This window comes from Cucumis sativus, unplaced genomic scaffold, assembly GCF_000004075.3.
Source record: "Cucumis sativus cultivar 9930 unplaced genomic scaffold, Cucumber_9930_V3 scaffold47, whole genome shotgun sequence".
Taxonomy (NCBI): domain Eukaryota; kingdom Viridiplantae; phylum Streptophyta; class Magnoliopsida; order Cucurbitales; family Cucurbitaceae; genus Cucumis; species Cucumis sativus.
Window position 1 is genome coordinate 11,772 of NW_022279551.1, and position 144,179 is coordinate 155,950.

Here is a 144,179-nt window from a genome sequence, read left to right on the forward strand (position 1 = left end):
CTTTTTGGTAGGTTATGAGTGACGAACTTACAAATAAACATTCTTAGGTCGTTCTGAAAGTTCAAGTGATACTTAGACACGCCTTAACCACTTTTTAGGTTGGTTTGGAACTAAGTTTGTTGCACTTGCGCACTTGGTTGCCATTTTGGGTCCTGTAGTGTTTCCGTTTTTTCCTTACTTCTTGAACTTTTTGGTAGGTTATGAGTGACAAACTTACAGATAAACATTCTTAGGTCGTTCTGAAAGTTCAAGTGATACTTAAACACGGTTTGAAATTTTTTTAGATTTGTTTAAGACTAAGTTTGTTTCACTTGCATACTTGGTTGCCATTTTAGGTCTCAAAGTGCATTTTTCACGCATTTTGAACTTTTTGTTAGTATGTGAGTTACGAACTTACACTTAAGGATTGTTAGGTCATTTGAAACACATTTTGTGTTGGTTTGAAACTAAGTTTGTTGCACTTACACATTTGATTGAAATGTTGGGTCTTGAAGTACTTTTTTTCACACTTTTTGAAATTTTTTTAGGTTGTGAGTTACGAACTTACGCTTGAGTATTGTTTGGTCGGTTTGAAATCTTAGACACGTTTTGCACTCTTTTTAGGATGGCTTGAAACTAAGTCCGTTGCACTAACATACTTCGTTGCCGTTTTGGGTCTTGAAGTACCTTTTTCACACTTTTTGAAATTTTGGTAGGTTGTGAGTTATAAACTTACACTTAAGCATTGTTTGGCCGTTTTGAACGTTTAAGTGATACGTACGCACGTTTTGAATACATTTTAGGCTAGATTGAGTTTGTTGCACTTGGTTGTCATTTTTTGTCTTGAAATGCTTTTTTCAACCTTTTTGGTAGATTATGAGTTACGAACTTACACTTAGGATTTGCTTGGTCGTTTTGAAAACTCAAGTAATACATAGACACGTTTTGAGAACATTTTAGGTTGGTTTGGACTAAGCTTGTTGCACTTACACACTTGGTTGCCATTTTGGATTTTGGAATGCTTTTTCTACATTTTTTGAACTTTTTGGTAGGTTACGAGTTATGAAGTAACACTAAAGCATTATTAGGTCGTTTTAAAGTTCGAGTGATACTTAAACGTTTTTTGAACACCTTTTAGGTTGTTACAAACTAAGTTAGTTTTAAAGTAAGTGCCATTTTGAGTCTTGAAAGATTTTTTTTTCACACTTTGAAATTTTTGGTAAGTTATGAGTTATAAACTTACACTCAAGCGTTGTTGGGTTGTTTGAAAACTTATACGTGTTTTGAATACTTGTTAGGTTTGTATAGAACTAAGTTCGTTGCACTTACACGCTTGACATTTTGGGTTTTGGAGTGTCTTTTACAAAAAATTTTAACTTTTTGCTAGGTTATGACTTATGAACTTGTATTCAATATTTTTAGGTCGTTTTGAAAGTGCAAGTGAAACTTAGACACGTTTTGAACTCGTTTTAGGTTGGTTTGAAACTAAGTTTTACACACACATTTGATTGACATGTTGGGTCTTGAAGTACTTTTTTCATACTTTTTGAAATTTTGGTAGGTTGTGAGTTACAAACTTACACTTAAGCATTGCTTGGTCGTTTTGAAAATTCAAGTGATACTTACACACGTTTTGAATACATTTTAGGTTAGATTGAGTTTGTTGCACTTGGTTGTCATTTTTGGTCTTGAAATGCATTTTTCAAACTTTTTGGTAGATTATGAGTTACGAACTTACACTTAGGATTTGCTAGGTCGTTTTGAAAACTCAAGTAATACCTAGACACGTTTTGCGCACGTTTTAGGTTGGTTTGAACTAAGTTTGTTGCACTTACACACTTGGTTGCCATCTTGGGTCTTGTAGTGCTTTTTTCACAATATTTGAACTTTTTTCGTAGGTTATGAGTTACGAACCTACACGTAAGCTGTTTTAGGACATCTTGAAAGTGCAAGTGATACTTAGACACGTTTTAAACTCGGTTTAGGTTGGTTTGAAACTAAGTTTGTTGACCTTATCCAATTGGTTGCCATTTTCGGTCTTGAAGTGCCCTTTTCACACTTTTTGAACTTTTTGGTAGGCTATGGGTTACCAACTTACACTTAAACTTTGTTAGGTTGTTTTGAAAGTCCAAGTGATACTTGGACACGCCTTAACCACTTTTTAGGTTGGTTTGGAACTAAGTTTGTTGCACTTGCGCACTTGGTTGCCATTTTGGGTCCTGTAGTGTTTCCTTTTTTTTCCATACTTCTTGAACTTTTTGGTAGGTTATGAGTGACGAACTTACAAATAAACATTCTTAGGTCGTTCTGAAAGTTCAAGTGATACTTAGACACGCCTTAACCACTTTTTAGGTTGGTTTGGAACTAAGTTTGTTGCACTTGCGCACTTGGTTGCCATTTTGGGTCCTGTAGTGTTTCCGTTTTTTCCTTACTTCTTGAACTTTTTGGTAGGTTATGAGTGACAAACTTACAGATAAACATTCTTAGGTCGTTCTGAAAGTTCAAGTGATACTTAAACACGGTTTGAAATTTTTTTAGATTTGTTTAAGACTAAGTTTGTTTCACTTGCATACTTGGTTGCCATTTTAGGTCTCAAAGTGCATTTTTCACGCATTTTGAACTTTTTGTTAGTATGTGAGTTACGAACTTACACTTAAGGATTGTTAGGTCATTTGAAACACATTTTGTGTTGGTTTGAAACTAAGTTTGTTGCACTTACACATTTGATTGAAATGTTGGGTCTTGAAGTACTTTTTTTCACACTTTTTGAAATTTTTTTAGGTTGTGAGTTACGAACTTACGCTTGAGTATTGTTTGGTCGGTTTGAAATCTTAGACACGTTTTGCACTCTTTTAGGATGGCTTGAAACTAAGTCCGTTGCACTAACATACTTCGTTGCCGTTTTGGGTCTTGAAGTACCTTTTTCACACTTTTTGAAATTTTGGTAGGTTGTGAGTTATAAACTTACACTTAAGCATTGTTTGGCCGTTTTGAACGTTTAAGTGATACGTACGCACGTTTTGAATACATTTTAGGCTAGATTGAGTTTGTTGCACTTGGTTGTCATTTTTTGTCTTGAAATGCTTTTTTCAACCTTTTTGGTAGATTATGAGTTACGAACTTACACTTAGGATTTGCTTGGTCGTTTTGAAAAATCAAGTAATACATAGACACGTTTTGAGAACATTTTAGGTTGGTTTGGACTAAGCTTGTTGCACTTACACACTTGGTTGCCATTTTGGATTTTGGAATGCTTTTTCTACATTTTTTGAACTTTTTGGTAGGTTACGAGTTATGAAGTAACACTAAAGCATTATTAGGTCGTTTTTAAAGTTCGAGTGATACTTAAACGTTTTTTGAACACCTTTTAGGTTGTTACAAACTAAGTTAGTTTTAAAGTAAGTGCCATTTTGAGTCTTGAAAGATTTTTTTTTCACACTTTGAAATTTTTGGTAAGTTATGAGTTATAAACTTACACTCAAGCGTTGTTGGGTTGTTTGAAAACTTATACGTGTTTTGAATACTTGTTAGGTTTGTATAGAACTAAGTTCGTTGCACTTACACGCTTGACATTTTGGGTTTTGGAGTGTCTTTTACAAAAAATTTTAACTTTTTGCTAGGTTATGACTTATGAACTTGTATTCAATATTTGTTAGGTCGTTTTGAAAGTGCAAGTGAAACTTAGACACGTTTTGAACTCGTTTTAGGTTGGTTTGAAACTAAGTTTTACACACACATTTGATTGACATGTTGGGTCTTGAAGTACTTTTTTCATACTTTTTGAAATTTTGGTAGGTTTGAGTTACAAACTTACACTTAAGCATTGCTTGGTCGTTTTGAAAATTCAAGTGATACTTACACACGTTTTGAATACATTTTAGGTTAGATTGAGTTTGTTGCACTTGGTTGTCATTTTTGGTCTTGAAATGCATTTTTCAAACTTTTTGGTAGATTATGAGTTACGAACTTACACTTAGGATTTGCTAGGTCGTTTTGAAAACTCAAGTAATACCTAGACACGTTTTGCGCACGTTTTAGGTTGTTTGAACTAAGTTTGTTGCACTTACACACTTGGTTGCCATCTTGGGTCTTGTAGTGCTTTTTTCACAATATTTGAACTTTTTTCGTAGGTTATGAGTTACGAACCTACACGTAAGCTGTTTTAGGACATCTTGAAAGTGCAAGTGATACTTAGACACGTTTTAAACTCGGTTTAGGTTGGTTTGAAACTAAGTTTGTTGACCTTATCCAATTGGTTGCCATTTTCGGTCTTGAAGTGCCCTTTTCACACTTTTTGAACTTTTTGGTAGGCTATGGGTTACCAACTTACACTTAAACTTTGTTAGGTTGTTTTGAAAGTCCAAGTGATACTTGGACACGCCTTAACCACTTTTTAGGTTGGTTTGGAACTAAGTTTGTTGCACTTGCGCACTTGGTTGCCATTTTGGGTCCTGTAGTGTTTCCTTTTTTTTCCATACTTCTTGAACTTTTTGGTAGGTTATGAGTGACGAACTTACAAATAAACATTCTTAGGTCGTTCTGAAAGTTCAAGTGATACTTAGACACGCCTTAACCACTTTTTAGGTTGGTTTGGAACTAAGTTTGTTGCACTTGCGCACTTGGTTGCCATTTTGGGTCCTGTAGTGTTTCCGTTTTTTCCTTACTTCTTGAACTTTTTGGTAGGTTATGAGTGACAAACTTACAGATAAACATTCTTAGGTCGTTCTGAAAGTTCAAGTGATACTTAAACACGGTTTGAAATTTTTTTAGATTTGTTTAAGACTAAGTTTGTTTCACTTGCATACTTGGTTGCCATTTTAGGTCTCAAAGTGCATTTTTCACGCATTTTGAACTTTTTGTTAGTATGTGAGTTACGAACTTACACTTAAGGATTGTTAGGTCATTTGAAACACATTTTGTGTTGGTTTGAAACTAAGTTTGTTGCACTTACACATTTGATTGAAATGTTGGGTCTTGAAGTACTTTTTTTCACACTTTTTGAAATTTTTTTAGGTTGTGAGTTACGAACTTACGCTTGAGTATTGTTTGGTCGGTTTGAAATCTTAGACACGTTTTGCACTCTTTTTAGGATGGCTTTGAAACTAAGTCCGTTGCACTAACATACTTCGTTGCCGTTTTGGGTCTTGAAGTACCTTTTCACACTTTTTGAAATTTTGGTAGGTTGTGAGTTATAAACTTACACTTAAGCATTGTTTGGCCGTTTTGAACGTTTAAGTGATACGTACGCACGTTTTTGAATACATTTTAGGCTAGATTGAGTTTGTTGCACTTGGTTGTCATTTTTTGTCTTGAAATGCTTTTTTCAACCTTTTTGGTAGATTATGAGTTACGAACTTACACTTAGGATTTGCTTGGTCGTTTTGAAAACTCAAGTAATACATAGACACGTTTTGAGAACATTTTAGGTTGGTTTGGACTAAGCTTGTTGCACTTACACACTTGGTTGCCATTTGGATTTTGGAATGCTTTTCTACATTTTTTGAACTTTTTGGTAGGTTACGAGTTATGAAGTAACACTAAAGCATTATTAGGTCGTTTTTAAAGTTCGAGTGATACTTAAACGTTTTTTGAACACCTTTTAGGTTGTTACAAACTAAGTTAGTTTTAAAGTAAGTGCCATTTTGAGTCTTGAAAGATTTTTTTTTCACACTTTGAAATTTTTGGTAAGTTATGAGTTATAAACTTACACTCAAGCGTTGTTGGGTTGTTTGAAAACTTATACGTGTTTTGAATACTTGTTAGGTTTGTATAGAACTAAGTTCGTTGCACTTACACGCTTGACATTTTGGGTTTTGGAGTGTCTTTTACAAAAAATTTTAACTTTTTGCTAGGTTATGACTTATGAACTTGTATTCAATATTTGTTAGGTCGTTTTGAAAGTGCAAGTGAAACTTAGACACGTTTTGAACTCGTTTTAGGTTGGTTTGAAACTAAGTTTTACACACACATTTGATTGACATGTTGGGTCTTGAAGTACTTTTTTCATACTTTTTGAAATTTTGGTAGGTTGTGAGTTACAAACTTACACTTAAGCATTGCTTGGTCGTTTTGAAAATTCAAGTGATACTTACACACGTTTTGAATACATTTTAGGTTAGATTGAGTTTGTTGCACTTGGTTGTCATTTTTGGTCTTGAAATACATATTTGAACTTCTTTGATAATACCACTCTAAAAGCCCGAAATGCCCTAAAAGCCCTAAAAGCCCTAAAATCCCTAAAATCCCTTAAAGTCCTAAAAGCCCTAAGCCCTAAGCCCTAAAAGCGCTAAGCCCTAAAAGCCGTAAAAGCCCTAAGCCCTAAGCGTTAAGCCCTAAAAGCCCTAAGCCCTACAACCTAAAAGCCCTAAAAGCCCTAAAAGCCCTAAACGCCCAAAGCCCAAGCCCGAAAATCCAAAGCCCTAAGCCTTAAGCCCTATAAGCCCTTAAAGTCGTAAAAGCAATAAAAGCCCTAAGTCCTAAGCCCTAAGCCCTAAAAGCCATAAGCCCTAAAAGCCCTAAGCCCTATAACCTAAAAGCCCTAAGCGCCCTAAATGCCCTAAAAGCCCAAAGCCCAAGCCTTAAGCCCTAAGCCCTAAAACCTAAAAGCCCTCAGCGTCCTAAAACCCCTAAAAGCCCTAAAAGCCCGAAGCCCAAGCCCTAAAATCCCAAGCCCTAAGCCCTAAGCCTAAAGCCTAAGCCCTAAGCCATAAAAGCCCTAAAAGCCTTAAAAGCCCTAAGCCCTAAGCCCTAAAAACCCAAGCCCCAAGCCCCAAGCACTCAAGCCCTAAAAGCCCTTAACCCTAAACCCTAAACCCTAAACCCTAAAACCCAAGCCCCAAGCCCCAAGCCCTAAACCCTAAACTCTAAACCCTAAACCCTAAAAACCCAAGCCCCAAGCCCCAAGCACACAAGCGATAAAACCCTAAAACCCTAAACCCCAAACCCCAAACCCCTTGTAGCCTAGTTTCTTCATGGAAGATTGCTTGCAAAGATCATAAGTTTTGTTATATTTCATTTCCTTTTATACAAACTTAACAAGTAATCAAAACACGTATAAGCTTTCAAACAACCTAACAACGCTTAAGTGTAAGTTTATAACTCATAACTTACCAAAAGTTTCAAAAAGTGTGAAAAAAAAATCTTTCAAGACTCAAAATGGCAACCATGGAAGCTTGCTTAAAAAAATCCCAAGTTTGGTTATATTTCATTTCCTTTTATTCCTACAAAAAGAAAACAAAAATTCCCATCAAATTTTATTAAATAGGTTAAACTAAAAATATTAGAAAAATGATCAAAATTGTTTAAGCTCGGTTGCATTTTCTAAGTATCACTTGAATTATCAAAACGACCGAACAAATATTCAATACAAGTTCATAAGTCATAACCTAGAAAAAAGTTCACAATTTTTGAAAAAGACACTCCAAAACCCAAAATGTCAAGTGGGTAAGTGCAACGAACTTAGTTCTATACAAACCTAACAAGTATTCAAAACAGGTATAAGTTTTCAAACAATCTAACAAAGCTTAAGTGTAAGTTTATATCTCATAACTTACCAAAATTTTCAAAAAGTGTGAAAAAAAAATCTTTCAAGACTCAAAATGGCAATAGTGGCTGTATGTAAAACTAACTTAGTTTGTAACAAACTAAAAGGTGTTCAAAAAATGTTTAAGTATCACTCGAAGTTTAAAAACGACCTAATAATGCTTTAGTGTTACTTCATAACTCTAAACCTACCAAAAAGTTTAAAAAATGTAGAAAAAAGCACTCCAAAATCCAAAATGGCAACAAACTTAGTTCAAACCAACCTAAAACTTGCTCAAAAATGTGTCTAGGTATTACTTGAGTTTTCAAAACGACCTAGCAAATCCTAAGTGTAAGTTCGTAACTCATAATCTACCAAAAAGGTCGAAAAAGGCATTTCAAGACCAAAAATGACAAAACCAAGTGCAACAAACTCAATCTAACCTAAAATGTATTCAAAACGTGTGTAAGTATCACTTGAATTTCAAAACGACCCAGCAATGCTTAAGTGTAAGTTTGTAACTCACAAAACCTACCAAAATTTCAAAAAGTGTGAAAAAAGTACTTCAAGACCAAACATGTCAATCAAATGTGTTTAAAACTTAGTGTCAAACAAACCTAAAACGAGTTCAAAACTTGTCTAAGTATCACTTGCACTTTATAAACGACCTAAAAAAGCTTACGTGTAGATTTGTAACTCATAACCTACGAAAAAAGGTTCAAAAAAAGCACTACAAGACCCAAAATGGCAACCAAGTGTGTAAGTGCAACAAACTTAGTTCAAACCAACCTAAAACGTGCTCAAAACGTGTCTATGTATTACTTGAGTTTTCAAAACAACCTAGCAAAGCCTAAGTGTAAGTTCGTAACTCATAATCTACCAAAAAGGTTTGAAAAAAGCATTTCAAGACCAAAAATGACAAGCAAGTGCAACAAACTCAATCTAACCTAAAATGTATTCAAAACGTGTGTAAGTATCACTTGAATTTTCAAAACGACCAAGCAATGCTTAAGTGTAAGTTTGTAACTCACAACCTACCAAAATTTCAAAAAGTATGAAAAAAGTACTTCAAGACCCAACATGTCAATCAAATGTGTGTGTAAAACTTAGTTTCAAACCAACCTAAAACGAGTTCAAAATGTGTCTAAGTTTCACTTGAACTTTCAAAATGACCTAACAAATATTGAATACAAGTTCATAAGTCATAACCTAAGCAAAAAGTTCAAAATCTTTTTGAAAAAGACACTCCAAAACCAAAAATGTCAAGTGTGTAAGTGCAACGAACTTAGTTCTACAAACCTAACAAGTATTCAAAACAAGTATAAGTTTTCAAACAACCTAACAACGCTTGAGTGTAAGTTTATAACTCATAACTTACCAAAAATTTCAAAAAGTGTGAAAAAAAAATCTTTCAAGACTCAAAATGGCACTTACTTTAAAACTAACTTAGTTTGTAACAACCTAAAAGGTGTTCAAAAATGTTTACGTATCACTCGAAGTTTAAAAACGACCTAATAATGCTTTAGTGTTACTTCATAACTCATAACCTACCAAAAAGTTTAAAAAAATGTAGAAAAAGCACTCCAAAATCCAAAATGGCAACAAACTTAGTTCAAACCAACCTAAACTTGCTCAAAATGTGTCTAGGTATTACTTGAGTTCAAAACGACCTAGCAAATCCTAAGTGTAAGTTCGTAACTCATAATCTACCAAAAGGTCGAAAAAAGCATTTCAAGACAAAAATGACAACCAAGTGCAAACCAAACACCATCTAACCTAAAATGTATTCAAAACGTGTGTAGAGTATCACTTGAATTTTCAAAACGACACCAGCAATGCTTAAGTGTAAGTTTGTAACTCACAACCTACCAAAATTTCAAAAAGTGTGAAAAAAGTACTTCAAGACCAAACATGTCAATCAAATGTGTTTAAAACTTAGTGTCAAACAAACCTAAAACGAGTTCAAAACGTCTAAGTATCACTTGCACTTTATAAACGACCTAAAAAAGCTTACGTGTAGATTTGTAACTCATAACCTACGAAAAAGTTCAAATAGTGTGAAAAAGCACTACAAGACCCAAAATGGCAACCAAGTGTGTAAGTGCAACAAACTTAGTTCAAACCAACCTAAAACGTGCGCAAAACGTGTCTAGGTATTACTTGAGTTTTCAAAACGACCTAGCAAATCCTAAGTGTAAGTTCGTAACTCATAATCTACCAAAAAGGTCGAAAAAGCATTTCAAGACCAAAAATGACAACCAAGTGCAACAAACTCAATCTAACCTAAAATGTATTCAAAACGTGTGTAAGTATCACTTGAATTTTCAAAACGACCCAGCAATGCTTAAGTGTAAGTTTGTAACTCACAACCTACCAAAATTTCAAAAAGTGTGAAAAAAGTACTTCAAGACCAAACATGTCAATCAAATGTGTTTAAAACTTAGTGTCAAACAAACCTAAAACGAGTTCAAAACTTGTCTAAGTATCACTTGCACTTTATAAACGACCTAAAAAAGCTTACGTGTAGATTTGTAACTCATAACCTACGAAAAAGTTCAAATAGTGTGAAAAAAGCACTACAAGACCCAAAATGGCAACCAAGTGTGTAAGTGCAACAAACTTAGTTCAAACCAACCTAAAACGTGCTCAAAACGTGTCTAGGTATTACTTGAGTTTTCAAAACGACCTAGCAAATCCTAAGTGTAAGTTCGTAACTCATAATCTACCAAAAAGGTCGAAAAAAGCATTTCAAGACCAAAAATGACAACCAAGTGCAACAAACTCAATCTAACCTAAAATGTATTCAAAACGTGTGTAAGTATCACTTGAATTTTCAAAACGACCCAGCAATGCTTAAGTGTAAGTTTGTAACTCACAACCTACCAAAATTTCAAAAAGTGTGAAAAAAGTACTTCAAGACCCAACATGTCAATCAAATGTGTTTAAAACTTAGTGTCAAACAACCTAAAACGAGTTCAAAACTTGTCTAAGTATCACTTGCACTTTAAACGACCTAAAAAAGCTTACGTGTAGGTTGTAACTCATAACCTACGAAAAAGTTCAAATAGTGTGAAAAAAGCACTACAAGACCCAAAATGGCAACCAAGTGTGTAAGTGCAACAAACTTAGTTCAAACCAACCTAAAACGTGCTCAAAACGTGTCTAGGTATTACTTGAGTTTTCAAAACGACCTAGCAAAGCCTAAGTGTAAGTTCGTAACTCATAATCTACCAAAAAGGTTGAAAAAAGCATTTCAAGACCAAAAATGACAACAAGTGCAACAAACTCAATCTAACCTAAAATGTATTCAAAACGTGTGTAAGTATCACTTGAATTTTCAAAACGACCAAGCAATGCTTAAGTGTAAGTTTGTAACTCACAACCTACCAAAATTTCAAAAAGTATGAAAAAAGTACTTCAAGACCCAACATGTCAATCAAATGTGTGTTAAAACTTAGTTTCAAACCAACCTAAAACGAGTTCAAAATGTGTCTAAGTTTCACTTGAACTTTCAAAATGACCTAACAAATATTGAATACAAGTTCATAAGTCATAACCTAGCAAAAAGTTCAAAATTTTGAAAAAGACACTCCAAAACCAAAATGTCAAGTGTCTAAGTGCAACGAACTTAGTTCTATACAAACCTAACAAGTATTCAAAACAAGTATAAGTTTTCAAACAACCTAACAACGCTTGAGTGTAAGTTTATAACTCATAACTTACCAAAAATTTCAAAAAGTGTGAAAAAAAAATCTTTCAAGACTCAAAATGGCACTTACTTTAAAACTAACTTAGTTTGTAACAACCTAAAAGGTGTTCAAAAAATGTTTAAGTATCACTCGAAGTTTAAAAACGACCTAATAATGCTTTAGTGTTACTTCATAACTCATAACCTACCAAAAAGTTTAAAAAATGTAGAAAAAGCACTCCAAAATCCAAAATGGCAACAAACTTAGTTCAAACCAACCTAAAACTTGCTCAAAATGTGTCTAGGTATTACTTGAGTTTTCAAAACGACCTAGCAAATCCTAAGTGTAAGTTCGTAACTCATAATCTACCAAAAAGGTCGAAAAAGCATTTCAAGACCAAAAATGACAACCAAGTGCAACAAACTCAATCTAACCTAAAATGTATTCAAAACGTGTGTAAGTATCACTTGAATTTTCAAAACGACCCAGCAATGCTTAAGTGTAAGTTTGTAACTCACAACCTACCAAAATTTCAAAAAGTGTGAAAAAAGTACTTCAAGACCAAAATGTCAATCAAATGTGTTTAAAACTTAGTGTCAAACAAACCTAAAACGAGTTCAAAACTTGTCTAAGTATCACTTGCACTTTATAAACGACCTAAAAAAGCTTACGTGTAGATTTGTAACTCATAACCTACGAAAAAAGGTTCAAATAGTGTGAAAAAAGCACTACAAGACCCAAAATGGCAACCAAGTGTGTAAGTGCAACAAACTTAGTTCAAACCAACCTAAAACGTGCTCAAAACGTGTCTATGTATTACTTGAGTTTTCAAAACAACCTAGCAAAGCCTAAGTGTAAGTTCGTAACTCATAATCTACCAAAAAGGTTGAAAAAAGCATTTCAAGACCAAAAATGACAAGCAAGTGCAACAAACTCAATCTAACCTAAAATGTATTCAAAACGTGTGTAAGTATCACTTGAATTTTCAAAACGACCAAGCAATGCTTAAGTGTAAGTTTGTAACTCACAACCTACCAAAATTTCAAAAAGTATGAAAAAAGTACTTCAAGACCCAACATGTCAATCAAATGTGTGTGTAAAACTTAGTTTCAAACCAACCTAAAACGAGTTCAAAATGTGTCTAAGTTTCACTTGAACTTTCAAAATGACCTAACAAATATTGAATACAAGTTCATAAGTCATAACCTAGCAAAAAGTTCAAAATCTTTGAAAAAGACACTCCAAAACCAAAAATGTCAAGTGTGTAAGTGCAACGAACTTAGTTCTATACAAACCTAACAAGTATTCAAAACACGTATAAGTTTTCAAACAACCTAACAACGCTTGAGTGTAAGTTTATAACTCATAACTTACCAAAAATTTCAAAAAGTGTGAAAAAAAAAATCTTTCAAGACTCAAAATGGCACTTACTTTAAAAACTAACTTAGTTTGTAACAACCTAAAAGGTGTTCAAAAAATGTTTAAGTATCACTCGAAGTTTAAAAACGACCTAATAATGCTTTAGTGTTACTTCATAACTCATAACCTACCAAAAAGTTAAAAAATGTAGAAAAAGCATTCCAAAATCCAAAATGGCAACCAAGTGTGTAAGTGCAACAAGCTTAGTCCAAACCAACCTAAAATGTGCTCAAAAACGTGTCTATGTATTACTTGAGTTTTCAAAACGACCAAGCAAATCCTAAGTGTAAGTTCGTAACTCATAATCTACCAAAAAGGTTGAAAAAAGCATTTCAAGACAAAAATGACAACCAAGTGCAACAAACTCAATCTAACCTAAAATGTATTCAAAACGTGTGTACGTATCACTTAAACGTTCAAAACGACCAAACAATGTTGAAGTGTAAGTTTATAACTCACAACCTACAAAAATTTCAAAAAGTGTGAAAAAGGTACTTCAAGACCCAAAACGGCAACGAAGTATGTAAGTGCAACGGACTTAGTTTCAAGCCATCCTAAAAAGAGTGCAAAACGTGTCTAAGATTTCAAACCGACCAAACAATACTCAAGCGTAAGTTCGTAACTCACAACCTAAAAAAATTTCAAAAAGTGTGAAAAAAAGTACTTCAAGACCCAACATTTCAATCAAATGTGTAAGTGCAACAAACTTAGTTTCAAACCAACGCAAAATGTGTTTCAAATGACCTAACAATCCTTAAGTGTAAGTTCGTAACTCACATACTAACAAAAAGTTCAAAATGCGTGAAAAATGCACTTTGAGACCTAAAATGGCAACCAAGTATGCAAGTGAAACAAACTTAGTCTTAAACAAATCTAAAAGAATTTCAAACCGTGTTTATGTATCACTTGAACTTTCAGAACGACCTAAGAATGTTTATCTGTATAAATTTGTCACTCATAACCTACAAAAAAGTTCAAGAAGTAAGGAAAAAACGGAAACACTACAGGAGGCAACCAAGTGCGCAAGTGCAACAAACTTAGTTCCAAACCAACCTAACAAGTGGTTAAGGCGTGTCTAAGATCACTTGAACTTTCAGAACGACCTAAGAATATTTATTTGTAAGGTCGTCACTCATAACCTACAAAAAGTTCAAGAAGTATGGAAAAAAAGGAAACACTACAGGACCCAAAATGGCAACCAAGTGCGCAAGTGCAACAAACTTAGTTCCAAACCAACCTAAAAAGTGATCAAGCCGTGTCTCAGTATCATTTGGACTTTCAAAACAATCTAACAAAGTTTAAGTGTAAGTTGGTAACCCATAGCCTACCAAAGAGTTCAAAAAGTGTGAAAAGGGCACTTCAAGACCGAAAATGGCAACCAATTGGATAAGGTCAACAAACTTAGTTTCAAACCAACCTAAACCGAGTTAAAAACGTGTCTAAGTATCACTTGAACTTTCAAAATGTCCTAAAACAGCTTACGTGTAGGTTCGTAACTCATAACCTACGAAAAAAGTTCAAATATTGTGAAAAAAAGCACTACAAGACCCAAAATGGAAACCAAGTGTGTAAGTGCAACAAACTTAGTTCAAACCAACCTAAAACGTGCTCAAAGCGTGTCTAGGTATTACTTGAGTTTTCAAAACGACCTAGCAAATCCTAAGTGTAAGTTCGTAACTCATAATCTACCAAAAAGTTGAAAAAAGCATTTCAAGACCAAAAATGACAACCAAGTGCAACAAACTCAATCTAACCTAAAATGTATTCAAAACGTGTGTAAGTATCACTTGAATTTTCAAAACGACCAGCAATGCTTAAGTGTAAGTTTGTAACTCACAACCTACCAAAATTTCAAAAAGTATGAAAAAAGTACTTCAAGACCCAACATGTCAATCAAATGTGTGTAAAACTAAGTTTCAAACCAAGTAAAACGAGTTCAAAACGTGTCTAAGTTTCACTTGAACTTTCAAAACAACCTAACAAATATTCAATACAAGTTCATAAGTCATAACCTAGCAAAAAGTTCAAAATTTTTTAAAAAGACACTCCAAAACCCAAAATGTCAAGTGTGTAAGTGCAACGAACTTAGTTCTATACAAACCTAACAAGTATTCAGAACACGTATAATTTTCAAACAACCTAACAACGCTTGAGTGTAAGTTTATAACTCATAACTTACCAAAAATTTCAAAAAGTGTGAAAAAAAATCTTTCAAGACTGAAAATGGAAACCATGGCTGTATGTAAAACTAACTTAGTTTGTAACAACCTAAAAGGTGTTCAAAAAATGTTTAGTATCACTCGAAGTTTAAAAACGACCTAATAATGCTTTAGTGTTACTTCATAACTCATAACTACCAAAAAGTTCAAAAAATGTAGAAAAAGCACTCCAAAATCCAAAATGGCAACCAAGTGTGTAAGTGCAACAAACTTAGTCTCAACTTTAAAATTAGTGCGAGTTGGGAAATGTATTAACTCAAGCATGATGTACAAACTTGAAACGACTTAAATATTTATTCACCATCACATAAAAACAGTAATTAAATATAGATAACATGTGTAAATAAAGGGAGAATCACCTTTCTAGCAGTAGCTTTGAGTAAGACCAAACACCATCCTCCTACTTGTAAATCTGCTCGATTGTCTACTTTGTTCTACACTCGTCATTTCACCGTCTCAGGCCATCCATTGAATTGGCCACCCAGCCTTGGCATACAAGAGTATGTCTCAGCCTGTTAACAAATACCACTAAAACTAAGCAAGACAAAGAAAAAAGTTTTCAAAAAATTACCTAACTCTTAGGTCTTCATGTGACCTTTAAGTTCTTCTGTCTTCTCCTTCAACTCTTGACAGATTGCTGAAATTATGTGTTTCTGCAATGTTTACCAGAACATGAAAGATTCATTACGAAAATAAATACCATGAAGAAATACAAAGAAGCCTCTTCATTAAGCTGAAAATGAGTAGACAAGACAAAAGATAATACAAAGAAACCGTAGGATCAGCTAGTGCAGTCGGACATCTCATCTAGGTTGACACCCACTTAGCATTCTCACCATATCGAGACTTAAACCAAAAGACTAAACCAACGACAAGGTTTAGAATAGATCATACAAACTGCCCAATAACTATACAACATAGATTTAAGACCACTAGAAATCCAAAAGAAATAAAATAAGAGTACAGTAGTGGACTAAGAATTAAAAATGAAAGTCGGCCAATTATGACTTATATCTTGTATGGAGAAATCTTTGAAGTCTTTTGAAAGAGAGCATCAAGTAGAAGCATTGATTCTAGCCATTTCGACTCGAGTTGTCCAAGAGGAAGCTTTATTTTGAAATGTTAGTTGATTATGTTCAAACCAAATTTCTGGTAAAATGGCCTTTACTGCATTTAACCAAATCAATCTTGGTTTCTTCTTGAGAATGGGACATGAAATAAGCTGGACCACGTTCTCCTAAATCTATAGTCGAAAACCCAATTCAAATGAAGATAGCCAAGTAAGCCAAACCAACACTTCTTTGCATGTAAGCAGGAGAAGAAAATATGATGTAAATCTTCTAAAGCATGCAAACACAAGGGACAAACGTGAGGAGATAAACTGAGAAAGGGAGGTTTCATTTGCAAAACTTCTGCACAGTTCATAGTCCATTTCGCATTCTCGAAAGCGTGATATTCACTCTTCTAGGGCTCTTTGTCTTCCAAATTGTCGAGTACTTTGTTTTCAAGACTGTGTTAGAACCTGTTTTCTGTAAATCTTTGGCTGATTAATAAATTAGTAGAACACACTATTTGGTGTTCTATCATTTTGGTATCGGAGAAATCGAATCTGTGAATATATCATGGCTCAAAAGCGAATTGAGGAAAAGTTGGAAATGGTAGATCAAGAAATATCCGGCATTCGAGCAGAATTACATGATCTGCCAACAATCAAGGAAAACATGTCATCTTTGGCGAAGAGTATTGAGAGGTTAGGAGTACAGGCTGAGAAGCAACAACAGCAACCAGAAACACTGTTGAAATATATTGAAGGAATGATCAAAGGAAGACAACGATGGAAGAAGTACTAGAAGGATCATCATGTAAAGTTGACAGCATGGTTGATGTCAGTGATTGGACGATGATGGGAGGAAAATCTGAGGAAAAACATACCAAGTTGGAGGTTGAAGATTCTGCGGGCGACCAAGCAAATTTTAAAAAAATTGAAATGCCAGTTTTTGTGGGAAATGATCCTGATTCTTGGTTGTTTAGGGCTGAGAGATACTTTCAGATACACAAACTGAGTGAGTCAGAGAAAGTGACTGTGTCCATTATTAGTTTTGATGGAGCAGCTTTGGATTGGTATAAATCTCATGAAGATCGTGAACCGTTTGTTAATTGGGACGATTTAAAGAAGAGACTTATTGTTTGATTTCGATCGAGTCGTGAGGGATCAATTATGGGAATATTTTTAAAGATCAAGCAAGAAATTACAGTGGAAGAATATCGTACTTTATTGATAAATCAGTAGCACCATTGCCTTTTCTACAAAAGGCTGTCTTAGAAGAAACATTTATGAATGGTTTGAAACCATGGATTAAGGCAGACATGGAATGTTGGGAACCTATGGGGCTTGCTCAAATGATTAAGTTGGCCCAAAAGATTGAGAACCGAGAAGTGATAAGGGGAGAATCAAGTTTCAAACGTGCAGCGGATGGAAAATTCCAGGTTTCTGCTTCTTTTAAACCTCAAATTCCTGTGATTTCTAATGATAATAAGTCAGGAGGGATTGTTCCAATGCGGATGATTACACTTCGAGGAGTGGCTGGTGAACCTAATCGACGATAAGGACCACTAAAACGACTTTCTGCTGCTGAATTTCAGGCTAGACGTGAGAAATGTCTCTGTTTTCGTTGTGAGGAATGATTTTTTGTGGGCCATAAGTGTAAAGTGAAAGATCATAAGGAACTTAGAGTTTTACTTGTTGGGCAAATGGGGAAGAACTAGAAGTAGTTGAAGAAGAGGATTCAAAAGTGGAAACTGAAATACAGGAGACTGAAGTTGTTAAACCAGAAGAACCCGTGATCGAATTATCAATAAATTCGGTGGTGGGATTAACAAACCCTGGAACTATGAAAATTAAAGGTATGATTAGAGAAAGGTCAGTAGTAGTATCGATAGATTGCGGCGCGACCAATAATTTTATATCTGAAAAGTTAGTAACTCAATTGTTGTTGCAGTTGCAGGAAACTTCTGATTATGGGGTTATTTTGGGGTCTGAATCTGCTGTAAAAGGGAAGGGAATTTGTAAACAAGTGGAACTGCTATTGGGTGAATGGAAGGTTGTGGATAATTTTCTGCCATTGGAATTGGGGGGGAGTGGATGTCATTCTTGGTATGCAATGGCTACATACATTAGGAGTAACCGAAGTAGATTGGTGAAAACTTACTTTGACATTCATACAAAATGGGAAGAAGGTTGTATTAAGGGGAGATCCGAGTCATACGAAGGCTAGGGTGAGTTTGAAGCACATGATGAAGACATGGACAGAACTTGATCAGGGATTTCTGATTGAGTGTAGATCTTTGGAAGGTGGAATGGCATTTGCAGCGATGTATGGGGTTGATGAAGTGCCTACCAATCATGAGTCTATTCCAGCCGTGTTAGCTAAGAATGAAGATGTTTTTGATTGGCCTGGAGAGTTGCCACCACAATGGGCGGGATCGGGTTTTGCTTAGACAAGAAAAGCGGAGAGGATCCCCACGAAAATTCTGAAACCGGGGGATCTCGGCGCGCATTTTACATGACCTAAGCGACTCGCTTGGCTTCCTCTTTTTTTTCTCTCTCCCTCTCTACCGGCTGCCATGCTAGGTGAAGAGCTCTAAGGACCTACTAGGCGGGATCGGGTTTTGCTTAGGCAAGAAAAGCGGAGAGGATCCCCACGAAAATTCTGAAACCGAGGGATCTCGGCGCGCATTTTACATGACCTAAGCGGCTGGCTTGGCTCCCTCTTTTTTTTCTCTCTCCCTCTCTACCGCCTGCCATGCTGGGTGAAGAGCTCTAAGGACCTACTAGGCGGGATCGGGTTTTGCTTAGGCAAGAAAAGAGGAGAGGATCGCCACGAAAATTCTGAAACCGGGAGATCTCGGCGCGCATTTTACTTGATCTAAGCGGCTCGCTTGACTCCCTCATTTTTTTCTCTCCCTCTCTACAGGCTGCCACGCTGGGTGAAGAACTCTAAGTACCTACTAGGCGGGGGTCGGGTTTTGCTTAGGCAAGAAAAGCGGAGAGGATCCCCACGAAAATTCTGAAACCGGGGGATCTCGGCGCGCATTTTACATGACCTAAGCGGCTGGCTTGGCTCCCTCTTTTTTTTCTCTCTCCCTCTCTACCGGCTGCCATGCTGGGTGAAGAACTCTAAGGACCTACTAGGCGGGATCGGGTTTTGCTTAGGCAAGAAAAGCGGAGAGGATCCCCACGAAAATTCTGAAACCGGGGGATCTCGGCGCGCATTTTACTTGATCTAAGCGGCTGGCTTGGCTCCCTCTTTTTTTTCTCTCTCCCTCTCTACAGGCTGCCACGCTGGGTGAAGAACTCTAAGTACCTACTAGGCGGGGGTCGGGTTTTGCTTAGGCAAGAAAAGCGGAGAGGATCCCCACGAAAATTCTGAAACCGGGGGATCTCGCGCGCATTTTACATGACCTAAGCGGCTGGCTTGGCTCCCTCTTTTTTTTCTCTCTCCCACTCTACCGGCTGCCATGCTGGGTGAAGAACTCTAAGGACCTACTAGGCGGGATCGGGTTTTGCATAGGCAAGAAAAGCGGAGAGGATCCCCACGAAAATTCTGAAACCGGGGGATCTCGGCGCGCATTTTACTTGACCTAAGCGGCTGGCTTGGCTCCCTCTTTTTTTCTCTCTCCTCTCTACGGCTGCCATGCTGGGTGAAGAACTCTAAGGACCTACTAGGCGGGATCGGGTTTTGCTTAGGCAAGAAAAGCGGAGAGGATCCCCACGAAAATTCTGAAACCGGGGGATCTCGGCGCGCATTTTACTTGATCTAAGCGGCTGGCTCGGCTCCCTCATTTTTTTCTCTCTACCTCTCTACAGGCTGCCACGCTGGGTGAAGAACTCTAAGTACCTACTAGGCGGGGGTCGAGTTTTGCTTAGGCAAGAAAAGCGGAGAGGATCCCCACGAAAATTCTGAAACCGGGGGATCTCGGCGCGCATTTTACATGACCTAAGCGGCTGGCTTGGCTCCCTCATTTTTTTCTCTCTCCCTCTCTACAGGCTGCCACGCTGGGTGAAGAACTCTAAGTACCTACTAGGCGGGGGTCGGGTTTTGCTTAGGCAAGAAAAGCGGAGAGGATCCCCACGAAAATTCTGAAACCGGGGGATCTCGGCGCGCATTTTACATGACCTAAGCGGCTGGCTTGGCTCCCTCTTTTTTTTCTCTCTCCCTCTCTACCGCTGCCATGCTGGGTGAAGAACTCTAAGGACCTACTAGGCGGGATCGAGTTTTGCTTAGGCAAGAAAAGCGGAGAGGATCCCCACGAAAATTCTGAAACCGGGGGATCTCGGCGCGCATTTTACTTGATCTAAGCGGCTGGCTTGGCTCCCTCTTTTTTTCTCTCTCCCTCTCTACAGGCTGCCATGCTGGGTGAAGAACTCTAAGGACCTACTAGGCGGGGGTCGGGTTTTGCTTAGGCAAGAAAAGCGGAGAGGATCCCCACGAAAATTCTGAAACCGGGGGATCTCGGCGCGCATTTTACATGACCTAAGCGGCTGGCTTGGCTCCCTCTTTTTTTTCTCTCTCCCACTCTACCGGCTGCCATGCTGGGTGAAGAACTCTAAGGACCTACTAGGCGGGATCGGGTTTTGCTTAGGCAAGAAAAGCGGAGAGGATCCCCACGAAAATTCTGAAACCGGGGGATCTCGGCGCGCATTTTACATGACCTAAGCGGCTGGCTTGGCTCCCTCTTTTTTTTCTCTCTCCCTCTCTACCGGCTGCCATGCTGGGTGAAGAACTCTAAGGACCTACTAGGCGGGATCGGGTTTTGCTTAGGCAAGAAAAGCGGAGAGGATCCCCACGAAAATTCTGAAACCGGGGGATCTCGGCGCGCATTTTACTTGACTAAGCGGCTGGCTTGGCTCCCTCTTTTTTTCTCTCTCCCTCTCTACCGGCTGCCATGCTGGGTGAAGAACTCTAAGGACCTACTAGGCGGGTCGGGTTTTGCTTAGGCAAGAAAAGCGGAGAGGATCCCACGAAAATTCTGAAACCGGGGGATCTCGGCGCGCATTTTACTTGATAAAGCGGCTGGCTTGGCTCCCTCTTTTTTTTCTCTCTCCTCTCTACCGGCTGCCATGCTGGGTGAAGAACTCTAAGGACCTACTAGGCGGGTCGGGTTTTGCTTAGGCAAGAAAAGCGGAGAGGATCCCCACGAAAATTCTGAAACCGGGGGATCTCGGCGCGCATTTTACATGACCTAAGCGGCTGGCTTGGCTCCCTCTTTTTTTTTCTCTCCCTCTCTACCGGCTGCCATGCTGGGTGAAGAACTCTAAGGACCTACTAGGCGGGATCGGGTTTTGCTTAGGCAAGAAAAGCGGAGAGGATCCCCACGAAAATTCTGAAACCGGGGATCTCGGCGCGCATTTTACATGACCTAAGCGGCTGGCTTGGCTCCCTCTTTTTTTTCTCTCTCCCTCTCTACCGGCTGCCACTGGGTGAAGAACTCTAAGGACCTACTAGGCGGGGTCGGGTTTTGCTTAGGCAAGAAAAGCGGAGAGGATCCCCACGAAAATTCTGAAACCGGGGGATCTCGGCGCGCATTTTACTGACCTAAGCGGCTGGCTTGGCTCCCTCTTTTTTTCTCTCTCCCTCTCTACGGCTGCCATGCTGGGTGAAAACTCTAAGGACCTACTAGGCGGGATCGGGTTTTGCTTAGGCAAGAAAAGCGGAGAGGATCCCCACGAAAATTCTGAAACCGGGGGATCTCGGCGCGCATTTTACTTGACTAAGCGGCTGGCTTGGCTCCCTCTTTTTTTCTCTCTCCCTCTCTACCGGCTGCCATGCTGGGTGAAGAACTCTAAGACCTACTAGGCGGGGTCGGGTTTTGCTTAGGCAAGAAAAGCGGAGAGGATCCCCACGAAAATTCTGAAACCGGGGGATCTCGGCGCGCATTTTACATGACCTAAGCGGCTGGCTTGGCTCCCTCTTTTTTTTCTCTCTCCCTCTCTACCGGCTGCCATGCTGGGTGAAGAACTCTAAGGACCTACTAGGCGGGATCGGGTTTTGCTTAGGCAAGAAAAGCGGAGAGGATCCCCACGAAAATTCTGAAACCGGGGATCTCGGCGCGCATTTTACTTGATCCTAAGCGGCTGGCTTGGCTCCCTCTTTTTTTTTCTCTCTCCCTCTCTACCGGCTGCCATGCTGGGAAGAACTCTAAGGACCTACTAGGCGGGGTCGGGTTTTGCTTAGGCAAGAAAAGCGGAGAGGATCCCACGAAAATTCTGAAACCGGGGGATCTCGGCGCGCATTTTACTTGATAAGCGGCTGGCTTGGCTCCCTCTTTTTTTTCTTCCCCTCTCTACCGGCTGCCATGCTGGGTGAAGAACTCTAAGGACCTACTAGGCGGGTCGGGTTTTGCTTAGGCAAGAAAAGCGGAGAGGATCCCCACGAAAATTCTGAAACCGGGGGATCTCGGCGCGCATTTTACTGACCTAAGCGGCTGGCTTGGCTCCCTCTTTTTTTTCTCTCTCTCCTCTCTACCGTGCCATGCTGGGTGAAAACTCTAAGGACCTACTAGGCGGGATCGGGTTTTGCTTAGGCAAGAAAAGCGGAGAGGATCCCCACGAAAATTCTGAAACCGGGGATCTCGGCGCGCATTTTACTTGACCTAAGCGGCTGGCTTGGCTCTCCTCTTTTTTTCTCTCTCCCTCTCTACAGGCTGCCATGCTGGGTGAAGAACTCTAAGGACCTACTAGGCGGGGTCGGGTTTTGCTTAGGCAAGAAAGCGGAGAGGATCCCACGAAAATTCTGAAACCGGGGGATCTCGGCGCGCATTTTACTGACCTAAGCGGCTGGCTTGGCTCCCTCTTTTTTTTTCTCTCCTCTCTCTACCGGCCCATGCTGGGTGAAGAACTCTAAGGACCTACTAGGCGGATCGGGTTTTGCTTAGGCAAGAAAAGCGGAGAGGATCCTTCAACGGCGCGCATTTTACTTGACCTAAGCGGCTTTGGCTCCCTCTTTTTTCTCTCTTTCTCTACCGGCTGCCATGCTGGGTGAAGAACTCTAAGGACCTACTAGGCGGGATCGGGTTTGCTTAGGCAAGAAAAGCGGAGAGGATCCCCACGAAAATTCTGAAACCGGGGGATCTCAGCGCGCATTTTACTTGATCTAAGCGGCTGGCATGGCTCCCTCTTTTTTTTCTCTCTCCCTCTCTACAGGCTGCCACGCTGGGTGAAGAACTCTAAGTACCTACTAGGCGGGGGTCGGGTTTTGCTTAGGCAAGAAAAGCGGAGAGGATCCCCACGAAAATTCTGAAACCGGGGGATCTCGCGCGCATTTTACTGAGCTAAGCGGCTGGCTTGGCTCCCTCTTTTTTCTCTCTCCCTCTCTACCGGCTGCCATGCTGGGTGAAGAACTCTAAGGACCTACTAGGCGGGATCGGGTTTTGCTTAGGCAAGAAAAGCGGAGAGGATCCCCACGAAAATTCTGAAACCGGGGGATCTCGGCGCGCATTTTACTTGATCTAAGCGGCTGGCTTGGCTCCCTCATTTTTTTCTCTCCCTCTCTACAGGCTGCCACGCTGGGTGAAGAACTCTAAGTACCTACTAGGCGGGGGTCGGGTTTTGCTTAGGCAAGAAAAGCGGAGAGGATCCCCACGAAAATTCTGAAACCGGGGGATCTCGGCGCGCATTTTACATGACCTAAGCGGCTGGCTTGGCTCCCTCTTTTTTTCTCTCTTCCTCTCTACAGGCTGCCATGCTTGGTGAAGAACTCTAAGGACCTTAGGCGGGGTCGGGTTTTGCAACCCTAAGCAGCTTGGTCGTATTGTTTTGTTTTTATCGGCTGTTATGTTGGGTGAAGAACTCTAAGAACTTGCCGACTTTGCTTTCTACTTGACCTAACAATCATATTTTGCTTTCAAAAATCTTATACAAATGTGTATGGCCAAAAGAGGGATTTAAAATTAATAGAAAAAAGGCATTAGAATATGGCAAAAAAGGGGATTAAAATTGAGATAAAAAAGACAACCGCACATATTATTATGTACATAATTCACAATATTCAGAAAATGAACCAAGTGTTCTACTCATTTCTAAGCTACCAATATATGCATTTTCAACATATGTAACATATTCAAATATCAAATACAATCACAAATCCGAGCTCCGTTCTCATGGTTAGGCATACATGCTTTTTTATGCTAAAAAGCGAAGTAGACATGGACTTATTCTAATCAGAGCATTGCAAAAGTTTCTAAATTTTGACATTTTTAGCAAAATTTGCAAAATAAAAATTTCCCAAAGGACATGGAATGTGCAAGGCTACAACCCCACCCGCCACTGAAAAATTTGCATTGTCCTCAAAGCATTTTAAGCAAGATTCTACGGATGGAAAAAAAAAATTGAGAACAGAAGACCTCCCCTTGTAACCTAGTTTCTTCATGGAAGCTTGCTTGCAAAGATCCCAAGTTTGGTTATATTTCATTTTCCTTTATTCCTACAAAAAAGAAAACAAGAATTTCCATCGAATTTTATTAAAGAGGTTAAACTAAAAATTTTAGAAAAATGTGCAGAATTGTTTAAGCTCGATTGCATTTTCTAAGCATCACTTGAATTATTAAAACGACCTAACAAATATTCAATAAAAGTTCGTAATTCATAACCTACAAAAATTTCAAAAAATTGTTGTAGGTGTTCCACCAAACCTTTTGTAAATTACATACATCAATAAACTTACTTCTTATAGGGGGAAGAAACTATGTTTTAGAGACAGAAAAGCCACACAAACACTCTCCATCTCACTCTCTATCTGCCCTGTATCCAATTTAATCCAGCATTCAATTTAGAAATAAGCTTAGCAATTAGCACTAACCTTTATATAAGAAGTTAACACCGGTTTGATTACTTCATAAACTTCAGCTACGAAATCTGGTAAAGAGAAAGACCTAATCCATAATGTTAAAGAGGAAAAAGACCAAGTCAGATTCCTTTATTCAAACAGGTTAGTATCACATCTCTAAAGGAAAAAACTTACGGACCTCTACGACGAATTTCCTTGAATGATGTAGGAGCACCTGATTCTTGAAACACAGTTTCATTTGTGCTGTGAAAAATAAGATTGATAAATAAAACTTTCGGCTACAATTAGCCACATAAACATAAAGCTGTGACAGGAAACAAAAGCTAACAGATAATTAACTATACAGTTTGTAGGCAAAATACCAAATAGCCCATAATCAAGATCACAACTGAAGCAAACAATAATGTGTAGTTTATCATTTCCAACCAAATAGTTCAATAACAAATAAGGTCAAATGGCCAAATAATATGTCCTTTCACATAAATATTTACTCCTGAATTTTTTGAAGGATAATGTTATCGCTTCTCTCCCACGTTTCACAAAAATTCTTTTACATATTATGTTCTTTTCACATATTCCTATTGAAGAATCTCAATTGAGCATTTTGTGGTCAATTTGACTTGAAAGAAACGGCAGAACTTTCAATAAGAAAGAAGCAAGATGCCCAGTTTTTTTAACTGCTGTTTTTCTCTTCTTTTTTTTCTTTAACTTGCTGTAAATTGGAGATGTTTTCCATAACTACTTTGGCTTATGCAATTTACCTTCTCCCTAAATGCAACCATAAATCAAACAAACTAGATGAATAAATTTACACCACAGAAATCCATCCTATGAAGACTACAGCGGAGAAAGATGGGATAAGGATAAAGCATAGGAAGAGCAAATACCTCATGGAAGTAAACTGATAAAAAATACTTTGTCTTGAGAGTAATATATCCCGAACCAATTTTCTGCCAGCCATTAAGATTTACCCACTGCAACTCTGCACACAAATATTTTCTTATAAACAATAATTAACACAATCTAATTGGTATCTTATGGATATAAAAGACAGCATGGATCCATATTGGAAGGATTTCAAATTAGTCTACGAACAAAGAATTTGGAAGGATTTGTGATCAACTAAGGAGCTCTCGACTTTCTCCGCTGGAATTTACCTTCCTTGGTACTTATCGACCAGAGACTGGAAGTAGTTGTGCTCTTCGTCCATAGTAGTCATCCAACCAGCAAGGGAAAGACCACGACGCGCAGTGGAATAGGAAAAAGAGCGTCGAGCACAGCTTTCGTGTCACCAGCAATCGTTTTTCCTTTATTGGTAGACCGAAAAGGCTTTGTCAAGCAGGCAGGCATGATTGTCACTCGATCGACAGTTGAGAAACCCGGCGCTGTTAGGGCTAGGAGAAGGAGATGGCCGTGAATGGGCGATTTTGAGGAAGACGAAGAAGATAAGAGAAGGGAGAGGACGAGAAAGTAGAGAGAGCCGTTAGAGAAGAAGTGGGAAGAAATTCTTTTATTTAAGATTCAACTGCATTTATTTTTTATTTATTTAATTTCTTTTTTTTTATTTAATTTAAATAATATACATAAATTTGCAAATTGGAATATATAGTTATATTACTTATTATAGAATATCAAATGAAAATAGTGATTAGTAGTGATTATAATAAACGTCTAAAATAAACAAAAGTAACAAATATTCAAAAAAATATTCTTTTTTTATTTAAATAATACGAAGGCTAGTACCCTTCGGGAAGTGATTGGTCTGCCATATGCTATAAACGGGATTAAACTCCATTTCTCATACTTTCACTCATTGATTCACTCATTGTTAAGATTAGGTTAGGTATATTTCGATCTCACACTAAGCCAAGAAATTCAAAAACGATAAATTTTAAAATATGGGGATAGGATCAACAAGTTATTGAAAAAAATTTCCTCCCCAAGTAGAATTGATTTATCAATGATTCGGTGAATGTATCTATGTTCAATTCGTGTGTGTACATGTATGAATCAAATTCATTTCGTTAGGATGGGGCTCATCAATTGAATTAGGGATCGGTCTTATGATGAAACAATTCATTGCATTGATCAAATCCAATATAAAAAAACCATTTTACCTATACTCATTAGATAAATCCAGTTCCTCAATGAGCGACTATGTGGATAAGATATATTTATGTACATATCTTATTATTTATAATTTATAATAATTATATACACTAGACTCATCGTGGCTAGTGGCTTACTCAGAAATTGAATCAAACAGGCATTTTTAACTCAGTGGTAGAGTAACGTCATGGTAAGGCGTAAGTCATCGTTCAAATCCGATAAGGGGCTTTGGCTTTTTTCATAAAACTCCAGCCGTAGTATTCATATTTGAATGAGGGAAACGTGGGTGAGAGAGAAGGGGAGATGAGGGAAAAACTATAAAGGATTTAGTGAAGAAAAACTCATTTAAAATATATTTGAATTATTTGTGATAAAGCCCATTTAAAACCCAAAACAATTTCTTTATAACTAAAACAAATATTTTGTTTTTAAAAGTTAGACTAAAAAAATCAAATTTTACTGCAAAAACTGAGATAAAATTGTCAGTAATGATAAAGCAAAAAAAAATATTTTGTTTTTCAAATAATTATAGTCCAAAATTTTCAAGAAATGTGAAATTTCATTTAATAAGATAAAAAAAAATTGTGAACATTAGTTTCCAACTTTGGCAATGGATGAAAGTATTAGAAATTGAAAATAATTGTTAGACATGCATGTTAGCCATCACCACAAACCAATCCAATTGTTCATTCAAAAATGTTGAATTTATAATTAATGGTTCTCGAAACATTCATACAATTTTTTTTAATTTAACTTACTTAATTTGAGTTTTCTTACGATGTTCATGTCGATATTATACGAAAACTTGTCTTAAATGATAAAATTGCTGAAGATATTCACAAATATAACAAAGTTTTACCGTTTGTTAGTTAGTGATAGAACATGTACTAGTGGTCTATCAATTATCCTCTATGGTTTTAGTTTAGTGGTTATTTATCAAGCTCTTAATAAATTAAATAGTGATTTAACAAATATAATGTAAAAGAATATTCCAAGAATAACCTTGGAGTATCACTTAAATTTTCAAAACGACCTAATAATGCTAAACTATAAGCTCATAACTCATAACCTATCAAAAAAGAAATGAAAGAAATTGTCAGACTTATTGACTGTTGTGAGCAACACTTCGAAGAGAAAATCTTTATTGCCAAGAATCAACTTCTTTTCTGATGTGTATTTTAAGTATATGTTGCATCTCTGTCTTGTTATCATGTTGTATTTCATTGTACTTATTGGTCTGATTTGCATTTTTTATTGGTTACATGTGTTTTACTAATAAGAATTTGTTCTCTCATTTGTTTATTTGTGTTAATAAGTGTTCGTGTAATTGCAATTTTGTTCTTGAAGATATTTTGCTTTAATAAAGTTAGTTCTTTCTATAAGGATCATTTGCTTGTAAGATTATAATTTCTTGTCCAATTTTTCCAACTCACATTTCAACTTGTAACAGGTGAATCCCTTCTAAATAAGAGCTTAAAAAGAAAAAACAATTGGAACCTTTAACCATAAAATCAAGATACTGCATCTTATTTGTAATGAATTGCTATAATTTCTTCCAACATTATGAAACATTTATGTTATAGTTTTATTATTGTAAACATCTTTGCTAAACATCATTGTAATTTCCAAACACAACTTTGCCAAAGTTCCCAAGATAGTTCTATAGCAATGTTCCACAGGCTATCTTGCAAGTGATGTGGAACTCCTTTGCTTTTTTGAATAGTAAGTTGGCCTTCCTCTTTTGTTATGCTTTGTTTTGTTCTTAATACTTGCTTTTATCTTCGCCTATTTCATTCCTAGTTGATATATTACATAGTCCTCTTAAATCTACATTTTTTTTCTGTTTTATGATTCGCTTGATTTTAATGACTAACTTTGACGAAATACTGTTGAACAATATTACATGTTTTGCATCTAAACCTCAATTGAAAAGGTTTGTTACCTGTATCATTATAAGGTTTCCATCCATCTTTCTTATGCCATAGATGAAGTTTTCGCTTAGATCTTTATCTTAGTTCGGCCTCTTTAAAATGTTACTCCATACAAGGAAGATCGAAAGTTGTGATTACCAAGTGTAGATTTGTATTGTATAGTTGCCTTAGTTATTTTTTTAATTATTCTTTTTAGACGTTATTTTCTTTTATAATTAGTTCTCTTTAGTTAGAATTTCTATTAAATTATACTTACCTATTATCAAATCCTTTTTCAGTAATAAGAGAAAATGGAGTTTTTCTCAAATAACAAAAAGTGATTATTTAAGATAGTATGCTAAAGGGAACACATCCAACTACCATGTTCAGAATATTACCTTTGCCGATTGAAAGTCTTGGATTCTTGATCAACTTTGAACGCAAATTTTTCTTATTTGATTAATAAATATCAGGGTAAAAAGATATTATATTGTAATGTTGTTTTGCTTCACTTGCATCATACACTAAAACACAAGATTAAAAAAAATATATTTAGACTTTTGTATGGTAGATTAGGTGTTCTCTTTGAATTGGTGTTGGTATTGGCTTTCTAATTATGATATGATTTTGGGAACCTTTGAATTATGTTCTTCAAACCTTCTCTCTTCGATTGAAGCTTATTATATTTTATCGTTCTTAGTATGTTTTTTTTTTCTTCATTTTTTCCCTTCTAATATTTTTATTTGATATATAATGTGCATAAAAGAGAAAGTAGTTAATGTGTTTTACATTGTTGTGTTGTGACAAGTTGGTGAAGTTGGTTCAAATATTTAAGATTTGGTGAAGCACTTGGAATAGTCTAAGTTCAAACTTTTAATCTGTAGGATAAGTATCACTTTATAAGTATCACTTGGATTTTCAAAACACCCTAACAAAGTTTAATTGTAAGTTGGTAACCCATAGCCTACCAAAAAGTTCAAAAAGTGTGAAAAGGGCACTTCAAGACCGAAAATGGCAACCAATTGGATAAGGTCAACAAACTTAGTTTCAAACCAACCTAAACCGAGTTAAAAACGTGTCTAAGTATCACTTGAACTTTCAAAATGTCCTAAAACAGCTTACGTGTAGGTTCGTAACTCATAACCTACGGAAAAAGTTCAAATATTGTGAAAAAAGCACTACAAAACCCAAAATGGCAACCAAGTGTGTAAGTGCAACAAACTTAGTTCAAACCAACCTAAAACGTGCTCAAAACGTGTCTAGGTATTACTTGAGTTTTCAAAACGACCTAGCAAATCCTAAGTGTAAGTTTGAAACTCATAATCTACCAAGAAGGTTGAAAAAAGCATTTCAAGACCAAAAATGACAACCAAGTGCAACAAACTCAATCTAACCTAAAATGTATTCAAAACGTGTGTAAGTATCACTTGAATTTTCAAAATGACCAAGCAATGCTTAAGTGTAAGTTTATAACTCACAACCTACCAAAATTTCAAAAAGTGTGAAAAAAGTACTTCAAGACCAAACATGTCAATCAAATGTGTTTAAAACTTAGTGTCAAACAAACCTAAAACGAGTTCAAAACGTGTCTAAGTATCACTTGCACTTTTCAAACGACCTAAAAAAGCTTACGTGTAGGTTTGTAACTCATAACCTACGAAAAAAGTTCAAATAGTGTGAAAAAAGCACTACAAGACCCAAAATGGCAACCAAGTGTGTAAGTGCAACAAACTTAGTTCAAACCAACCTAAAACGTGCTCAAAACGTGTCTAGGTATTACTTGAGTTTTCAAAACGACCTAGCAAATCCTAAGTCTAAGTTTGTAACTCATAATCTACCAAAAAGGTTGAAAAAATCTTAGCACTGCTGGAGCATATGAATGGAGTGTTGCAGCTGCTGAAGCTTTTGAGAATTTAAAGATGGCTACGATGACTCTCCCAATCTTAGCACTTCCAGATTTTTCCTTACCATTTGAAATAGAGACCGATGCTTCTGGATGCGGGGTAGGTGCTGTCTTAATTCAAAATCATCGGCCAATTGCTTATTTTAGCCAGACATTAGCTATGAGGGATCGTGCTAAACTAGTTTATGAACGGGAATTAATGGATTGCTAAGCTTCTTGGCTACAATTTTGATGTCGTGTATAAACCGGGACTAGAAAACAAAGCAGCAGATGCCTTGTCTCGTGTCCCTCCTACTTCCCAACTTAATCAACTTACTGTTGAGATCAGTTAAATTGGCAGTCCCCAACACTGAAGTTGACCCTAAATTAGTCCCAGAAATTAATGGGATGGATCTGAATGTCTTGTTCAATGATGAAAATATTTTCCCTATTAATATTCCCCTGGATTTGCCTAAAGATTTAGTGTCTATAGTTGGTGATTGTGGAATCATTCTGGCTTAAATTAGATGTGCAACTGCCTTTTCCTCCTCCCAGTCATTATTAAGGTTGTCTACTGGAACACTAAGGGTTTGAACGACTCCACTAAACGTGCAGCACTTAAAAAATTCATCAACAGTTGTAGTCATGATTCAAGAATCTAAGAAGGATACCTTGAACTCGGCTTTTATAAAATCATTGTGGAGTTCTAAGGATATTGGCTGGGATTATGTGGCTTCTGTTGGATCTTCTGGGGGAATTCTTACCATGTGGGACAGCAGTAAAATATCTGTAACAGAGGTCATTAAAAGACGCTTCTCTTTGTCAATCAAATGCCTCACTTTGTGCAAAAAGGTTTGTTGGATCACAAATGTCTATGGCCCTTGTGGTTGCAGAGAAAGGAAATTGGTTTGGCCCGAATTGTCTTCCTTAGCTGATTGTTCGGCCGTGGCCTGGTGCATAGGTGGGGATTTTAATATCACTCGTTGGGCCGGGAAAGATTTCCTTTTGGCAGAAGTACTAGAGGAATGTCATTATTCAATAAGTTTATTGACATGGTTTCTCTCATGGAAATTCCATTGCAAAATGGAAGGTTCACTTGGTCTAGAGACGGTAATTCTCCTTGAAGATCATTATTAGACAGATTTTTCATAAATCAGATGTGGGATGTTTGTTTTGAAAATTCTCGGGTTTCTCGAAAAGCACGCATCTTCTCGGATCACTTTCCTTTATTCTTGGAGGCTGGTTCTTTTCTTTGGGGTCCCTCTCCTTTTCGGTTTTGTAACAGCTGGTTGGTGTCCAGTGATTCTAATCAGATTATTGTTGAAACAGTGAGCAACTCTAACTTCCAAGGATGGGCTGGTTTCATTCTTCATGAGCAGTTGAGATCAGTTAAATTGGCAGTAAAAGCTTGGAATATTGCTGCGCAAGCTAAGGTAAAAAAAAACAGAGAAATCCTTGATGTCAAAATTAGTAAAATATGATTCTTTGGCTGAGTTGATTGGATTAAATCAAGAAGAGTTGAATTCTAGAGCTGCTTTGCAACCGGAATTACTTAGTATTTATCAAAATGAAGAGCGTAATTTTATTCAGAAGAGTAAACTCAATTGGCTTTCTTTGGGTGATGAGAATACGGGCTTCTTCCACCGCTTTCTAAATGCGAATAAAAGAAGGAACCTCATAACTGAATTAAAAGATGATGATGGGGTTGTCTCGACTTCATTCCGCGACATTGAAAGGCTTGTGCTGGAATTTTTTGAGTCACTTTATACCAGAATTCCGGGGGACAGATTCATCCCTATTAACAGTAATTGGTCTTGTGTTTCCTCAATTCAGAATGAGGCTCTTGTTACCCAGTTTTCAGTGGAGGAGATCTTTAAGGCATTAAAGGCACTTGGCAACAATAAAGCTCCGGGCCCGGATGGCTTCACAGTGAAGTTCCTAATCACCCAATGGTCTATTTTCAAGGATATCTTCAAATCACTAATGTCTGATTTCCACAGAAATGGAAGATTAAATGCTTGCATCCAAGAAAACTTCATTTGTTTAGTGCAGAAAAAAGAGAATGTGACTCTAGTAAAGGATTTCCGTCCAATCAGCCTTACTACGTTAGCATACAAGGTCGTTGCAAAGGTTTTATCTGAACGTCTAAAACAAGTTATGGATGCAATTATAAGCCCCACTCAAAGCGCCTTTATTGAAGGTAGGCAAATTCTTGACCCAATATTAATTGCTAACGAGGCCGTGGAAGATTATAGGGCAAAACGGAAAAAAGGATGGATTTTAAAACTTGACTTGGAAAAAGCCTTTGATAGGGTGAATTGGAACTTTTTAGAAAAAAATTTATCTTTGAAAAAGTTTAGTTCCAAATGGATATCATGGATAATGGGCTGCCTAAAAAATCCAAAGTATTCAGTCTTCATCAATGGTAAGCCTAGAGGCCGGATAACAGCATCTAGAGGTATCCGCCAAGGGGACCCCCTCTCCCCCTTTTTATTCCTCCTAGTAAGTGAGGTTTTAGGAGAAATCATAAACAAGCTTCATATTAACAGCCAGTTTGAAGGTTTCCTTGTTGGCAAAGACTTGATCCACCTCCCTTTGCTTCAATTTGTCGATGATACTCTTCTCTTTTGTAAGTATGATGTGAAGATGCTCCTTAAACTTTAAAACGTCATTAGATTATTCGAATGGTGTTCGGCGAGAAAGTAAACTGGGAAAAATCAGCCCTTAGCGGCGTTAATGTGGGAGAGGAAGATTTGTTTCAAACAGCAAATCTGATAGGGTGCAAGGTAGAAAAGCTTCCGATTATATATTTAGGTCTCCCTTTGGGAGGCTACCCTTGACAAAAGTCTTTTTGGCAACCAGTCATTGATCGAATTCACAAGAAACTTGAAAGGTGGAAAAGATATAACATCTCTAGAGGCGGAAGACAAACCTTATGCAACTCAGTTCTGGTTAGCCTTCCTACATACTACCTACTTTATTTTCTATACCTGAAAATGTGGCTGCCTCTTTGTTAAAGTGAGTTTTTGGAGTGAAGGAAAAGGTCTGCAATACTGCTTGAAAGACAGGGGAAGCAGAAGATTGGTGTTCTATATTCTGGTTTGCTTATTAGTATTTTGTTGTTCGGAATTTTGGATTAGGAGGTTTTCTTTGTTTGATGTTTGTGAATTATATGTAACGTGACTCATTTTCTGAGGTTCACGGTTTGCTTATGTTGTAAGTTGTGTTTGAATTATCAATATAATAGAAACACTACATCAGTGTTCTATCAGGATGTCATCCTTGGAATGCAATGGCTGCACACGTTGGGGCAGCTGAAGTGGATTGGCGTAAACTCACTTTAACTTTCATACAAAATGAAAAGAATGTTGTTATAAGGGGTGACCCGACTTTGACAAAGACTAGAGTGAGTCTGTAACACATGATGGAGACATGGACACCATCTGATTAAGGTTTCTTGACAAAATGTCAAGCTATGGAGGGAGGAATGACATTTACCGAACTATATGGAATTGATGATGTTCCTACATTTCAAGGGTTACTACCAGCAGACAATTTTGGCTATCCTAAAAATCCAGCAACAAAGAAGTGGGAAGTGCTTGTTAGTTGGAAAGGAATACCACCTCATGAGGCTACATGGGAGAATTGTGATGATTTTACACAAAAGCTTCCTCATTTCCCACCTTGAGAACAAGGTGTCTTTGGAGAGGGAGAGTAATGATAGACCACCAATTGCAATACAATATAGCAGAAGAAAGACAAGTGGAATTGCACGTGCACAGGTGATGGAATTGGAGGAAGTGGAAACCACCTTAGTGGGGACAACAGTTAGTTACAGGGGGGAGGTTAAAAGGGAGAGATGGAAGGAAAGATGGGGGTTGGTTAATCAGTTTCTGGAAGTGGAGGGGCTGTATTTTCTGGAGAGCAGAATTACAGAAGTTGTTCAGTTACTTTAATCCTAGAAAGTGTCTTCCATTATCGTAAACTACTTTTGATCTTTGAATGTTTTATTTTGTACTTGGTTATTGTCTGCAATAGTACTTGTTTGTTCTGTGTTTTCAAGACTGGTTTGAGTATTGTATTCGGTAATAGTTTGGTTGCTTAATGAACAAATAAGAACCATTACTTGGTGTTCTATCAGCTTCTCAATCAAGCATACACATCTCAATAAGGTATTATACATACAATCAAACAATCACAACATACATACCATTTACTCAAAACGACCTAAAACATGCTCAAAACGTGTCAAAACACTGAACTTTCCTAAAACAGCTTACGTGTAGGTTCGTAACTCATAACCTACGAAAAAAGTTCAAATATTGTGAAAAAAGCACTACAAGACCCAAAATGGCAACCAAGTGTGTAAGTGCAACAAACTTAGTTCAAACCAACCTAAAACGTGCGCAAAACGTGTCTAGGTATTACTTGAGTTTTCAAAACGACCTAGCAAATCCTAAGTGTAAGTTCGTAACTCATAATCTACCAAAAAGTTTGAAAAATGCATTTCAAGACCAAAAATGACAACCAAGTGCAACAAACTCAATCTAACCTAAAATGTATTCAAAACGTGTGTAAGTATCACTTGAATTTTCAAAACGACCAAGCAATGCTTAAGTGTAAGTTTGTAACTCACAACCTACCAAAATTTCAAAAAGTATGAAAAAAGTACTTCAAGACCCAACATGTCAATCAAATGTGTGTGTAAAACTTAGTTTCAAACCAACCTAAAACGAGTTCAAAACGTGTCTAAGTTTCACTTGAACTTTCAAAACGACCTAACAAATATTGAATACAAGTTCATAAGTCATAACCTAGCAAAAAGTTCAAAATCTTTGAAAAAGACACTCCAAAACCCAAAATGTCATGTGTGTAAGTGGAACGAACTTAGTTCTATACAAACCTAACAAGTATTCAAAACACGTATAAGTTTTCAAACAACCTAACAACGCTTGAGTGTAAGTTTATAACTCATAACTTACCAAAAATTTCAAAAAGTGTGAAAAAAAATCTTTCAAGACTCAAAGTGGCACTTACTTTAAAACTAGCTTAGTTTGTAACAACCTAAAAGGTGTTCAAAAGACATTTAAGTATCACTCGAACTTTAAAAACGACAGACGTTTTAGGTTGTAACTCGAACTTTAAGTATCTGTAAGTTATGAGTGACAAACTTACAGATAAACATTCTTAGGTCGTTCTGAAAGTTCAAGTGATACTTAAACACGGTTTGAAATTTTTTTAGATTTGTTTAAGACTAAGTTTGTTTCACTTGCATACTTGGTTGCCATTTTAGGTCTCAAAGTGCATTTTTCACGCATTTTGAACTTTTTGTTAGTATGTGAGTTACGAACTTACACTTAAGGATTGTTAGGTCATTTGAAACACATTTTGTGTTGGTTTGAAACTAAGTTTGTTGCACTTACACATTTGATTGAAATGTTGGGTCTTGAAGTACTTTTTTTCACACTTTTTGAAATTTTTTTAGGTTGTGAGTTACGAACTTACGCTTGAGTATTGTTTGGTCGGTTTGAAATCTTAGACACGTTTTGCACTCTTTTTAGGATGGCTTGAAACTAAGTCCGTTGCACTAACATACTTCGTTGCCGTTTTGGGTCTTGAAGTACCTTTTTCACACTTTTTGAAATTTTGGTAGGTTGTGAGTTATAAACTTACACTTAAGCATTGTTTGGCCGTTTTGAACGTTTAAGTGATACGTACGCACGTTTTGAATACATTTTAGGCTAGATTGAGTTTGTTGCACTTGGTTGTCATTTTTTGTCTTGAAATGCTTTTTTCAACCTTTTTGGTAGATTATGAGTTACGAACTTACACTTAGGATTTGCTTGGTCGTTTTGAAAACTCAAGTAATACATAGACACGTTTTGAGAACATTTTAGGTTGGTTTGGACTAAGCTTGTTGCACTTACACACTTGGTTGCCATTTTGGATTTTGGAATGCTTTTTCTACATTTTTTGAACTTTTTGGTAGGTTACGAGTTATGAAGTAACACTAAAGCATTATTAGGTCGTTTTTAAAGTTCGAGTGATACTTAAACGTTTTTGAACACCTTTTAGGTTGTTACAAACTAAGTTAGTTTTAAAGTAAGTGCCATTTTGAGTCTTGAAAGATTTTTTTTTCACACTTTGAAATTTTTGGTAAGTTATGAGTTATAAACTTACACTCAAGCGTTGTTGGGTTGTTTGAAAACTTATACGTGTTTTGAATACTTGTTAGGTTTGTATATAACTAAGTTCGTTGCACTTACACGCTTGACATTTTGGGTTTTGGAGTGTCTTTTACAAAAAATTTTAACTTTTTGCTAGGTTATGACTTATGAACTTGTATTCAATATTTGTTAGGTCGTTTTGAAAGTGCAAGTGAAACTTAGACACGTTTTGAACTCGTTTTAGGTTGGTTTGAAACTAAGTTTTACACACACATTTGATTGACATGTTGGGTCTTGAAGTACTTTTTTCATACTTTTTGAAATTTTGGTAGGTTGTGAGTTACAAACATACACTTAAGCATTGCTTGGTCGTTTTGAAAATTCAAGTGATACTTACACACGTTTTGAATACATTTTAGGTTAGATTGAGTTTGTTGCACTTGGTTGTCATTTTTTGTCTTGAAATGCATTTTTCAAACTTTTTGGTAGATTATGAGTTACGAACTTACACTTAGGATTTGCTAGGTCGTTTTGAAAACTCAAGTAATACCTAGACACGTTTTGCGCACGTTTTAGGTTTGTTTGAACTAAGTTTGTTGCACTTACACACTTGGTTGCCATCTTGGGTCTTGTAGTGCTTTTTTCACAATATTTGAACTTTTTTCGTAGGTTATGAGTTACGAACCTACACGTAAGCTGTTTTAGGACATCTTGAAAGTGCAAGTGATACTTAGACACGTTTTAAACTCGGTTTAGGTTGGTTTGAAACTAAGTTTGTTGACCTTATCCAATTGGTTGCCATTTTCGGTCTTGAAGTGCCCTTTTCACACTTTTTGAACTTTTTGGTAGGCTATGGGTTACCAACTTACACTTAAACTTTGTTAGGTTGTTTTGAAAGTCCAAGTGATACTTGGACACGCCTTAACCACTTTTTAGGTTGGTTTGGAACTAAGTTTGTTGCACTTGCGCACTTGGTTGCCATTTTGGGTTCTGTAGTGTTTCCTTTTTTTTCCATACTTCTTGAACTTTTTGGTAGGTTATGAGTGACGAACTTACAAATAAACATTCTTAGGTCGTTCTGAAAGTTCAAGTGATACTTAGACACGCCTTAACCACTTTTTAGGTTGGTTTGGAACTAATTTTGTTGCACTTGCGCACTTGGTTGCCATTTTGGGTCCTGTAGTGTTTCCGTTTTTTCCTTACTTCTTGAACTTTTTGGTAGGTTATGAGTGACAAACTTACAGATAAACATTCTTAGGTCGTTCTGAAAGTTCAAGTGATACTTAAACACGGTTTGAAATTTTTTTAGATTTGTTTAAGACTAAGTTTGTTTCACTTGCATACTGTGAGACCCCCAATCATACATACGTATGTTAGGAAGGGTAAGAAGGGAAACTCACCAACATGTAAGGAGAGAGAATGAGTGGGAAATAAAAGAATGTGCAGGTGGGTCCCACTGGGTAGGAATTTGAGGGTGAGTATAAATAGAATGATTGAGAAATAGGGATGGGTATCTTTTTGGTTATCTTTTAAGAAAGGGAGGCGGCAGCAGCTGATAGGAGAGGGGTATCCTTCTTGTGAAGGGTGCAGGTTTGTTCTTGTTGTTCATTGTTCTTGTTTTCATTCCTTATTGTAGCTGTAATTTTGGGCTATATATTCTGTCTCTGTTTAGCCCTAGTTGGGTATTTTATTAAAAAGGGTGTAGAATCCTAACATTTGGTATCAGAGCCCGACAAAAAGAAAAAAAAAACTGGGGGTGGTGACGCGTCGCATGGCACAAAGACAAATGGAGGAACGAATGGAAGGAACCGAGAAGGAGCTGCTGAGCATGAAAGAAATGCTACTGGAAATGAAGAAATCTATGGAAAGACTGACAGAGGAACTAAGAGAGAATCATAGCTATAAGAAAAGAGATGAATCCGGAACATCTGATGGATCCAGCATGAAGTTGAAAGGAAAAGTAGAAGAATCGGAAGTCTGTAATGAGGTAAATGGAAGCAATGTGGATCGAAGTAAGTACGCAAAGTTAGAAATGCCTATGTTTTTAGGTGAAAATCCAGAATCCTGGGTATATAGAGCAGAACATTTCTTTGAGATGAACAACCTGCCAGAAACGAGAAGATCAGAGTGGCGGTGGTCAGTTTTGGGCAAGAGGAAGTGGACTGGTACAGGTGGACGCATAATAGGAAGAAAGTAGAGTCATGGAAGATTTGAAAGGGAGGATGTTTGATTTCTTCAAGGACTCGGACAAACAAGTCTAGTGGCACGCTTGATTAGGATTCAACAAGATGGATCCTACAGTGAGTATGTGAAGAAATTTGTCACATATTCAGCTCCCCTCCCTCACATGGAGGAAAGTGTGTTACGAGATGCTTTTCTGACCGGTCTGGAACCCAATCTTCAGGCAGAAGTCGTTAGTCGTTTCCCTCGAACATTGGAAGATTGTATGAGGGAGGCTAAACTAGTCAATGATCGGAATGTAGCAATGAAATTGACTAAGACCGAGGGCAGGACAGTGGAACCAAAGAAAAAAGAAGAGTATGCAGGAAAAATCCAAGATGGAACAGACAAAGGCTACATGAGGAGGACAGATTTCCCCATAAAACAAGTAACTATACCTATTAAGGGTAGTTATCAAAAAAGTGAACCTCCTATCAAACGACTTTCAGACGCAGAATTCAGGTCCAGATTGGATAAGGGCCTATGTTTTAAATGCAATGAGAAATATACACCAGGGCACAGATGTAGAGTGAAGGAAAAAGGGAGCTGATGTTATTTATCATGAATGAAGAGGAGAGCAAGGAAGAGGAAGGCAAGATGGAAGAGGAACCAGGGGAAACAGTGGAATTAAACCATCTGGATTTTGCTGAAGGGGAGGAAATAGAATTGAAGACAATCCATGGGATGGCATCGAAGGGAACGATGAAGCTGAAGGGAAATATAAAGGGCAAAGGAGTGATAGTACTGATTGATAGTGGAGCAACCCATAATTTTTATACATAACCGGACAGTAAAGGAAAAGAACTTATATCTGGAAAAAGGTAACCCGTTTGCAGTTACAATTGGAGATGGCACCAAGTGTACAGGCAAGGTGTTTGCAAGAGAGTGGAATTGGAACTACAAGGGGTGGTGGTGGCTGATTTTTTTGCTATTGAGTTGGGAAATGTGGATGTAATATTGGGTATGCAGTGGCTGGATACAACAGGCACCATGAAGATACATTGGCCATCTCTAACAATGTCTTTCTGGTTGGCAAACAGAAAATTATCTTGAAAGGAGACCCATCCCTCATCCAAGCAGAATGTTCCCTGAAAACCATTGAGAAAACGTGGGAAAATGAAGATCAGGGTTTTCTGTTGGAATTCCAAAAGTATGAAGTAGACACGGAGGTGGAAGCGGAGCAGGAAATGAAAGGGGACGAGGAAGAGATTCCAATGATTAAAAATCTGTTACAACAGTATGCAGACATCTTTGAGGATCCAAAAAACTACCCTAAGAGAGAAATAGATCACCGTATATTGGTTTTACCGAACCAAAGGCCCATCAATGTCAGACCATATAAATATGGTTATGTACAGAAGGAGGAAATTGAGAAATTGGTGGTGGAAATGCTGCAAGCAGGTGTGATACGTCCCAGTCATAGCCCTTACTCCAGCCCTGTTTTATTGGTCAAAAAGAAAGATGGAGGGTGGCGCTTTTGTGTAGATTACCGGAAACTCAACCAAGTAACCATATCAGACAAATTTCCTATCCCAGTGATAGAAGAACTGCTGGATGAATTACATGGAGCCACGGTTTTCTCAAAACTAGATCTGAAGTCCGGTTACCATCAAATAAGGATGCAGAAGGAAGATGTTGAGAAGACCGCGTTCAGAACACATGAGGGTCACTATGAATTTCTGGTAATGCCCTTCGGTCTTACAAACGCACCAGCCACCTTCCAGTCCTTGATGAATCAGGTATTCAAACCCTTTTAAGAAGGTGTGTATTGGTATTCTTCGATGATATACTTGTATATAGCAAGGATATAGCAGAACATGAGAAACATCTAGGGATGGTATTTGCAGTGTTGAGAGATAACCATCTATTTGCAAATAAGAAGAAGTGTGTCATAGCTCACTCCAAAATCCAATATTTGGGGCATATAATTTCGAGTAAAGGAGTACAGGCTGATGAGGAGAAGATCAAAGACATGGTGAAATGGCCTCAGCCGAAAGATGTCACGGGTCTGAGAGGATTTCTGGGATTATCGGGCTATTATCGTAGGTTTGTGAAAGGATACGGAGAAAGTGCAACAAACTCAATCTAACCTAAAATGTATTCAAAACGTGTGTAAGTATCACTTGAATTTTCAAAACGACCCAGCAATGCTTAAGTGTAAGTTTGTAACTCACAACCTACCAAAATTTCAAAAAGTGTGAAAAAAGTACTTCAAGACCAAACATGTCAATCAAATGTGTTTAAAACTTAGTGTCAAACAAACCTAAAACGAGTTCAAAACTTGTCTAAGTATCACTTGCACTTTATAAACGACCTAAAAAAGCTTACGTGTAGATTTGTAACTCATAACCTACGAAAAAGGTTCAAATAGTGTGAAAAAAGCACTACAAGACCCAAAATGGCAACCAAGTGTGTAAGTGCAACAAACTTAGTTCAAACCAACCTAAAACGTGCTCAAACGTGTCTAGTATTACTTGAGTTTTCAAAACAACCTAGCAAAGCCTAAGTGTAAGTTCGTAACTCATAATCTACCAAAAGGTTGAAAAAAGCATTTCAAGACCAAAAATGACAAGCAAGTGCAACAAACTCAATCTAACCTAAAATGTATTCAAAACGTGTGTAAGTATCACTTGAATTTTCAAAACGACCAAGCAATGCTTAAGTGTAAGTTTGTAACTCAGAACCTACCAAAATTTCAAAAGGTATGAAAAAAGTACTTCAAGACCCAACATGTCAATCAAATGTGTGTGTAAAACTTAGTTTCAAACCAACCTAAAACGAGTTCAAAATGTGTCTAAGTTTCACTTGAACTTTCAAAATGACCTAACAAATATTGAATACAAGTTCATAATGTTGATTTTATGGAATAAATCTATATTTCATTTATTACTTAATAGAGATACAAGCCTATATATAACCATAGAGAAATACACTTAAGGAAATAATATCAAATAATATCTCCAGAATAATATCTCCTAAGAATAATATCTCCTAAGAATAATCTAATTATATTAATACCCTCCCTCAAACTTAAGGTTGAAATCACAAACTTGAGTTTGCTAAGAACTAAGAAAAGAAACAATATATCTAGAATAGAATAAAAAACCCGAAGAACAAACGCACAAAGAACTTCTAGGTTAAAACAAACCCACGAAGAGCGAAACGAAGAACTTCTGGGATAGAAACATAGAAGAGATAGAAGAACGAAACAAGAATCCGGGGGCAAAATGAAAGAGCAAAACTGAAGCAAAGTAGAATCAAATCAGGATGAAAACGTGGTCTGAATTGGGCAGGAGCGTTTCGTCATCAGAATGGAACTGAACGAACTAAACTAAAGCAAGTCAGAATCAAACTGAACAGGAAATCTGGGTGAACAGAACGAAAACTGAACTGAATGGAGCAGCGGATCTGAACAAAAACATAATAGAGGCGTCGTTGGATCTGGGCTTCGATCTAAACTTCAAAGGCAGACATGAAGAATGGGTCTGAACGAAATCAGACAGGTCTGGAACATATTGGGGGCGGACGCGAGGATCTGAGGACATGGGGTTTCATGGGTTTTGTCGGGACATTGTAAGGAGATGGAGCAACGGCAACGAAACGCAGCGGCGAGCGGAGCTTCTTGGACGACGGAAAAAACTGAAACTCTTCGGCTGGGCGTTCGGCTTCAACTGACAGAGGTTCAATCGGTTGCTTGGCTAACGGAAAAACAAGAGGTCAGACGAAGAACTATGAAGGAGATGGCCGCCGCAGACGCTAGTGAAAAACGAATGGGGTTTCTGGGGTTTGGATGGTGGCAGATTTGAACAGCAATGAGTGACAAAGGGAAGGTGCAACGACAACGGCAAATTTGCAGCTTCAGCTAATGGGAGATGATTCTGCCTCCGTTGATGAATGATCAACGGAGGCAGAGATCAAACGGGATGTGGAGGCTAGAATTCAATAAGGCGAAAACCCTAGAGCTCTGATACCATGTTGATTTTATGGAATAAATCTATATTTCATTTATTACTTAATAGAGATACAAGCCTATATATAACCATAGAGAAATACACTTAAGGAAATAATATCAAATAATATCTCCAGAATAATATCTCCTAAGAATAATATCTCCTAAGAATAATCTAATTATATTAATACATAAGTCATAACCTAGCAAAAAGTTCAAAATCTTTGAAAACGACACTCCAAAACCAAAAATGTCAAGTGTCTAAGTGCAACGAACTTAGTTCTATACAAACCTAACAAGTATTCAAAACAAGTATAAGTTTTCAAACAACCTAACAACGCTTGAGTGTAAGTTTATAACTCATAACTTACCAAAAATTTCAAAAAGTGTGAAAAAAAAAATCTTTCAAGACTCAAAATGGCACTTACTTTAAAACTAACTTAGTTTGTAACAACCTAAAAGGTGTTCAAAAAATGTTTAAGTATCACTCGAAGTTTAAAAACGACCTAATAATGCTTTAGTGTTACTTCATAACTCATAACCTACCAAAAAGTTTAAAAAATGTAGAAAAAGCACTCCAAAATCCAAAATGGCAACAAACTTAGTTCAAACCAACCTAAAACTTGCTCAAAATGTGTCTAGGTATTACTTGAGTTTTCAAAACGACCTAGCAAATCCTAAGTGTAAGTTCGTAACTCATAATCTACCAAAAAGGTCGAAAAAAGCATTTCAAGACCAAAAATGACAACCAAGTGCAACAAACTCAATCTAACCTAAAATGTATTCAAAACGTGTGTAAGTATCACTTGAATTTTCAAAATGACCCAGCAATGCTTAAGTGTAAGTTTGTAACTCACAACCTACCAAAATTTCAAAAAGTGTGAAAAAAGTACTTCAAGACCAAACATGTCAATCAAATGTGTTTAAAACTTAGTGTCAAACAAACCTAAAACGAGTTCAAAACTTGTCTAAGTATCACTTGCACTTTATAAACGACCTAAAAAAGCTTACGTGTAGATTTGTAACTCATAACCTACGAAAAAGGTTCAAATAGTGTGAAAAAAGCACTACAAGACCCAAAATGGCAACCAAGTGTGTAAGTGCAACAAACTTAGTTCAAACCAACCTAAAACGTGCTCAAAACGTGTCTATGTATTACTTGAGTTTTCAAAACAACCTAGCAAAGCCTAAGTGTAAGTTCGTAACTCATAATCTACCAAAAAGGTTGAAAAAAGCATTTCAAGACCAAAAATGACAAGCAAGTGCAACAAACTCAATCTAACCTAAAATGTATTCAAAACGTGTGTAAGTATCACTTGAATTTTCAAAACGACCAAGCAATGCTTAAGTGTAAGTTTGTAACTCACAACCTACCAAAATTTCAAAAAGTATTAAAAAAGTACTTCAAGACCCAACATGTCAATCAAATGTGTGTGTAAAACTTAGTTTCAAACCAACCTAAAACGAGTTCAAAATGTGTCTAAGTTTCACTTGAACTTTCAAAATGACCTAACAAATATTGAATACAAGTTCATAAGTCATAACCTAGCAAAAAGTTCAAAATCTTTGAAAAAGACACTCCAAAACCAAAAATGTCAAGTGTTAAGTGCAACGAACTTAGTTCTATACAAACCTAACAAGTATTCAAAACACGTATAAGTTTTCAAACAACCTAACAACGCTTGAGTGTAAGTTTATAACTCATAACTTACCAAAAATTTCAAAAAGTGTGAAAAAAAAATCTTTCAAGACTCAAAATGGCACTTACTTTAAAACTAACTTAGTTTGTAACAACCTAAAAGGTGTTCAAAAAATGTTTAAGTATCACTCGAAGTTTAAAAACGACCTAATAATGCTTTAGTGTTACTTCATAACTCATAACCTACCAAAAAGTTAAAAAATGTAGAAAAAGCATTCCAAAATCCAAAATGGCAACCAAGTGTGTAAGTGCAACAAGCTTAGTCCAAACCAACCTAAAATGTGCTCAAAACGTGTCTATGTATTACTTGAGTTTTCAAAACGACCAAGCAAATCCTAAGTGTAAGTTCGTAACTCATAATCTACCAAAAAGGTTGAAAAAAGCATTTCAAGACAAAAATGACAACCAAGTGCAACAAACTCAATCTAACCTAAAATGTATTCAAAACGTGTGTACGTATCACTTAAACGTTCAAAACGACCAAACAATGTTGAAGTGTAAGTTTATAACTCACAACCTACAAAAATTTCAAAAAGTGTGAAAAAGGTACTTCAAGACCCAAAACGGCAACGAAGTATGTAAGTGCAACGGACTTAGTTTCAAGCCATCCTAAAAAGAGTGCAAAACGTGTCTAAGATTTCAAACCGACCAAACAATACTCAAGCGTAAGTTCGTAACTCACAACCTAAAAAAATTTCAAAAAGTGTGAAAAAAAGTACTTCAAGACCCAACATTTCAATCAAATGTGTAAGTGCAACAAACTTAGTTTCAAACCAACGCAAAATGTGTTTCCAATGACCTAACAATCCTTAAGTGTAAGTTCGTAACTCACATACTAACAAAAAGTTCAAAATGCGTGAAAAATGCACTTTGAGACCTAAAATGGCAACCAAGTATGCAAGTGAAACAAACTTAGTCTTAAACAAATCTAAAAGAATTTCAAACCGTGTTTATGTATCACTTGAACTTTCAGAACGACCTAAGAATGTTTATCTATAAATTTGTCACTCATAACCTACAAAAAAGTTCAAGAAGTAAGGAAAAAACGGAAACACTACAGGAGGCAACCAAGTGCGCAAGTGCAACAAACTTAGTTCCAAACCAACCTAACAAGTGGTTAAGGCGTGTCTAAGAATCACTTGAACTTTCAGAACGACCTAAGAATATTTATTTGTAAGGTCGTCACTCATAACCTACCAAAAAGTTCAAGAAGTATGGAAAAAAAGGAAACACTACAGGACCCAAAATGGCAACCAAGTGCGCAAGTGCAACAAACTTAGTTCCAAACCAACCTAAAAAGTGATCAAGCCGTGTCTCAGTATCATTTGGACTTTCAAAACAATCTAACAAAGTTTAAGTGTAAGTTGGTAACCCATAGCCTACCAAAGAGTTCAAAAAGTGTGAAAAGGGCACTTCAAGACCGAAAATGGCAACCAATTGGATAAGGTCAACAAACTTAGTTTCAAACCAACCTAAACCGAGTTAAAAACGTGTCTAAGTATCACTTGAACTTTCAAAATGTCCTAAAACAGCTTATGTGTAGGTTCGTAACTCATAACCTACGAAAAAAGTTCATATATTGTGAAAAAAGCACTACAAGACCCAAAATGGCAACCAAGTGTGTAAGTGCAACAAACTTAGTTCAAACCAACCTAAAACGTGCTCAAAGCGTGTCTAGGTATTACTTGAGTTTTCAAAACGACCTAGCAAATCCTAAGTGTAAGTTCGTAACTCATAATCTACCAAAAAGTTTGAAAAATGCATTTCAAGACCAAAAATGACAACCAAGTGCAACAAACTCAATCTAACCTAAAATGTATTCAAAACGTGTGTAAGTATCACTTGAATTTTCAAAACGACCAAGCAATGCTTAACTGTAAGTTTGTAACTCACAACCTACCAAAATTTCAAAAAGTATGAAAAAAGTACTTCAAGACCCAACATGTCAATCAAATGTGTGTAAAACTAAGTTTCAAACCAAGTTAAAACGAGTTCAAAACGTGTCTAAGTTTCACTTGAACTTTCAAAACAACCTAACAAATATTCAATACAAGTTCATAAGTCATAACCTAGCAAAAAGTTCAAAATTTTTTAAAAAGACACTCCAAAACCCAAAATGTCAAGTGTGTAAGTGCAACGAACTTAGTTCTATACAAACCTAACAAGTATTCAGAACACGTATAATTGTTCAAACAACCTAACAACGCTTGAGTGTAAGTTTATAACTCATAACTTACCAGAAATTTCAAAAAGTGTGAAAAAAAATCTTTCAAGACTGAAAATGGAAACCATGGCTGTATGTAAAACTAACTTAGTTTGTAACAACCTAAAAGGTGTTCAAAAAATGTTTGAGTATCACTCGAAGTTTAAAAACGACCTAATAATGCTTTAGTGTTACTTCATAACTCATAACCTACCAAAAAGTTCAAAAAATGTAGAAAAAGCACTCCAAAATCCAAAATGGCAACCAAGTGTGTAAGTGCAACAAACTTAGTCTCAACTTTAAAATTAGTGCGAGTTGGGAAATGTATTAACTCAAGCATGATGTACAAACTTGAAACGACTTAAATATTTATTCACCATCACATAAAAACAGTAATTAAATATAGATAACATGTGTAAATAAAGGGAGAATCACCTTTCTAGCAGTAGCTTTGGAGTAAGACCAAACACCATCCTCCTACTTGTAAATCTGCTCGATTGTCTACTTTGTTCTACACTCGTCATTTCACCGTCTCAGGCCATCCATTGAATTGGCCACCCAGCCTTGGCATACAAGAGTATGTCTCAGCCTGTTAACAAATACCACTAAAACTAAGCAAGACAAAGAAAAAAGTTTTCAAAAAATTACCTAACTCTTAGGTCTTCATGTGACCTTTAAGTTCTTCTGTCTTCTCCTTCAACTCTTGGACAGATTGCTGAAATTATGTGTTTCTGCAATGTTTACCAGAACATGAAAGATTCATTACGAAAATAAATACCATGAAGAAATACAAAGAAGCCTCTTCATTAAGCTGAAAATGAGTAGACAAGACAAAAGATAATACAAAGAAACCCTAGGATCAGCTAGTGCAGTCGGACATCTCATCTAGGTTGACACCCACTTAGCATTCTCACCATATCGAGACTTAAACCAAAAGACTAAACCAACGACAAGGTTTAGAATAGATCATACAAACTGCCCAATAACTATACAACATAGATTTAAGACCACTAGAAATCCAAAAGAAATAAAATAAGAGTACAGTAGTGGACTAAGAATTAAAAATGAAAGTCGGCCAATTATGACTTATATCTTGTATGGAGAAATCTTTGAAGTCTTTTGAAAGAGAGCATCAAGTAGAAGCATTGATTCTAGCCATTTCGACTCGAGTTGTCCAAGAGGAAGCTTTATTTTGAAATGTTAGTTGATTATGTTCAAACCAAATTTCTGGTAAAATGGCCTTTACTGCATTTAACCAAATCAATCTTGGTTTCTTCTTGAGAATGGGACATGAAATAAGCTGGACCACGTTCTCCTAAATCTATAGTCGAAAACCCAATTCAAATGAAGATAGCCAAGTAAGCCAAACCAACACTTCTTTGCATGTAAGCAGGAGAAGAAAATATGATGTAAATCTTCTAAAGCATGCAAACACAAGGGACAAACGTGAGGAGATAAACTGAGAAAGGGAGGTTTCATTTGCAAAACTTCTGCACAGTTCATAGTCCATTTCGCATTCTCCAAAGCGTGATATTCACTCTTCTAGGGCTCTTTGTCTTCCAAATTGTCGAGTACTTTGTTTTCAAGACTGTGTTAGAACCTGTTTTCTGTAAATCTTTGGCTGATTAATAAATTAGTAGAACACACTATTTGGTGTTCTATCATTTTGGTATCGGAGAAATCGAATCTGTGAAGTTCTATATCATGGCTCAAAAGCGAATTGAGGAAAAGTTGGAAATGGTAGATCAAGAAATATCCGGCATTCGAGCAGAATTACATGATCTGCCAACAATCAAGGAAAACATGTCATCTTTGGCGAAGAGTATTGAGAGGTTAGGAGTACAGGCTGAGAAGCAACAACAGCAACCAGAAACACTGTTGAAATATATTGAAGGAATGATCAAAGGGAAGACAACGATGGAAGAAGTACTAGAAGGATCATCATGTAAAGTTGACAGCATGGTTGATGTCAGTGATTGGACGATGATGGGAGGAAAATCTGAGGAAAAACATACCAAGTTGGAGGTGAAGATTCTGCGGGCGACCAAGCAAATTTAAAAAAATTGAAATGCCAGTTTTTGTGGGAAATGATCCTGATTCTTGGTTGTTTAGGGCTGAGAGATACTTTCAGATACACAAACTGAGTGAGTCAGAGAAAATGACTGTGTCCATTATTAGTTTTGATGGAGCAGCTTTGATTGGTATAAATCTCATGAAGATCGTGAACCGTTTGTTAATTGGGACGATTTAAAGAAGAGACTTATTGTTTGATTTCGATCGAGTCGTGAGGGATCAATTCTGGGAAGATTTTTAAAGATCAAGCAAGAAATTACAGTGGAAGAATATTGGAATTTATTTGATAAATCAGTAGCACCATTGCCTTTTCTACAAAAGGCTGTCTTAGAAGAAAATTTATGAATGGTTTGAAACCATGGATTAAGGCAGACATGGAATGTTGGGAACCTATGGGCTTGCTCAAATGATGAAGTTGGCCCAAAAGATTGAGAACCGAGAAGTGATAAGGGAGAATCAAGTTTCAAACGTGCAGCGGATGGAAAATTCCAGGTTTCTGCTTCTTTTAAACCTCAAATTCCTGTGATTTCTAATGATAATAAGTCAGGAGGGATTGTTCGCAATGCGGATGATTACACTTCGAGGAGTGGCTGGTGAACCTAATCGACGAGAAGGACCACTAAAACGACTTTCTGATGCTGAATTTCAGGCTAGACGTGAGAAAGGTCTCTGTTTTCGTTGTGAGGAATGATTTTTTGTGGGCCATAAGTGTAAAGTGAAAGATCATAAGGAACTTAGAGTTTTAGTTGTTGGGCAAATGGGGAAGAACTAGAGTAGTTGAAGAAGAGGATTCAAAAGTGGAAACTGAAATACAGGAGACTGAAGTTGTTAAACCAGAAGAACCCGTGATCGAATTATCAATAAATTCGGTGGTGGGATTAACAAACCCTGGAACTATGAAAATTAAAGGTATGATTAGAGAAAGGTCAGTAGTAGTATCGATAGATTGCGGCGCGACCAATAATTTTATATCTGAAAAGTTAGTAACTCAATTGTTGTTGCAGTTGCAGGAAACTTCTGATTATGGGGTTATTTTGGGGTCTGAATCTGCTGTAAAAGGGAAGGGAATTTGTAAACAAGTGGAACTGCTATTGGGTGAATGGAAGGTTGTGGATAATTTTCCATTGGAATTGGGGGGGAGTGGATGTCATTCTTGGTATGCAATGGCTACATACATTAGGAGTAACCGAAGTAGATTGGTGAAAACTTACTTTGACATTCATACAAAATGGGAAGAAGGTTGTATTAGGGGAGATCCGAGTCATACGAAGGCTAGGGTGAGTTTGAAGCACATGATGAAGACATGGACAGAACTTGATCAGGGATTTCTGATTGAGTGTAGATCTTTGGAAGGTGGAATGGCATTTGCAGCGATGTATGGGGTTGATGAAGTGCCTACCATCATGAGTCTATTCCAGCCGTGTTAGCTAAGAATGAAGATGTTTTTGATTGGCCTGGAGAGTTGCCACCACAATGTACCATTGAACATCATATACATCTTAAGAAGGGGACTAATCCAGTCAATGTTCGGCCTTATAGATATGCATACCAGCAAAAGGAGGAGATGGAAAGATTGGTTGATGAAATGATGGCATTTGGCATAAAAACCTAGTACTAGTCCATATTCGAGCCCGGTCTTGTTGGTGAAAAAAAAATGGTAGTTGACGGTTTTGTGTAGATTACCGTGCGTTGAATAGTGTGACCGTTCCAGACAAGTTTCCTATTCCAGTAGTAGAGGAATTGTTTGATGAACTTAATGGGGCTAATATATTTTCGAAGATTGATCTCAAGGCGGGATATCATCAAATTAGAATGTGTAAAAAGGATGTGAAGAAAACAGCTTTTAGAACTCACGAGGGGCATTATGAGTTTCTTGTCATGCCTTTTGGGCTCACCAATGCACCATCAACGTTTCAAGCTTTGATGAATAGTATCTTTAAACCTTACCTACACAGGTTTTCTTAGTCTTTTTTGATGATATATTAATTTACAGCAGAAGTTTGGATGAAAATCTTCAACATTTAGAATGGGTGTTAGAGGTGCTGCGAGAGAATAAATTATATGCTAATATGCACAAGTGTGGGTTTGCCAAAATGAAAGTGGAGTATCTTGGCCATATAATTTCGGGCAAGGGTGTAGAGGTTGATCCCGAGAAAATTAGATCTATCAAAGAATGGCCCGTGCCCACTAATGTCCGTGAAGTTCGTGGATTTCTTGGGTTGACAGGATATTATCGAAGATTTGTAATGAATTATGGAAGTGTGGCTGCTCCTTTGACTCAATTATTGAAGAAAGGAGCATATGAATGGACTGTTGCAGCTGCTGAAGCTTTTGAGAATTTAAAGATGGCTACGATGACTCTCCCAATCTTAGCACTGCCAGATTTTTCCTTACCATTTGAAATAGAGACCGATGCTTCTGGATACGGGGTAGGTGCTGTCTTAATTCAAAATCATCGGCCAATTGCTTATTTTAGCCAGACATTAGCTATGAGGGATCGTGCTAAACCAGTTTATGAACGGGAATTAATGGCTGTAGTTTTGGCTGTGCAACGCTGTAGACCTTATCTTTTGGGCAAGAGGTTTGTAGTGAAAACTGATCAACGATCATTGAAACTTTTATTGGAACAAAGGGTTATCCAACCTCAACATCAGAGGTGGATTGCTAAGCTTCTTGGCTACAATTTTGATGTCGTGTATAAACCGGGACTAGAAAACAAAGCAGCAGATGCCTTGTCTCGTGTCCCTCCTACTGCCCAACTTAATCAACTTACTGTTGAGATCAGTTAAATTGGCAGTCCCCAACACTGAAGTTGACCCTAAATTAGTCCCAGAAATTAATGGGATGGATCTGAATGTCTTGTTCAATGATGAAGATATTCTCCCTATTAAAATTCCCCTGGATTTGCCTAAAGATTTAGTGTCTATAGTCGGTGATTGTGGAATCATTCTGGCTTAAATTAGATGTGCAACTGCCTTTTCCTCCTCCCAGTCATTATTAAGGTTGTCTCCTGGAACACTAAGGGTTTGAACGACTCCTCTAAACGTGCAGCACTTAAAAAATTCATCAACAATTGTAGTCATGATTCAAGAATCTAAGAAGGACACCTTGAACTCGGCTTTTATAAAATCATTGTGGAGTTCTAAGGATATTGGCTGGGATTATGTGGCTTCTGTTGGATCTTCTGGGGGAATTCTTACCATGTGGGACAGCAGTAAAATATCTGTAACAGAGGTCATTAAAAGACGCTTCTCTTTGTCAATCAAATGCCTCACTTTGTGCAAAAAGGTTTGTTGGATCACAAATGTCTATGGCCCTTGTGGTTGCAGAGAAAGGAAATTGGTTTGGCCCGAATTGTCTTCCTTAGCTGATTGTTCGGCCGTGGCCTGGTGCATAGGTGGGATTTTAATATCACTCGTTGGGCCCGGGAAAGATTTCCTTTTGGCAGAAGTACTAGAGGAATGTCATTATTCAATAAGTTTATTGACATGGTTTCTCTCATGGAAATTCCATTGCAAAATGGAAGGTTCACTTGGTCTAGAGACGGTAGTTCTCCTTGAAGATCATTATTAGACATTCTTCATAAATCAGATGTGGGATGTTTGTTTTGAAAATTCTCGGGTTTCTCGAAAAGCACGCATCTTCTCGGATCACTTTCCTTTATTCTTGGAGGCTGGTTCTTTTCTTTGGGGTCCCTCTCCTTTTCGGTTTTGTAACAGCTGGTTGGTGTCCAGTGATTCTAATCAGATTATTGTTGAAACAGTGAGCAACTCTAACTTCCAGGGATGGGCTGGTTTCATTCTTCATGAGCAGTTGAGATCAGTTAAATTGGCAGTAAAAGCTTGGAATATTGCTGCGCAAGCTAAGGTAAAAAAAAAACAGAGAAATCCTTGATGTCAAAATTAGAAAAATATGATTTGTGGCTGAGTTGATTGGATTAAATCAAGAAGAGTTGAATTCTAGAGCTGCATTGCAAGCGGAATTACTTAGTATTTATCAAAATGAAGAGTGTAATTTTATTCAGAAGAGTAAACTCAATTGGCTTTCTTTGGGTGATGAGAATACGGGCTTCTTCCACCGCTTTCTAAATGCGAATAAAAGAAGGAACCTCATAACTGAATTAAAAGATGATGATGGGGTTGTCTCGACTTCATTCCGCGACATTGAAAGGCTTGTGCTGGAATTTTTTGAGTCACTTTATACCAGAATTCCGGGGGACAGATTCATCCCTATTAACAGTAATTGGTCTTGTGTTTCCTCAATTCAGAATGAGGCTCTTGTTACCCAGTTTTCAGTGGAGGAGATCTTTAAGGCATTAAAGGCACTTGGCAACAATAAAGCTCCGGGCCCGGATGGCTTCACAGTGAAGTTCCTAATCACCCAATGGTCTATTTTCAAGGATATCTTCAAATCACTAATGTCTGATTTCCACAGAAATGGAAGATTAAATGCTTGCATCCAAGAAAACTTCATTTGTTTAGTGCAGAAAAAAGAGAATGTGACTCTAGTCAAGGATTTCCGTCCAATCAGCCTTACTACGTTAGCATACAAGGTCGTCGCAAAGGTTTTATCTGAACGTCTAAAACAAGTTATGGATGCAATTATAAGATCCAATATTAATTGCTAACGAGGCCGTGGAAGATTATAGGGCAAAACGGAAAAAAGGATGAATTTTAAAACTTGACTTGGAAAAAGCCTTTGATAGGGTGAATTGGAACTTTTTAGAAAAAAAATTATCTTTGAAAAAGTTTAGTTCCAAATGGATATCATGGATAATGGGCTGCCTAAAAAATCCAAAGTATTCAGTCTTCATCAATGGTAAGCCTAGAGGCCGGATAACAGCATCTAGAGGTATCCGCCAAGGGGACCCCCTCTCCCCTTTTTATTCCTCCTAGTAAGTGAGGTTTTAGGAGAAATCATAAACAAGCTTCATATTAACAGCCAGTTTGAAGGTTTCCTTGTTGGCAAAGACTTGATCCACCTCCCTTTGCTTCAATTTGTCGATGATACTCTTCTCTTTTGTAAGTATGATGTGAAGATGCTCCTTAAACTTTAAAACGTCATTAGATTATTCGAATGGTGTTCGGGGCAGAAAGTAAACTGGGAAAAATCAGCCCTTAGCGGCGTTAATGTGGGAGAGGAAGATTTGTTTCAAACAGCAAATCTGATAGGGTGCAAGGTAGAAAAGCTTCCGATTATATATTTAGGTCTCCCTTTGGGAGGCTACCCTCGACAAAAGTCTTTTTGGCAACCAGTCATTGATCGAATTCACAAGAAACTTGAAAGGTGGAAAAGATATAACATCTCTAGAGGCGGAAGACAAACCTTATGCAACTCAGTTCTGGTTAGCCTTCCTACATACTACCTACTTTATTTTCTATACCTGAAAATGTGGCTGCCTCTTTGTTAAAGTGAGTTTTTGGAGTGAAGGAAAATGTCTGCAATACTGCTTGAAAGACAGGGGAAGCAGAAGATTGGTGTTCTATATTCTGGTTTGCTTATTAGTATTTTGTTGTTCGGAATTTTGGATTAGGAGGTTTTCTTTGTTTGATGTTTGTGAATTATATGTAACGTGACTCATTTTCTGAGGTTCACGGTTTGCTTATGTTGTAAGTTGTGTTTGAATTATCAATATAATAGAAACACTACATCAGTGTTCTATCAGGATGTCATCCTTGGAATGCAATGGCTGCACACGTTGGGGTAACTGAAGTGGATTAGCGGAAACTCACTTTATCTTTCATACAAAATGAAAAGAATGTTGTTATAAGGGGTGACCCGAGTTTGACAAAGACTAGAGTGAGTCTGTAACACATGATGGAGACATGGACACCATCTGATTAAGGTTTCTTGACAAAATGTCGAGCTATGGAGGGAGGAATGACATTTACCGAACTATATGGAATTGATGATGTTCCTACATTTCAAGAGTTACTACCAGCAGACAATTTTGGCTATCCTAAAAATCCAGCAACAAAGAAGTGGGAAGTGCTTGTTAGTTGGAAAGGAATACCACCTCATGAGGCTACATGGGAGAACTGTGATGATTTTACACAAAAGCTTCCTCATTTCCCACCTTGAGAACAAGGTGTCTTTGGAGAGGGAGAGTAATGATAGACCACCAATTGCAATACAATATAGCAGAAGAAAGACAAGTGGAATTGCACGTGCACAGGTGATGGAATTGGAGGAAGTGGAAACCACCTTAGTGGGGACAACAGTTAGTTACAGGGGGAGGTTAAAAGGGAGAGATGGAAGGAAAGATGGGGGTTGGTTAATCAGTTTCTGGAAGTGGAGGGGCTGTATTTTCTGGAGAGCAGAATTACAGAAGTTGTTCAGTTACTTTAATCTTAGAAAGTGTTTTCCATTATCCTAAACTACTTTTGATGTTTGAATGTTTTATTTTATACTTGGTTATTGTCTGTAATAGTACTTGTTTGTTCGGTGTTTTCAAGACTGGTTTGAGTATTGTATTCTGTAATAGTTTGGTTGCTTAATGAACAAATAAGAACCATTACTTGGTGTTCTATCAGCTTCTCAATCAAGCATACACATCTCAATAAGGTATTATACATGCAATCAAACAATCACAACATACATACCATTTACTCAAAACGACCTAAAACATGCTCAAAACGACCTAAAACGTGCTCAAAACGTGTCTAACTTTCACTGCAACTTTCAAAACGACCTAAAACAGCTTACGTGCAGGTTCGTAACTCATAACCTACGAAAAAAGCTCAAATATTGTGAAAAAAGCACTACAAGACCCAAAATGGCAACCAAGTGTGTAAGTGCAACAAACTTAGTTCAAACCAACCTAAAACGTGCTCAAAACGTGTCTAGGTATTACTTGAGTTTTCAAAACGACCTAGCAAATCCTAAGGGTAAGTTCGTAACTCATAATCTACCGAAAAGGTTGAAAAAAGCATTTCAAGACCAAAAATGACAACCATGTGTGTAAGTGCAACAAACTCAATCTAACCTAAAATGTATTCAAAACGTGTGTAAGTATCACTTGAATTTTCAAAACGACCCAGCAATGCTTAAGTGTAAGTTTGTAACTCACAACCTACCAAAATTTCAAAAAGTGTGAAAAAAGTACTTGAAGACCCAACATGTCAATCAAATGTGTTTAAAACTTAGTGTCAAACCAACCTAAAACGAGTTCAAAACGTGTCTAAGTATCACTTGAACTTTCAAAACGACCTAAAAAAGCTTACGTGTAGGTTCGTAACTCATAACCTACGAAAAAAGTTCAAATAGAGTGAAAAAAGCACTACAAGACCCAAAATGGCAACCAAGTGTGTAAGTGCAACAAACTTAGTTCAAACCAACCTAAAACATGCTCAGAACGTGTCTAGGTATTACTTGAGTTTTCAAAACGATCTAGCAATTCCTAAGTGTAAGTTAGTAACTCATAATCTACCAAAAAGGTTGAAAAAAGCATTTCAGGAGACTTCTAAAAGTTGAAGAAATAGATGAATTTCAAGTCTCCCAAAATAAAAGAACCTAGAAATCAGAATCAAATGGGAAGTTTTTGGTTCATTCATTAGTCAACCATCTCTCCATTGCCTCCCCAATTGAAAAACATTTATACTCGACAATTTGGAAGACAAAAAGCCCTAGAAGAGTGAATATCACGCTTTGGAGAAAGCGAAATGGACTATGAACTGTGCAGAAGTTTTGCAAATGAAACCTTCCTCTCACAGTTTATCTCCTCATATTTGTCCCTTGTGTTTGCATGCTTTAGAAGATTTACATCATATTTTCTTCTCCTGCTTACATGAAAAGAAGTGTTGGTTTAACTTACTTGGCTATCTTCATTTGAATTGGGTTTTCGACTATAAATTTAGGAGAACGCGGTCCAGCTTATTTCATGTCCCATTCTCAAGAAGAAACCAAGATTGATTTGGTTAAATGCAGTAAAGGCCATTTTACCAGAAATTTGGTTTGAACATAATCAACTAACATTTCAAAATAAAGCTTCCTCTTGGACAACTTGAGTCGAAATGGCTAGAATCAATGCTTCTTGATGCTCTCTTTCAAAAGACTTCAAAGATTTCTCCATACAAGATATAAGTCATAATTGGCTGACTTTCATTTTTAATTCTTAGTCCACTATACTCTTATTTTATTTCTTTTGGATTTCTAGGGTCTTAAATCTATGTTGTATAGTTATTGGACAGTTTGTATGATCTATTCTAAACCTTGTCGTTAGTTAGTCTTTTGGTTTAAGTCTCGATATGGTGAGAATGCTAAGTAGGTGTCAACATAGATGAGATGTCCGAGTGCACTCACTGATCCTAGGGCTTCTTTGTATTACCTTTGTCTTGTCTATTCATTTTCACCTTAATGAAGAGGCTCCTTTCCTACTTCAAAAAAGAAACAAAAGGTAAATGTGTGATTCTTATAAAGTAAATTATCCTACATACTAAAAGTTTGAACTTATTCCAAGTGCTTCACCAAATCTTAAATATTTGAACCAACAGCACCAACTTTGCACAACACAACAATGTAAAACACATTAACTACTATCTCTTTTATGCACATTATATATCAAATAAAAATATTAGAAGGGAAAAATGGAAAAAAAAAACATACTAACAACGATAAAATATAATAAGCTTCAATCGAAGAGAGAAGGTTTGAAGAACATAATTCAAAGGTTCCCAAAATCATATCATAATTAGAAAGCCAATACCAACACCAATTCAAGAGAACGCCTAATCTACCATACAAAAGTCTAAATATAACTTTTTTTTTAATCTTTTGTTTTAGTGTATGATGCAAGTGAAGCAAAACAACATTACAATATAAGATCTTTTTACCCTGATATTTAATAATCAACTAAGAAAAATCCGCATTCAAGTTGACCAAGAATCCAAGACCTTCAATAGGCAAAGATAATATTCTCAACATGGTAATTGGATGTGTTCCCTTTAGCATAGTATCTTAAATAATCACTTTTTGTTATTGGAGAAAAACTCTATTTTCTCTTATTAATGAAATTATACTTGATAATAGGTAAGTATAATTTAATAGAAATTCTAACTAAAGAGAACTAATTATAAAAGGAAATAACGTCTAAAAAGAATAATTAAAAAAATAACTAAGGCAACTATACAATACAAATTCTACACTTTGTAATCACAACTTTCGATCTTCCTTGTATGGAGTAACATTTTAAAGAGGCCGAACTAAGATAGATCTAAGCAAAAATTTCATTGATGGCCTAAGAAAGATGGATGGAAACCTTATAATGATACAGGTAACAAACCTTTTCAATTGAGGTTTAGATGCAAAACATGTAATATAGTTCAACATTATTTCGCCAAAGTTAGTCATTAAAATCAAGTGAATCATAAAACAGAAAAAAGAATGTAGATTTAACAGGACTATGTAATATATCAACTAGGAATGAAATAGGCGAAGATAAAAGCAAGTATTAAGAACAAAACAAAGCATAACAAAAGAGGAAGGCCAGCTTACTATTCAAAAAAGCAAAGGAGTTCCACATCACTTGCAAGATAGCCTGTGGAACATTGCTATAGAACTATCTTGGGAACTTTGGCAGAGTTGTGTTTGGAAATTACAATGATATTTAGCAAAGATGTTTACAATAATAAAACTGTAACATAAATGTTTCATAGTGTTGGAAGAAATTATAGCAATTCATTGCAAATAAGATGCAGTCCTTGCTTTTATGGTTAAAGTTCCAATTGTTTTTTCTTTTTAAGCTCTTATTTAGAAGAGATTCACCTGTTACAAGTTGAAATGTGAGTTGGAAAAATTGGACAAGAAGTTATAACCTTACAAGAAAATGATCCTTATAGAAAGAACTAACTTGATTCAAGCAAAATATCTTCAAGAACAAAATTGCAATTACACGAACACTTGTTAACACAAATAAACAAATGAGAAAACAAATTCTTATTAGTAAAACACATGTAACTAATAAAAAATGCAAATCAGACTATTGAGTACAATGAAATACAACATGATAACAAGACAGAGATGCAACATATACATAAACATACAAATCAGAAAAGAAGTTGATTCTTGACAACAAAGTAAAATAAATACAAAGCATAATAAATTTCTATGACCATTAGGACTCTGTAGAGAAATGCCTACTTTCGACATAAGCATTTCATCAAATTCCATCTAAAGCGGAGAGGTTGCCCATGCAAGCTCTGATACCAAGCAATCTCGACGCGCATTTTACTTGACCTAAGCGCTGGCTTGACTCCCTCTTTTTTTCTCCCTCCCTTCTACCGGCTGTCGTGCTAGGTGAAGAACTATAAGGACCTACTAGGCGGGGTCGGGTTTTGCTTGGGCAAGAAAAGCAGAGAGGATCCCAACGAAAACTCTGAAACCGGGGGATCTCGGCGCGCATTTTACATGACCTAAGCGGCTGGCTTGGCTCCCTCTTTTTTTTCTCTTTCCTTCTCTACCGGCTGCCATGCTGGGTGAAGAACTCTAAGGACCTACTAGGCGAGGGTCGAATTTTGCTTAGGCAAGAAAAGCGGAGAGGATCCCCACGAAAACTCTGAAACCGGGGGATCTCGGCGCGCATTTTACTTGACCTAAGCGGCCGGCTTGTCTCCCTCTTTTTTTTCTCTCTCCCTCTCTACAGATTACCATGCTGGGTGAAGAACTCTAAGCACCTACTAGGCGGGATCGGGATTTGCTTAGGCAAGAAAAGCGGAGAGGATCCCCACGAAAACTCTGAAACCGGGGGATCTCAGCGCGCATTTTACTTGACCTAAGCGGTTGGCTTGGCTCCCTCTTTTTTTTTCTCTCTCCCTCTCTACAGGCTGCCATGCTGGGTGAAGAACTCTAAGTACCTACTAGGCGAGGGTCGGGTTTTGCTTAGGCAAGAAAAGCGGAGAGGATCCCCACGAAAACTCTGAAACCGGGGGATCTTGGCGCGCATTTTACTTGACCTAAGCGGCTGGCTTGGCTCCCTCTTTTTTTTCTCTCTCCCTCTCTACCGGCTGCCATGCTGGGTGAAGAACTCTAAGCACCTACTAGGCGGGATCGGGTTTTGCTTAGGCAAGAAAAGGCAGAGAAAAGCGGAGAGATCACACGAAAACTCTGAAACCGGAGGATCTCGGCGTGCATTTTACTTGGCCTAAGTGGCTGGCTTGGCTCCCTCTTTTTTTCTCGCTCCCTCTGTACAGGCTGCCTGGGCACACGCTGGGTGAAGAACTCTAAGCACCTACTAGGCGAGATCGGGTTTTGCTTAGGCAAGAAAAGCGGAGAGGATCCCCACGAAAACTCTGAAACCGGGGGATCTCGGCGCGCATTTTACTTGACCTAAGCGGCTGGCTTGGCTCCCTCTTTTTTTCTCACTCCCTTTCTACAGGCTGCCACGCTGGGTGAAGAACTCTAAGTACCTACTAGGCGGGGGTCGGGTTTTGCTTAGGCAAGAAAAGCGGAGAGGATCCCCACGAAAGCTCTGAAACCGGGGGATCTCGGCACGCATTTTACTTGACCTAAGCGGCTGGCTTGGCTCCCTCTTTTTTTCTCTCTCCCTCTCTACCGGCTGTCATGCCCTGGGTGAAGAACTCTAAGCATCTACTCGGCGGGATCGGGTTTTGCTTAGGCAAGAAAAGCGGAGAGGATCCCCACGAAAACTCTAAAACCGGGGGATCTCGACGCGCATTTTACTTGACCTAAGCGGCCGGCTTGGCTCCCTCTTTTTTTTCTCTCTCCCTCTCTAAAGACTACCATGCTGTGTGAAGAACTTTAAGCACCTACTAGGCGGTATCGGGATTTGCTTAGGCAAGAAAAGTGGAGAGGATCCCCACGAAAACTCTGAAACTGGGGGATCTCGACGCGCATTTTACTTGACCTAAGCGGCTGGCTTGGCTCCCTCTTTTTTTTCTCTCTCCCTCTCTACCGGCTGCCATGTTGGGTGAAGAACTCTAGTGACCCACTAGGTGGGGGTCGGGTTTTGCAACCCTAAGCAGCTTGGTCGTATTGTTTTGTTTTTATCAACTGTTATGTTGGGTGAAGAACTCTAAGAACTTGCGACTACCTTAACAATCATATTTTGCTTTCAAACAATCTTATACAAATGTGTATGGCCAAAAGAGGGATTTAAAATTAATATAAAAAACGCATTAGAATATGGCAAAAAAGGGGATTAAAATTGAGATAAAAAAGACAACCGCACATATTATTATGTACATAATTCACAATATTCAGAAAATGAACCAAGTGTTCTACTCATTTCTAAGCTATCAATATATGCATTTTCAGCATATGTAACATATTCAAATAACAAATACAATCACAAATCCGAGCTCCGTTCTCATGGGTTAGGCATACATGCTTTTTTATGCTAAAGCGAAGAAGTAGACATGGTACTTATTCTAAGCATAGAGCATTGCAAAAGTTTCTAAATTTTGACATTTTTAGCAAAATTTGCAAAATGAAAATTTCCCAAAGGACATGGAATGTGCAAGGCTACAACCCCACCCCCCACTTAAAAATTTGAATTGTCCTCAAAGCATTTTAAGCAAGATTCTACGGATGGAAAAAAAAAATGGAGAACAGAAGACCTCCCTTGTAACCTAGTTTCTTCATGGAAGCTTGCTTGCAAAGATCCCAAGTTTGGTTATATTTCATTTTCCTTTATTCCTACAAAAAGAAAACAAGAATTTCCATCGAATTTTATTAAAGAGGTTAAACTAAAAATTTTAGAAAAATGTACAAAATTGTTTAAGCTCGGTTGCATTTTCTAAGCATCACTTGAATTATTAAAACGACCTAACAAATATTCAATACAAGTTCGTAATTCATAACCTACCAAAAAGTTCAAAAAGATTGTTGTAGGTGTTCCACCAAACCTTTTGTAAATTACATACATCAATACACTTACTTCTTATGGGGGGGAAGAAACTATGTTTTAGAGACAGATGGCTCTAAAGCACACAAACACTCTCCATCTCACTCTCTATCTGCCCTGTATCCAATTTAATCCAGCATTCATTTGGGGTATTTGTAGGTTCATATTAAAAAATAGTCATTCATGCCGTGATGCAAAGGCCCTTTTTATGTATCTAAAACTAAAATCACGAAAATCATCGTGGACATGCAGCACAACAAACTGAATTTCCATGGGAAGCCTTTGCTAACAAAATGGTTGACAATAATTACTCAAGACAAGAGAGAATGACTATAATTAATTAACAGAAGTACAAATCAATATAGGTGCACAACCACCAAGCCCCCAACAAAAGGAACAATAAACTTCAATAACAAAGAAAGGTATTATTAGGACTATCCTTACCTTGTTATCGAAGAAGATACATTGGCTCTGGTAAGCCCGATGCTCTGCCTTACAACGTTCAATTACCTCAGTACTGTAGTGTTTTCTTCAAAGTTTGGGAATCTACCTAAAACATAAAAATATATATTACAACTTGAAAACCTCCATGTCAAAAACTTTACTTTAATTATCAAACAAGATGCTATGCAAGAATTAGTTAGCTGAAACACAACATAAATAGTAATGATATTCTTTGGGGAGGGGATAAAAGCATCTTTCATCTTAGAAATAAGCTTAGCAGTTAGCACTAACCTTTATATAAGAAGTTAACACCGGTTTGATTACTTCATAAACTTCAGCTACGAAATCTGGTAAAGAGAAAGACCTAATCCATAATGTTAAAGAGGAAAAGACCAAGTCAGATTCCTTTATTCAAACAGGTTAGTATCACATCTCCAAAGGAAAAAACTTACGGACCTCTACGACAAATTTCCTTGAATGATGTAGCAGCACCTGATTCTTGAAACACAGTTTCATTTATGCTGTGAAAAATAAGATTGATAAATAAAACTTTCGGCTGCAATGAGCCACATAAACATACAGCTGTGATAGGAAAACAAAAGCTAACAGATAATTAACTATACAGTTTGTAGGCAAAATACCAAATAGCCCATAATCAAGATCACAACTGAAGCAAACAATAATGTGTAGTTTATCATTTTCAACCAAATAATTCAATAACAAATAAGGTCAAATGGCCAAATAATATGTCCTTTCACATAAATATTTACTCCTGAATTTTTTGAAGGATAATGTTATCGCTTCTCTCCCACGTTTCACAAAAATTCTTTTACATATTATATTTTTTTTTACATATTCCTATTGAAGAATCTCATTTGAGCATTTTGTGTGGTCAATTTGACCTGAAAGAAACGATCGAACTTTCAATAAGAAAGAAGCAAGATGCCCAGTTTTTTTTAACTGCTGTTTTTCTCTTCTTCTTTTTTTCTTTAACTTACTGTAAATTGGAGATGTTTTCCATAACTACTTTGGCTTATGTAATTTACCTTCTCCTTAAATGCAACCATAAATCAAACAAAGTAGATGAATAAATTTACACCACAGAAATCCATCCTATGAAGACTAGAGCGGAGAAAGATGGGATAAGGATAAAGCATAGGAAGAGCAAATACCCGATGAGAAGTAAACTGATAAAAAATACTTTGTGTTGAGAGTAATATATCCCGAACCAATTTAATGCCAGCCATTAAGATTTACCCACTGCAACTCTACACACAAATATTTTCTTATAAACAATAGTTAACACAATCTAATTGGTATCTTATGGATATAAAAGACAGCATGGATCCATATTGGAAGGATTTCAAATTAGTCTACGAACAAAGAATTTGGAAGGATTTGTGATCAACTAAGGAGCTCTCGACTTTCTCCGCTGGAATTTACCTTCCTTGGGTACTTATCGACCAGAGACTGGAAGTAGTTGTGCTCTTCGTCCACAGTAGTCATCCAACCAGCAAGGGAAAGACCACGACGTGCAGTGGAATAGGAAAAAGAGCGTCGAGCACAGCTTTCGTGTCACCAGCAATCGTTTTTCCTTTATTGGTAGACCGAAAAGGCTTTGTCAAGCAGGCAGGCATGATTGTCACTCGATCGACAGTTGAGAAATCCAGCGCTGTTAGGGCTAGGAGAAGAAGATGGCCGTGAATCGCGATTTTGAGGAAGACGAAGAAGATAAGAGAAGGGGAGAGGACGAGAAAGTAGAGAGAAAGAGCCGTTAGAGAAGAAGTAGGGGAAGAAATTCTTTTATTTAAAATTCAATTGCATTATTTATTTATTTGTTATTTCAGAAAGTAGAGTGGGGCCAAGTATTTTGTTATTTCTCTAAGCAATTACTTAAGTTTCTTGAGTGGAAGGGTATGGGTATCTTGATTTTGGTATAGACTCTCATTAGAGAAGTGTGTAGAGATTAGGGAGCTCTCAAATCCTCCCCCACAGTTGATAAATAAAATTTTGGCTAAAGCCTTGACAAAAGCTAATGTAGAACATCCCCCTTCTTTATGTTTCTTGAGTTTTATCCTAGAGGAGGTGTTTGAATTACCATTTTTATAGTTTAGGATTAGTTATTTGAATTAACAATTTTGTATCTTGAGTTAGTTATAAGTAAACTAACTCAACCCCAAGTTAGTTTAACAACTCTTGTAATCTCCAGCCTATAAAAAGGCTTCTCATTTTCATTAATAAATGATAAAAAAAAAAGGCATTATACATAAAGATTTCCTAGCTTTGCAATTACAGCATCAAAAGCAATGTACAGTTCAGATGAGACTTTATTCCAGTATAGAGTAGCTCTGTAATTGCAGATCAAGAAAGTGAATGTAGCATGGAAATCCCAAATTCAACATTTGGAAGTTAGCAATTGACAATCTCATTAGTAGGCAGTGCACCCATAATAAAATGTAAGATTTTTAGAACCCTAAAAATTCAAGTAACTTGCAACTAGTCATTGTCATGACCATGAATACTACGATTAGTGGATCAGCACAAAATACAAAACAGTAAGACAGTAAATCTTTAAAAACCTTACTTCTATTTTAACTTGCTCAAGAAGAATGTTGCAAAAAGTATATCAACAAGAGTTCCTTCAAACATGACCTACAGGAAGAAGGGTAAAACAACAACATCCTGTCAAAAATCATTTAATGTGATTGAGATCTTTTAGCATGATTGCTTGAGAACTTTTAGCACAACTGGGCAGCAACTTCAATAACAGAAAAACATGCATAATGTAGGAAGACAGCAGATTTCAAATTATGACATTGTATTTATGAATGACAGGCGATACATTAATGTTCCAAAATTCAACCAAAGTATGGGGTGAAAGATATATAAGAATCTTCCATGATAAGGCCAAGACCAGGATATCCTTATCCAAAAAAAGAAAAAACTAATCAACCAAAGTAAATTCCATGTATGATTGGAATTATGGCCATACCTTTGCCAAAAGAACTTCGAGGAAATGGAAAAACTGGAGATGTTGCTCATGTATCATTCCCGAACCAGGATTGGGGTAGAGCAAATGGTCAGCAATTTGCTGGATTACCAAGCAGAAAATAACTTATATTAGAAAAAATGAACAATACATACCCACATATTACTAAAATTTTATGAAATAGATTTCAAGCAACCAATTTTTATATTGAAATGTGATCTCACAACTATTTTTATTTTGAAAAGCGATTTGAAACAACTATGGCTGTCTCATCACGCTTCATGTTATCCAATAATACTACAGGATTAACAAAGCCATGTCATGCTAATAATAAGGAATGTCGTGATAACCTTAAATAAACCATACTGCACGTCAAAGGCTGCCCGTGTAATGTTCTCCATGACATCTTTAAAAATACCACCACCATCAATTCCTGCCTCCTCAACTCCAAATTCATTAACAAAAGACACACGTATCTGCATGCAGAAAACTGAAGCAATTGACCCAACACAAACAAGAAAAAACTAATAAACAATTACAAGTAACTCTGCATCTATAGGATGCAGAAGAGGGAAGGGGTCGTTTTCACGAGGGGAAAGAAAAAGATAGAAAAAAGTAAGATAACAATTTCATTTTTCATAAATCATGGAAGTCTGAAATTACTGATCCTCGAAGATCAACTTCAGACAATGCACTCATCTGACTGAAAGCATCTTCCAATATATGATTTCGTCGAATTCTAAACCGGTTTCTGGCAAAAACAGCAAGAGATCCATTCCTTTGCCTAGCTGCTGCTAGTTGTGTCTGTGAAATGAGTTATAGAGAAAGTAACCATAAATAAAAAATATCTTACATATTTCTATAACTAACAGTCATCCAAGAAATTCAATATTGTGGATAAGGAAACTAAAAAAATAACTTGCTTACAGTGAAAATCTTAACCCTGCTAGTAAACGGTACTAAAAAGGGAACTCGCTTGTGTATATCATTTGCTCTGGTATTTTCTATCACTGCCTACAAAAAACAAGGCCAAGTAAATAATTAGAATTACGATCAGATAGTGGTTTCTCTCATGGAAATTCCATTGCAAAATGGAAGGTTCACTTGGTCTAGAGACGGTAATTCTCCTTGAAGATCATTATTAGACAGATTCTTCATAAATCAGATGTGGGATATTTGTTTTGAAAATTCTCGGGTTTCTCGAAAAGCACGCATCTTCTCAAATCACTTTCCTTATTCTTGGAGGCTGGTTCTTTTTCGGGGTCCCTCTCCTTTTCGGTTTTGTAACAGCTGTGTTGGTGTCCAGTGATTCTAATCAGATTATTGTTGAAACAGTGAGCAACTCTAACTTCCAGGGATGGGCTGGTTTCATTCTTCATGAGCAGTTGAGATCAGTTAAATTGGCAGTAAAAGCTTGGAATATTGCTGCGCAAGCTAAGGTAAAAAAAAACAGAGAAATCCTTGATGTCAAAATTAGAAAAATATGATTATGTGGCTGAGTTGATTGGATTAAATCAAGAAGAGTTGAGTTCTAGAGCTGCTTTGCAAGCGGAATTACTTAGTATTTATCAAAACGAAGATCGTAATTTTATTCAGAAGAGTAAACTCAATTGGCTTTCTTCGAGTGATGAGAATACGGGCTTCTTCCACCGGTTTCTAAATGCGAAAAAAAGAAGGAACCTCATAACGAAACGACCTAAAACATGCTCAAAACGTGTCTAAGTTTCACTTGAACTTTCAAAACGACCTAAAACAGCTTACGTGTAGGTTCGTAACTCATAACCTACGAAAAAAGTTCAAACATTGTGAAAAAAGCACTACAAGACCCAAAATGGCAACCAAGTGTGTAAGTGCAACAAACTTAATTCAAACCAACCTAAAACGTGCTCAAAACGTGTCTAGGTATTACTTGAGTTTTCAAAACGACCTAGCAAATCCTAAGTGTAAGTTCGGAACTCATAATCTACCAAAAAGGTTGAAAAAAGCATTTCAAGACCAAAAATGACAACCATGTGTGTAAGTGCAACAAACTCAATCTAACCTAAAATGAATTCAAAACGTGTGTAAGTATCACTTGAATTTTCAAAACGACCAAGCAATGCTTAAATGTAAGTTTGTAACTCACAACCTACCAAAATTTCAAAATGTGTGAAAAAAGTACTTCAAGACCCAACATGTCAATCAAATGTGTTTTAAACTTAGTTTCAAACCAACCTAAAACGAGTTCAAAACGTGTCTAAGTTTCACTTGAACTTTCAAAACGACCTAAAACAGCTTACTTGTAGATTCATAACTCATAACTTACGAAAAAAGTTCAAATAGTGTGAAAAAAGCACTACAAGACCCTAAATGGCAACCAAGTGTGTAAGTGCAACAAACTTAGTTTCAAACCAACCTAAAACGTGCTCAAAACGTGTCTAGGTATTACTTGAGTTTTCAAAAAACGACTAGCAAATCCTAAGTGTAAGTTCGTAACTCATAATCTACCAAAAAGGTTGAAAAAAGCATTTCAAGACCAAAAATGACAACCAAGTGCAACAAACTCAATCTAACCTAAAATGTATTCAAAACGTGTGTAAGTATCACTTGTGTTGGTGATATATAATTAAATTTGCCTTCAACCACAAGCTTAAGCTTTTGGATGAATTGGTGGTTTAATATGGTATCAGAGCAGGTGGTCCAGGGAGGTCCTGTGTTCAAGCCCCTGTATTGTCGTTTCCTCCCCAATTAAAATCAATTTCCACTTGTTGGGCCTTTCAGATATTTCAAGCCCACAAGTGAGGGGGAGTGTTGGTGATATATAATTAAATTTGCCTTCAACCACAAGCTTAAGCTTTTGGATGAATTGGTGGTTTAATAACTTGAATTTTCAAAACGACCAAGCAATGCTTAAGTGTAAGTTTGTAACTCACAACCTACCAAAATTTCAAAAAGTATGAAAAAAGTACTTCAAGACCCAACATGTCAATCAAATGTGTGTAAAACTTAGTTTCAAACCAACCTAAAACAAGTTCAAAACGTGTCTAAGTTTCACTTGAACTTTCAAAACGACCTAACAAATATTCAATACAAGTTCATAAAGTCATAACCTAGCAAAAAGTTCAAATTTTTTTAAAAAAGACACTCCAAAACCCAAAATGTCAAGTGTGTAAGTGCAACGAACTTAGTTCTATACAAACCTAACAAGTATTGAAAACACGTATAAGTTTTCAAACACCCTAACAACGCTTAAGTGTAAGTTTATAACTCATAACTTACCAAAAATTTCAAAAAGTGTGAAAAAAAATCTTTCAAGACTCAAAATGGCAACTATGGCTGTATGTAAAACTAACTTAGTTTGTAACAACCTAAAAGGTGTTCAAAAAATGTTTAAGTATCACTCGAACCTTAAAAACGACCTAATAATGCTTTAGTGTTACTTCATAACTCATAACCTACCAAAAAGTTCAAAAATGTAGAAAAAGCACTCCAAAATCCAAAATGGCAACCAAGTGTGTAAGTGCAACAAACTTAGTCTCAACTTTAAAATTAGTGCGAGTTGGGAAATGTATTAACTCAAGCATGATGTAAAAACTTGAAACGACTTAAATATTTATTCACCATCACATAAAAACAGTAATTAAATATAGATAACATGTGTAAATAAAGGGAGAATCACCTTTCTAGCAGTAGCTTTAGAGTAAGACCAAACACCATCCTCCTACTTGTAAATCTGCTCGATTGTCTACTTTGTTCTACACTCGTCATTTCACCGTCTCAGGCCATCCATTGAATTGGCCACCCAGCCTTGGCATACAAGAGTATGTCTCAGCCTGTTAACAAATACCACTAAAACTAAGCAAGACGAAGAAAAAAGTTTTCAAAAAATTACCTAACTTTTAGGTCTTCATGTGACCTTTAAGTACTTCTTTTTTCTCCTTCAACTCTTTGACAGATTGCTGAAATTATGTGTTTCTGCAATGTTTACCAGAACATGAAAGATTCATTACGAAAATAAATACCATGAATACAAACCATGAAGAAATAGTAAAACAGTCAATACAAGAAGAAAAAAGTTCACTTGAAAACGACCTAAAACAGTATCACTTGAACAAAATGTGTCTAAGTATCACTTGAACTTTCAAAACGACCTAAAACAGCTTACGTGTAGGTTCGTAACTCATAACCTACGAAAAAAGTTCAATAGTGTGAAAAAAGCACTACAAGACCCAAAATGGCTACCAAGTGTGTAAGTGTAACAAACTTAGTTCAAACCAACCTAAAACGTGCTCAAAACGTGTCTAGGTATTACTTGAGTTTTCAAAACGACCTAGCAAATCCTAAATGTAGGTTCGTAACTCATAATCTACCAAAAAGGTTGAAAAAAGCATTTCAAGACCAAAAATGACAACCAAGTGCAACAAACTCAATCTAACCTAAAATGTATTCAAAACATGTTGAGCCAACAAAGATACACACCAGCAAACTTTTGAACATAGGACCCTCCTAAACTACTCACTTTTGAACATAGGACTTCCTCAACTATCTACTCACTTCTGAACATACAACCTTGATAGAACACTTATGTACTGTTTCTATTATATTGATATTTGAGACTTAAAGTTGCAATAGAAAGAAAATTACAGAGAAATTACAAACAACAAGCAAAGAAACCCTCCTAATCCAAAACAGAAATAAACACAATTCAAAATACTACAATTAAAGAACGGCAGGCCCTTCCTTTTACTAAAAACTGCCTGCCCTTTCCCATCTCCCTCTCATCCATTTAACTTCCTGTTTTAGATAACTGTCATCCTTTTGAATAAGTAACTGTGTTGATTACTAACGTGCCTTACTTTCCTTTCTTCTATTATAAGTAAAATAACAATGGTGGTCTAACAGACCTCCTAAACTATCCACTCTAGAGCATGTTAAATCACCAATTCATCCAAAAACTAATGACGTAAATGTAATATTATATCTTCAACGTAAATGTAAATGTAAACTAATGACACTACAAGTGATTTTGAAACTAAGACATTGAAGCAGTCTGTTAGGAAGGGTGATGGAACCAGCAAGAGTGGGGGGAGTTCTTTAAAACAATCAGAGGTCAAGAGAAAGAAGGGATCAGCTAAATCTATTTCTGGAAAAAACGTGAAAAGATTGTCAGGTGATGATGATAAAAAGGAAACCACACCTGTGCTGAAACCAGCCTCCAAAAATTGGAAGTAAATCAAAGGATCAAGGCACTCTTGAAATTGGAAGTAAACTTGGTAGCACAGGTCCAAAAATCGCTGGCAAGTCGAAGAATGATGATGCCGAATCCAACAAGACTAGCAAATCTAAGGACGATGAGACATCCACACCTGCCGCTGTTGCAAAGTCCAACAAGCAAGATGTATCGAAGACGGGGAAGTCCAAACAAGAAACCCCAAAAACTCCTGTTTCAAAAGGCAAGTCTACCAAAACAGGCGATAAGTCTAATAATACCAATCTCTCCACCAAGGTTAAGTTCACATCTTCAAAAGCAAAAGAAAAAGAAAGTGGAGATGTGAAGCATTCATCAACTTCTGGGAAAACAATGGAGAACCCAAAGGGAAAGTCACTAAATTCATCCAATGATCAGGGCAGTGAATCCAAGTCAGGAAAGAAAAGAAGAAGAGAGTCAAAAGGTTGATAACCACGTCTATTCCAAAAAGGTTGGAGTTGTCTATTCTTGGCTCAGTTTGCACCACATATTTGCAAATTCTACTATGAGTAGTTCTTGGCAAACTTGATCTCTGGATCTGATGATGTCTCTCATTGGCACATTTTCGAGATTGTCGTATATTCTTAGTTAGGTAGGTTAGCAGCAATTATAGGAGTGTGGCAGTTCTCTTTGTAGTTGTTTGGCGCTATTCATGTCATCTGTGGGAGGTAAATGACCAATAAAAAATAATACGCAATAAAAAAGAATCAGAAAGAAAACAATATGCATTTTTGTTTTCAAATTCTTGGTGAAATCACAATTCAGAAATGAAATTTGGTTCATTCTCCACGATAATATGGTGACCTAAATAACATAAGTTTCAGAGTCATGGGAGATTAAAAGCCTTGCTAATTGCTCAAACTCTGAATGCAAAGGCTTTTCCCATGTGAAGGAACCCAGAGAACCAGCCAAAGCAGCATGCTTCTTCCCAATGCAAGAACATTCAGTGTATCTTCTGATTATGTACTGAATGCAGTAGGAAAAATGATATGAAGTTGTAATTCAAGCTAAGGTTTTGTTGCATAAACCAAAAACTTAAATGGATAAAACACAAAATGCATCCTATTCCCACCTTATGCCTACTACATCGCTAACAATACACTTACTGCAGCACCAAGATACAGCTTGTAGCCAAATTTCAGAAGGAAAAAATATATTCAGATTTCTGCATATCGAGAATTCGGTGAAACGCACCTGAGTTTATTTACTCAACTAATCCACAACAATTTGTGATATGAACACTCTTGGCAGAGGTCCATTGACCCCATCACCATCGGCAGCAGCATTAGAAATGAGCTGTTTCCACCAACATATTACTACATTGAACCAAGCAAGGAAGGACCAAAAACAGTGTAAATGGGACGTATGGTTACTCCATTTTCCCTGTTGTTGGGTCCAAAACTACCCATAGCTCATTCCATTTCCTCAACTGCAAACATTGTAATAGAGAAAATCAGATTTGCTACAATGAAGGCTCATTGCCATAAAAAATGCTGTCTAAGAACAGAAACGCAGAAAATAGAAGGCTGATCAAATGTGACCACAATTCTGCATATGCGCACTACAAACAGTCTGAGAATACTATCACATCGACGGCCATATTCATAAACACAAATATGCCGACAGTTAGATCACGAACATGGGCATTTCTCACATTTCTAATCTCCTTGAAATCACAAATCCCGACGTCCTAATCTTAATAAGTACTTCTAGGTGATTTAATTAAGTCTTCAAATATCACTAAAACAGTCAGAACGATTTAAATGGAAGACCTAAAGGCAGCGCAATTAAGCAGTAACCATCAATTCAAAACAAAAGGAAAGACAGAAAGAGTTGCAATGCGTTAGTTTACTGTTTCAGATCGCTTTAGAAGGGGACCCTGCAACAATGGTGGCCTAACAGCCTCCTAAACTATCCACTCTAGACCATGTTAAATCACCAATTCATCCAAAAACTTACGAGGTAAATGTAATATTATATCTTCAACTTAAATATGCTTTTGACCATAACCAGTGGGTTTGCTGAAATTGAATGATCAATCCATAAAATAAAAATGAAGTTGGAAGTAGAAGAAATGGGAGGAAGAAAAATACCCCAAAAGTTCTAAAAGCGATATGATCTCAACAAATTGTATCATGATGAACAGATCGAACAAGCCCCAAAACAGATTTTGCAGTGGGATTCCGACTCGGATAAACTGACTCCATGCTCACCAAAACATTCCTAATAAAGGATTCAGCTTGCTATCAACATGCATCACAACCCATAACGTTAAATTCTTCAAAACCAATGCAATTAAATCAAAGCAGAAAAAAGCAGAACAAGAAGTCAAACCAACGATAACAAAAGAATAAACCTTAACCGTTGATCCTTGCAGTCCATTGGGAGGTTCAGCACCGGGGACATGATCGACAACAATCGATTCCCAGCTGCAGGTTTCGGTATCGACAAAGAATTTCCAAGGAAATGAAAATTTTGGAAATGGGTAGTCAAGAAAAATAAGGTTGAGAGGATTTTGTGTGGAGAGTGGGAAAAATTCCGGCCGGTGGGGAGAAAAGGGAAGACATGGGGTTCGGTTTACAGGGATTTTTCTTAATGATTGTTGGAAGAACAAAGAGGTTGTGAGGAGATTTAAGGGCAACCAAAAGAATGGCAGAATGTTTGATCTGGCTTGCTTCTTTATGGAAATGTCGTAGAAACAGTAGAACGATGACATAGTTCCCTTTGTTTTTCTATTCACCAAATAACCAATGACTTAAAAGAAAGACATTGCACCACATATGAGCATTAGAAAACAATATACATAAGAAAGAATAAAAAATATGCAGAAATTAAAAATGAAATTGGAAGTAGAAAAAAAATGGAACGAAGAACAATACCCCAAAATTTCCAAATGCATTATGATCATAAAAAATTTGTATCAACATGAACTGATCGAATAAGCTCCAAAATGGATATTGCAGTGGGATTCCGACTCAGATAGGCAGTGTACAGTCTTGCCAAAACGTTCCTAAGAAAGGATCATCAAAACCCATAACTTTAAATTCTTCAAAAATAATGGAATTAAGTCAAGGCAGTACAATACAAAACAAAAACTCTAACCAACGATAAGAAAGAAATAAACCTTCACCCGTGATCCTTGCAGTCCATTCGGGGGTTCAGCACTGGACTTGATCGAGAACAATCAGTTCCAAGATGCAGGTTTCGGCATAGACGATGATTTTTCAAAAAGCGAAATGAATTTTTTGGAAATGGGTTGTAAAGAAAAATAAGGTTGGAAAGATTTTGTTTCGAGAGTGGGCAAAATTCTGGCCGGCGTGGAGAAAAGGAAAGACATGGGGCTCCGATTCTAGGTATCTTTCTCAATGATTGTTGGAAGAACAAAGAGTTTGTGAGGAGATTTAAGGGCAACGACAAGAATGGCACAATGTTAAATCCCAAAAGACTAAATGGCCAATTGAATGTTTAAGCAAATTGATATGCCTGTTAGGTGTTTTCTTGCTTCTTTACAGAAAAATAAGGTTGGAAAGATTTTGTTTCGAGAGTGGGCAAAATTCTGGCCGGCGTGGAGAAAAGGAAAGACATGGGGCTCCGATTCTAGGGATCTTTCTCAATGATTGTTGGAAGAACAAAGAGTTTGTGAGGAGATTTAAGGGCAACGACAAGAATGGCACAATGTTAAATCCCAAAAGACTAAATGGCCAATTGAATGTTTAAGCAAATTGATATGCCTGTTAGGTGTTTTCTTGCTTCTTTACAGAAAAATAAGGTTGGAAAGATTTTGTTTCGAGAGTGGGCAAAATTCTGGCCGGCGTGGAGAAAAGGAAAGACATGGGGCTCCGATTCTAGGGATCTTTCTCAATGATTGTTGGAAGAACAAAGAGTTTGTGAGGAGATTTAAGGGCAACGACAAGAATGGCAATGTTAAATCCCAAAAGACTAAATGGCCAATTGAATGTTTAAGCAAATTGATATGCTTGTTAGGTGTTTTCTTGCTTCTTTATAGAAATGGGGTAGAAAGAGTAGAACGATAACATAGTTCACTTTGTTCTTCTCTGTACAAAGTAGCCAATGACTTAAAAGAAAGGCATTGCACAACAAGTGACCATTAAAAAATAATATACATACGAAAGAATAAAAAATAAGCAGAAATTGGAAGTAGAAAAGAATGGAAAAAAATACCCAAAACTTCAAAATGCATATAATCATAACAAATTTGTATCATCATGGACAGATCGAACAAACTCCAAACAGATTTTGCAGTGGGCTTCCGACTCAAATAAACAGCCTCCATGCTCCCCAAAACGTTCCTAAAAAGTGACACCATTTCACAACAAGTAGCCAATGACTTAAAAGAAAGATATTGCACAACAAGTGACCATTAGAAAATAATAAATAGAAGAAAGAATAAAAAGATAAGGAAATTGGAAGAAGAAAAGAAATGGAAGAAAAATACCCCAAAACTTCAAATGCAGTATGATCATAACAAATTTGTATCATCATGGACAAATCGAACAAACTCCAAAACATATTTTGCAGCGGCTTCCGACTCAAATAAACAGCCTCCCATGCTCCCCAAAACGTTCCTAAGAAAGGATTCAGCTCCTACCAACCAACATGCATCACATCCCATAACTTTCATTTCTTCATAAACAATGTAACTAACTCAAGGTAAAAAAAAAAAAACAGAACAAGAACACTAACCAACTTCTAAGGAATCAGCTCCCTGCCAACATGCATCACATCCCATAACTTTAATTTCTTCAAATACAAAGGATTTAACTCAAAGTAAAAAAAAAAACAGAACACGAACTCTAACCAACAAAAATAGAAAAACCAACCTTAACCCTTGATCCTTGCAGTCCATCGAGAGGTTCAGCACTGGACATGATCGAGAACATTCGGTTCCCAGCCACAGGTTTGGCCATCGACAAAGATTTTCAGAGGGAAATGAAATTTTTGGAAATGGGTAGTGAACAAAAATAAGGCTGAAATGATTTTGTTTGGAGAGTGGGGAAAATTCTGGCGAGTGAGGAGAAAAGGGAATACATGGGGTTCGGTTTACAGGAATTTTTCTTAACGATTGTTGGAAGAACAAAGAGATGTGAGGAGATTTAAGGGTAACGACACAAATGCAGAATGTTAAATCCAAAATGGCGAAATGGCCAATTGAATGTTTAAGGAAGTTTGATCTGCCTGCTAGCTGTTTTCTTGCTTCTTTATGGAAATGTTGCAGAAAGAGTAGAACGATGACATAGTGCATAATGTGTTTCTCTTTACAAAGTAACCAATGACTTACAAGAAAGACACCACACAACAAATGACCATTGGAAAACAATATACATATGAAAAACTAAAAAATTTGCAGAAATTGAAATTGAAATTGGAAGTAGAAAAGAAATGGAAGAAAAATACCCTAAAAGTTGCAAGTGCAATAGGATCATAACCAATTAGTATCACCATCAATAGATCGAACAAGCTCCAAAATGGATTTTACAGTGTGATTCTGACTCACATAAGCAGCCTCCAGGACTGGGAAATCGTTTCTAAGAAAGGATCATCACAACCCATAACTTTAAATTATTCAAAAACAATGCAATGAAATCAAAACAGAAAAAAACAGAACAATAACTAAAAAATAAACCTTAACCCTTGATCCTTGATCCTTGCTGGATTGGAAGGTTCGGCACTCGACAAGATCGAGAACAATGGATTCCTATCAGCAGGTTTCGGCATCGACAAAGGATTTCGGAGGGAAATGATAATTTTGGAAATGGGTGGTGAAGAAAAATAAGGTTGAAACGATTTTGTTTGGGGAGTGGGAAAAATTATGGCCGATGGGGAGAAAAGGGAAGACATGGGGTTCGGTTTACAGGGATTTAACAAAGAGATTGTGAGGAGATTTAAGAGCAACGACAAGAATGGCAGAATGTTAAAACCCAAAAGACTAAATGGCCAATTGAATGTTTAAGCAGATTGATCTGCCTGTTAGTTGTTTTCTTGCTTCTTTACGGAAATGGGGTAGAAAGAGTAGAAAGATAACATAGTTCACTTTGTTCTTCTCTTTATAAAGTAGCCAATGACTTAAAAGAAAGACATTGCACAACAAGTGACCATTAGAAAATAATATACAGAAGAAAGAATAAAAAGATAAGCAGAAATTGGAAGAAGAAAAGAAATGGAAGAAAAATACCCCAAAACTTCAAAATGCAGTATGATCATAACAAATTTGTATCATCATGGACAGATCGAACAAACTCCAAAACAGATTTTGCAGCAGGCTTCCAACTCAAATAAACAGCCTCCATGCTCCCCAAAACGTTCCTAAGAAAGGATTCAGCTCCCTACCAACCAACATGCATCACATCCCATAACTTTCATTTCTTCAAAAACAATGTAACTAGCTCAAGGTAAAAAAAAAAAAAAAAACAGAAAAAGAACACTAACCAACTTTTAAGGAATCAGCTCCCTGCCAACATGCATCACATCCCATAACTTTAATTTCTTCAAATACAAAGGATTTAACTCAAAGTAAAAAAAAAACAGAACACGAACTCTAACCAACAAAAATAGAAAAACCAACCTTAACCCTTGATCCTTGCAGTCCATCGGGAGGTTCAGCACTGGACATGATCGAGAACATTCGGTTCCCAGCCACAAGTTTGGCCATCGACAAAGATTTTCAGAGGGAAATGAAATTTTTGGAAATGGGCAGTGAACAAAAATAAGGCTGAAATGATTTTGTTTGGAGAGTGGGCAAAATTCTGGCGAGTGAGGAGAAAAGGGAATACATGGGGTTCGGTTTACAGGGATTTTTCTTAATGGTTGTTGGAAGAACAAAGAGATGTGATGAGGTAAATGTAATATTATATCTTCTAACCATTGTCAACTTAAATATGCTTTTGACTATAACAAGTGGGTTTGCTGAAATTGAATGATCAATCCCACGAAAACTCTGAAACCGGGGATCTCGGCGCGCATTTTACTTGACCTAAGCGGCTGGCTTGGCTCCCTCTTTTTTTTCTCTCTCCCTCTCTACCGGCTGCCATGCTGGGTGAAGAACTCTAAGCACCTACTAGGCGGGATCGGGTTTTGCTTAGGCAAGAAAAGCGGAGAGGATCCCCACGAAAACTCTGAAACCGGGGGATCTCGGCGCGCGTTTTACTTGACCTAAGCGGCTGGCTTGGCTCCCTTTTTTTTTCTCGCTCCCTCTCACAGGCTGCCATGCTGGGTGAAGAACTCTAAGTTACTAGGCGGGGTGCTTAGGCAAGAAAAGCGGAGAGGATCCCCACGAAAACTCTGAAACCGGGGGATCTCGGCGCGCATTTTACTTGATCTAAGCGGCTGGCTGGCTTGGCTCCCTCTTTTTTTCTCTCTCCCTCTCTACCGGCTGCCATGCTTGGTGAAGAAATCTAAGGACCTACTAGGCGGGATCGGGTTTTGCTTAGGCAATAAAAGCGGAGAGGATCCCCACGAAAACTCTGAAACCGGGGGATCTCGGCACGCATTTTACTTGACCTAAGCGGCTGGCTTGGCTCCCTCTTTTTTTTCTCGCTCCCTCTCTACCGGCTGCCATGCTGGGGAACTCTAGTGACCCACTAGGCGGGGGTCGGGTTTTGCAACCCTTAGCAGCTTGGTCGTATTGTTTTGTTTCTATCGGCTGTTATGTTGGGTGAAGAACTCTAAGAACTTGCCGACTTTGCTTTCTACCTGACCTAACAATCATATTTTGCTTTCAAACAATCTTATACAAATGTGTATGGCCAAAAGAGGGATTTAAAATTAATATAAAAAAGGCATTAGAATATGGCAAAAAAGGGGATTAAAATTGAGATAAAAAAGAGAACCGCACATATTATTATGTACATAATTCACAATATTCAGAAAATGAACCAAGTGTTCTACTCATTTCTAAGCTATCAATATATGCATTTTCAACATATGTAACATATTCAAAGAACAAATACAATCACAAATCCGAGCTCCGTTCTCATGCGTTAGGCATACATGCTTTTTTATGCTAAAAAGCGAAGTAGACATGGTACTTATTCTAAGCATAGAGCATTGCAAAAGTTTCTAAATTTTGACATTTTTAGCAAAATTTGCAAAATGAAAATTTCCCAAAGGACATGGAATGTGCAAGGCTACAACCCCACCCCCCACTTAAAAATATGCATTGTCCTCAAAGCATTTTAAGCAAGATTCTACGGATGGAAAAAAAAAAAAAAAGAACAGAAGACCTCCCCTTGTAACCTAGTTTCTTCATGGAAGCTTGCTTGCAAAGATCCCAAGTTTTTATATTTCATTTTCCTTTATTCCTACAAAAAGAAAACAAGAATTTCCATCGAATTTTATTAAAAAGGTTAAACTAAAAATTTTAGAAAAATGTGCAGAATTGTTTAAGCTCGGTTGCATTTTCTAAGCATCACTTGAATTATTAAAACGACCTAACAAATATTCAATACAAGTTCGTAATTCATAACCTACCAAAAAGTTCAAAAAGATTGTTGTAGGTGTTCCACCAAACCTTTTGTAAATTACATACATCAATAAGAAAGAAGCAAGATGCCCAGTTTTTTTGAACTGCTGTTTTTCTCTTCTTTTTTTTTCTTTAACTTGCTGTAAATTGGAGATGTTTTCCATAACTACTTTGGCTTATGTAATTTACCTTCTCCCTAAATGCAACCATAAATCAAACAAAGTAGATGAATAAATTTACACCACAGAAATCCATCCTATGAAGACTAGAGCGGAGAAAGATGGGATAAGGATAAAGCATAGGAAGAGCAAATACCCGATGGGAAGTAAACTGATAAAAAATACTTTGTGTTGAGAGTAATATATCCGAACCAATTTTCTGGCAGCCATTAAGATTTACCCACTGCAACTCTGCACACAAATATTTTCTTATAAACAATAATTAACACAATCTAATTGGTATCTTATGGATATAAAAGACAGCATGGATCCATATTGGAAGGATTTCAAATTAGTCTACGAACAAAGAATTTGGAAGGATTTCAAATTAGTCTACGAACAAAGAATTTGGAAGGATTTGTGATCAACTAAGGAGCTCTCGACTTTCTCCGCTGGAATTTACCTTCCTTGGGTACTTATCGACCAGAGACTGGAAGTAGTTGTGCTCTTCGTCCACAGTAGTCATCCAAAGAGCAAGGGAAAGACCACGACGCGCAGTGGAATAGGAAAAAGAGCGTCGAGCACAGCTTTCGTGTCACCAGCAATCGCTTTTCCTTTATTGGTAGACCGAAAAGGCTTTGTCAAGCAGGCAGGCATGATTGTCACTCGATCGACAGTTGAGAAATCCAGCGCTGTTAGGGCTAGGAGAAGAAGATGGCCGTGAATCGCGATTTTGAGGAAGACGAAGAAGATAAGAGAAGGGGAGAGGACGAGAAAGTAGAGAGAAAGAGCCGTTAGAGAAGAAGTAGGGGAAGAAATTCTTTTATTTAAAATTCAATTGCATTATTTATTTATTTATTTAATTTTTTTTTATTTATTTAATTTAAATAATATACATAAATTTGCAAATTGGAATATATAGTTATATTACTTATTATAGAATATCAAATGAAAATAGTGATTAGAAGAAATGTCTAAAATAAACAAAAATAATAAATATTCAAAAAAAAAAATCTTTAAAATCTGGGGATAGGGATCAACAAGTTATTGAAAATTTTTTCCTCGCCAAGTAGAATTGCTTTATCAACGATTCGATGAATGTATCTATGTTCAATTCGTGTGTGTACATGTATGAATCAAGTTCATTTCGTTAGGATGAGGCTCATCAATTTAATTAGGGATCGGTCTTATGATGAAACAATTCATTGCATTGATAAATCCAATATAAAAAACCATTTTACCTATACTCATTAGATAAATCCAGTTCCTCAATGAGCGACTATGTGGATAAGATATATTTATGTACATATCTTATTATTTATAATTTATAAGAATTATATACACTAGACTCATCGTGGCTAGTGGCTTACTCAGAAATTGAATCAAATAGGCTTTTTAACTCAGTGGTAGAGTAACGTCATGGTAAGGCGTAAGTCATCGGTTCAAATCCAATAAGGGGCTTTGGCTTTTTTCATAAAACTCCAGCCGTAGTATTCATATTTGATTGAGGGAAACGTGAGTGAGAGAGAAGGGGAGATGAGGGAAAAACTATAAAGGATTTAGTGAAGAAAAACCCATTTAAAATATATTTGAATTATTTGTGATAAAGCTCATTTAAAACCCAAAACAATTTCTTTATAACTAAAACAAATATTTTGTTTTTAAAATTTAGACTAAAAAAATCAAATTTTACTCCAAAAACTGAGATAAAATTGTCAGTAATGATAAAGCAAAAAAAATATATTTTTTTTTCAAATAATTATAATCCATAATTTTCAAGAAATGTGAAATTTCATTTAATAAGATAAAAAAAAATTGTGAACATTAGTTTCCAACTTTGGCAATGGATGAAAGTATTAGAAATTGAAAATAATTGTTAGACATGCATGTTAGCCGTCACCACAAACCAATCCAATTTTTCATTCAAAAATGTTGAATTTATAATTAATGGTTCTCGAAACATTCATACAATTTTTTTTTTTAATTTAACTTACTTAATTTGAGTTTTCTTACGATGTTCATGTCGATATTATACGAAAAATTGTCTTAAATGATAAAATTGCTGAAGATATTCACAAATATAACAAAGTTTTACCGTCTGTTAGTTAGTGATAGAACATGTACTAGTGGTCTATCAATTATCCTCTATGGTTTTAGTTTAGTGGTTATTTATCAAGCTCTTAATAAATTAAATAGTGATTTAACAAATATAATGTAAAAGAATATTCCAAGAATAACCTTGGAGTATCACTTGAATTTTCAAAACGACCTAACAATGCTAAACTATAAGCTCATAACTCATAACCTATCAAAAAAAGTACAGATAAAACAAAAAAACTATTTAAATCTTGAAAAATGAAATATGAGAAAAAATGAAAAGAGAAGAAATAAATTTTAAAGTATATGTAAATTTTAGATATTAAGTAAAAAAGAGAATATGTAAGTTGAATTCTAATCGGTAAGAATATGGATGTCTAGAAACAAATTTTTTATTTTTTAAAAGTTGATTTATAATCATTTGATTTCTTTAAATTCAACAACATAAACATAAAATGATTTGATTTTGAATTTATCACACCTTACAAATATTTTTCAAATTTCAAATCAAGAGATACTAAGTTTGTTGACCTTACCCACTTGATTGCCATTTTGAGACTTGTTTAAGACTAAGTTTGTTTCACTTGCATACTTGGTTGTCATTTTAGGTCTCAAAGTGCATTTTGAACTTTTTTTTTTAATGGGCTTTATCAAAAATAATTCAAATGGAATTTTGCTTCTTTCTTATTGATGTATGTAATTTACAAAAGGTTTGGTGGAACACCTACAACAATCTTTTTGAACTTTTTGGTAGGTTATGAATTACGAACTTGTATTGAATATTTGTTAGGTCGTTTTAATAATTCAAGTGATGCTTAGAAAATGCAACCGAGCTTAAACAATTCTGCACATTTTTCTAAAATTTTTAGTTTAACCTTTTAATAAAATTCGATGGAAATTTTTGTTTTTTTTTGTAGGAATAAAGGAAAATGAAATATAACCAAACTTGGGATCTTTGCAAGCAAGCTTCCATGAAGAAACTAGGTTACAAGGGGAGGTCTTCTGTTCTCCTTTTTCTTTTTTTTTCCATCCGTAGAATCTTGCTTAAAATGCTTTGAGGACAATGCATATTTTTAAGTGGGGGGTGGGGTTGTAGCCTTGCACATTCCATGTCCTTTGGGAAATTTTCATTTTGCAAATTTTGCTAAAAATGTCAAAATTTAGAAACTTTTGCAATGCTCTCTATAGCCATGTCTACTTCGCTTTTTAGCATAAAAAAGCATGTATGCCTAACGCATGAGAACGGAGCTCGAATTTGTGATTGTATTTGTTCTTTGAATATGTTACATATGTTGAAAATGCATATATTGATAGCTTAGAAATGAGTAGAACACTTGGTTCATTTTCTGAATATTGTGAATTATGTACATAATAATATGTGCGGTTCTCTTTTTTATCTCAATTTTAATCCCCTTTTTTGCCATATTCTAATGCCTTTTTTATATTAATTTTAAATCCCTCTTTTGGCCATACACATTTGTATAAGATTGTTTGAAAGCAAAACATGATTGTTAGGTCAGGTAGAAAGCAAAGTCGGCAAGTTCTTAGAGTTCTTCACCCAACATAACAGCCGATAGAAACAAAACAATACGACCAAGCTGCTAAGGGTTGCAAAACCCGACCCCCGCCTAGTGGGTCACTAGAGTTCCCCAGCATGGCAGCCGGTAGAGAGGAGCGAGAAAAAAAAGAGGGAGCCAAGCCAGTCGCTTAGGTCAAGTAAAATGCGTGCCGAGATCCCCGGTTTCAGAGTTTTCGTGGGGATCCTCTCCGCTTTTATTGCCTAAGCAAAACCCGATCCGCCTAGTAGGTCCTTAGATTTCTTCACCAAGCATGGCAGCCGGTAGAGAGGGAGAGAGAAAAAAAAGAGGAGCCAAGCTAGCCAGCCGCTTAGATCAAGTAAAATGCGCGCCGAGATCCCCGGTTTCAGAGTTTTCGTGGGGATCCTCTCTGCTTTTCTTGCCTAAGCAAAACCCGACCCCCGCCTAGTAGGTACTTAGAGTTCTTCACCCAGCATGGCAGCCTGTGAGAGGAGCGAGAAAAAAAAAAGGGAGCCAAGCCAGCCGCTTAGGTCAAGTAAAACGCGTGCCGAGATCCCCCGGTTTCAGAGTTTTCGTGGGATCCTCTCCGCTTTTCTTGCCTAAGCAAAACCCGATCCCGCCTAGTAGGTGCTTAGAGTTCTTCACCCAGCATGGCAGCCGGTAGAGAGGAGAGAGAAAAAAAGAGGGAGCCAAGCCAGCCGCTTAGGTCAAGTAAAATGCGCGCCGAGATCCCCTGGTTTCAGAGTTTTCGTGGGATTGATCATTCAATTTCAGCAAACCCACTTGTTATAGTCAAAAGCATATTTAAGTTGACAATGGTTAGAAGATATAATATTACATTTACCTCATCACATCTCTTTGTTCTTCCAACAACCATTAAGAAAAATCCCTGTAAACCGAACCCCATGTATTCCCTTTTCTCCTCACTCACCAGAATTTTGCCCACTCTCCAAACAAAATCATTTCAGCCTTATTTTTGTTCACTGCCCATTTCCAAAAATTTCATTTCCTCTGAAAATCTTTGTCGATGGCCAAACTTGTGGCTGGGAACCGAATGTTCTCGATCATGTCCAGTGCTGAACCTCTCGATGGACTGCAAGGATCAAGGTTAAGGTTGGTTTTTCTATTTTTGTTGGTTAGAGTTCGTGTTCTGTTTTTTTTTTTACTTTGAGTTAAATCCTTTGTATTTGAAGAAATTAAAGTAATGGGATGTGATGCATGTTGGCAGGGAGCTGATTCCTTAAAGTTGGTTAGTGTTCTTTTTCTGGTTTTTTTTTTTTTACCTTGAGCTAGTTACATTGTTTTTGAAGAAATGAAAGTTATGGGATGTGATGCATGTTGGTTGGTAGGGAGCTGAATCCTTTCTTAGGAACGTTTTGGGGAGCATGGAGGCTGTTTATTTGAGTTGGAAGCCTGCTGCAAAATCTGTTTTGGAGTTTGTTCGATCTGTCCATGATGATACAAATTTGTTATGATCATACTGCATTTTAAAGTTTTGGGGTATTTTTCTTCCATTTCTTTTCTTCTTCCAATTTCTGCTTATCTTTTTATTCTTTCTTCTGTATATTATTTTCTAGTGGTCACTTGTTGTGCAATGTCTTTCTTTTAAGTCATTGGCTACTTTATAAAGAGAAGAACAAAGTGAACTATGTTATCTTTCTACTCTTTCTACCCCATTTCCGTAAACAAGCAAGAAAACAACTAACAGGCAGATCAATCTGCTTAAACATTCAATTGGCCATTTAGTCTTTTGGGTTTTAACATTCTGCCATTCTTGTCGTTGCTCTTAAATCTCCTCACAATCTCTTTGTTAAATCCCTGTAAACCGAACCCCATGTCTTCCCTTCTCTCCCCATCGACCACAATTTTTCCCACTCCCCAAACAAAATCGTTTCAACCTTATTTTTCTTCACCACCCATTTCCAAAATTATCATTTCCCTCCGAAATCCTTTGTCGATGCCGAAACCTGCTGATAGGAATCCATTGTTCTCGATCTTGTCGAGTGCCGACCTTCCAATCCACTGCAAGGATCAAGGATCAAGGTTAAGGTTTATTTTTTAGTTATTATTCTATTTTTTCTGTTTGATTTCATTGCATTGTTTTTGAATAATTTAAAGTTATGGGTTGTGATGATCCTTTCTTAGAAACGATTTCCCAGTCCTGGAGGCTGCTTATGTGAGTCAGAATCACACTGTAAAATCCATTTTGGAGCTTGTTCGATCTATTGATGGTGATACTAATTGGTTATGATCCTATTGCACTTGCAACTTTTAGGGTATTTTTCTTCCATTTCTTTTCTACTTCCAATTTCAATTTCAATTTCTGCCAATTTTATAGTTTTTCATATGTATATTGTTTTCCAATGGTCATTGTGTTGTGTGTCTTTCTTGTAAGTCATTGGTTACTTTGTAAAGAGAAACACATTATGCACTATGTTATCGTTCTACTCTTTCTGCAACATTTCCATAAAGAAGCAAGAAAACAGCTAGCAGGCAGATCAAACTTCCTTAAACATTCAATTGGCCATTTCGCCATTTTGGATTTAACATTCTGCATTTGTGTCGTTACCCTTAAATCTCCTCACATCTCTTTGTTCTTCCAACAATCGTTAAGAAAAATTCCTGTAAACGAACCCATGTATTCCTTTTCTCCTCACTCGCCAGAATTTTCCCCACTCCAAACAAAATCATTTCAGCCTTATTTTGTTCACTACCCATTTCCAAAAATTTCATTTCCCTCTGAAAATCTTTGTCGATGGCCAAACCTGTGGCTGGAACCGAATGTTCTCGATCATGTCCAGTGCTGAACCTCTCGATGGACTGCAAGGATCAAGGTTAAGGTTGGTTTTTCTATTTTTGTTGTTAGAGTTCGTGTTCTGTTTTTTTTTTTTACTTTGAGTTAAATCCTTTGTATTTTGAAGAAATTAAAGTTATGGGATGTGATGCATGTTGGCAGGGAGCTGATTCCTTAGAAGTTGGTTAGTGTTCTGTCTGTTTTTTTTTTTTACCTTGAGTTAGTTACATTGTTTATGAAGAAATGAAAGTTATGGGATGTGATGCATGTTGGTTGGTAGGGAGCTGAATCCTTTCTTAGGAACGTTTTGGGGAGCATGGAGGCTGTTTATTTGAGTCGGAAGCCTGCTGCAAAATCTGTTTTGGAGTTTGTTCGATCTGTCCATGATGATACACATTTGTTATGATCATATTGCATTTTGAAGTTTTGGGGTATTTTTCTTCCATTTCTTTTCTCTTCCAATTTCCGCTTATCTTTTTATTCTTTCTTCTGTTTATTATTTTCTAATGGTCACTTGTTGTGCAATATCTTTCTTTTAAGTCATTGGCTACTTGTTGTGAAATGGTGTCACTTCTTAGGAACGTTTTGGGGAGCATGGAGGCTGTTTATTTGAGTCGGAAGCCCACTGCAAAATCTGTTTTGGAGTTTGTTCGATCTGTCCATGATGATACAAATTTGTTATGTCATATTGCATTTTGAAGTTTTGGTATTTTTCTTCCATTTCTTTTCTACTTCCAATTTCTGCTTATTTTTTATTCTTTCGTATGTATATTATTTTAATGGTCACTTGTTGTGCAATGTCTTTCTTTTAAGTCGTTGGCTACTTTGTAAAGAGAAGAACAAAGTGAACTATGTTATCGTTCTACTCTTTCTACCCCATTTCTGTAAAGAAGCAAGAAAACACCTAACAGGCATATCAATCTGCTTAAACATTCAATTGGCCATTTAGTCTTTTGGGATTTAACATTGTGCCATTCTTGTCGTTGCCCTTAAATCTCCTCACAAACTCTTTGTTCTTCCAACAATCATTGAGAAAGATCCCTAGAATCGGAGCCCCATGTCTTTCCTTTTCTCCACGCCGGCCAGAATTTTGCCCACTCTCGAAACAAAATCTTTCCAACCTTATTTTTCTTTACAACCCATTTCCAAAAAATTCATTTCGCTTTTTGGAAAATCATCGTCTATGCCGAAACCTGCATCTTGGAACTGATTGTTCTCGATCAAGTCCAGTGCTGAACTCCCGAATGGACTACAAGGATCACGGGTGAAGGTTTATTTCTTTCTTATCGTTTGTTAGAGTTTTTGTTTTATTGTACTGCCTTGACTTAATTCCATTATTTTTGAAGAATTTAAAGTTATGGGTTTTGATGATCCTTTCTTAGGAACGTTTTGGCAAGACTGTACACTGCCTATCTGAGTCGGAATCCCACTGCAATATCCATTTTGGAGCTTATTCGATCAGTTCATGTTGATACAAATTTTTTATGATCATAATGCATTTGGAAATTTTGGGGTATTGTTCTTCGTTCCATTTTTTTTCTACTTCCAATTTCATTTTCAATTTCTGCATATTTTTTATTCTTTCTTATGTATATTGTTTTCTAATGCTCATATGTGGTGCAATGTCTTTCTTTTAAGTCATTGGTTTTTGGTGAATAGAAAAACAAAGGGAACTATGTCATCGTTCTACTGTTTCTACGACATTTCCATAAAGAAGCAAGCCAGATCAAACATTCAGCCATTCTTTTGGTTGCCCTTAAATCTCCTCACAACCTCTTTGTTCTTCCAACAATCATTAAGAAAAATCCCTGTAAACCGAACCCCATGTCTTCCCTTTTCTCCCCACTGGCCGGAGTTTTTCCCACTCTCCACACAAAATCCTCTCAACCTTATTTTTCTTCACTACCCATTTCCAAAATTTTCATTTCCTTGGAAATTCTTTGTCGATACCGAAACCTGCAGCTGGGAATCGATTGTTGTCGATCATGTCCCCGGTGCTGAACCTCCCAATGGACTGCAAGGATCAACGGTTAAGGTTTATTCTTTTGTTATCGTTGGTTTGAGTTCTTGTTCTGTTTTTTCTGCTTTGATTTAATTGCATTGGTTTTGAAGAATTTAACGTTATGGGTTGTGATGCATGTTGATAGCAAGCTGAATCCTTTATTAGGAATGTTTTGGTGAGCATGGAGTCAGTTTATCCGAGTCGGAATCCCACTGCAAAATCTGTTTTGGGGCTTGTTCGATCTGTTCATCATGATACAATTTGTTGAGATCATATCGCTTTTAGAACTTTTGGGGTATTTTTCTTCCTCCCATTTCTTCTACTTCCAACTTCATTTTTATTTTATGGATTGATCATTCAATTTCAACAAACCCACTGGTTATGGTCAAAAGCATATTTAAGTTGAAGATATAATATTACATTTATCTCGTAAGTTTTTGGATGAATTGGTGATTTAACATGGTCTAGAGTGGATAGTTTATGAGGCTGTTAGGCCACCATTGTTGTTTACCTATAATAGAAGAAAGAAAAATAAGGCACGTTAGGAACCAACAACAATTACTTAAAAAAGATGACAGTTATCTAAAACTGGAAGTTAAATGGATGAGAGGGAGGTGGGAAAGGGCAGGCAGTTTTTAGTAAAAGGAAGGGCCTGCAATACTCCATGAGAGATAGGGGAAGCAGAGGGCTCACGATCTTGTTCTGGTTTTAATTGTAGTATTTTGAATTGTGTTTATTTGTCTTTTGGATTAGGAGGGTTTCTTTGCTTGTTGTTTGTAATTTCTCTGTAATTTTCTTATTATTGTAACTTTGAGTTTCAAATATCAATATAATAGGAAACAGTACATCAGTGTTCTATCATGGTTGTATGTTCAGAAGTGAGTAGATAGTTGAGGAAGTCCTATGTTCAAAAGTGAGTAGATGGTTTAGGAGGGTCCTATGTTCAAAAGTTTGTTGGTGTGTATCTTTGTTGGCTCAACATGTTTTGAATACGTTTTAGGTTAGATTGAGTTTGTTGCACTTGGTTGTCATTTTTGGTCTTGAAATGCTTTTTTGAACCTTTTTGGTAGATTATGAGTTACGAACCTACATTTAGGATTTGCTAGGTCGTTTTGAAAACTCAAGTAATACCTAGACACGTTTTGAGCACGTTTTAGGTTGGTTTGAACTAAGTTTGTTACACTTACACACTTGGTAGCCATTCTGGGTCTTGTGGTGCTTTTTTCACACTATTGGAACTTTTTTCGTAGGTTATGAGTTACGAACCTACACGTAAGCTGTTTTAGGTCGTTTTGAAAGTTCAAGTGATACTTAGACACATTTTGTTCAAGTGATACTGTTTTAGGTCGTTTTCAAGTGAACTTTTTTCTTCTTGTATCGACTCTTTTACTATTTCTTCATGGTTTGTATTCATGGTATTTATTTTCGTAATGAATCTTTCATGTTCTGGTAAACATTGCAGAAACACATAATTTCAGCAATCTGTCAAAGAGTTGAAGGAGAAAACAGAAGTACTTAAAGGTCACATGAAGACCTAAAAGTTAGGTAATTTTTTGAAAACTTTTTTCTTCGTCTTGCTTAGTTTTAGTGGTATTTGTTAATAGGCTGAGACATACTCTTGTATTCCAAGGCTGGGTGGCCAATTCAATGGATGGCCTGAGACGGTGAAATGACGAGTGTAGAACAAAGTAGACAATCGAGCAGATTTACAAAGTAGGAGGATGGTGTTTGGTCTTACTCTAAAGCTACTGCTAGAAAGGTGATTCTCCCTTTATTTACACATGTTATCTATATTTAATTACTGTTTTTATGTGATGGTGAATAAAATATTTAAGTCGTTTCAAGTTTTTACATCATGCTTGAGTTAATACATTTCCCAACTCGCACTAATTTTAAAGTTGAGACTAAGTTTGTTGCACTTACACACTTGGTTGCCATTTTGGATTTTGGAGTTTTTCTACATTTTTTGAACTTTTTGGTAGGTTATGAGTTATGAAGTAACACTAAAGCATTATTAGGTCGTTTTTAAAGTTCGAGTGATACTTAAACATTTTTTGAACATCCTTTAGGTTGCTACAAACTAAGTTAGTTTTACATATAGCCATGTTTGCCATTTTGAGTCTTGAAAGATTTTTTTTCACACTTTTTGAAATTTTTGGTAAGTTATGAGTTATAAAGTTACACTTAAGCGGTGTTAGGGTGTTTGAAAACTTATACGTGTTTTCAATACTTGTTAGGTTTGTATAGAACTAAGTTCGTTGCACTTACACACTTGACATTTTGGGTTTTGGAGTGTCTTTTTAAAAAATTTTGAACTTTTTGCTAGGTTATGACTTATGAACTTGTATTGAATATTCGTTTAGGTCGTTTTGAAAATTTCAAGTGAAACTTAGAGATGTTTTTGAACTCATTTTAGGTTGGTTTGAAACTAAGTTTTTACATTGAAGTACTTTTTTCATACTTTTTTGAAATTTTGGTAGGTTGTGAGTTACAAACTTACACTTAAGCATTGCTTGGTCGTTTGAAAATTCAAGTGATACTTACACACGTTTTGAATACATTTTAGGTTAGATTTAGTTTGTTGCACTTGGTTGTCATTTTGGTCTTGAAATGCTTTTTTCAACCTTTTGATAGATATGAGTTACGAACTTACACTTAGGATTTGCTAGGTCGTTTTGAAAACTCAAGTAATACCTAGACACGTTTTGAGCACGTTTTAGGTTGGTTTGAAACTAAGTTTGTTGCACTTACACACTTGGTTGCCATTTAGGGTCTTGTAGTGCTTTTTTCACACTATTTGAACTTTTTTCGTAAGTTATGAGTTATGAATCTACAAGTAAGCTGTTTTAGGTCGTTTTGAAAGTTCAAGTGAAACTTAGACACGTTTTGAACTCGTTTTAGGTTGGTTTGAAACTAAGTTTAAAACACATTTGATTGACATGTTGGTCTTGAAGTACTTTTTTTCACACATTTTGAAATTTTGGTAGGTTGTGAGTTACAAACTTACACTTAAGCATTGCTTGGTCGTTTTGAAAATTCAAGTGATACTTACACACGTTTTGAATTCATTTTAGGTTAGATTGAGTTTGTTGCACTTACACACATGGTTGTCATTTTTGGTCTTGAAATGCTTTTTTCAACCTTTTTGGTAGATTATGAGTTACGAACTTACACTTAGGATTTGCTAGGTCGTTTTGAAAACTCAAGTAATACCTAGACACGTTTTGAGCACGTTTTAGGTTGGTTTGAATTAAGTTTGTTGCACTTACACACTTGGTTGCCATTTTGGGTCTTGTAGTGCTTTTTTCACAATGTTTGAACTTTTTTCGTAGGTTATGAGTTACGAACCTACACGTAAGCTGTTTTAGGTCGTTTTGAAAGTTCAAGTGAAACTTAGACACGTTTTGAGCATGTTTTAGGTCGTCTCGAGTAAATGGTATGTATGTTGTGATTGTTTGATTGCATGTATAATACCTTATTGAGATGTTAATGCTTGATTGAGAAGCTGATAGAACACCAAGTAATGGTTCTTATTTGTTCATTAAGCAACCAAACTATTACAGAATACAATACTCAAACCAGTCTTGAAAACACAGAACAAATAAGTACTATTACAGACAATAACCAAGTACAAAATAAAACATTCAAACATCAAAAGTAGTTTACGATAATGGAAAACACTTTCTAAGATTAAAGTAACTGAACAACTTCTGTAATTCTGCTCTCCAGAAAATACAGCCCCTCCACTTCCAGAAACTGATTAACCAACCCCCATCTTTCCTTCCATCTCTCCCTTTTAACCTCCCCCTGTAACTAACTGTTGTCCCCACTAAGGTGGTTTCCACTTCCTCCAATTCCATCACCTGTGCACGTGCAATTCCACTTGTCTTTCTTCTGCTATATTGTATTGCAATTGGTGGTCTATCATTACTCTCCCTCTCCAAAGACACCTTGTTCACAAAGTGGGAAATGAGGAAGCTTTTGTGTAACATCATCACAATTCTCCCATGTAGCCTCATGAGGTGGTATTCCTTTCCAACTAACAAGCACTTCCCATCTTTCCTTCCATATAGTTCGGTAAATGTCATTCCTCCCTCCATAGCTCAACATTTGGTCAAGAAACCGTAATCAGATGGTGTCCATGTCTCCATCATGTGTTACAGACTCACTCTAGTCTTTGTCAAACTCGGGTCACCCCTTATAACAACATTCTTTTCATTTTGTATGAAAGTTAAAGTGAGTTTCCGCCAATCCACTTCAGTTACCCCAACGTGTGCAGCCATTGCATTCCAAGGATGACATCATGATAGAACACTGATGTAGTGTTTCTATTATATTGACAATTCAAACACAACTTACAACATAAGCAAACCGTGAACCTCAGAAAATGAGTCACGTTACATATAATTCACAAACATCAAACAAAGAAAACCTCCTAATCCAAAATTCCGAACAACAAAATACTAATAAGCAAACCAGAATATGAACACCAATCTTCTGCTTCCCCTGTCTTTCAAGGAGTATTGCAGACCTTTTCCTTCACTCCGAAAACTCACTTTAACAAAGAGGCAGCCACATTTTCAGGTACAGAAAATAAAGTAGGTAGTATGTAGGAAGGCTAACCAGAACTGAGTTGCATAAGGTTTGTCTTCCGCCTCTAGAGATGTTATATCTTTTCCACCTTTCAAGTTTCTTGTGAATTCGATCAATGACTGGTTGCCAAAAAGACTTTTGTCGAGGGTAGCCTCCCAAAGGGAGACCTAAATATATAATCGGAAGCTGGAATAAAAAGAGAAGAGTATCATCGACAAATTGAAGCAAAGGGAGGTGGATCAAGTCTTTGCCAACAAGGAAACCTTCAAACTGGCTGTTAATATGAAGCTTGTTTATGATTTCTCCTAAAACCTCACTTACTAGGAGGAATAAAAAGGGGGAGAGGGGGTCCCCTTGGCGGATACCTCTAGATGCTGTTATCCGGCCTCTAGGCTTACCATTGATGAAGACTGAATACTTTGGATTTTTTAGGCAGCCCATTATCCATGATATCCATTTTGAACTAAACTTTTTCAAAGATAAATTTTTGTCTAAAAAGTTCCAATTCACCCTATCGAAGGCTTTTTCCAAGTCAAGTTTTAAAATTCATCCTTTTTTCCGTTTTGCCCTATAATCTTCCACGGCCTCGTTAGCAATTAATATTGGGTCAAGAATTTGCCTACCTTCAATAAAGGCGCTTTGAGTGGGGCTTATAATTGCATCCATAACTTGTTTTAGACGTTCAGATAAAACCTTTGCAACAACCTTGTATGCTAACGTAGTAAGGCTGATTGGACGGAAATCCTTGACTAGAGTCACATTCTCTTTTTTCTGCACTAAACAAATGAAGTTTTCTTGGATGCAAGCATCTAATCTTCCATTTCTGTGGAAATCAGACATTAGTGATTTGAAGATATCCTTGAAAATAGACCATTGGGTGATTAGGAACTTCACTGTGAAGCCATCCGGGCTCGGAGCTTTATTGTTGCCAAGTGCCTTTAATGCCTTAAAGATCTCCTCCACTGAAAATTGGGTAACAAGAGCCTCATTCTGAATTGAGGAAACACAAGACCAATTACTGTTAATAGGGATGAATCTGTCCCCCGGAATTCTGGTATAAAGTGACTCAAAAAATTCCAGCACAAGCCTTTCAATGTCGCGGAATGAAGTCGAGACAACCCCATCATCATTTTTTAATTCAGTTATGAGGTTCCTTCTTTTTTTCGCATTTAGAAACCGGTGGAAGAAGCCCGTATTCTCATCACCCGAAGAAAGCCAATTGAGTTTACTCTTCTGAATAAAATTACGCTCTTCGTTTTGATAAATACTAAGTAATTCCGCTTGCAAAGCACTCTAGAATTCAACTCTTCTTGATTTAATCCAATCAACTCAGCCACAGAATCATATTTTTCTAATTTTGACATCAAGGATTTCTCTGTTTTTTTTTACCTTAGCTTGCGCAGCAATATTCCAAGCTTTTACTGCCAATTTAACTGATCTCAACTGCTCATGAAGAATGAAACCAGCCCATCCCTGGAAGTTAGAGTTGCTCACTGTTTCAACAATAATCTGATTAGAATCACTGGACACCAACCAGCTGTTACAAAACCGAAAAGGAGAGGGACCCCAAAGAAAAGAACCAGCCTCCAAGAATAAAGGAAAGTGATCCGAGAAGATGCGTGCTTTTCGAGAAACCCGAGAATTTTCAAAACAAACATCCCACATCTGATTTATGAAGAATCTGTCTAATAATGATCTTCAAGGAGAATTACCGTCTCTAGACCAAGTGAACCTTCCATTTTGCAATGGAATTTCCATGAGAGAAACCATGTGAATAAACTTATTGAATAATGACATTCCTCTAGTACTTCTGCCAAAAGGAAATCTTTCCCGGGCCCAACGAGTGATATTAAAATCCCCACCTATGCACCAGGCCACGGCCGAACAATCAGCCAAGGAAGACAATTCGGGCCAAACCAATTTCCTTTCTCTGCAACCACAAGGGCCATAGACATTTGTGATCCAACAAACCTTTTTGCACAAAGTGAGGCATTTGATTGACTAAGAGAGGCGTCTTTTAATGACCTCTGTTACAGATATTTTACTGCTGTCCCACATGGTAAGAATTCCCCAGAAGATCCAACAGAAGCCACATAATCCCAGCCAATATCCTTAGAACTCCACAATGATTTTATAAAAGCCGAGTTCAAGGTGTCCTTCTTAGATTCTTGAATCATGACTACAATTGTTGATGAATTTTTTAAGTGCTGCACGTTTAGAGGAGTCGTTCAAACCCTTAGTGTTCCAGAAGACAACCTTAATAATGACTGGGAGGAGGAAAAGGCGCACATCTAATTTAAGCCAGAATGATTCCACAATCACCGACTATAGACACTAAATCTTTAGGCAAATCCAGGGGAATTTTAATAGGGAGAATATCTTCATCATTGAACAAGAAATTCAGATCCATCCCATTAATTTCTGGGACTAATTTAGGGTCAACTTCAGTGTTGGGGACTGCCAATTTAACTGATCTCAACAGTAAGTTGATTAAGTTGGCAGTAGGAGGGACACGAGACAAGGCATCTGCTGCTTTGTTTTCTAGTCCCGGTTTATACACGACATCAAAATTGTAGCCAAGAAGCTTAGCAATCCACCTCTGATGTTGAGGTTGGATAACCCTTTATTCCAATAAAAGTTTCAATGATCGTTGATCAGTTTTCACTACAAACCTCTTGCCCAAAAGATAAGGTCTACAGCGTTGCACAGCCAAAACTACAGCCATTAATTCCCGTTCATAAACTGGTTTAGCACGATCCCTCAAAGCTAATGTCTGGCTAAAATAAGCAATTGGCCGATGATTTTGAATTAAGACAGCACCTACCCCGTATCCAGAAGCATCGGTCTCTATTTCAAATGGTAAGGAAAAATCTGGCAGTGCTAAGTTTGGAAGAGTCATCGTAGCCATCTTTAAATTCTCAAAAGCTTCAGCAGCTGCAACAGTCCATTCATATGCTCCTTTCTTCAATAGTTGAGTCAAAGGAGCAGCCACACTTCCATAATTCATTACAAAACTTCGATAATATCCTGTCAACCCAAGAATCCACGAACTTCAACAAATCTTCGATAATAGGCTGTTTATTTGACTTGGAAGCCTGCTGCAAAATCTGTTTTGGAGTTTGTTCGATCTGTCCATGATGATACAAATTTGTTATGATCATACTGCATTTTGAAGTTTTGGGGTATTTTTCTTCCATTTCTTTTCTTCTTCCAATTTCTGCTTATCTTTTATTCTTTCTTCTGTATATTATTTTCTAATGGTCACTTGTTGTGCAATAGCTTTCTTTTAAGTCATTGGCTACTTGTTGTGAAATGGTATCACTTCTTAGGAACGTTTTGGCGAGCATGGATGCTGTTTATTTTAGTTGGACGCCCACTGCAAAATCTGTTTTGGAGTTTGTTCGATCTATTCGTGATGATACCAATCTGTTATGATCCTATTGCACTTGCAACTTTTAGGGTATTTTTCTTCCATTTCTTTTCTACTTCCAGTTTCATTTTCAATTTCTGCAAATTTTTTAGTTTTTCATATGTATATTGTTTTCCAATGGTCATTTGTTGTGTGGTGTCTTTCTTGTAAGTCATTGGTTACTTTGTAAAGAGAAACACATTATGCACTATGTCACCGTTCTACTCTTTCAGCAACATTTCCATAAAGAAGCAAGAAAACAGCTAGCAGGCAGATCAAACTTCCTTAAATATTCAATTGGCCATTTCGCCTTTTTGGATTTAACATTCTGCATTTGTGTCGTTACCCTTAAATCTCCTCACATCTCTTTGTTCTTCCAACAATCGTTAAGAAAAATTCCTGTAAACGCGAACCCCATGTATTCCCTTTTCTCCTCACTCGCCAGAATTTTCCCCACTCTCCAAACAAAATCATTTCAGCCTTACTTTTGTTCACTACCCATTTCCAAAAATTTCATTTCCCTATGAAAATCTTTGTCGATGGCCAAACCTGTGGCTGGGAACGAATGTTCTCGATCATGTCCAGTGCTGAACCTCCCGATGGACGGCAAGGATCAAGGGTTAAGGTTGGTTTTCTATTTTTGTTGGTTAGAGTTCGTGTTCTGTTTTTTTACTTTGAGTTAAATCCTTTCTATTTGAAGAAATTAAAGTTATGGGGTGTGATGCATGTTGGCAGGGTGCTGATTCCTTAAAAGTTGGTTAGTGTTCTTGTTCTGTTTTTTTTTTTTTTTACCTTGAGTTAGTTACATTGTTTTTTGTAGGGAGCTGAATCCTTTCTTGGGAATGTTTTGGGAGCATGGAGGCGGTTTATCTGAGTCGGAAGCCCGCTGCAAAATCTGTTTTGGAGTTTGTTCGATCTGTCCATGATGATACAAATTTGTTATGATCATACTGATTTTGAAATTTTGGGGTATTTTTCTTCCATTTCTTTTCTTCTTCCAATTTCCGCTTATCTTTTTATTCTTTCTTCTGTTTATTATTTTCTAATGGTCACTTGTTGTGCAATATCTTTCTTTTAAGTCATTGGCTACTTGTTGTGAAATGGTGTCACTTCTTAGGAACGTTTGGCGAGCATGGATGCTGTTTATTTTAGTTGGACGCCCACTGCAAAATCTGTTTTGGAGTTTGTTCGATTTGTTCGTGATGATACCAATCTGTTATGATCCTATTGCACTTGCAACTTTTAGGGTATTTTTCTTCCATTTCTTTTCTACTTCCAGTTTCATTTTCAATTTCTGCAAATTTTTTAGTTTTTCATATGTATATTGTTTTCCAATGGTCATTTGTTGTGTGGTGTCTTTCTTGTAAGTCATTGGTTACTTTGTAAAGAGAAACACATTATGCACTATGTCATCGTTCTATTCTTTCTGCAACATTTCCATAAAGAAGCAAGAAAACGGCTAGCAGGCAGATCAAACTTCCTTAAATATTCAATTGGCCATTTTGCCTTTTTGGATTTAACATTCTGCATTTGTGTCGTTACCCTTAAATCTCCTCACAATCTCTTTGTTCTTCCAACAATCATTAAGAAAAATCCCTGTAAGCCGAACCCCACGTATTCCCTGTGCTACCAAGTTTACTTCCAATTTCAAGAGTGCCTTGATCCTTTGATTTACTTCCAATTTTTGGAGCTGGTTTCAGCACAGGTGTGGTTCCTTTTTATCATCATCACCTGACAATCTTTTCACGTTTTTTCCAGAAATAGATTTAGCTGATCCCTTCTTTCTCTTGACCTCTGATTGTTTTAAAGAACTCCCCCCAGTCTTGCTGGTTCCATCACCCTTCCTAACAGACTGCTTCAATGTCTTAGTTTCAAAATCACTTGTAGTGTCATTAGTTTACATTTACAAATACGTTGAAGATATAATATTACATTTACGTCATTAGTTTTTGGATGAATTGGTGATTTAACATGCTCTAGAGTGGATAGTTTAGGAGGTCTGTTAGACCACCATTGTTATTTTACTTATAATAGAAGAAAGGAAAGTAAGACACGTTAGTAATCAACACAGTTACTTATTCAAAAGGATGACAGTTATCTAAAACAGGAAGTTAAATGGATGAGAGGAGATGGGAAAGGGCAGGCAGTTTTAGTAAAAGAAGGGCCTGCCAGAATTGTTCTGGTTTTAATTGTAGTATTTTGAATTGTGTTTATTTCTGTTTTGGATTAGGGGGTTTCTTTGCTTGTTGTTTGTAATTTCTCTGTAATTTTCTTCTATTGCAACTTTAAGTCTCAAATATCAATATAATAGAAACAGTACATAATGTTCTATCAAGGTTGTATGTTCAGAATGAGTAGATAGTTGGGGAAGTCCTATGTTCAAAATGAGTAGTTTAGGAGGGTCCTATGTTCAAAAGTTTGCTGGTGTGTATCTTTGTTGGCTCAACATGTTTTTAATTTATGATTGTTGTTGGTGGAGAGAGCGGAAGATGCCGGGGACAGTTTGGAGAAGATCAAGCGGCAGCTGGCCTCTGGGTCTGGTCGGAATTTGTTGTAGGGTCCCCTTCTAAAGCGATTTGAAACAGTAAACTAACGCATTGCAACTCTTTCTGTCTTTCCTGTTGTTTTGAATTGATGGTTACTGCTTAATTGCGCTGCCTTTAGGAATTTGGCAAGCATGGAGGCTGTTTATTTGAGTCGGAAGCCCACTGCAAAATCTGTTTTGGAGTTTGTTCGATCTGTTCATGATGATACAAATTTGTTATGATCATATTGCATTTTGAAGTTTTGGGGTATTTTTCTTCCATTTCTTTTCTGCTTACGTTGTATTCTTTCTTACGTATATTATTTTCTAATGGTCTTGTTGTGCAATGTCTTTCTTTTAAGTCATTGGCTACTTTGTAAAGAGAAAAACAAAGTGAACTATGTCATCGTTCTACTCTTTCTACCCCATTTCCGTAAAGAAGCAAGAAAACAGCTAACAGGCAAATCAATCTACTTAAACATTCAATTGGCCATTTAGTCTTTTGGGATTTAACATTGTGCCATTCTTGTCGTTGCCCTTAAATCTCCTCACAATCTCTTTGTTATTCCAACAATCCTTAAGAAAATCCCAGTAAACCGAACCCCATATGTTCCCTTTTCTCCACATCGGTCATAATTTTGTCCACTCTCCAAACAAAATTCTTTCAACCTTATTTTTCTTCACTACCCATTTCCAAAATTTTCATTTCCCTTGGAAAATCTTTGTCGATGTCGAAACTTGCGGCTGGGAACCGATAGTTCTCAATCATGTCCAGTGCTGTACCTCCCAATGGACGGCATGGATCAAGGGTTAAGGTGGATTTTTTTGTTATCGTTGGTTAGAATTCTTGTTCTGTTTTAGGACATAAATTCCAACACAAAGAATGTTTAAGTGTTAGCTTTCTCTACTCATAACCTACTCAAATATTAGAAAAAAGGACTTAACGACACAAATTGCATCCAAGTGTCCAGATGCAACACTATAGTGCCAAACAAACCTAACTAGTGTCCAAAATGTGCCTAAGATTTAAAGACAACCAAACGATGCTTAACTGTGAGCTTTTCCAATGCATAAGCTACCAAAAAGTGAGAAAAAAAGGTCTGAACAACCTAAAATCGCAACCAAGTGCCCAAATGCAACTACTATAGTGCCAAATAAACCTAAGTAGTGTCCAAAAGGTGCCTAAGCTTTAAAGAAAACCAACTAATGCTTAAATGTGAGCTTTCTAGACTCATAACCAACTAAAAAGTTAGAAAAAAGAATTTAACAACCCGGAATGACAACCAAATGCCAAGGTACAACAACTATAGTGCCAAACCAAGGTGCGTAAGCTGTAAAGGAAACAAAAGAATGCTTAAGTGTTAGCTTTCCCGACTCATAACCTAACAAAAGTTAGAAAAAAGGACTTAACAACCCGAAATTGCAACCAAGTGCCAAAGTGCAACAACTATGGTGCCAAAGAAACCTTATTAATGTCCAAAAGGTTCCTAAGGTTTAAAGACAGCAAAAAAAATGCTTAAGTGTGAGATTTTCCAAATCATAACTTTAAAAAATGTGAGAAAAAGGACTTAACGACCTGAAGTGGAAATCAAGTGTCCAAGTGCAACAGCTATAATGCCAAACCAACCTAGGTAGTGTCCAAAAGGTGCCTACGTTGTAAATGCAATCAAAGAATGCTTCAGTGTGAACTTTCTCTACTTATAACCTACCAAAATGTTAGAAAAAAGGACTTAACGACTCGAATTGCAACCAAGTGCCCAAGTGCAACAAATATAGTGCCAAACTAACCTAACTAGTGTCCAAAAGGTGCATAAGGCTTAAAATCAACCAAACAATGCTTAGCTGTGAGCTTTTCCAACTCATAAGCTACGAAAAAATGATAAAAAAATGACTTAACAACCCGAAATGGCAACCAAGTGCCCAAATTCAATAACTATAGTGTCAAACCAACCTAACTACTATCCAAACGGTGTTAAGTTGTAAAGGCAACCATTGAATGCTTAAGTGTGAGCTTTCTTAACTCATAAGCTACCAAAAAATCACAAAAAAGGACTTGATGAACAAAAATTTCAACCAAGTGCGTAAGTTAAACAAATATGCTGTTAAAACAACCTAATTAGTGTCTAAAAGGTGACTAAGGTTTAAAGACAACCAAAGAATGCTTAAGTGTGAGCTTTCCCGACTCATAACCTACCGATAAGTCAGAAAAAATGATTTAACGACTCGAAATGGCAAGCATGTGCCCAAGAGCAACAAATAAAATGTCAAACATACCTAAGTAGTATCCAAAAGTTGCGTAAGCTATAAACGCAACCAAATAATATTTAAGTGTGAGCTTTCTCGACTCATAACAAACAAAAATATAAAAAAAAAAAGACTTAACGACCCCAATTGGCAACCAAGTGCCTAAGTGAAACAACTATAGTGCGAAACATACCTAAGTAGTGTCCAAAAAGTGCCTAAGCTGTAAATGCAACCCAAGAACTTGTAAGTGTGAGCTTTGTCGACTCATATCCTACCAAAATATCTGAAAAAATAACTTAACGACCCGAAATGGCAACCAAGTGCGCATGTGCAATAATTATAGTGCCAAACAAACCTAAGTAGTTTAAAAAACGTGCCTATTATATAAACACAACCAAAGAATGCTTAAGTGTGAGCTTTCTCAACTCAAAATCTACCAAAATGTCAGAAAAAAGGACTTAACGACCCAAAATGAAAATAAGTGCACAAAAGCAACAACTATAGTGCCAGACCAACCCAAGTAGTGTCCAAAAGGTGCCTAAGGTTTAAAGACAAACCAAGAATGTTTAACTGTGAGCATTCCTGATATGGATCAAGAAATCATGATTGAATCAAATGAAGAAGTTGAGTAGATGCAATGCTTGGAAGTTGAAGAGTTATTTTGGGCAACTCAAAAGTCATAAATTTAAATGTTTAAGAAATAATGTTTATGTGTTTTTAGTTATTATGTTAGTTGAAAGGTTATCAAATTAAATGTTTTGACCTTTCATTTCATATTTTAATTAGTATAAATAGGGTTGTAATTTTTCCACATTTAAAAAGAAGAATTTGGGATGAAAGAAATCTGAAAATTCTAGAATGTAGAATTTTGTTCTTGTCTGTTGTGATAGAATGCACAAACATTTGAAGCATTCAAGTGAGAATTGATCTACCTTACTTGTGGAGTGTTTTGAAGATTAAGGATTGATGGGAGTTTCTAATTTTGTTCGATCCTTGGTTTCTTAGATCATCTAAGCAATTTGTATGTAGCCTATCTTAGGGGTTGAAATCAAATTGGTTTTGCGGCTAGTGGGGTTGTGTTCTTTGAGTCTTGTTGTTTAACATGATTCTTAGATCCAATGCCTAGGGGTTTCTTATCAATTTCCAACACATAACCTACCAAAAAGTGACCAAAAAGGACTTAAGGACCTTAAATGGAAACCAAGTGTGCAAGTGCATCAACTATAGTGCCAACCAACCTATGTAGTGTCCAAGAGGTGCTTAGGCTGTAAAGACTATCAAACAATGCTTAAGTGTGAGCTTTCTTAACTCATAAACTACCAAAAATTGAAAAACAAAGAAGGAATTAACGACCAAAAATGGTAAATAAGACAAGAACTATAGTGCTAAACCAACCTAAGTGGTGTGCAAAAGGCGTCTATAGTGCAAATCATGTCATTTTAATTGATCAATTCATAAGTTAGTCCTAGAAGTTTTATGGTATAGTGCTTGATTTGGCAATGCATAGGTAAAGAAACCATAGTGACTAAAGTTCACAAATCAAATGTATAGTATTGTGTTTGAAATGACTTTATAAGTGAATAAAAACACTAGGAAAAAGAAATTGAGTCATATAAGGGATCATCTAGCAAACAGGTTTTTGTCAAGTTCCAAATGTAGTAACACTACAACAAAAATTATCTACTACGACAGTTGTTTATATCACAAAATGGAGGGAGGAAAAAAAATTATCACAAAAGGAAAAAAAAACGCGGGAAAAGGCGAAACTTTTCGGATAATACTTTTCGCGACAGTTATTTGACGTCATAGTATTGTAATTGAAAAAAATTTTAGAGGCCTAGAACCACAAATGAAAGTCACGAATGAACCATCATCATTCTTCTTAAATCGCCACTAATCTTAAAAGTGCAAGCATTGTATATATGTTTAATTTTTAAAATAAAAAGAAAACAGTTCTAAAAAAGAAAATGGTTATCAATTCCTATCTGATGAGTTGTGGTAAAAATTATATCAATAAAATGAACAAGAAAAAAAGAAGTGTAAGGAAGGAAAAGTTGAATACCGTAGAACCCAACGAATTTTGACCTAATCGGCTTAACTCTCCTACATTCTACAGGCTATTGTTGCTTCGGCCGTGAGTGAATATTTTCCTACGCAAGTTCTGATATCGAAGGAACCCAACGCATTCTGACCTAATTGGCTTAACTCTTCTACTTTCAACTAGCTATTGTTGCTTCGGCCAAGAGTGAAGAGTTACCTATACAACTATCGATCCCGAAGGAACCCGACGCATTCTGACCTAACCACTTTAACTCTCCTACTTTCTACAGAAATTGATGCTTTGGCCAAGAGTAAAAAGTTCCCTATGTGAATTCTGATACGTAAAGAACTTGATACATTCCAACCTAACCAGCTTAACTCTCCTACTTTCTACCGGTTATTGTTGCTTCAGCCAAGAGTGAAGAGTTCTCTACGCAAGCTTTGATTCTGAAGGAACCTGACGTATTCTGACCTAACTAGCTTAACTATCCAACTTTCTACAGGCTATTGTTGCTTCAACCAAGAGTGAAGAGTTCCTTATGCAATTTAGGAACCCGATGCATTCTGACCTAACCGGCTTGACTTTCCTACTTTCTACGGCCTATTGTGGCTTCGGCGAAGTGAAAAGTTCTTTACGCAAGTTCTGAACTCAAAGGAACCCGATGGATTTTGACCTAACCCGCTTAACTCTCCTACTTTCTACCGGCTATAGTTACTACAACCAAAAGTGAAAAGTTCCCTACGCAAGTTTTGATCCCGTAGGAACCCGATGCATTGCGACCTAATCAACTTATCTCTCTAACTTTCTATGGGCTGTTATTGCTTCATCCAAGAGTGAAGAGTACCTAATGCACGTTCATGTCTCGAAGGAACCCGATGCACTCTGACCTAATCGATTTAACTCTCCTACTTTCTATGGGTTATTATGGCTTCGACAAAGATTGAAGAGTTCTCCACACAAGTTCTGATCTCGAAGGAACCCAACACATTCTGAACTAACCAGCTTAACTCTCCTACATGCTACGGGTTATTATGGCTTCGACCAAAGAGTGAAAAGTTCTCTACGCTAGTTTTGATCACGAAGGAACCCGATGCATTTTTGCCTAACCGACTTAACTCTCGTACTTTCTATGGGGTATTGTGGCTTTAGCCGAGAGTGAAGAGTTCCCGATAAAAGTTCTGATTCGGAAGGAACCTGACACACTTTGAGCTTTTCGGCTTAACTCTCCTACATTTTACGGGCTACTGTAGGTTCAGCCGAGAGTGAAGAGTTCACGAACAAGTTCTGATTCTAAAAGAACCCGATTCATTTTAATCAAACCAGCTTAACTCTTTTACTTTCTACGGGCTATTGTGGCTTCGGCCGAGAGTGAAGAGTTCCTCACACAAGTTCTAATCCCAAAGCAACTCGACGCATTCTAACCTAATCGGCTTAACTCTCCTACTTTCTACATGTTATTGTTGCTTCGACCATAAGTGAAGATTTCATTATGAAAGTTTTGATCCGGACGGAACCCTACGCACTCTGAGCTATCCGACTTAATTCTCCTACATTCTACAGGCTATTGTTGCTTGGTCGAGAGTGAAGAGTTCACCAACAAGTTCTGATCACGAAGGAACCAGACGCATTCTAACCTGATCGGCTTAACTCTCTTACTTTTTATGGGCTATTGTGGCTTCGGCCGTGAGTGAAGAGTTCCGGACACAAGTTCTGATCTCAAAGGAACTCTATACATTCTGACCTAATATGCTTAACTCTTCTACTTTTTATGGGCTATTGTTGCTTCGACCATGAGTGAAGATTTTCCTACGCAAGTTCTAATATCGAAAGAACCGAATGCATTTTGACCGAACTAGCTTAACTCTTCTACTTCCAACGACCTATTGTTGCCTCGACCAAGAGTTAAGAGTTCTATATGCAAGTTCTTATTCTGAAGGAACCCGATGCATTCTGACCCAACCGTCTTAACTCCCCTACTTTCTACGGGCTATTGTGGCTTCGACCAAGAGTGAAGAGTTCTCTAAGCAAGTTCTGATCCTAAAGGAACCCGACGCATTCTGACCTAACCGATTTAACTCTCCTACTTTCTACGGGCTATTGTGGGTTTAGTCGAGAGTGAAGAGTTGTTGATGAAAGTACTGATCTCGAGGGAACTAGATGCATTTTAACCTATTCGGCTTAACTCTCCTACTTTCTATGGTCTATTGTGGCTTCAACCGAGGGTGAAAAGTTCCCAACACAAGTTCTGATCTGGAAGGAACCCGACGCATTTTAACCTATTTTGCTTAGCTCTCATACTTTCTATGGGCTATTGTGGCTTCAGCTAAGAGGGAAGAGTTCCTGACACAAGTTATGATACCAAAGGAACTCGATGCATTCTAACCTAACCAGCTTAACTCTATTACTTTCTACGAGCTATTATTGCTTTCACCATGAGTGAAGATTTTCCTATGCAAGTTCTGATATCGAAAGAACCAAATGCATTCTGACCCAACTGGCTTAACTTTTCTACTTCCAACGAGCTATTGTTGCTTCGGCCAATAGTAAAGAGTTCCCTACGAAAATTCTGATTTCAAAGGAACTCGATGCATTCTGACCTAACCGTCTTAATTCTCTTACTTTCTACAGGCTATTTTTGCTTCCACCAAGAGTTAAGAGTTCCCTACGAAAGTATTGGTCCCGATGGAACCCAATGAATTATGATTTAACCACTTTAACTCTCCTACTTTCTATAGTATTGCTTCGGCCAAGAGGGAAGAGTTCCCTATGGAAATTCTGATATTGAAGGAACCTGACACATTTTGACCTAACCAGCTTAACTCTCCTACTTTCTACAAGTTATTGTTGCTTCGGCCAAGAAAGCATTCCCTACGCAAATTTTGATCCTGAAGGAACCCGACGCATTCCGACCTAACCGGCTTAACTCTCAACCTTTTTATGGGCTATTGTTGCTTCGACCAAGAGTTAAGAGTTCCCTATGCAAGTTCTAATATCGAAGGAACCAAATGCATTTTGACCTAACTGGCTTAACTCTCCTACTTTCTACAGGCTATTGTGGCTTTAGCCGAGAGTGAAGAGTTCCATGAAATTTCTGGTCAGGAAGGAACCCGATGCATTTTAACATATTCGGCTTAACTCTCCTACTTTCTATGGGCTATTGTGGCTTCAACTGAGAGTGAAGAGTTCCTGACACAAGTTCTGATCCCAAAGGAACTCGATGCAGTCTGACCTATCCGAGTTAATTCTCCTACTTCCTACGGGCTATTGTTGCGTCGACCATAAGTGAAGATTTCCCTACGCAAGTTCTTATATTGAAAGATCTAAACGCATTCTCACCTAACTGGCTTAACTCTTTATACTTCCAACGGGTTATTGAGTCAGCTTCAACCAAGAGTGAAGAGTTCCCTTACGAAAATTTTGATCCTGAAGGAAATCGACGCATTTTCTGACCTAATTGGCTTAAACTATCCGACTTTGTACAGGCTCTTTTTGCTTCAGCCAAGAGTTAAGGGTTCCTTACGCAAGTATGGATCCCGAAGGAACCCGACACATTCTGATCTAACCGCTTTAACTCTCCTACTTTCTATATGAAATTATTTCTTTGGCCAGGAGGGAAGAGTTCCCTACGAAAATTTTGATACGAAGTGAACCCGACGCATTCTGACCTAACCAGCTTAACTCTCCTACTTTCTACGGGCTATTGTTGCTTCAGCCAAAAGTGAAGAGTTCCCTAAGCAAATTTTGATTCGACGAAGAAACCGATGCATACCGACCTAACCGGCTTAACTCCCCGACTTTCTATGCGTTATTGTTGCTTTGACTAAGAGTTAAGAGTTTCCTACGCAAGTTCTGATTCTCGAGGAACCCGATGCATTCTAACATAAATGGCTTAACTCCCGTACTTTCTACGGGCTATTGTGGCTTCGGCCGAGAGTGAAGAGTTGTCGAAGAAGTTATGATCCCAAAGAACCCGATGCATTTTAACCTAACCGGCTTAATTCTCCTACTTTCTACGAGCTATTGTGGCTTCAATCGAGAGTGAAGAGTTCCCGACACAAGTTCTGATCCCAAAGAAAGCCGACACATTCTGACCTAACCAGCTTAACTCTCCTACTTTCTACAGGTTATTGTTGCTTCGACCATGAGTGAAGATTTCCCTGTGCAAGTTCGGATATCTAAAGAACCAAACATGCATTCTGACCTAACTGGCTTAACTCTTCTACTTTCAACCGGCCATTGTTGCTTCGACCAAGAGTGAAGAGTTCCCTACGAAAATTTTGAACCCGAAGGAACTCGACACATTCTAAACTAATTGGCTTAAATCTTCGACTTTCTACGGGCTATTTTTGCTTCCACCAAGAGTTAAGAGTTCCCTACGCAAGTATTGATCCCGAAGGAACCCATCGCATTATGATCTAATCGCTTCAACTCACCTTCTTTCTACAGGAAATTGTTGCTTTCACCAAGAGTGAAGAGTTCCCTACGCAAATACTAATACGGAAGGAACCCGACGCATTTTGACCTGACCAACTTATCTTTCCTACTTTCTACAAGTTATTGTGGCTTCGGTCGAGAGTGAAGAGTTTCCTACGAAAGTTTGATCCTGAAAGAACCCAATGCATTATGACTTAATAGGCTTACCTCTCCTACTTTCTACCAGCTATTGTAGCTTCGACCGTGAGTGAAGAGTTCTGATGCAAGTTTTGATCCCAAACGAACCCGACGCATTCTAACCTAACAAGCTTAACTCTCCTACTTTCTACGGGCTATTGTAGCTTCAGGCAAGAGTGAAAAGTTCTCTACTTTCTATGGGCTTTTTATTATAAGTGTAAAGAAATAGGTGTATGAATTGGATCGATGAACATATTTTTTGAATTTTTTTTAAGCTTAAAAGGATATTTATGGAACTTTCAATAATTCATCAATATTTTTTAAACAGAACTTTTCAATAGTTGATGATTATTTTTTAAACAAAACTTTAGCGACTTTCATCTAAAACCAAAGACAATGGTATTTTTGAACCGTTTTCGAAAGTTTAAGGGCATCTTTCAACTTTTAAAAGGAGACTTTTTTGACACAAACCACTAGGGGTATTCTAACACTGACAACACTAACAACCCAGACTACCCATCCCAAATTTCGAGTATTATTACAAAATATGTTTTTTAACTTATGGATATGTTGAATTTTGATATTATGAAATTTTAGTAATTGATATGTGTGGTAAAAAAATTTAAGTGTTTAAGTTAATCAAGAATACACTCCATTTACAAGGAGTACAAGGAGTCCAAGTAGATATTAGTTGTGTTTGAAAAATTATGAAAAAAATGTCCTATTTTAAAAAAAAGTACAATCAAGTGAAATGTTACATAAACTTCACAACATAGTTAATAAGATAACACAATATTACAAGATTTTGTTTACACGTATACATACATATACTAGTGGTTAAAGTAAGATTAGATTTGAATGTATATTTAAACGAAAGTTATGCCATTCAACTAGAGTAATAAAATAACTAAAGAGCTCAATAAATTACAACAAATGTGATGGTACTTTGACACCAGAAGCTCAACCATTTGAAGGAAAGTTCCAAACAATGGATAAAAGGAAGCATACTAAAACACAAGTAAAACAAGAGGATTATTTTTATTGTCTTCCATTATCTGAGAGTGGAATGCAAACAAAGCAATGCAAAAAGCACCATTCAAGACATCTGACTGATTTATACAAAAGTGTAAATAAGACACCAATACAATGCTGAACATTCTCCAAAACAAGATGCAACATACACATCATTCATTTGGCTATTCAACGGGAATATGTCACGTTTTTTGCCATAATTATTCTTGTTTCATGTTTGCCCACACGATGGCAGGACAAGACTTTTAGGTAAAGCAAATCCTGGTTTTCCAATGTCAAAAGGCCTTGGCCGCTTGCAGGTAATACTTAGTTTTCCATTTTTTAACCTTAAGGTTGCACTTTATGTTTAAATTGTCCATCCGAACATCTTTTTTTTTTCTTTTTCTTCTTTCCTTCGGGTAATAAAGAATAGTGACCTTGAAGAATTAAGAGAATTGGGGTCCGGCACCTTTGGCACTTTTTACCATGGAAAATGGAGGGGACTGATGTTGCTATAAAACGAATCAATGAGAGGTGTTTTGCTGGGAAACCTTCTAAACAAGATCGCAAGGTTGTTCATTTTAAGCAACTGGCTTTTCTTTTCTTTTGTTATTCGTGTATTTTTCTTTTTGTTCCTTGACTCAAGTCCTTTTTGTTGTTTTATATTGTACCAGTGAGAAGATTTTTTAGAATGAAGCAATTTAAGTTTGCTGATTTGCACCACCCAAATGTGGTACTTTTTATGGTGTCGTGCTTGATGGGCCTGGGAGATCTGTGGCCACAGTAACAGAATATATGGCCAATGGTTCGCCTCAAAAATGCTTTGTTGAAGAATGAAAAGTAACAATTGTTCTCATTTTTCATACGTTTAATTTAATTTGTTAGAAGTTAGTTGCAGTATAATGTATCTTCACCCTTAGATTAAGCATAAATACAATTGATGCAGGAGTCTTGAAAAGTGGAAGCGCCTCTTGATTGCTATGGATGCGGCTTTTAGAATGGAACACCTGCACAGAAAGAATATTGTGCACTTTGATTTTGAAAGTGATAATCTACTGGTCAATCTTCGGAGATCCTCATCACTCAATATGCAAGGTTTGTGTATTACTGATAATAGCAAAATCATCATTTGTAGTGCATTCCATTTAGTTAAACTCTTGATTTGATTTTTAAACAAAACAGGATGATAACCAATTTTTATAGTTATTGTTGTAATTAACACAATTAATTGTCAAATAAAAAATGTATTTGACTATTAACATTTTTTTGTTTGACTAATTATAGTATGTTTTAAGAAGAAAATAAGCTTGGCTTGTCTTAGATATACGGGATAAAGTAATGTTTTTAACTAACAAATGCCTTAAACCAGCAATGGTCTCAAATCTCCTCCCAAGACCTCTCAAAACCCTTACTCTCTAATCAAATGTTCCATTAAAAAAAATCTAGTGAGATATTTCACAACCTTGATCGCATAAGACAACAATCTCTATTTCAAACCAAACTAAACTCTAAAGGGCTCGACAAAAGTTGAAAATCAAGGTAGCAAACTGCGATCTCTAAAGGATACGATGTGATCTAAAGGAATGCTCCTGTGCTATAAATGCATGGGTGCAGTCCAAACACAAAGGAAGATTGTCCCTATATATAATAACTTTTTATAGGAAGTATTTTTGAAGTGTTAACTCATCTATTTCCAACGGGCTATTCCTACTTCGACCAAGAGTGAAGAGTTCCTTACGAAAATTCTGATTCCGAAGGAACTCGACGCATTTTGACCTAACCGACTTAACTTTTTGAGTTTCTACATGTTATTTTTTTGCTTCCTCCAAGAGTTAAGAGTTTCCTACGCAAGTATTGATTCTGAAGGAACCCGACGCATTCTTATCTAACTGGTTTAACTCTTCTACTTTCTATTGGAAATTGTTGCTTCAACCAAGAGGGAAGAGTTGCCTACGCAAATTCTGATACCGAAGGAACCCGATGCATTCTGATCTAACCAGCTTTACTCTTCTACTTTCTACATGCTATTGTTGCTTCAGCCAAGAGTGAAGATTTCCCTACGCAACTTTTGATCCTGAACGAACCCGACGCATTCGGAGGTAGGGAGCTGATTCCTAAGAAGTTGGTTAGTGTTCTTGTTCTGATTTTTTTACCTTCAGTTAACTACGTTGTTTCTGAAGAAATTAAAGTTATGGGATGTGATGCATGTTGGTAGGGAGCTGAATCCTTTCTTAGGAACGTTTTGGTGAGCATGGAGGCTGTTTATTTGAGTCGGAAGCCCACTGCAAAATCTGTTTTGGAGTTTGGTCGATCTGTTCATGATGATACAAATTTGTTATGATCATATTGCATTTTGAAGTTTTGGGGTATTTTTCTTCCATTTCTTTTCTACTTCCAATTTCATTTTCAATTTCTGCTTATTTTTTATTCTTTCTTATGTATATTATTTTCTAATGGTCACAAGTTGTGCAATGTCTTTCTTTTAAGTCATTGGCTACTTTGTAAAGAGAAAAACAAAGTTAACTATATCATCATTCTACTCTTTCTACCCCATTTCCATAAAGAAGCAAGAAACCAGCTAACAGGCAGATCGAACTGGCTTAAAGACTCAATTGGCCATTTAGTCTTTCGAGATTTAACATTCTGTCATTGTTGTCGTTGCCCTTAAATCTCCTCACAATCTCTTTGTTCTTCCAACAATCATTAAGAAAAATCTGTGTAAACTGAACCCCATGTCTTCCCTTCTCTTCCCACCGGCGAGAATTTTTCCCACTCTCCACTGCAAAACCCATTTTGGAGCTTATTCGATCAGTTCATGTTGATACAAATTTTTCCGAATCGTAATGCATTTGTAACTTTTGGAGTATTTTTCTTCCTTCAGTTTGTTTTCTACTTTCACTTTCATTTTCAATTTCTGCGTATTTTTTATTCTTTTTTATGTATATTGCTTTCTAATGGTCATTTGTGGTGCAAATTCTTTCCTTTAAATCATTGGTTATTTTGTAAATAGAAAAACAAAGTGAACCATGTCATCGTTCTACTCTTTCTATAACATTTCCATAAGGTTTATTTTGCAGTTATCGTTGGTTAGAGTTGTTCTGTTTTTTTCTGCTCTGATTTCATTGCATTGTTTTGAAGAATTTAAAGTTATGGGTTGTGATGATCCTTTCTTAGAAACGGTTTGGCATTCCTAGAGACTGCTTATGTGAGTTGGAATCGCACTGTAAAATCCATTTTGGAGCTTGTTCGATCTTTTCATGGTGATACAAATTGGTTATGATCATATTGCACTTGGAACTTTGGGGGTATTTTTCTTCCTTCCATTTTTTTTTCTACTTCCAATTTCATTTTCAATTTCTGCATATTTTTTATACTTTCTATTGTATATTGTTTTCTAATGGTCATTTGTGGTGCAATGTCTTTGATTTAAGTCAATGGTTATTTTGTACGTAGAGAAACAAAGTGAACTATGTCATCGTTCTACTCTTTCTACAACATTTCCATAAAGTAGCAAGAAAACAGCTAAAGATCAAACTGCCTAAAACATTCGATTGACCATTTAGTCTTTTGGGATTTAACATTCTGCCATTCTTGTGGTTACCCTTAAATCTCCTCACAAACCTCTTTGTTCTTCCAGCAATTATTAAGAAAAATCCCTGTAAACCGAACCCCATGTCTTCCCTTTTCTCCCCACCGGCCAAAATTTTTCCTTCCATTATTTGTTATGATCATATTGCTTTTAGAACTTTTGGGGTATTTTTCTTCCTTCCATTTTTTCTACTTTCAACTTCATTTTTATTTTATGGATTCATCATTCGATTTCAGCAAACCCACTGCTTATGGTCAAAAGCAAATTTAAGTTGACAATGGTTAGAAGATATAATATTACATTTACCTCATAAGTTTTTGGATGAATTGGTGATTTAACATGGTCTAGAGTGAATAGTTTAGGAGGTCTGTTAGGCCACCATTGTTATTTACTTATAATAGAAGAAAGAAAAATAAGGCACTTTAGGAACCAACAATAGTTACTTAAAAAAGATGACAGTTATCTAAAACAGGAAGTTAAATGAACGAGAGGGAGATGGGAAAGGGCAGGCAGTTTTTAGTAAAAGGAAGGGCCTGCAATACTCCATGAGAGATAGGGGAAGCAGAAGGCTCATGATCCTTTTCTGGTTTTAATTGTAGTATTTTTAATTTTGTTTATTTGTGTTTTGGAGTAGGAGGGTTTCTTTGTTTGTTGTTTGTAATTTCTATGTAATTTTCTTTTTATTGTAACATTGAGTTTCAAATATCAATATAATAGAAACACCACATCTGTGTTCTATCAAGGTTGTATGTTCAAAAGTGAGTAGATAGTTGAGGAGGTCCTTATGTTCAAAAGTGAAGTGAATTCTAGGTGATACAATATAAAATTTATCTTAACCCATCAGCTTAAGCTTTTGGGTGATTAAATGGTTTAACAATAATATGATTCCAAAGTAGAAATCAAGTGGAGAGGACACAAAGGCTAGTATTTTAGGTAAAGGTGAACAAAGGTTCTTTATTCAATTTCTAATGCTGGGCTGTAGAACATAATTATGGTTGAAGTTGTAATAGTACTCTACTTCATTTGTACAATGTACTCTACTTCACTTGTACAATGCCTTCTACTTCTATTGTACAATGCATACTAATTAAGTTGAGTCAACATTGTTAAATAAAAAAAGCTGCTTGATGTTGGTTGAGTCAACAATCAATTCTTTACTGTAACTAATGTTGAAGTTGTGTTTGTATTCTGTGATGAACTAGATGGATGGGCGTGGGATTGACTCATTAGCAAGATTTTACCTGTATTTTGGATATACTCAAAAAGAAGAATTATCATTCCCAGCCAAAAAGTTGAAAGCATTTTGGTTTTCACCTCCCTCCATTTCTAATGTTGCTGATGATGGTGATGGAGTCAATGGACCTCTGCCAAGAGTGTTCATATCACAAATTCTCGTGGATTAGTTGAGTAAATAAACTCAAGGTGCGTTTCACCAAATTCTCGATATGCAAAAATCTGAATATATTTTTTTCCTGAAATTTGGCTACAACCTGTATCTTGGTGCTGCAGTAAGTGTATTGTTTTTTTTTAAACACAAACTACTAGCATTTTTATTATTGAACTGATGAACAAAAATTCAGACAAACTAATCATTTACCTCATTTTTCCCTCCTCTCAAAATACATCATGGAAAGAATAAAACAAACACAAAATCAATAACATGAGGCAAACCACAGTTTGAACCATGCACGATGCTCTCTCTTTCTAGACTTTTAATGCACGGTCATTCTGTTTTCCGGCACTGGTTGTAAAGCAGTTCTCACTTTCACGCCACCTCCAACAACTTTTGTGTTGATGTTATTATTTTCCATCTTCTTATGGTTAAGTTGGAGTTTTTCCTTGAACAACTTCCTCAGCTGCCTTAGGCTAGTATTATCATTCTTCACCACTAACTGAATGAACTTTGCTTTGTTCTGTTCTTTTTCAGCTTCTTCTTCCTCAGCATCTGGGTTGTCCATTAGCAAACTAATGGTTTGTTCTTCAACGGGAGATTTGGCTTCTATTGTTGGCCTAGGGAATTGGTTTGCCAATGATTGAACTGCATTGTTGTTGGAGGATGTGATAGTGATTTCCACCAAAGCTTCCTCACATTGAACAATGGCATTTGGGATTTCTGGTTGTGAGTCGATAGCTTCGACAATTATGTCTTTAGGAAGAGTTTCTTCTTCCATTTTCCATTGGATCTTGACATCAACCAAATCATCAGAAACATTCTCGGGGAACTCCTCCATGGACTTATTGATAATTGTATCATCTTCTTCAGCTTGAACGGAACTTTTCTCCATTTTTGTTTCCTTCTTGTCTCCTTCAATGTCAGCATCTGATGCTACATTTCCGGTTGTGGAATCTGATCATTTTCATCTTGATCGTCTTTCACTTCCAAAGATTCTTCATCACTGCTCAAGGCATCATCTCCATCAACTTCAGTTTCTTCTTCCACATTTTCGTGGGGAAGAGACAGTTCTTCAGCAGAGTTATTCACGTGTGTTTTCTTCTTCACCATCTTCTTCAATTTTATGTTCCAATTCACAGGTAGACTCATTTTGTTGAGATTCAAATTCCATACCAAATTCTTCTGCAATGCTCGATTTGTGAACTTCAGTAACATCCAAGTCTTCAGTAGGCAGAGAAGATTTGTCAGATTCATTGATTTCCTCAGCAGAAATCTCCACAAAATCATCATCTTTCGAAACTTCATTTACTTTTTCATCTTCAGAGAAGCATTGCACATCCGAGTTAGCATGAGGTGCCTCTGTTTTAGAATCATCAACGCTCTTTGCACTAATTACATTTTCATCAAAAGATTTTAACAGATCATCAAGAACCATTTCTGGTTCCTTCTCTGAGAGTGCAGTAAGTGTATTGTTAGCAATGTAGTAGGCATAAGGTAGGAACATGATGCATTTTGTGTTTTATCCATCTAAGTTTTTGGTTTATGCAACAAAACCTTAGCTTGAATTACAACTTCATATCATTTTTCCTACTGCATTCAGGACATAATCAGAAGATACACTGAATGTTCTTGCATTGGGAAGAAGCATGCTGCTTTGGCTGGTTCTTTGGGTTCCTTCACATGGGAAAAGCCTTCACATTCAGAGTTTGAGCAATTAGCAAGGCTATTATTCTCCCATGACTCTGAAACTTATGTTATTTAGTTCACCATATTATCGTCGATAATGAACCAAATTTCATTTCTGAATTGCGATTTGACCAAGAATTTGAAAACAAAAATGCATATTGTTTTCTTTTTTATTCTTTTCTATTGCGTATCATTTTCTATTGGTCATTTGTTGTGCAATGTCTTCTTCTTAAGTCATTGGTTACTTTGTAAAGAGAAAAACAAAGTGATTTATTTCATCGTTCTACTCTTTCTACAACATTTCCGTACAAAAACAAGAACACTGCTAACAGGTAGATCAAACTTCGCTAAAATTCGTTTCCCTTCTTGGAAGATATTCGTCCATGCCTAAACTTGCAGCTGGAAACTGATTGTTCTCGATCATGTCCAGTGCTGAACCCCCAAATGGATTGGAAGGATCAAGGGTGAAGGTTTATTTTCTTCTTATCGTTGGTTAGAGTTTTTCTTTCGTTTTCTTCTGCTTTGAGTCAATTCCATTGTTTTTTAAGAATTTAAAGTTATGGGTGTGATGATCCTTTGTTAGGAACGTTTTGGCAAGACTGGAGACTGCTTATCTGAGTCGGAATCCCACTGCAAAATCATTTTGGAGCTTATTCGATCAGTTCATGTTGATACAAATTTCTCTTGATCGTAATGCATTTGGAACTTTTGGAGTATTTTTCTTCCTTCCATTTATTTTCAACTTTCAATTTCATTTTCAATTTCTGCGTATTTTTTATTCTTTCTTATGTATATTGTTTTCTAATGGTCATTTGTGGTGCAAATTCTTTCCTTTTAAGTCAATGGTTATTTTGTAAATAGAAAAACAAAGTGAACCATGTCATCGTTCTACTCTTTCTACAACATTTCCATAAAGAAGCAAGAAAACAATAGTCTTTTGTGATTTAACATTCTGCCATTCGTGACGATACCCTTAAATCTCCTCACAATCTCTTTGTTCTTCCAACAATCATTAAGAAAAATCCCTCGAATCTGAACCCCATGTCTTTTCTTTTCTCCTCACCAGCTAGAATTTTGCCCACTCTCCAAACAAAATCTTTTCAACCTTATTTTTCTTTACTACCCATTTCCAAAAATTTGATTTCCCTCGGAAATTCTTTGTCGATGTTGAAACCTGCAGCTGGGAATCGATTGTTCTCGATCTTGTCGAGTGCCGGTTCTAATGGATTGCAAGGATCAAGGGTTAAGGTTTATTTTTTAGTTGTTGTTGTTTAAAGTTGTTGTTCTGTTTTTTTCTGCTCTAATTTCATTGCATTGTTTTTGAAGAATTTAAAAGATATGGGTTGTGATAATCGTTGATAGGGAGCTGAATCCTTTGTTAGGAATGTTTTGGTGAGCATGGAGGCAGTTTATCTGAGTGGGAATCCCACTGCCCATCTTTTTTGGGGCTTGTTCGTTCGGTTCATAATGATACAAAGAACTTTTTGGGTATTTTTCTTCCTTCCATTTTTTTTCTACTTCCAATTTCATTTTCAATTTCTTGATTGAGCATTCAATTTCAGGAAATGCACTGTATACTGTCAAAAGCAAATTTCAGTTGGCAAGTGGTTTGGAATATCAGAAAAAAGTTTGTAATTTTGAGGTGATTTAAGAAAAATTGGTTGTTCGGCAATCAATTTTTCTACATTACCTTGACTCTACCTTAATAGAGGACATGTGTGTCTTCTAGTTTCACATTAGTTGGGTCTTTCTTTTCTATTGCATATTATTTTATGTTGGTGATTCGTTGTGGAATGTGTTTGTTTTAAGTCATTGGTTACTTTGTAAAGAAAAATACAAAGTGAATTATTTCATCGTGTACTCTTTCTACAACATTTCCGTAAATAAGCAAGAAAACTGCAAACAGGGAGGTGAAACTTTCTTTAAAATTCAGTTGGCCATTTCTTCATTTTTGATTTAATATTTGTGTCATGACCCTTAAATCTCCTCACAATCTCTTTGTTCTTCCAACAATCATTAAGAAAAATCCCTCGAATCTGAACCCCATGTCTTTTCTTTTCTCCTCACCAGCTAGAATTTTGCCCACTCTCCAAACAAACCCTTTGCTTTTGCTTTCTTCGATAGAAATCATCACCTAATGCCTTTGCTTTCTTCGAAGGTCTCTTGCAATGACGATCACTTTTGCTACCATCACTTTCATCTCTAAGCTCCTTGGCCTCCTTTTGGAGGGTAGGAGCCATTGCTTTAACCAAATGAATATGTTTACCACCTAGGTTACTCCCTCAATTCTTGAGTAGTTTGGGTGCTCACCAAATGGTGTCTATTATCCTTAAAATATGTCTTGTGCTTTGTTGTCCACCAATTTCTAAATCGTGTTGTCACATGCTTGCAAGACTCTAACGTATGGGCAAGCAAGAACAACCCAAATAAAGATTTGCACCTCGTGCATATCTCCACCGATATAATGTGTTATTTGGTGTAATCACAAGTGACATTTCCTCTATATCATTAGGTATATCTTGGTAAAAGCCAAACTACTCTTGAAACTGATATGGACTCTATGATTGCACAGTTCAAACATTTCCACAGCGAGATAATAAGTAGCATCAGCGCATACTTACAAGATAGGAAGACTGAAGGAATGATGAGTCATTAATATCAACCATGCGTTCATGCTTATCGGTTTTGAAGGTTTGCAGGCCATTGAATTCTTGAACCATTGTGGATAAGTTCTAGCGCCTCATATTCTCCAAAATAAATAGACATATCTTCGTCAGAAAAGTTAGCCAATTTGGGACCCGAAACTTCTGTTGGTAGAGGGTAATGCGTGCCAAAATAATTGAAAATTTATGTTGATTCAAAGAAATTAATGGTGGAAAAAATTATGGATTACTGGTGGATTCAAGAACTGTAACTAGTCAGGTCGAGGAAATCCAAGTAAATCCATGCTGAGAATATGACCTTAAGTGAATCTTTTTAGGTATCAACAATAATTGAAAAATTGTCACTCTCATGGAGAGATTTGAAAAATTATCTCAAACATAAACGCAAAGAGATAAAACTTGAGAAACTTGTGGATCGGCTTGGGACTAAAGACAATAATAGAAAGGCAGAAAAGTGTGTATTTTGGATAGTACAATAGATCCCAAGGCGAACACCGTGAAAAATAAACAACAATGTAACAAAGAAAAGAAAGTTTTTTTGGTGAAGGTTTGAATACAAAACCTTTTATTTGTTTGATTGTAATAGAAGAATTTTCTGATGCCTTGTCAATTTTCAAAAGTCCTAAAAATAGTGTTCAAATTTTAAAACAACACCAAGTTTTAGCAATTCCTTGTAAAAATACTCGTAAATTTTAAAAATGTGTGAATACCTCAATCACCCTCCTCTTCTCTTCCCCTTTTCTACTTCAATGTACAACTAAACTCTTCTCTATTTGTTCTTGACTCGACGTCAATACCCTTTCGTCTTTCATCTCCCTCTTCTTATTTATATTGATATATTATATTAGTGCTTCATGTTACCCTAAACCAAGCAAGGTTTAGAGAAAGGGAAATAGAATTTGTTTTGGGAAAAGGGAAAAAAAGAAAAAGGTAAAAGAATTGAAATGATAAAAGGTAGAGAAAAAGGATTTGTACAAGTTGTTAGAAAAAAGAGAGAGAAAAAAAAAGGGAAGTTGGGAAGTTGGGAGGTTGAGGTTGAGGTTGAGGTTGAGGGGACCAATTATGGGAAGTATGTGATGGGCAATACACAAAGAAAAAGGCAGCCTTTATTGATGTGCCTTTCTCATCATCATCTCACAAAGCTCATCCAATTCAATATATGAAGATTAAATTACCATTGCTTCTTGTTACTGTTACCATTCTCATCACTATTTGACAATAAATGCAATTAAATTTACAACACTAACAAAATTCATAAAAGAAAGGTAGAAATAATAACAATGTAAATAAATAAATAATTGAATTAAAAATGCGGCTAAATTTAGAGAAAGAGAGAGTTACTTAATATTGACATATAAAACACAAAGTTCAATTATATGTTAACTTTGAAAACAATGTTCAATATTGTGTCAATGCTATGTTAGACATTGTTGAAAAGTTAAAAAACCTATTTCATATAAAGGTGAAAGATGATATTTATAATCATATATAGATATGGGATGTAATGGTTTTGGTTAAACTTATAATTTAACAAAAGAGAGATAAAGGATAAGAAATCACTATCCTCACCTATAAACATCTCTATTACACAAAAGAAAAAGAAAAGAAAAGGGAAGTAATTGTTGTGATTGATGAAGTCATGAATGCACAAGTCCATACAAATTGACTTTAGTACAAGTTTAGCTCAAGTTTGATAGCTCAAGTTTGAAAGTATAGCTTTGGCATCATTGCTATTAGAATGGGGAGCCAAAAGGACAAATAATATGTTGGTACAACAAATATATAATATCTCCTCCACTCCTAACTTTTTGTCCATTTCATTTTTGAACTATCCAACTTTAATCTTACCTTTTATCTATAATCATCTAACACACTTCTTCTTTAAGCTCTCATAAACCCATTTTTATTAGTGTTGCAATCATTGCTTTTAATAGAAATAGAAGTATCAACATTTCAATTTAGAGTAGTTGTTAATGCTTAATGCTTTTTTTTTCTTTTTTTATAAAATAATTCATGGAAGACGAATATGAGGAGTGATTCATATGGATGTAACATCATTTGAATGCCTATCTAATAAAAATGACTAGAGTTTTAGAAGTGACTCAAAAATGAACTTCTGCTTGCACTAGCATCTTGTGAATTTACTAATTCATCCTTATAAATTTGCAGTACACTTATAATTGAAAAACGCTAATTGATGCACGATCTATTGTACTTAATGCTCGATACTTGATGTTCTATGCTTTATATTATATTCTCTATGTTATATTTTAGATACTAGATACTAGATACTCACTCGATGCTTTAATGCTCACTCTTCAATACTTGATGTTCTACGTTTTATTTATGTTATATATATGTTTACCACTTGATGCTCTATACTTGAAAAAAAAAAAAAAAAGCAAAAAAGAAGAAAAAAAAAAGCATTTAAAGTTAAAAGTGATAATTTTAGATATTTTAATTGGTTTTAAAAAAGTATGAGATATTTTATTTGAGGTGATATATGCAAAAATTTCAAATAAGGGTGTAAAACTTTATAGCTATATTTGCATTTAGAATAAATATTTTATAAGGTTATTTATCATAAGACAACAATAAAATTGTGAGAGGTTGGATTTCAAAACTTTTACAAATTTAGGAACATTTTCATTTAATACTTCTATTCATTTGACAATATTTATAGTGTTATATCATTTAAAATAATTTATATTATTCAAAATCAATTATTTTGCTTTCGATGCCTTTAAAAATAGCAATTGATAAAATATTTACAAAATTAAATTTGCTAATTTTGTTGATGGAATTGAGTTGGTTATTTTACCAACTTACTCCAACTCTCTCCAATTCTTCGTCCATTCAATGTTTTAAATGGTTTCCCCCATTGGCCTCCATTAACAATTACCACTACCACACTTTGGTGACATACTCCGACAACTTTGAGCTTATATGACCAACTTTGATGATCACCTTCACACAAGCAATTTCAGTGACATACTTCGACTTCTACCTTCGTGTCGCCAATTTCATCAACCAACTTGGGGCTCCGCTAACCACCTCCGACCAAAATCCTAGTCACTAACTCTAATGACTACCTTTGCACAAGCAACTCCATTGACATATTTTGAGCAGCCACCTTTAGGTGACCAACTCTAGGCTCCAATAACCACCTCTAACCACAAACTTCGATGAATATCACTTTGGATGATCAACTTCAATGACAACCATCTCTGGCAACCAACACTAACATATAATCAAGAGACCAACTTCGATGAAGGCCACCTATAATGAGACCGTTAGTGATAACTCTATTTTTTGTGAACACGTAAATAGACGTTTGCACATTTCCTCCAACTAGTGGACAAACAACGAAACAAGATAGGAATTGTTCTCTTTTTAGCTAACATTTATGATGGAGTTAAAATTAAGTGAGAGTTCAAAATTGAAGGTTAGGGAGTAGAGAAAAATGTTCATTTTATTGAAATATAAGGTGTCAAAGTATGATATATGTTTACTTGGTAGAAGTTTTGTTAGATTTGAAGGAATAGAAGAAAAAAAAGCATTTTTTAGTAATTTTTTTTTTATAGAAAAAGTAGTGTACATTTGGAGGAAAAAAAAAAAAAAACTCAATACAAACTCAATTATGTTTTAGAAAAAACGCACCACATATACGTCAACATAACTTTACACAAACTTTTAACTTAGCTCAACTCACTACTCCAAAGATCCAAACACAGACATTCTAACTTTCCAAATAATAATTACCAACCTAACTTAACTATGCACAGTCAACATCTCGTTAAAGCTTTGTTTGAAGCCTCGGAATTCTGAGTGATTTTATTTTATAACAGATTTCAAATAAATTTCGTTGTTTGTTATCACATAAAAGAGAAGGATTTTAAAATTTGAAATGATTTCAAATCATGTTTTTATTTGAAAATTTTTCTTGCCAAAATAATCGGTTTTTGTAGGATTTTATAGGGTTTAGAGTAAATTATATAATTGACCTCGTCATTTTCTAATTTTCAAGTAACAATCATAGATAAAAGTCTAATTTAGTGAATTCTTAACTTTTTTTTTTTTTTCAATTACCATCCACATATGAAATTTTAAATAGGTTTTCTTTTTAAAAAAATCTAATAAACTAGCAAAATATTACACTGTATTGGACAATTTTGAAAACGAAAAAAGCTTGCAAGCCCACAATAGAAAATACAAAAAATATCCCAGTCAAACACGTGATTAATTGGTCAGTCACATACTCGCGTGTAATTTTTCTTCTACGATCATGATATGCAATCACGTAGAAAATGATATACAATCGTATAGTTTTTTCTAACGAACATAAAAATGCTTCAAATCTAAACAAATGTGTTGACCACACTTTATGATCGTGTTGACTATGTAAACAATCATTTAGATCATATCCACATGATTTTATAGTTTTTTTTTAAACGATGGAAAAATGATTTAAAACCTAAACGATTGTGTTGACCATGCTAAATACGATTTTGTTGACTAGGTAAGAGATTGTTTAGATCATATAAAAATGATATTCATACGACTTTGATGTTTTGGAAGAGGATCTAGAAGAAAGAGAAGATGAAAAAAATAGAAGAAAAGAATATGAATAAAGTAGAAGAAAATTTGGAAAAAGAGTCGAAGAAATCTAAAAGAAAATATGGATATTGCAAAGAATAAGAAAGAAAAATGACAAATTGTCCGTAATATCAAAGACAAACTTGAAATTTATGAAAATATTTCACCGACTTTATGAACTTTTTGTTTTTGTTACACGGACCGTAAATATTTTGGTATTTTGTTACATTTATAAAAATTAACATTTTAAATATAGTTATATAAACAATTTCTCATTTAAAAAACAAAATAATTATTTTTTAATATTTGTGTTTGAAAACTTTCCTACATTTTGAACCTTTGAAAATGCTCCAATGTTTTATTTCATTAATTTTTCTCCTAAAAGAGTTGTTTTCAAATATGACAAAATGAACAACTTTTTTACAAATATATCAAAATATAACAGTCGATGAACAATAGACTACTTTCTGTGACACGATCGCTAACTCTGTCATAGTCTGTCACTGATAAAGAAAAAATATAATATTTTGGTGTAATTGTAAATAATTATTTTAGTAATTTTATAATTTAAAACAAAATGCTAGTACTTTATTCCCTTACAAACATAACATAAATTTAATTATCATCTTTTTTTGTTTTTATTTAAGTTGTTATATTTGGAAACATAATTTTATAATTTTATGTTATGCTACTCATCTGTGAAGTTCTATATCATGGCTCAAAAGCGAATTGAGGAAAAGTTGGAAATGGTAGATCAAGAAATATCCGGCATTCGAGCAGAATTACATGATCTGCCAACAATCAAGGAAAACATGTCATCTTTGGCGAAGAGTATTGAGAGGTTAGGAGTACAGGCTGAGAAGCAACAACAGCAACCAGATACACTGTTGAAATATATTGAAGGAATGATCAAAGAGAAGACAACGATGGAAGAAGTACTAGAAGGATCATCAAGTAAAGTTGACAGCATGGTTGATGTCAGTGATTGGACGATGATGGGAGGAAAATCTGAGGAAAAACATACCAAGTTGGAGGGTGAAGATTCTGCGGGCGACCGAAGCAAATTTAAAAAAATTGAAATGCCAGTTTTTGTGGGAAATGATCCTGATTCTTGGTTGTTGTTTAGGGCTGAGAGATACTTTCAGATACACAAACTGAGTGAGTCAGAGAAAATGACTGTGTCCATTATTAGTTTTGATGGAGCAGCTTTGGATTGGTATAAATCTCATGAAGATCGTGAACCGTTTGTTAATTGGGACGATTTAAAGAAGAGACTTATTGTTTGATTTCGATCGAGTCGTGAGGGATCAATTCTGGGAAGATTTTTAAAGATCAAGCAAGAAATTACAGTGGAAGAATATCGGAATTTATTTGACAAATCAGTAGCACCATTGCCTTTTCTACAAAAGGCTGTCTTAGAAGAAACATTTATGAATGGTTTGAAACCATGGATTAAGGCAGGCATGGAATGTTGGGAACCTATGGGGCTTGCTCAAATGATGAAGTTGGCCCAAAAGATTGAGAACCGAGAAGTGATAAGGGGAGAATCAAGTTTCAAACGTGCAGCGGATGGAAAATTCCAGGTTTCTGCTTCTTTTAAACCTCAAATTCCTGTGATTTCTAATGATAATAAGTCAGAAGGGATTGTTCCAATGCGGATGATTACACTTCGAGGAGTGGCTGGTGAACCTAATCGACGAGAAGGACCACTAAAACGACTTCCTGATGCTGAATTTCAGGCTAGACGTGAGAAAGGTCTCTGTTTTCGTTGTGAGGAATGATTTTTTGTGGGCCATAAGTGTAAAGTGAAAGATCATAAGGAACTTAGAGTTTTAGTTGTTGGGGCAAATGGGGAAGAACTAGAAGTAGTTGAAGAAGAGGATTCAGGAAACTTCTGATTATGGGGTTATTTTGGGGTCTGAATCAGCTGTAAAAGGGAAGGGAATTTGTAAACAAGTGGAACTGCTATTGGGTGAATGGAAGGTTGTGGATAATTTTCTGCCATTGGAATTGGGGGGGAGTGGATGTCATTCTTGGTATGCAATGGCTACATACATTAGGAGTAACCGAAGTAGATTGGTGAAAAATTACTTTGACATTCATACAAAATGGGAAGAAGGTTGTATTAAGGGGAGATCCGAGTCATACGAAGGCTAGGGTGAGTTTGAAGCACATGATGAAGACATGGACAGAACTTGATCAGGGATTTCTGATTGAGTGTGGATCTTTGGAAGGTGGAATGGCATTTGCAGCGATGTATGGGGTTGATGAAGTGCCTACCACTCATGAGTCTATTCCAGCCGTGTTAGCTAAGAATGAAGATGTTTTTGATTGGCCTGGAGAGTTGCCACCACAATGTACCATTGAACATCATATACATCTTAAGAAGGGGACTAATCCAGTCAATGTTCGGCCTTATAGATATGCATACCAGCAAAAGGAGGAGATGGAAAGATTGGTTGATGAAATGATGGCATTTGGCATAAAAACCTAGTACTAGTCCATATTCGAGCCCGGTCTTGTTGGTGAAAAAAAAATGGTAGTTGACGGTTTTGTGTAGATTACCGTGCGTTGAATAGTGTGACCGTTCCAGACAAGTTTCCTATTCCAGTAGTAGAGGAATTGTTTGATGAACTTAATGGGGCTAATATATTTTCGAAGATTGATCTCAAGGCGGGATATCATCAAATTAGAATGTGTAAAAAGGATGTGAAGAAAACAGCTTTTAGAACTCACGAGGGGCATTATGAGTTTCTTGTCATGCCTTTTGGGCTCACCAATGCACCATCAACGTTTCAAGCTTTGATGAATAGTATCTTTAAACCTTACCTACGCAGGTTTTCTTAGTCTTTTTTTATGATATATTAATTTACAGCAGAAGTTTGGATGAAAATCTTCAACATTTAGAATGGGTGTTAGAGGTGCTGCAAGAGAATAAATTATATGCTAATATGCAGCACAAGTGTGGGTTTGCCAAAATGAAAGTGGAGTATCTTGGCCATATAATTTCGGGCAAGGGTGTAGAGGTTGATCCCGAGAAAATTAGATCTATCAAAGAATGGCCCGTGCCCACTAATGTCCGTGAAGTTCGTGGATTTCTTAGGTTGACAGGATATTATCGAAGATTTGTAATGAATTATGGAAGTGTGGCTGCTCCTTTGACTCAACTATTGAAGAAAGGAGCATATGAATGGACTGTTGCAGCTGCTGAAGCTTTTGAGAATTTAAAGATGGCTACGATGACTCTCCCAATCTTAGCACTGCCAGATTTTTCCTTACCATTTGAAATAGAGACCGATGCTTCTGGATACGGGGTAGGTGCTGTCTTAATTCAAAATCATCGGCCAATTGCTTATTTTATCCAGACATTAGCTATGAGGGATCGTGCTAAACCAGTTTATGAACGGGAATTAATGGCTGTAGTTTTGGCTGTGCAACGCTGTAGACCTTATCTTTTGGCAGGAGGTTTGTAGTGAAAACTGATCAACGATCATTGAAACTTTTATTGGAACAAAGGGTTATCCAACCTCAACATCAGAGGTGGATTGCTAAGCTTCTTGGCTACAATTTTGATGTCGTGTATAAACCGGGACTAGAAAACAAAGCAGCAGATGCCTTGTCTCGTGTCCCTCCTACTGCCCAACTTAATCAACTTACTGTTGAGATCAGTTAAATTGGCAGTCCCCAACACTGAAGTTGACCCTAAATTAGTCCCAGAAATTAATGGGATGGATCTGAATGTCTTGTTCAATGATGAAGATATTCTCCCTATTAAACTTCCCCTGGATTTGCCTAAAGATTTAGTGTCTATAGTCGGCGATTGTGGAATCATTCTGGCTTAAATTAGATGTGCAACTGCCTTTTCCTCCTCCCAGTCATTATTAAGGTTGTCTCCTGGAACACTAAGGGTTTGAACGACTCCTCTAAACGTGCAGCACTTAAAAAATTCATCAACAATTGTAGTCATGATTCAAGAATCTAAGAAGGATACCTTGAACTCGGCTTTTATAAAATCATTGTGGAGTTCTAAGGATATTGGCTGGGATTATGTGGCTTCTGTTGGATCTTCTGGGGGAATTCTTACCATGTGGGACAGCAGTAAAATATCTGTAACAGAGGTCATTAAAAGACGCTTCTCTTTGTCAATCAAATGCCTCACTTTGTGCAAAAAGGTTTGTTGGATCACAAATGTCTATGGCCCTTGTGGTTGCAAAGAAAGGAAATTGGTTTGGCCCGAATTGTCTTCCTTAGCTGATTGTTCGGCCGTGGCCTGGTGCATAGGTGGGAATTTTAATATCACTCGTTGGGCCCAGGAAAGATTTTCTTTTGGCAGAAGTACTAGAGGAATGTCATTATTCAATAAGTTTATTGACATGGTTTCTCTCATGGAAATTCCATTGCAAAATGGAAGGTTCACTTGGTCTAGAGACGGTAGTTCTCCTTGAAGATCATTATTAGACACATTCTTCATAAATCAGATGTGGGATGTTTGTTTTGAAAATTCTCGGGTTTCTCGAAAAGCACGCATCTTCTCGGATCACTTTCCTTTATTCTTGGAGGCTGGTTCTTTTCTTTGGGGTCCCTCTCCTTTTCGGTTTTGTAACAGCTGGTTGGTGTCCAGTGATTCTAATCAGATTATTGTTGAAACAGTGAGCAACTCTAACTTCCAGGGATGGGCTGGTTTCATTCTTCATGAGCAGTTGAGATCAGTTAAATTGGCAGTAAAAGCTTGGAATATTGCTGCGCAAGCTAAGGTAAAAAAAAAAACAGAGAAATCCTTGATGTCAAAATTAGAAAAATATGATTTTGTGGCTGAGTTGATTGGATTAAATCAAGAAGAGTTGAATTCTAGAGCTGCTTTGCAAGCGGAATTACTTAGTATTTATCAAAATGAAGAGCGTAATTTTATTCAGAAGAGTAAACTCAATTGGCTTTCTTTGGGTGATGAGAATACGGGCTTCTTCCACCGCTTTCTAAATGCGAATAAAAGAAGGAACCTCATAACTGAATTAAAAGATGATGATGGGGTTGTCTCGACTTCATTCCGCGACATTGAAAGGCTTGTGCTGGAATTTTTTGAGTCACTTTATACCAGAATTCCGGGGGACAGATTCATCCCTATTAACAGTAATTGGTCTTGTGTTTCCTCAATTCAGAATGAGGCTCTTGTTACCCAGTTTTCAGTGGAGGAGATCTTTAAGGCATTAAAGGCACTTGGCAACAATAAAGCTCCGGGCCCGGATGGCTTCACAGTGAAGTTCCTAATCACCCAATGGTCTATTTTCAAGGATATCTTCAAATCACTAATGTCTGATTTCCACAGAAATGGAAGATTAAATGCTTGCATCCAAGAAAACTTCATTTGTTTAGTGCAGAAAAAAGAGAATGTGACTCTAGTCAAGGATTTCCGTCCAATCAGCCTTACTACGTTAGCATACAAGGTCGTCGCAAAGGTTTTTTCTGAACGTCTAAAACAAGTTATGTATGCAATTATAAGCCCCACTCAAAGCGCCTTTATTGAAGGTAGGCAAATTCTTGACCCAATATTAATTGCTAACGAGGCCGTGGAAGATTATAGGGCAAAACGGAAAAAAGGATGGATTTTAAAACTTGACTTGGAAAAAGCCTTTGATAGGGTGAATTGGAACTTTTTAGAAAAAAATTTATCTTTGAAAAAGTTTAGTTCCAAATGGATATCATGGATAATGGGCTGCCTAAAAAATCCAAAGTATTCAGTCTTCATCAATGGTAAGCCTAGAGGCCGGATAACAGCATCTAGAGGTATCCGCCAAGGGGACCCCCTCTCCCCCTTTTTATTCCTCCTAGTAAGTGAGGTTTTAGGAGAAATCATAAACAAGCTTCATATTAACAGCCAGTTTGAAGGTTTCCTTGTTGGCAAAGACTTGATCCACCTCCCTTTGCTTCAATTTGTCGATGATACTCTTCTCTTTTGTAAGTATGATGTGAAGATGCTCCTTAAACTTTAAAACGTCATTAGATTATTCGAATGGTGTTCGGGGCAGAAAGTAAACTGGGAAAAATCAGCCCTTAGCGGCGTTAATGTGGGAGAGGAAGATTTGTTTCAAATAGCAAATCTGATAGGGTGCAAGGTAGAAAAGCTTCTGATTATATATTTAGGTCTCCATTTGGATTAGCGGAAACTCACTTTATCTTTCATACAAAATGAAAAGAATGTTGTTATAAGGGGTGACCCGAGTTTGACAAAGACTAGAGTGAGTCTGTAACACATGATGGAGACATGGACACCATCTGATTAAGGTTTCTTGACAAAATGTCGAGCTATGGAGGGAGGAATGACATTTACCGAACTATATGGAATTGATGATGTTCCTACATTTCAAGAGTTACTACCAGCAGACAATTTTGGCTATCCTAAAAATCCAGCAACAAAGAAGTGGGAAGTGCTTGTTAGTTGGAAAGGAATACCACCTCATAAGGCTACATGGGAGAACTGTGATGATTTTACACAAAAGCTTCCTCATTTCCCACCTTGAGAACAAGGTGTCTTTGGAGAGGGAGAGTAATGATAGACCACCAATTGCAATACAATATAGCAGAAGAAAGACAAGTGGAATTGCACGTGCACAGGTGATGGAATTGGAGGAAGTGGAAACCACCTTAGTGGGGACAACAGTTAGTTACAGGGGGAGGTTAAAAGGGAGAGATGGAAGGAAAGATGGGGGTTGGTTAATCAGTTTCTGGAAGTGGAGGGGCTGTATTTTCTGGAGAGCAGAATTACTGAAGTTGTTCAGTTACTTTAATCTTAGAAAGTGTTTTCCATTATCCTAAACTACTTTTGATGTTTGAATGTTTTATTTTATACTTGGTTATTGTCTGTAATAGTACTTGTTTGTTCGGTGTTTTCAAGACTGGTTTGAGTATTGTATTCTGTAATAGTTTGGTTGCTTAATGAACAAATAAGAACCATTACTTGGTGTTCTATCAGCTTCTCAATCAAGCATACACATCTCAATAAGGTATTATACATGCAATCAAACAATCACAACATACATACCATTTACTCAAAACGACCTAAAACATGCTCAAAACGACCTAAAATGTGCTCAAAACGTGTCTAACTTTCACTGCAACTTTCAAAACGACCTAAAACAGCTTACGTGCAGGTTCGTAACTCATAACCTACGAAAAAAGTTCAAATATTGTGAAAAAAGCACTACAAGACCCAAAATGGCAACCAAGTGTGTAAGTGCAACAAACTTAGTTCAAACCAACCTAAAACGTGCTCAAAACGTGTCTAGGTATTACTTGAGTTTTCAAAACGACCTAGCAAATCCTAAGGGTAAGTTCGTAACTCATAATCTACCGAAAAGGTTGAAAAAAGCATTTCAAGACCAAAAATGACAACCATGTGTGTAAGTGCAACAAACTCAATCTAACCTAAAATGTATTCAAAACGTGTGTAAGTATCACTTGAATTTTCAAAACGACCCAGCAATGCTTAAGTGTAAGTTTGTAACTCACAACCTACCAAAATTTCAAAAAGTGTGAAAAAAGTACTTCAAGACCCAACATGTCAATCAAATGTGTTTAAAACTTAGTGTCAAACCAACCTAACACGAGTTCAAAACGTGTCTAAGTATCACTTGAACTTTCAAAACGACCTAAAAAAGCTTACGTGTAGGTTCGTAACTCATAACCTACGAAAAAAGTTCAAATAGAGTGAAAAAAGCACTACAAGACCCAAAATGGCAACCAAGTGTGTAAGTGCAACAAACTTAGTTCAAACCAACCTAAAACATGCTCAAAACGTGTCTAGGTATTACTTGAGTTTTCAAAACGATCTAGCAAATCCTAAGTGTAAGTTAGTAACTCATAATCTACCAAAAAGGTTGAAAAAAGCATTTCAAGACCAAAAATGACAACCAAGTGCAACAAACTCAATCTAACCTAAAATGTATTCAAAACGTGTGTAAGTATCACTTGAATTTTCAAAACGACCAAGCAATGCTTCAGTGTAAGTTTGTAACTCACAACCTACCAAAATTTCAAAAAGTATGAAAAAAGTTGTCAATCGAGGGGTGGAGACGTATCTAGGGTGTTTTTCTATGAACACACCTAAACAATGGGTTAAATGGCTAGCTTGGGCTGAATTAAGCTATAATACAACAGTCCGTACAGCCACATTGATGACCCCCTTCGAGGCCCTCTATGGGCGACCACCCCCCTCTATATTACCATATGTGAAGGGCTCGAGCCGGGTGAATGATGAAGTAGACCATTTGATGAAAGAAAGAGATGAAATTTTGGGCGTTTTGAAGGCCAATTTACTGAAAGCACAGCAGCGAATGGTCAAATATGCTAATGCTAAAAGACGGGAGGTGCAGTTTGAGGTTCATGATTGGGTTTATGTGAAGTTACGCCCTTACCGACAGTCCTCTCTCAGCCGTTTTAAGCACTCCAAATTGGCCCCAAGATTCATTGGTTCATTTATGATCGTGGCACGAATTCGTTTCGTTGCATACCGTTTGGCCCTTCCCAAGGAATCGCTTATACACCCGGTCTTTCATGTTTCTGTTCTTCGCAAGGTCGTGGGTTCAAACAGGCCATTATTCCCAATTTCAAAAGATTTGGCTGCTGATTTGTCTATGCAAGTGTCTCCGGTAGAAGTATTGGGAGTTCGCAAAACAATAGAAAAGGAGGACAACTTAGAAGTTTTGATCCGTTGGAGTGAGGGGACACTTGAAAGTGCAACGTGGGAACAAGCTGCTCTTATTCAAGAATCAGTTTCCTGAATTCCACCTTGAGGACAAGGTGGCTATTTGGGGGGCGGGTAATGATAGACCTCCCATAGTAAAGGTGTATTCCCGTAGAGACAAGAATAGGAAGAAGAAAGAATGATTGAGAGTTAGTTGATATTTTTCTATTTGTGTGGGCCCTTAGGAATGTGTTTGTTAGAGTGGGGCCAAGTATTTTGTTATTTCTCTAAGCAATTACTTAAGTTTCTTGAGTGGGAGGGTATGGGTATCTTGATTTTGGTATAGACTCTCATTAGAGAAGTGTGTAGAGATTGGGGAGCTCTCAAATCCTCCCCACAGTTGATAAATAAAATTTTGGCTAAAGCCTTGACAAAAGCTAATGTAGAACATCCCCCTTCTTTATGTTTCTTGAGTTTTATCCTAGAGGAGGTGTTTGAATTACCATTTTTATAGTTTAGGATTAGTTATTTGAATTAACAATTTTGTATCTTGAGTTAGTTATAAGTAAACTAACTCAACCCCAAGTTAGTTTAACAACTCTTGTAATCTCCAGCCTATAAAAAGGCTTCTCATTTTCATTAATAAATGATAAAAAAAAAGGCATTATACATAAAGATTTCCTAGCTTTGCAATTACAGCATCAAAAGCAATGTACAGTTCAGATGAGACTTTATTCCAGTATAGAGTAGCTCTGTAATTGCAGATCAAGAAAGTGAATGTAGCATGGAAATCCCAAATTCAACATTTGGAAGTTAGCAATTGACAATCTCATTAGTAGGCAGTGCACCCATAATAAAATGTAAGATTTTTAGAACCCTAAAAATTCAAGTAACTTGCAACTAGTCATTGTCATGACCATCAATACTACGATTAGTGGATCAGCACAAAATACAAAACAGTAAGACAGTAAATCTTTAAAAACCTTACTTCTGTTTTAACTTGCTCAAGAAGAATGTTGCAAAAAGTATATCAACAAGAATTCCTTCAAACATGACCTACAGGAAGAAGGGTAAAACAACAACATCCTGTCAAAAATCATTTAATGTGATTGAGATCTTTTAGCATGACTGCTTGAGAACTTTTAGCACAACCGGGCAGCAACTTCAATAACAGAAAAACATGCATAATGTAGGAAGACAGCAGATTTCAAATTATGACATTGTATTTATGAATGTCAAGCGATACATTAATGTTCCAAAATTCAACCAAAGTATGGGGTGAAAGATATATAAGAATCTTCCATGATAAGGCCAAGACCAGGATATCCTTATCCAAAAAAAGAAAAACTAATCAACCAAAGTAAATTCCATGTATGATTGGGAATTATGGCCATACCTTTGCCAAAAGAACTTCGAGGAAATGGAAAAACTGGAGATGTTGCTCATGTATCATTCCCGAACCAGGATTGGGGTAGAGCAAATGGTCAGCAATTTGCTGGATTACCAAGCAGAAAATAACTTATATTAGAAAAAATGAACAATACATACCCACATATTACTGAAATTTTATGAAATAGATTTCAAGCAACCAATTTTTATATTGAAATGTGATCTCACAACTATTTTTATTTTGAAAAGCGATTTCAAACAACTATGGCTGTCTCATCACGCTTCATGTTATCCAATAATACTACAGGATTAACAAAGCCATGCCATGCTAATAATAAGGAATGTCGTGATAACCTTAAATAAACCATACTGCACGTCAAAGGCTGCCCGTGTAATGTTCTCCATGACATCTTTAAAAATACCACCACCATCAATTCCTGCCTCCTCAACTCCAAATTCATTAACAAAAGACACACGTATCTGCATGCAGAAAAGTGAAGCAATTGACCCAACACAAACAAGAAAAAACTAATAAACAATTACAAGTAACTCTGCAACTATAGGATGCAGAAGAGGGAAGGGGTCGTTTTCACGAGGGCAAAGAAAAAGATAGAAAAAAGTAAGATAACAATTTCATTTTTCATAAATCATGGAAGTCTGAAATTACCGATCCTCGAAGATCAACTTCAGACAATGCACTCATCTGACTGAAAGCATCTTCCAATATATGATTTCGTCGAATTCTAAACCGGTTTCTGGCAAAAACAGCAAGAGATCCATTCCTTTGCCTAGCTGCTGCTAGTTGTGTCTGTGAAATGAGTTATAGAGAAAGTAACCATAAATAAAAAATATCTTACATATTTCTATAACTAACAGTCGTCCAAGAAATTCAATATTGTGGATAAGGAAACCAAAAAAATAACTTGCTTACAGTGAAAATCTTAACCCTGCTAGTAAACGGTACTAAAAAGGGAACTCGCTTGTGTATATCATTTGCTCTGGTATTTTCTATCACTGCCTACAAAGAAACAAGGCCAAGTAAATAATTAGAATTACGATCAGATAGCAGGTCGTTAGAACCAAAACATTCATTGAGAACAATTACCTGTGAAATGAAATAATCATTCATCGCGTCAGCATGGAAGTCACTGGGTGGTGTAAACTGCCGTCTATTGTTCCAGTCTTGCAACTACAACGAGACAATTTAATCTTAGTAGATCGACAAAATGATGCATGGATAAACAATCTTGGAACTTTGGACTCCCCTGGAAGGATCGATATCCTTGACTTTGGTTTGAAGCTTGCATGGATAAACCTTTTCATTCATTTTTCATTGATTATTCATCATTGTTCCTGAAAATCAAAGGAAATTCTCTCAATTTTATATATTACTAAAATTAGGATACATATAAGTCTTAACTAGTCTCATAGCACCCTCCATTCATCTTCCCCTACACTGGCTATGGTATCAAAATGCTCAATTAAGTAATACGTCTACTAACGAACTTGAAAACAAAACACATCACACTAAAAAACACAAACATCCCTTTAACCCAACAGAAGCAGCTCTTTTTACCCTTGCACTCACTATCACATTACTATCATGTTTGTCAACTGTCAAACTAACTCTTTTAAGTTATTTAGTGTGACACTACAAAGTTATGAACACCATAATCTTAATTAAAACCTTTTAATAAACAAATGCCAAGTTACTACTCAAGAATGGCAAGGAATTCAAAAAACATGACAGCTATCCTAATTGGTTGAAAATGAGAAAAAGAAAGTTAGCCAGACAACCTGTTTGGACTACAAAGCCAGCAGATACGATTCCTCAAATTTGACCATTCACTCTCCATACTCTACAAGTCTTCAAGCACATGATGCTGCCTTCTTTCAGATGAGCAACATCATTCCGATCTTAACAGTCAGAAGAGCAAATCAAATCAATCCTAGCATATTCACAAATCACAACTAAAAAGTACAAACATTACAAAATAAAACATGCAGCGATATCAACAAGCATTCTGATAAATAATTAGCCAATTAATTGACATTACAAAATAAATAAAGAAAAAAATCATTGGAAAGATCACTGCTTAAATGAAATTTGAAATATCTCCCAATAGTTTTGATCGGTTACCCGAGTTGTGAGAGTGATCGGTTGATATTGCGTGCTTCCTTCAAGCGCTCCCCAGCTGCACCTGTTAGCTTCTGCCTCCGGAACCAGGTAAATCAATAAGATTTATTCTACTTGTTTTAAAGCTACTTAAACCATCTGCCAGTCTCTGCACAATAAAGTACTAGTCAGAAATGTACCTTGTCTCATACTGAGTTACTTTTTCACATGATTTTTGCTAGCAGGATAAATTAGTTTAAGCTCTAGAAGGAACCAACTTATCCCCTTAAGGGAAACCAAAACAAATAATTAAGAATAATGAGGATACGAAGTGGTCCTCGAGAGTAACCAGTTACAAACCTAATGAAAAAGCAAGATACAATTGTTATATTTTTGAAGTTCAGTTTTTCTTTAAGCCAACTTGAGACAAGAAGTAACCAACTGATGTGTAATGAAAATACTCACTTCAGAAATTTCTTTTGGTTTTCCACTGAGAAACTTTTGATAACTTCCCAAAACATCTCAATGACATAATGCTCCTGAAAGCATGAAATAAAAATTCAAATTCCGAAGTTCCCACATTTGGTTTTTCAATCCAGCAGAAGCATTAAAAAAGTGAAGATATTTCTCCGTTTCCTATCACAAATTTCTTGATCATGGTTGTGCCTGACCAAACAGAGCATTACAAACAATACAAGTCCAAAGTTTGTTTTCATAGTCATAGAAACATAAGAGAGGACTAGAAGTCTGAATAATGGTAATCAATTTATCACCCAGTTTCAAACACTAATACAGGCATATACATTGTATGAATTCGAAATTAATTGAAAAATATTAAAAAGAATCTAAACGATGACCAACTCCCTAAACTCCAAAGACTTCAAAACCATCTCCCAATTACCCGGGTGAGATCTTCCAACATCATCTACAATTTTGAAGTTTAATTGACTTGACATCACAATTCCGATTGCACTACAATAAATCTAGTATTCGATATCCTAAACCAAGAATTGTTCAACCTCCAAAGGAAGATTAATTGTAACTAATCTTCTTGCAAGATTTCAAATTTTCAAAATTTTATCGAACACAATATGCAAAACAATTACGCAGAAAAAGAAAAGAAACAAAAATACATATATAGAAAAAAGGGTTTTAATAGAACTTACCCTATGATAACCACTTGAATAAGTAGTATGTGTCCGTAGGTCATCAACATCCAAGCTGTCCAGTGAACCTGATATTGAAAGCTGAAATGAAATAGACCAGTCAAAGACAGCAACTCGATTTATCCTGGAACCACAAAAGACCAGCAACAAAACTTCATAGTATTTAGCCATTGGTCCATGATTTGACCTAAATTAGGGTTCTCTTTATGTTTTTCTTATCATTTCCCATCGCAAGGGAATTTTTTTTCCCACATCTTTTCCCCTTACAAGGACTTCAGTTGTCACCACTTAGAGTCCATGTAGGCTAAAAATAATCTAGTTCACTTTGTTTATTTCTCAGATTTTAATGATTAGTAAAATTCTGCCTCTACACTTTTACGAGCATTGTGCCTCTTCGAAAATGAACAACTTGAATCTTAAGGAAGACTAGTTTCCTTATCCAGAACCTGAATCTTCACTTCATCAAGGAAACCCACATCTATTCCTTCAGGTGAACTCAATAAGGAAGACCCTGATGCCTCTAGGGTTTAGGCTTTGGTTGGTTGCTGCCCAGATCACAAGATCAAGTGTACTCCTAATCATTCTAGGTTCTTGCTTTAATTAGTTTAGTGTTTCACGTCACATGAAAATTAAAAGGTCGACAATGGCACATTATCAAAACTACTAACCCCCTCCCCTCTCCCCCACCCACACACCCACACAATAAGAAGAATAAAAATGCAAATCTAAGTGCTTAACCCTACTGACTTTGTATGGTCTAGGAGAAAAAATGTTCCTCCTTTAACATACTTCTTTCCCAAATAGTATAATTAATACTAGCATGAAACAGGATTCAAGGCACATGAGGCAGTTGATGTGCAATGATAAACGAGTCATCAAGAGATTATATAACAGCAAAAACAGCCTTTTCATGCAAACCACGTTACTATCTCAGTGAGTTAGTGATACCTGGAATTCATGCTCATTGAACATGTTGATCCATTCTTTCTGTATAAGCTGCTGAATCCCTCTCAAAAAATGAGAACTTTGCTGTCGTATCTGAGGAGGATATGTTTTCAATCAACATTGGAGTAGGGAGACACATTGGATAAACAAGGGACAAACTATGCTGAAAGTTCAAACGATGATTGGCAACAAGAGATGAATGAATGTGATGACATTTTCACAGGTGACACGACGGTTTTTTCCTCCAGGAAGTAGCTCTTCTTCAATTTGCTTTCCATATTCATTGTTTATAATAACAAAATATAGCTCTAGTTCAGGAATGTCACCTTCATAATTTAAGATAAGAAGTGAGAAAAAGATTCTACCAGGATACTAGATTGATCTAGATCATTGATCAACAGGCTAAGTGTGGTATCAGCTAAAAGTGATACCAGGGAATACTAGATTGATCTAGACCATTTTTCCATCGCATTAATCTATTTGTTTCATTTTTACACCTAAATGTTTAAAAGAATTTCAACAATTTTTGTAAATGCTTTTTTTTTTTAATTTAATTTATCAATGCCTTTTACAATATGTCAAAAAGGTTATGATCAGAATACATCCAACTTTTAGAAACATAAAATAAAATCTGAAAAACATATAATTTTATTTATTATTTTTGTTTTCTTTGGTAGAAACAACTTTAATTAATTTATTCCACACAATCTGTAAAAATTGAGTGAGGATATGAAATTGTTAATACACAGGATGGGAGTGATGGGAAGTGCTTCAAAAGGATCCACGTCTAGTGAAAGAATGATTACGGACAAGGGAAAGGGAATAATGAAGGAGGAACAAGTTCAAGAAGAAAAAAGTGAACAAAAAACTAACCCGGTGGTGGATGAGGGAGTTGGAGTACCATGTGCACCAAATATCCGTGAGATACCCCTTTTTGACATGAGGCTACGAAAACTGGAGGTGTCGATATTTAAAGGAGAGGAAGAAGAGAATGTGGATGGATAGCTACAACGTGTGGAGCGCTATTTTGTGGTGAATATCTGACGGAGAGAGATAAGTTGGATGCGGCGGTCCTGTGCTTGGAGGGGGAAGCTTTGGACTGGTATCAATGGAAGGAGGATAGAAAGAAAATCGGCAGCTGGACAGAATTCCGATAGCTTCTGTGGGCCAGATTCAAAGCGTCCGACCAAGGTCGTGGGTTCAAACAGGCCATTATTCCCAATTCCAAAAGATTTGGCTGCTGATTTGTCTATGCAAGTGTCTCCAGTAGAAGTATTGGGAGTTCGCAAAACAATAGAAAAGGAGGACAACTTAGAAGTTTTGATCCGTTGGAGTGAGGGGACACTTGAAAGTGCAACATGGGAACAAGCTGCTCTTATTCAAGAACAGTTTCCTGAATTCCACCTTGAGGACAAGGTGGCTCTTTGGGGGGCGGATAATGATAGACCTCCCATAGTAAACGTGTATTCCCGTAGAGACAAGAATAGGAAGAAGAAAGAATGATTGAGAGTTAGTTGGTATTTTTCTATTTGTGTGGGCCCTTAGGAATGTGTTTGTTAGAGTGGGGCCAAGTATTTTGTTATTTCTCTGAGCAATTACTTAAGTGTCTTGAGTGGGAGGGTATGGGTATCTTTTTGGACATATGATGGAATTAAAGAGCTCACCTGTCTTAAAATAACGATCAGGCATCTGATGTCCTTTAACGATAGTGGCTTCTCCTGCTCATAAAACTCCTCATTGTCAATTATTATGAGCATGTGCCTGATTGATAAGGAAAGAAGTGATCAGGACATGCCGAATCTTATAACATACCATATAATTATATAACATCAGATGAGGAATTAAAGCGAAATTCAAAAGTAGAGGAACAGGAATAAAGAAGATAATCTTACTTGTACACAGGACAAAAAACAGCCAAAGGTAATAGCCAACCAGGTGCATCTCCTGATAAATATGCCAATTTCTCTGAAAAGGATGACCATTTTTTATTCTCGTGGCACTTTTTAATAAAACTCCAGAGTACTGGAACTAACTCCATTCTGTATGCTAGAATAGTCATAATTTTTTATGTCCCACACCAAGTTGTACTTAAAAAGATCTTTTCAAAAAAAATCTATAGAGTTTTTTTTTCTTTTTTAAATGAAGTACATGCATGTTATGTTTCTCGTTATTGAGAAAACATGACCTTTAAACCATTACTAACGCCATTATATCCAAACAGCAAGGTACACAAACCTAGTAGAGGATGACACATGCAACTTTGTCCATTGGGTAGAGAGAGGTGTGAAATGTGAATGTCCGCCACAGTAAAGGAAGAGTAAGAATTTGAGAGGAGAAACTCCAATTGGGATCAACACGTGGGCAACAACATGGCTTCTTACCAACATGAGAACTCAAAAGAGACAGCAGATGTTCTAGAGAAGCCAATGAACTCTTGGAATGTGAATCTGCACTTTCCTGCAATAGTTTGAGTGTGAATTAGTTCTCTGAAAACACCTGCAGAGGATAATCCACGGCAAAACAGAATGTCTATAAAAAAAACCACTTGCAAGTAGAAAAAAAAGGAAGTACATTTATACCTTCCCTGTCAAAGTGATATCCCTAATCAACGCATATGCATTTCTTTCCAGGAAGTAACCAACAATTTTACAAACCCATGGGAGTTCAGGTTGTAATAAGAAAATAATTGTGTCTAACAATAGAGTTGCAGGTGTGTTAGAGTTCACAGGTGCAGCCAAAAGTTGATTCCTCAATTGGTTTCTATCAAGAACAACATCAAGTAAGAATAATTCAGAGGAAAAATAAAGACAACTTATCATATATATAAATAAGATTAGTCTGAATTCGTTAGCTGAAGGTAAAAAACCTTTATGTCAATTATATATATCTGAACAAAATCTAAGAAATATATCACTTTTCAACAAAAGAAATATATCATATACAATTAAAGGATCATAGCATAGAAAGCCAACAAAATCAACAATGATAGATCAAACATCTGTTTTTCCATTCAAAACGTTAAAAAGGATAAGTTTTTAATAAGGAATGTTGAAATGGAAAAAACTAATTACCTATTATGGTGTACAGTCTGGATGCAAGCATATGCAAATTTCTTAACTCTCTAATCCACTAAGGCCTTGTTAAGTACATAATCCTTGCTAGCGAAAATGCTCAACATATCCCCTATATATGTAAGAGAGAGAAAGGTAAGAAAGTACTAACACTAAGAGATATGTGCTATCAATTAGAACACTTTAAGATGATATTATCAATTAGAAAACCAAGCATAAAGCAACATAAGGGAAAATAACAAACAAGGGCACCACAGTGGTTCAGAAACCAATCAATATTTTCATTTGTCACTTTTATAATAATTTCCCAAGGGAAAATCCTCATAACAAGCCTCGTTTCCCCCTACTATGGAACGAGGAGGATTCCTCCTCTTTTCAAAGCCCTCGTCAAACTCAATGCTAAGTTTGACTGCTCCCTTCGGAGTGACAACAAGCCTTGTTTTCCCCCTAATGTGGATCGGGGAGGATTCCTCCTCTTTTCAAAGCCCTCATCAAACTCGATGCTAAGTTTAGAACGCTAAGAGTAGGTGGTTTGGTTTTGGTTAGGCCAAAAGTAAAGTTTTCTGCTAAAAGCTCTGATAGTTAGGGAACTCAACACATTCTACTTGACCGAACCAAGTTGGATCTTTGCTTTTTTATGGGATTTTTCTAATGTATATTGCATGTGTTGTTTGTTTTTTTATAGCTCTTGATTGTCTAACCTTTTTACGTTTTGCATTTGCATGTCTCTCTTTTGTTTCTTTGGTATGCAATGTGGTAACAAGGTCTTGCTAGAACCGGTGGGCTAACCTTTCTATGGTTCTAAACTTAGTTTCTAAGTTTGACTGCTCCCTTCGGAGTGACAACAAGCCTCGTTTTCCCCCTACTATGGAACGGGGAGGATTCCTCCTCTTTTCAAAGCCCTCGTCAAACTCAATGCTAAGTTTGACTGCTCCCTTCGGAGTGACAACAAGCCTTGTTTTCCCCCTAATGTGGATCGGGGAGGATTCCTCCTCTTTTCAAAGCCCTCATCAAACTCGATGCTAAGTTTAGAACGCTAAGAGTAGGTAGTCTGGTTTTGGTTAGGCCAAAAGTGAAGTTTTCCCCCATTTTTTATGGGCTTTTTCTAATGTATATTGGATATGTTGTTTGTTTTTTTTATAGCTCTTGATTGTCTTACTGTTTTATGTTTTGCATTGTCAAGTCTCTCTTTCTTTCTTTGGTATGCAATGTGGTAACTAGGCCTTGCTAGAATCGGTGGCTAACCTTTCTATGGTTCTACATTTAGTTACTAATTAAGTTTGATTGCTCCCTTTGAAGTGACAATAAGTTTTGTTAATGTCGACCCTTTTCTAAAGGGATTTAGTTCATTGTGGCTAGACAAGAGGCTTCTAACTCATGTTTGACAAGACAAATTTGTTAAAACCATCCCAGTTTCTAAAGAGAGCCTCCTATCCTTTTTTACTCTATCTAGGCTAGGTTTGACTAAGTGCATCATAGGTAAGTCACGACAAAGCAACAAAGGAAGACAAAGCTAGAAAAGTATCCATGCACTTATTTATTATACATTCAATCAAGCATTCACAACACACATACCATTTTCTCAATCATGCATTCACATCTCAATAAGAAATAGCTAAAAGGAGCTTAAAACAAAAAGACAGCAGCTTATGCTCAAATTTCAGCACATATACTCATCAAAATTCAGAATTTCACATCATAAACCCGAGCTCAGTGCTCAAGGGTTGCCAATCATGCTTTTTATGCAAGATCTAATTAAGCTAAGAAGGTATAATGCTCATTATTGTATGGAAAGAATTCTGAAAAATTTTGAAATTTGGGCAAAATTTGAACCCCCAAGTTTACACTAAACATGCAAGCTAAGCAAGCTATTACCCACACCCACTCAAAAATTGCTTTTTCTGTCCTAAAAGCTTTTGAAAATCAAAGTAAATGGAGAAAAATAAGGGGGGAACTTTGGACTCCCCTGGAAGGATCGACATCCATGACTTTGGTTTGAAGCTTGCATGGATAAACCTTTTCATTCCTTTTTCATTGATTATTCATCCTTGTTCCTGAAAATCAAAGGAAATTCTCTCAATTTTATATATTACTAAAATTAGGATACATATAAGTCTTAACTAGTCTCATAGCACCCTCCATTCATCTTCCCTACACTGGCTATGGTATCAAAATTTTCAATTAAGTAATACGTCTACTAACGAACTTGAAAACAAAACACATCACACTAAAAAACACAAACATCACTTTAACCCAACAGAAGCAACTCTTTTTACCCTTGCACTCACTATCACATTACTATCATGTTTGTCAACTGTCAAACTAACTCTTTTAAGTTATTTAGTGTGACACTACAAAGTTATGAACACCATAATCTTAATTAAAACCTTTTAATAAACAAATGCCAAGTTACTACTCAAAAATGGCAAGGAATTCAAAAAACATGACAGCTATCCTAATTGGTTGAAAATGAGAAAAAGAAAGTTAGCCAGACAACCTGTTTGGACTACAAAGCCAGCAGATATGATTCCTCAAATTTGACCATTCACTCTCCATACTCTACAAGTCTTCAAGCACATGATGCTGCCTACTTTCAGATGAGCAACATCATTCCGATCTTAACAGTCAGAAGAGCAAATCAAATCAATCCTAGCATATTCACAAATCACAACTAAAAAGTACAAACATTACAAAATAAAACATGCAGCGATATCAACAAGCATTCTGATAAATAATTAGCCAATTAATTGACATTACAAAATAAATAAAGAAAAACAAGCATTCTGATATTTTTCTATTTGTGCGGGCAGCCGATGTTCACAAAACAGCGTTTCGAACCCACGAGGGGCCCTATGAATTCCTTGTGATGCTGTTTGGGTTGAAACGCTTCGGCAACATTCCAATCAATCATGAGTGATGTTCTTCGCCCATATTTACGCAAGTTTGTTTTGGTTTTCTTTGATGACATCTTAATTTACAGCAAGTCCTTGGACGAGCATTTGCACCAATTGGCAATGGTTTTGGAAACTCTAGTAGCTCATCAACTGGTAGCCAACTTTAAAAAATGCCAATTTGCGGTTGACAAAATTGAATACTTGGGCCATGTTATTTCTTCAGAGGGGGTGGCAGCGGATCCAACAAAAATAGAAGCGATGGTTAAATGGCCAGCACCCAAGAACGTGAAGGAGCTAGGTGGGTTTTTTGGGGCTAACGGGGTATTATCGGAAATTCGTTGCAAACTACGGTTCTATTGTGCTGCCCCCCTTGACACAACTGTTAAAAAAGGTAACTTTAAGTGGAATGAGACGACCGAGAACGCATTTCAGCAGTTAAAAGTCAGCAATGATGTCTGTCCCGATGCTAGGTATTCCTGATTTTTCACAAAGTTTTGTGCTGGAAACTGATGCTTCGGGTGTGGGTATTGGGGCTGTCCTAATGCAAAATCAACGACCAGTGGCCTTTTTCAGTCAAGCTTTACCTATTACCCATAGGTTTAAGGCTGTTTATGAACGGGAGCTTATGGCAATAGTGCTGGCTGTTCAAAAATGGCGACCATATCTATTGGGTAAGCCTTTTGTGGTGCGTACAGATCAGAAAAGTTTGAAGTTTCTTCTTGAACAACGGGCTATCGGGGGAGAATATCAGAGATGGATCGCTAAACTATTGGGGTATGATTTTGTGATTGAGTACAAGAAAGGATTGGAAAACAAAGCGGCCGATGCCTTATAGAGATTACCACCGGTATTTGAATTGGGCCTCGTAAGTATTGTGGGCGGGCTAAACCCTTCGGTTTTCATCGATCAAGTGGCTGGAAATGAATCTCTTAACAATATTCGATTATCCTTGATAAATGGACAGCCAGCTCCAGATGGATATTTGCTACAAGGAGGAGGATTCACCTAATATTACTTTATTATTAGCTGAGTTCCATAACAGCCCGATAGGGGGACATCATGGTGCATTGAAAACATATCAAAGGCTAGCAAGGGAGGTATATTGGCGAGGTATGAAAGCCCATATCCGCACTATGTTGCTGAATGTTCCGTGTGTCAGCAAGCCAAATACTTGTCTTTAACTCCGGCTGGTTTCCTTCAAGCATTACCCATTCCGGACCGTGTGTGGGAAGATATTAGTATGGATTTTATTGAGGGCCTCCCAAATCCGAGGGTTATGATGTTATATTGGTAGTTGCGGATCTTCTTTCCAAGTATGCACATTTCATCCCCTTGAAACATCCATTTGGTGCAAAAGTGGTTGCTGCTGTTTTTATGCGAGAGATTATTCGTTTGCATGGATGCCCCTGAAGTATAGTGTCGGATCGTGATCGTATTTTCACAAGTCTATTATGGGAAGAGTTGTGGAGGTTGTTGGAAACTCAGTTGAGATGAAGCACCACTTACCACCCCAAACAGATGGTCAAACGGAAGTTGTCAATCGAGGGGTGGAGACGTATCTAGGGTGTTTTTCTATGAACACACCTAAACAATGGGTTAAATGGCTAGCTTGGGCTGAATTAAGCTATAATACAACAGTCCGTACAGCCACATTGATGACCCCTTCGAGGCCCTCTATGGGCAACCCCCCCTCTATATTACCATATGTGAAGGGCTCGAGCCGGTGAATGATGAAGTAGACCATTTGATGAAAGAAAGAGATGAAATTTTGGGCGTTTTGAAGGCCAATTTACTGAAAGCACAGCAGCGAATGGTCAAATATGCTAATGCTAAAAGACGGGAGGTGCAGTTTGAGGTTCATGATTGGGTTTATGTGAAGTTACGCCCTTACCGACAGTCCTCTCTCAGCCGTTTTAAGCACACCAAATTAGCCCCAAGATTCATTGGTTCATTTATGATCGTGGCACGAATTCGTTTCGTTGCATACCGTTTGGCCCTTCCCAAGGAATCGCTTATACACCCGGTCTTTCATGTTTCTGTTCTTCGCAAGGTCGTGGGTTCAAACAGGCCATTATTCCCAATTTCAAAA

At 36.6% G+C, this 144,179-nt stretch overlaps 3 protein-coding genes and 2 long non-coding RNA genes across 5 annotated transcripts; all 5 read right to left on the reverse strand.

Moving 5' to 3' along the window:
• Positions 1-24,684: 24,684 nt before the first annotated feature.
• Positions 24,685-24,918, reverse strand: LOC116405941. The gene is made up of 2 exons (XR_004219019.1): positions 24,852-24,918; positions 24,685-24,758 (listed from the first exon to the last, which is right to left on the reverse strand). It is a non-coding gene; the product is annotated as an uncharacterized LOC116405941 (long non-coding RNA).
• Positions 24,919-25,564: 646 nt separating this feature from the next.
• Positions 25,565-63,692, reverse strand: LOC116405954. The gene is made up of 2 exons (XR_004219034.1): positions 63,632-63,692; positions 25,565-25,655 (listed from the first exon to the last, which is right to left on the reverse strand). It is a non-coding gene; the product is annotated as an uncharacterized LOC116405954 (long non-coding RNA).
• Positions 63,693-64,497: 805 nt separating this feature from the next.
• On the reverse strand, positions 64,498-65,675 carry LOC116405950 (E3 ubiquitin-protein ligase UPL6-like). Its single transcript, XM_031889686.1, has 3 exons — positions 65,528-65,675; positions 65,181-65,279; positions 64,498-64,840 (listed from the first exon to the last, which is right to left on the reverse strand). The coding sequence occupies exons 1-3, from the start codon at positions 65,657-65,659 to the stop codon at positions 64,775-64,777; spliced, it is 297 nt and encodes a 98-aa protein (XP_031745546.1). The 5' UTR covers positions 65,660-65,675; the 3' UTR covers positions 64,498-64,774.
• Positions 65,676-113,820: 48,145 nt separating this feature from the next.
• Positions 113,821-116,813, reverse strand: LOC116405935. Its single transcript, XM_031889678.1, has 3 exons — positions 116,708-116,813; positions 114,092-114,336; positions 113,821-114,000 (listed from the first exon to the last, which is right to left on the reverse strand). The coding sequence occupies exons 1-3, from the start codon at positions 116,811-116,813 to the stop codon at positions 113,821-113,823; spliced, it is 531 nt and encodes a 176-aa protein (XP_031745538.1).
• A 14,409-nt stretch (positions 116,814-131,222) lies between these two features.
• Positions 131,223-133,195, reverse strand: LOC116405948 (E3 ubiquitin-protein ligase UPL6-like). Its single transcript, XM_031889684.1, has 6 exons — positions 133,004-133,195; positions 132,830-132,916; positions 132,566-132,706; positions 132,253-132,378; positions 131,906-132,004; positions 131,223-131,565 (listed from the first exon to the last, which is right to left on the reverse strand). The coding sequence occupies exons 1-6, from the start codon at positions 133,025-133,027 to the stop codon at positions 131,494-131,496; spliced, it is 549 nt and encodes a 182-aa protein (XP_031745544.1). The 5' UTR covers positions 133,028-133,195; the 3' UTR covers positions 131,223-131,493.
• Between the last annotated feature and the right edge of the window lie 10,984 nt (positions 133,196-144,179).

What these genes read in the sequence shown, in the direction of transcription:
- LOC116405935 (XM_031889678.1), bottom strand. Translation starts at nt 116,813, where the DNA reads ATGGCTCCTACCCTCCAAAAGGAGGCCAAGGAGCTTAGAGATGAAAGT. An exon ending in GAAGAAAGCAAAGGCATTAG is followed by an intron (nt 114,337 to 116,707) that starts GTGATGATTTCT and finishes CTGCACTCTCAG; the next exon opens with AGAAGGAACCAGAAATGGTT. An exon ending in AAGACTTGGATGTTACTGAA is followed by an intron (nt 114,001 to 114,091) that starts GTTCACAAATCG and finishes ATAAAATTGAAG; the next exon opens with AAGATGGTGAAGAAGAAAAC.
- LOC116405948 (XM_031889684.1), bottom strand. Translation starts at nt 133,027, where the DNA reads ATGAATGATTATTTCATTTCACAG. An exon ending in AAGTTGATCTTCGAGGATCG is followed by an intron (nt 132,379 to 132,565) that starts GTAATTTCAGAC and finishes TTCTGCATGCAG; the next exon opens with ATACGTGTGTCTTTTGTTAA. An exon ending in TGCAGTATGGTTTATTTAAG is followed by an intron (nt 132,005 to 132,252) that starts GTTATCACGACA and finishes TTGGTAATCCAG; the next exon opens with CAAATTGCTGACCATTTGCT.
- LOC116405950 (XM_031889686.1), bottom strand. Translation starts at nt 65,659, where the DNA reads ATGCAGATACGTGTGTCTTTTGTTAATGAATTTGGAGTTGAGGAGGCA. An exon ending in TGCAGTATGGTTTATTTAAG is followed by an intron (nt 65,280 to 65,527) that starts GTTATCACGACA and finishes TTGGTAATCCAG; the next exon opens with CAAATTGCTGACCATTTGCT. An exon ending in TCGAAGTTCTTTTGGCAAAG is followed by an intron (nt 64,841 to 65,180) that starts GTATGGCCATAA and finishes TTCTTCCTGTAG; the next exon opens with GTCATGTTTGAAGGAACTCT.